We start from the raw sequence: 144,179 nt of genomic DNA, 5'->3' as shown, positions 1-144,179 counted from the left end.
GCGCAGTGCCGGCGATTGCCTGCGCTATAATGAGATGAGTGACGGCATTGCGCCTGCGCGGGATTTGGGATGCCGGCGAGAGGAGGATCGGGGTGTTTGCCGCAGAGCGCGGCGCTGAGGAGGGACGGGGGTGTTGAGCACTTAGCCGCGCCTCTGGGAGGGGATTTAGATGAACTTGGAGGCGTTATTAGATTTGAAATTTCGGCGGGCACGGCACTTCAGAGGGGCGTTCCTGGGCACCGTGGACAAAGAAGAACGCCCCTCTGGGCTCCTTACAGCGTCATTTACATATCACAAGAATCTATTTTTTGAAGAAATGACAAGACTCACAATCAAAAGAATCAGACAGATGGAAAAAAGGTACTCTGTTAAACATGGATTCATGAAAAAAAAAATTTGGTAAATTGCTAGTGACAGATTCCCTTTAAATAAATCTTATTAATAAATATAACATACACTCACCTAAAGAATTATTAGGAACACCATACTAATACGGTGTTGGACCCCCTTTTGCCTTCAGAACTGCCTTAATTCTACGTGGCATTGATTCAACAAGGTGCTGATAGCATTCTTTAGAAATGTGGGCCCATATTGATAGGATAGCATCTTGCAGTTGATGGAGATTTGAGGGATGCACATCCAGGGCATGAAGCTCCTGTTCCACCACATCCCAAAGATGCTCTATTGGGTTTAGATCTGGTGACTGTGGGGGCCATTTTAGTACAGTGAACTCATTGTCATGTTCAAGAAACCAATTTGAAATGATTCAAGTTTTGTGACATGGTGCATTATCCTGCTGGAAGTAGCCATCAGAGGATGGGTACATGGTGGTCATGAAGGGATGGATATGGTCAGAAACAATGCTCAGGTAGCCTGTGGCATTTAAACGATGCCCAATTGGCACTACGGGGCCTAAAGTGTGCCCAGAAAACATCCCCCACACCATTACACCATCACCACCAGCCTGCACTGTGGTAACAAGGCATTATGAATACATGTTCTCATTCTGTTTACGCCAAATTCGGACTCTACCATTTGAAAGTCTTAACAGAAATCGAGACTCATCAGACCAGGCAACATTTTTCCAGTCTTCAACAATCCAATTTTGGTGAGCTTGTGCAAATTGTAGCCTCTTTTTCCTATTTGTAGTGGAGATGGGTGGTACCCGGTGGGGTCTTCTGCTGTTGTAGCCCATCTGCCTCAAGGTTGTGCATGTTGTGGCTTCACAAATGCTTTGCTGCATACCTCGGTTGTAACGAGTGGTTATTTCAGTCAACGTTGCTCTTCTATCAGCTTGAATCAGTCGGCCCATTCTCCTCTGACCTCTAGCATCCACAAGGCATTTTCGCCCACAGGACTGCCGCATACTGGATGTTTTTCCCTTTTCACACCATTCTTTGTAAACCCTAGAAATGGTTGTGCGTGAAAATCCCAGTAACTGAGCAGATTGTGAAATACTCAGACCGACCCGTCTGGCACCAACAACCATGCCACACTCAAAATTGCTTAAATCACCTTTCTTTCCCATTCTGACATTCAGTTTGGAGTTCAGGAGATTGTCTTGACCAGGACCACCCCCCTAAATGCATTGAAGCAACTGCCATGTGATTGGTTGACTAGATAATTGCATTAATGAGAAATAGAACAGGTGTTCCTAATAATTCTTTAGGTGACTGTATAATATAGGCATGCACAGGTCATTTGGTTAAGGCCTCTTTCACACTACCGTTTTTTTTTTTCCGTTTTGCGGTCCGTTTTTTACGGTCCGTATACGGAACCATTCATTTCAATGGTTCCGCGAAAAAAACGGAATGTGTTCCGTATGCATTCCGTTTCCGTTTTTTCATTTTTCCGTTCCGTTGAAAGACAGAACATGTCCTATATTTGGCCGCAAATCACGTTCCGTGGCTCCATTAAAGTCAATGGGTCTGCAAAAAAAAAACGGAACACATACGGAAATGCATTCGTATGTCTTCCGTATCCGTTTTTTCTGAACCATCTATTGAAAATGTTATGCCCAGCCCATGTAATTACTGTATACTGTATATGCCAAACGGAACGGAAAAACGGAACCGAAACGGAAACACAACGGAAACAAAAAAAACGGAAAAACGGATCCGTGAAAAACGGAACGCAAAACACTGAAATCTACATACTGTAGTGTGAAAGAGGCCTAAAGAGGACCTTTCACCGATCCTGACATTGTGAACTAAGTATCATGACATATACAGCGGCACCCAGGGATCTCACTGCACTTACTATTATCCCTGTGCGCCGCTCTGTTCTCCCGTTATGTCCTCCGGTATGTTCGGGGACTTGGTTATAGTAGGCGGAGTCTGCCCTTGTTCTCCCAGGCTGTGAGCTCTGCGCTGTGATTGGCCAGCGCTACAGCCTAGGAGAACGAGACGCCCGCAGAACAAGGGCAGACTCCGCCTACTATAACCAAGTCCCCGAACATACCGGAGGACATAACGGGAGAACGGAGCGGCGCCCAGGAAAAATAGTAAGTGCAGTGAGATCCCTGGGCGCCGCTGTATATGTCATGATACTTAGTTCACAATGTCAGGATCGGTGAAAGGTCCTCTTTAAGTGTGCTTTAGGAAACCAATCATTCAGTTAGAAGGGTTTTCCGGCTTAAAAAGTTTATGGTCTAAAGTGCTGAGGGTGATGTGCAAACATAAAAAAGCAATCCTCTGCTCACAGATTCCGATGGCTCTCATACCGATGCTGCCTGTACTGCAATATACCGTATTTTCCGGCATATAAGACGACCCCCAACTTTTCCAGTTAAAATATAGGGTTTGGGGTATACTCGCCGTATAAGACTACCCCTCCAACGCTATTTACTTTGGCATTAAGATCTGCACGTAATTGTTGTGCAATTTTCGTCTTTTGCCTCAGTACCATATTATGCCTTTCCAAGAATCTAGTACACCAGGATACAGTGGCCTTAAATCTGTTGCTGTGATCTGGGTTAGATTTGGCCCACTGAAGTGCAAACAAACGTATTTTATTTCGTGTCACTACATAACCGTTTTGGCAATGGTCATTCACCATGTCTGCTACATGTTTTTCAAGTTCTGGCCAATGTGGGGTGCCTCTTCTTAATGCACACTTACCCCTTGGCATACTCTTTAATGCTTTTTCATTTGCTTTCCAGTCCCGAACCATCTTTTCTGTTACTCCATATTGTCTTGCAGCAGCGCAGTTATTCCATGGCAAAGTTTACAACTTTAAAGGGAACCTGTCAGATAATTCAGTGCAAGGCAGCTCTCACCTGCTCCACTGGCAGGGACGTCGCACCTGGATGTGGGAATGTGTGAACAGTTTAAATAGAAAGGAAGTCCAGCTCAGGTCAGGTGTGAATACGTGGCTTCTTTAGTACAGCAGTTATAAAATTCCACACAGCAAGGGTGCAACAACATGACAAACATGAAGAAGGACCCTGATGCTATAGAGGTCTGAAACGTGTCACTTGTTGCACCTTGCTGTGAGGAATTTTATAACCACTGTAATAAAGAAGCCACATATTCACACCTGACCTGAGCTGGACTTCCTTTCTATTTAATGGGAACCTGTCACCTGCATTTTGGGTATAGAGCTGAGGACATGGGTTGCTAGATGGCCGCTAGCACATCCGCAATACTCAGTCCCCATAGCTCTGTGTGCTTTTATTGTGTAAAAAAAAATGATTTGATACATATGAAAATTACCCTGAGATGAGTCCTGTATGTGAGATGAGTCAGGGACAGGACTCATCTCAGGGTAATTTGCATATGTATAAAATAGTTTTTTTTACACAATAAAGGTACACAGAGCTATGGGGACTGGGTATTGCGGATGTGCTAGCGGCCATCTAACAACCCATGTCCTCAGCTCTATACCCAAAATCCAGGTGACAGGTTCCCTTTAAGTTTGAAACTGGCTTCATATTTCTTTCTTCTTGCTGGTAGAGCCATGATGAGGTCTTGACTGTTAGCCATTTGTATACTGTACTGTATGTACTGGTGCTGTACTGTATGAACCGGTACAGATACTGGTGCTGTACTGTATGTACAGATACTGGTGCTGTACTGTATTCACCACCACATGTATCTGCTCCCCAGATAGACTCTGTTTTTTCACCACAGATAAGATGCACACCAAACTTCATTAGAGATCCGCCATTCCAACATTAGAATTGGCTGAAGTGCAGATGCTCCTGCTTCCCTCAGAATCGCCAATCCAACCCAGTATACTACAACAAGCCAATCACGGCAAGCGATGTACCGGTATTTTCTGTGCACACTGCATACAAAGCCTGCTTGGATTGGGTGGGTCAACTCTTCCTGCCTGCCCAGCACTCCCTGTCTTCAAGACGATCTGAGCGGTAGTACGCAATGTGATACTGCCGGCATGAGAAAACCACTGAGAGCAGGGTGAGGGGGCTGCTTCAGGAGTGGCTGGCCGGGATGCAGCGCACGGTGGCTCAGCTAGAGGGCGCCTGTCCCTGAAGCTGGAGAAGGACAGCTTCTCCAGTCCGGCTAGGAAGTAAGTTTCAGCACGCCGTATACCGGCATATAGGATGACACCCGGCGTATAAGACGACCCCCGACTTTTGAGAAGATTTTCATGTGTTAAAAAGTAGTCTTATACGCAGGAATACAGTACATTGATAAGCCAAAATATATATATATAAAAAAAATAATAATAATTTATTGCCCCCCTCCCTCAGTGCTGACAAAACAGCTCTGATTCATCCAGAAATAAAGTCCACAAGACCTCTGAATATGTCCTGTGGTATCTGACAGCAAAATAGTAGCAGCAAATCTTTTCAGACCTGTATGTTTGCAAGATGAGGCCTCCATGGGTTGGATATATTTCCAGCACATCCTATAGATAAACAATCGAAAGGGAAAGTTTAACCTTTTCTTATGTTACTCAATCTATTTCTGATTCATCAGACCATGCTACCTTCTTACACCTTTGGTGGTGGACAGGACAGCATTGGCACAACCTGTGATGTTCTGTGTATCACTTTTCTGTTATAACCAGAAACAAAGTTACAGCAATTTATGCTATAGTACTACTTCTATGAGATTGGTCCAGGCAGTCTAGCATTTGCACCCCACGCACATTTACAGTATAAGCTTTGGGAGCCCTTGACTAATTCACTGGTTGTCCTTCCTTGAGTCACTTTTGATAGGTACTAACCATTGCCTACTTTGAACACCCCACATCAACAGCCAATTTTCAGATGTTTTAACAAGTCATCCAGCCATCAGAATTTGACTCTTGTCAAAGTCACTCAGAATCATATGGTTGCTCATTTTTCCTGCTTCCAACACATCGACTTCAAGAACTGAATCTTCTTGGATAAAGATCACACTGCACAAATTATGACATTATAAATCCAGCTCTCCTTCATCACTACTAGACAAAACATATCTTCTACCTTGAGGACAAACTGCTATTTGTATGTGAGATTCTATATTGGAAATCTGATAAATACGTATTTCCCTGAAACTCATACGTACTCTTGAGTTCAAAGGTGGAGGGATTTGCTGTACTAGATCTTTATATATAGGTATAGCATAACAAAGGACAGATTGTGCTCCAAGTTGTGGCCGTTGAAGGAACACAGAGGAAGATGAACCTGCTCCATAAATCTTTAGAGCCTATACTCATTTTTACCTTATGTACCTTCCAATTGAGTGCAGGAGCAGCTATATCCTTAGGTGAGCAAATCTTGGATCTACGTGCTTATTTTCATCCTACATATGGAAACAACCCCTTAAAAACCAACTGTACTGAACTGTAGGAAATTGATGCCACTCATTCTGAGTATGTGGTCCAGTACTGCTAAGTGTTGTATAGCATGTGAGCTACCTATCAATTCTTTCTATCTTAAAGAATGAACCTGCAGTACTTCAAACAGGCATATACTTTTACTAGGTGTATGTATAAATGTATCAATTAATAATTATCAAAATGAAGTATTAAACGTTATTAAAATTTTTTGAACATCAATGCCTTGTGAGTAGAATTAAGAAAGCCAATATCTTCAATATTGTAAACCATGGTTACTTTGCCTTTTAAAAGCCTTCCAATATATGAGAATGTGTCACAATCCTAGAGCACATTTTGATGTTTTCTTTAAGTATGAAGTTAATCTGTTAAAGTATAATCTATGGGCAAAAATTGTAGCCTTTACCTGCTAATGGGCTTATCTCCCACCCCTCAGATATTGGAGATCCTGTAACAGGTCTGATGGCAGTTTATGGAGCCATAAGTAGCCCAATTGGTGCCATTAGCTTCTGGACCTTTATATTAAAAAAATACTTTATTCTTGCTAATCTCTTATTTTTATGAGACCTCTTCCTATCAATATGGCCTTTTTCTGAGCGACTTGTCATTCATGGTTGATCTGTGAAGGTTGTCGTCTTTAACAATGATGCCATACATTAAACTCTCAGTTTGGGCAAAATGGCTGATTAATCTCTGCCATGACATGTAACTTAAATGGGGCTTCCATTTATGGGATGCAGATATGATGTTCTCCAGATTTTTTTTTTCAGAAGATGGTGGTCTAAATCGGCTTTTTTAGACATTCAAAATCTTTAGCGTTTGGCCCGTTAAGGTTAAGTAATTTTTTCCAAAGAAAATGTTTTGTTTTTGCCCACTGAGCTGAATAAAGATTCATGTTTTATATAATGCTTTATATACAGGATAAACGCTAATCACCACATAATTGTATGCTAAGTACAGTATATTCACAAGTACGATCTTCAGAGCATTAACCTCCACAGAATAGAGATGAGATAACGCAGGGCCCACCTGCTGGTCATGACTTGAGAATATCCTACAGAATGAATACCTGTGGTAAGTCCTGATGCATCGACACAAATTATATCACCTGCTCAATACTAAGGAAATCCTGAAAACATGACCGGTAGGTGGGTCCTGACGACTGTAGTTGAGGAACATTGCTTTATTTGATGTAAAGGAAAACTGGCCTAGTTGCCCAGAGCAAACAATCAGATTCAGTCTTTCTTTTTTCCAAAGTAGGTGTGACAAATGAAAGGTAGCATCCGATTGGTTGCTATTGGCAACTACGCCAATTTTCCTTGATACCAGTTTTGAGATATTTCCCTCTTTACATCCGGCAGATAGGACTCACTTTGTGGTATTTCCAGATGTATCAAATGAACCATAACAGTGAAAACTAATAAGCTCTAACTCATTTTTTTACATAATAATGATAACTACCGTTTTACTTTTAACCAAAAGGTGCAAATAGTATTGATATGCCAGTAAACAGCCAGCTAGAGTAAGATGGAGAGGGCTCCTTTTAATTAATTTGTCACATCTTGCGCTGTTACCCATGGAAATCCGGCATAGATTTTGGCTATAATTTTTCCCAGTCTTTGCATATAAAGTATGTCAAATGTGTCAGGCCACAATGGTTCTGTCCCCTTCTGCTAAGATCTGACCACTTTTTCCAAAACTGGAGAGAATTGTTAAAAAGTCACATTTTAAAACAAATCTCCATTTTTGCAAACAAGTAGCGATTTTTGTATGCCAGTAAACTAGCACATAACGTTGGTCAATGTGTCTCACTGTGTTCCTTTGAATGTGCATTATCATTCTACTATATAATGAGGAGTATAAAGCACATTTCTACTTATTACTGATATACCGGGGGATTAGAAAGGCTAGACTGTGGACCAAAACAAGTGAAAAGGGGCATTAGCTGCTATTATTCATTCATATATCAGTCTGGAAATGTCCAACACAAGAGTTGCAAGAAAGCACCAAGACAATAATTGCCTGGTGTATTGAATCCTGGGCGGTTCTGCATCATGATGAGCAATGGCTTTGGAACCGATATAGTCTATGGTGAATTCACTCAGGGGCAATTTAAAGTGGTTATCCAATGATTTATGTAAAAAATGTAAATCAAACATCATACAGAACATGACAACCTCTTTCTAGCAAAGCTAGAACCAGCACTGGACCTCACATGGATCCAGAGATCTCCCCATTCATTGCTCCAATTGTTCTGCTAGATTTATTTGACGCTGGCAGCTCAGGGGTCGTGTGTCCTGTCTGCTGCAGCTGGTGGCAGTTGAGGGATGGATGTGAGCATGTGCTTTCATCTCCGTGAACAGGACAGAGAAATTAAAAAAGAGGAAACAGTTGGTGCTATACAGATAGATTTAATTGAATAACTCAATAACTATAATACATTTTTAATTAGATACAATTGCAAAAAAAATCTGATCCAGGTGCTGGTTTGAAAACTGTACAATATTTTCCGTGGGACAACCCCTTTCATTTAATTGCAAGGTACGTCTGAAATTATTAAAACAAGATTCAAAGTTTGTGTCACTGTGTATGAAGACTTCAGCCACAATATTTCTTTTTGGATGGCAGTAGGAGGGGATAGCATGGATCGGCTTGAGGTTTGTATAATATTTTAGATATTTAAAGGGGTTCTCCGGGAGTTTAATATTGATGGCCTATTCTCAGGATAGGCCATCAATATCTAATCAGTGGGTTAGGACTCCCAGCACCCCCGCCGATCAGATGTTTGAAGAGGCTGCAAAATCACCAGGCCTAGAACAGTGACATGGCATTCATTGGTCATATGGCTCAGTGCTATTCAAGGAGTGCAATACCAAGCACAGCCGCTATCCAATGTGACTGGTATGCTGTGAGCAGGCCACAGCGCTCACTGAAGCATCCGAGCCTCTTAAGGCTACTTTCACACTAGCGTTCGGAGCGGATCCGTCTGATGTTTCATCAGACGGATCCGCTCCGATAATGCAGACGTTCGCATCCGTTCAGAACGGATGCGTCTGCATTAAAACGTAGAAAATTTTCTAAGTGTGAAAGTTGTCTGAGCGGATCCGTTCAGACTTTCCATTGTAAGTCAATGGGGAACGGATCCGCTTGAAGATTGAGCCATATGGTGTCATCTTCAAGCGGATCCGCCCCCATTGACTTACATTATAAGTCTGGACGGATCCGCTCGCCTCCGCACGGCCAGGCGGACAGCTGAACGCTGCTTGCAGCGTTCGGGTGTCCGCCTGGCCGTGCGGAGGCGAGCGGAGCGGAGGCTGAACGCCGCCAGACTGATGCAGTCTGAGCGGATCCGCATCCATTCAGACTGCATCAGGGCTGGACGGAAGCGTTCTGCTCCGCTCGTGAGCCCCTTCAAACGGAGCTCACGAGCGGACAGCAGAACGCTAGTGTGAAAGTAGCCTAACATAGCTGATTGGTGGGGTTCTGGGAGGCAGACCCTAACGATCAGATATTGATGACCTGTCCTGAGGATAGCTCATCAATATTGAACTACTGGAAAACCCCTTTGCAGCCATTTCATGTTTGTGAGCCGTTATGTCCGAGATCTTCATAAATTACCTTTGTGGTATATTTGAAGAGATAATGAATGTACTCATTTCATTTCTACTTCTAGAAGCTGAGAAGACCCCTAAGTTCTGGAATGATAAGTCCAGGGAGACTTTGGCAGCTGCAATGAACCTGACTCCAAATGTCAACAAGGCCAAGAATCTCATTATGTTTCTAGGAGATGGTAAGCTATCACCAGGCTCAGGATGGCCAAACAGGTGTATTTAGTGGTGGGAAGATCTATAGGATATATAAGGTTCTCCTGTAAAATGCTGTTCATAAATGAATTTTAAGAAGTGCATTGGTTGCCCCTCATTATAACTAGATGGCCCTGCTGGCAGAATTGTACAATACAATTTGGATTTGAATTTGGAAATCTTGTTCATATAAACTTTCTTTAATGTAGTTGGCTGAAACTGTTAATTTCATTATCAAATGTCATTATAACCAACTTCTGTGCAGGATTACAGAAGATGACAGTTTTCACTGCTATTTAGTGCTTGGACGCTTCTGTCTCCCTTTTATTACTGCAAAAGAAACAAAGCTTACAATTGCAATGTGCGCCGGCCCTCTCGCGCATCCCAGGTGTAGTAGGAATGCTGAGTGGTGTACTGCAGCCTAAATGTCTCTTTATGTGTGTCACGGTGCTCCTACCTGGATACTGCTGGACCCCAGGCTTTGGCTCCGAAGCAATACAAAGGGGGAATACTTTATTGATTTGAAAGTAAGATTAAGTCCAGACCATGTATGTAGTTGAACAGCAGCTTTACTCGAATAAACTTTCATCCAAACGATTTGCAGGCTTTGTCTTGGTCCCAGCAGGCTTTAGCATAAACTGGCAGGCTTTCTCAAAAACTCTGCTTGCTTTCTCTCTCTCTGCTGTACTCACAGGCTTGCTTAAAACTCTTCTTTACTTCTTTAAGCTGCACTAAATTCTGCTTAAGTCTGGTTACTGTACTTTACAACTGTTCTGGTATCCTTGGATGGGGTGCCGTCGACTGTTTTTCCCCTCCTGACACTCAGCCGAAGAACTCTTCCTCTTGCTGATTTCACTTATGGTGGCCCAAGAACTATTCATCTGGCCCCTATGGCTTCCAGACATCTTTCTTCATGGCTAGCAGAGCTTAGGGTGCTCTGTCTGGCGTAGCGTGCCTCTCCTGTCTAGAATTCTACGCCAACTCTAACTAACTAGAAACTTCCGCCCCACCCTTCCGGCAGGAAGCAGGACTCGTCCACTTCTGCCCAAAGGGGGGAGAATGGAATGGTAAGTTCCATTCTATCTAATTATAGCTCTGCCATCTACGCTGCCATCTGCCCTGAGCATGTCTAGTCCTGTCAATCAAGGGGGGCGGCAGTATGCAGAGCACAGGGGATGTTACAAAGCAATGCTGAAAGGATTCAGCCCCGCCTCGTGGTGGTCCAACTTCTCATTTGCATATTAATACATATGCAGATATCTCTGAATCTGTTTAGTATACAGACAAAAGAAAGGTATAGTTTTAATCAGCAGGATGAGCCCTCCCAGGCAGTATGTCTGGTTTAATATGATTGATCCTGGTGACATTTTCTCATTTACAAATGCGCCACTAAAATGTCAAACCTACTATTATGTGATGCAATAATGTAAAATAAATACACACGCCATATAATACATACATTTCTTCAGTACTCTATACTGTAGGTATTCCCTCCTAGTATGTGAACAGACATGATTTTTTATCACCTAATTGTGATGTATAAGGGCTCATGCACATGGCTGTATGTATTTTGCAGTCCGCAAAACACGGATCCGCAAAAAAAAAAAGGATCACATCTGTGTGCATTCCGTATTTTGCGAAACGGAACAGCTGGCCCCTAATAGAACAGTACTATCCTTGTCCATGATGTGAATAGTAATAGGACATGTTCTATTTCTTTGCGGAACGGACATACGGAAACGGAATGCACACGGATTAACTTCCGTTTTTTTAGCAGACCAACTGAAATGAATGGCTCCGCATGCGATCTGCAAAATATGCGGAACGGACACGGAAAGAAAATACATTCATGTGCATGAGCCCTCAGGTTGTTTTCTCTTACATATTACAACAGTACGGTGGCTAAGTGGTCAGCGCTGGGGTCCTAGGTTCATATCTGACCAAGGACAACATCTGCATGGAGTTTGTATGTACTCGCCGTGTTTGCGTAGATTTCTTCCCACACTCCAAAGACATACTGATAGGGGACTTAGATTTTGAGACCCATTGAGGACAGTGTGATGCTAATGTCTGTAAGGCACTGAGGGCTATAGTAGTGCTATATAAGTGCATTAAATAAATAACATAGTGCATCTCTATATAATGTGTCTAATTCCAGGGATGGGTGTGACCACAATTACTGCAGCCCGTATATACCAAGGACAACTAGCAGGACAGCCTGGAGAAGAGAATGTACTAGAGATGGAAAAGTTTCCACATATAGCTCTCTCAAAGGTGAGGATGGTCATCATGAGAAATACACTACAATATTCATAATTTTACCAGCAGAACCACACAACAAAAAAATTATAATTCTGTGCATTATTGATTTACATAGCACCAGAATCTATTCTGCTGTTAAGCCCCCGCTTACATCTGCAGATTCCTGCCAGTAGAGTGGTCAACTCAGTACCAGAGAAGTAAAAGGGCAAAACAGAAGTCAGTCCAATAAACAGTCAAGAAGCCAGGTACCATCACTCAAACAAGGGTTAATCCAGAAGACAGGATCAGAATAATGGGTTATCCACAGTAACCTAACAAATACTGAACCAAAAAGGAAGCTCAGCAGCTGGTGAATAGTTCTGGAGAAAGCTGGAGGAAAATGAACTCTTAAGGCCCCTTTCACATGGGCGAGTATTCCGAGCAGGTGCGATGCGTGAGGTGAACGCATTGCACCCACACTGAATCCGGACCCATTCATTTCTATGGGGCTGTGCACATGAGCGGTGATTTTCACGCATCACTTGTGCGTTTTTCACGTAATTCAGGCCCCATAGAAATGAATGGGTTGCGTGGAAATCGCAAGCATCCGCAAGCAAGTGCAGATGCAGTGCGATTTTCACGCACAGTTGAAAGGAGACGATCGGGATGGGGACCCGATCATTATTATTTTCCCTTATAACATGGTTATAAGGGAAAATAATAGCATTCTGAATACAGAATGCATAGTAAAATAGGGCTGGAGGGGTTAATTTTTTTTTTTTTATATTTAACTCACCTTAATCCACTTGTTCGCGCAGCCGGCATCTCTTCTATCTTCATCTGTGAGCAATAGGACCTTTGATGATGTCACTACGCTCATCACATGATCCATCACAATGGTGATGGATCATGTGATGGACCATGTGATGAACACAGTGATGTCATCAAAGGTCCTATTGCTCACAGATGAAGACAGAAGAGATGCCGGCTGTGCGAACAAGTGGATTAAGGTGAGTTAAATATATATATATTTTTTTATTATTATTTTTTTTAACCCCTCCCACCCTAACGATGTTATAAGGGGAAATAATACAATCTACACTACAACTAACCCAAACCTGAACTTCTGTGAAGAAGTTCAGGTCTGGGTACCACAGTCGGTTTTTTATCATAAAAACTGAACATCGGAACCCAATCGCAGTCAAAACTGACTGCAATTGGGTACCTACTCGCGCGGGTTTGCCGCAATGCACCGGGACGCATCCGGACCTAATCCGGATCTGCTCGTCTGGAAGGGGCCTAAGGCAGCCCTACACGTTCAATACCTGTCAGCCAAACAGCCATCTCTCCCCCATACAAATACTGTACATGTTTAGTTTGGCCAAACGTGTATGTGTATTCAATGGGGAGAAAGCCGCTGCGAGAACAAAAGGATGGAATAAAAATATTCACTTTTCCCAATCCTGCTCTCCCTTGACATCATCTGTCGAGGGAATGACAGGAGCTCCCCACACATCAGACTGTCTTGTGAACCTGCCAAGGACTAATGTGTATGAGAGTCTTTAGCAACAAATACTGAGTGGGGCAATAAGGTAGAGTCCAGGAACAGACAATACGACTGTGCACTTGTCACACACAGTGGTGCACTACAATAGGTAAGTTCATGGCACTCACAGGAACTGTAAAATGAAACATACACATATTAGTTACACTACAGCTTCTCTAGGTCCTAACTCATTAACCCCTTAATGACCAGCCTGTTTTGGGACTTAATGACCAAGTGATTTTTTTCGTCACGTTTCAAGAGCTATAACTTTTTAATTTTTCCATCGATGTAGTTGTATAAGGGCTCGTTTTTATAATTTTTAATGGCGCCATTTTGGGATACACATAACTTACTGATTAACTTCTATTAACTCTTTCTGGAAGGGGGATGGGAAATAACAGCAATACTGTCAATGAGTTTTTACATTCAAAATTTTGCGACATAGATTTTTTTGGATAAATAACATGATAACTTTACTCTCTGGGTCAGCATGATTTACAGCAATATCAAATACATATATTTTTGCTAAATAAACCCCCCTTTTTTTTAAAGAAAAACTTTTTGATTGCTTTTTATTTCGTTTTTTTGTATGGTGAATAAGTAAAAAAAAAGCTGCCATTTAGGCATTTTTTTTCACGACGTTCACCATATGGGATAGCTGACCTAATAATTGAGTAGTGCAGGTCATTACGGATGCGACAATACCAAATATATGGAAGTGATTTTTTTTTGCTATTTTTTACATTGAAAAGCATTTTTCCAATGGGAAAAGTGGTGTATTTTTTTTTACTTGGAATTTTTTTATCAAAACTTTTTAACTTTTTTAAAACTATTTAATATTCCCACAAAGGTATTATAATAGACAATCTTTTGATTGCTTTTAAATACATTGTACTATTCAAGCAGAGGTAGATGGGAGACAGCAGGAGTCCACTTCCTTTGTATCTGCATACATGCCGCGGGTGCAATTGCCAGAAGCATGTAAGGAGTTAAATGGCCCAGACTGGTGCTTCTACCGGTCTGGGCCTGTTAAAGCAGAAATGTGGATCTCATGTCAGAGCCAAGCACCCACTCTCCTCTGCACAGGAGACCCTTGTAGCGATTAGCCTAAGCCCCTTAGTGATTGTCGTAATAAGGCATATTGATGGTCACTAAGGGGTTAAGTGATACAATGAATTTAGCAGCTATTTATCATTTCTTAGTCACCAAGAATCAGATACTTCTTTTAGCAGTTACCCAAATCTCAAATATATCTGCTTCTAACCCCTGTGAATTCCCTTTCATGTTTATTTTAATCACTTATATATGACTGCTGCAATATTATACTTTATGTTCCTTCTAGGTGTACAATGTAGATGCACAGGTCCCTGACAGTGCGGGTACAGGTACAGCCTATTTGTGTGGTGTAAAAGCCAATTCTGGGACCCTGGGTGTGAGCGCAGCTGCAACATATGAAGTTTGCACAAGTGCCAATGGCAATGAGGTGGAATCCATACTTCACAGAGCTAAATTAGCAGGTGAGATATTATTTCCTTTCATGACTAACCATACAATTCTTAGCCTTCACTTTTTCACTGTAGGTTTAGTACTAACACATCTCATCTGTTTACAATAAACCCCAATTCAAGAAAAGTTCAGATGCCATGTAAAATGTAAATAAAAACAGAATGACAGCGAAGACTTTGAATATCTCACCATCTACAGTACATAATACCATCAAAAGATTCAGAGGATCTGGAGAAATCCATTGTCACAGTCCCGCCAGTGACAGGGACTAGAAGATCGAGGAGACTGTCTGCATGTGATTGACAGCCTCTTGGGTTTCACTTTTCTGTGTTGTTGCTGGGGATGACCACACCTCTTGTCTCAGGTGTAGCTTAAGTGGTCATTCCTTCTCCTCTATTTAGTCTTGCCTCACCCATCATGCTATGCAGTTGATAGCTCCTTGTTTGTGGAAGTCCTGGTGTTGGTTCTCTCTGAGTTCCTGCTCGTCCGCATACTTTTGGAAGTTACGTTTATCTTCTGTGTTGTTTGTTGTTTTTCCCCACCTTCTGATATTAGGCCTGAGGGGGTCTCCTATTCCTTCATCTGGGAAGGAATAGGCCATCCGTGTCCTGACACTATCTGCAGGGCCCTGTTAAGGTGAGATAGGGTTTAGGTTCCTGCATATGAACATTCCTACCATCAGGGTCTGTTCATACTGATAGCAGTCAGGGCTCGGCGTAGGGACTCACTAGGTGTGACCATTTTCCTTTCCCTAGGTTCCAGGCCTAATATCTTTTCCCTTCTGTGTTCAGTGTGGAGTGTATTTACCACAATGCGCTGTGACATCCATGTGCAGAAGTGACAAGGCCAGCAGTTAATATTGGATACTGGTGATCTATGGGCCCTCTGGCAGCACTATATTAAAAACAGGCATGATTCTGTACTATAAATCACTGCATGGGTTCAGGAGCACTTCCAGAAATCATTCTCTGAACGCCATGCAATTCACAAATGCAAGCTAAAGAAGAAACGCTTCTGTCTTCCCTGGGTCAAAGCTCATTTAAAATGGACTGAGGCAAAATGGAAAACGGTTCTGTGGTCAGATGAATCAAAATGTGAACTTCTTTTTGGAAACCACGGACACCGTGTTCTGCGGATTTAAAAGGAGAATGACCATCCAGCTTGGTATCACCTCACAGTTCAAAAGGCTGCATCTTTGATGGCATGAGGTGGATTAGTGTCTATGAGATGGGAAACGTACTTATCTGGAAAAGGCACTATCAATGCTAAACCATATATAGAGGCTTTAGAGCAACATATGCCTCCATCCAGACAATGTCTCTTTCAGGGAAGCCTCACATATTTCAGCAAGACATTGCTAAACCACATACTGCATCCATTACAGCAGCATGGCTTTGCAAACGAAGAGTCCAAGTACTGGACTGGCCTACCTGCAGTCCAGACCTTTCATTAAGAAAAATCCGATAAAGAAGACACAGAACTGTTGAGTAGCTAGAATCCTACATCAGACAAGAATGGGACAACATTCATCAACCAAAGCTCCAGCATCTTGTCTCCACAGAAATTTACAGACTGTTAAAAGAAGACGGCATTCTACACAATGGTAGACATGGCCCTGTCCCAACTTTTTTGGGATGTGTTCCTGCTATCAAGTTATACACGAGTTATTTTTCCATGAAAGGAGAAGAATAGTGAAGTACCACAACCACCATTAAGCATCCAGCATTTATTATACTTACAAAATTGATAAAATCACAAGCATGTAGCAAAGATTAAAAGCCGTTTTACCGTCATATGCCCCTGATGAAGCTGAGGTGAAACCCGGGTCATGCACATGATGAGAAACCAGCATTTGTTACATTTGGGATTTTATCAATTTAATAAATGCTGGATGCTTAATGGTGGTTGATGTACTTCATATTCGCTGCTCCTTTCTCTGCTTAATACAGGGAAATTAGGAACGGAGATTTGATTGGAGGGTCTCAGCACTTGGACCCCCACAGATGAAAACTTTTGATATGTCTCTACTGCTGATGTAACTAATCCATTTTACATTATTTGACAGGTAAATCTGTAGGTATTGTGACAACAACTCGCGTCCAACATGCCTCTCCAGCGGCTGCTTATGCACATAGTGCCAGTCGGAATTGGTACTCTGACAGTGAGATGACCACAACCATGATTAACAATGGCTGCAAGGACATCGCATACCAGCTGGTGCACAACACAGACATTGATGTAATGACAACTACAAAATTTGTAATATTAGAATACTTAACTTGGCAACATCCTGATGTATTGTATATTTTAAAGGTAATTCTGGGAGGAGGCCGAGCCTACATGAGTCCAAAGGGGACACCTGACCCAGAATACCCAACCAGCACATCAAACCAGGCTGTTAGAAGAGATGGTCTTAACTTAATTGATCTGTGGTTAAACAAGAGACAGGTAACCTTGACTCCTGGTGCTGGCAGTCTATATAGATCACTTATAAATGTAGGAATCCTGTCGGTTATGGGAACCTTCATACATTACAGACTTGCTGCTCTTATGTAGCATAAAATGCAATGTGTCCATGTTACCACAGCATATGATCTCTAGCAGGTCACCTCATAGATTCACAGCAGTTTTGAAATCTGTGTAGGCAGGTTAACCTGTAAATTCAAATTTGGTTAGGCAGAAGTGTAGCTGGATGCCATCGAGAATGTTATAGCGGAACCCTTTAAAAACATATGACTTCACATGACCATATATATGGTAAAGCATCTCCCTAGATATACAGTACTGTAAGCATATTACACACTTAGCTCTCTAAGTTGTTATCATGTCATCGCAGGGCTATTCTGACAAATTAGGGGTACGTCTACATCGGACATAAATTGAGCAGAAAAACACCACAACTCAGTTTCAAAATATGCAGAGTTAATATGAAATTGTTGCATTTTTGCCACTGATTTCATCGTACACATTCCAAAGGGTGAAAACTGCTGTGAAAACCTGTAATGTAAACTGACATGCTGCGGACTTAAAGGGGTTTTACCATCACATACAATGGGGGCATATCGCTAGGGACCCGCACCTACAACGAGAACGGAGCGGGGAAATGAATGGAGGGCGCACTGCGCATGCGCCTAGCGTGTGCTCCCATTCACTTGTATGGGAGCAGCGTTTGATGGTGGATGGACCCCGGGAAACCCAGTGTCCTCCAACCACAGCTCTCCCCGCTCTATTCTCCTTGTAGGTGCGGGTCCCAGAGGTGGGACCCACACCTATCAGACAATGGGGGCATATCCTAGCGATATGCCCCGATTGTATGTGATGGGAATACCCCTTTAAAATCTACACCATATGTATTTCCATTCAGTTTCTTCATGGATTTGGTACAATCTCATCCATTTTGCTGCTACTGTAATACTCAGGGGATTTTCTGTCCGCAAAACCTACATAGAAAATCTATAGCATATTCAGCCCATGTGAACATAGCTGTTATGCTGGCGGTTTGTGCCCACCATGCTCCTGCTCTCTCCTCCATGCACATCTCTTACCCTGCCTGTCCCTGTCTGCTGCTGCACTCTCTCCTCTCCTTCTAGCCAGCGACACTCCCTGCCACTGGTGCAGACTGTGACTTCTGCAGACTGAGGCCTGCATGTGCTGCTAGGCCTTCTGGCTTGCCTCCTGCATGCTCACTTTCTCTTGGCTTCTAAGAGGGCCAGCGCATGCACTTGTGTTCCCAGCTAATGGCTGGCTTTCCCTGGGTACTTAAGGTGCCTGAAATTTAGGTCGTTCTATTGTCCAGTAACCAGCAAAGGTATGCTCTTGTGTCTGACTACCCATGTCCACGGTGAGCTCTTGTGTCTGACTACCCATGTACCGTACCCAGGACATGTCTGTCCTGTCCCGATCTTGGACGGCTCATTTTGCTCCTTGCTGTCTGTCCTGACCTCAGATCTGCTCTCTGGATTTTGCACATACTCACCCTGCCCTTACTTTGGATTGTATTCAATCTGGTTAGTTGGCACGGTGGGTCCACACCCACTGTCTGTTACAATACTTGAATGATGTCTTTGATTATATGTGCCACGATGGTCTAGATTCAGACTGCCATTATAATTGCTAACACTGTATTGACTATAGCTATTCCCTTGTACTCAGGATTCAGAAATCCATAACCACGAACACTGGACAAAAATATAGCCAATAAAAGTCTGAAACAGTTTTGGCAATAATTTGTGAGTGACTGATGGCTTATCTCCAGGGTGAACTAAAGGAGCTGGTGAATAGTCACTTCACTTGATCCTTCTCTCTGCCACATCATCTGTTGGGGATAAGTTAAGAGCTTCCCATACACATTAGACTGTCCACTGAAGACACCGTTCTCAGCTGGTTTGGCTGATAATACTCTGATGTGTATGGGACCTCAAGTTTTACTTAGTATTAGTGAATCTGCCACATCGTGTGTCTTCCTGGAACCACATTTTACTCTTAATGAAACCAGTTAACATACAAATGTGAGATATTAACTGGACTGAGACAGTTTATTCTTCATACTAGGCATCATTATTTTTCTTCTGACAGGGATCCAAGTATGTGTGGAATAAAAAAGACTTTGATGCAGTGAATGAAAATTCAACTGATTATCTTATGGGTATAGTATCCACTATATTTGTTCTCTACTGGGGAAATAGAAGATTAAAGAAGCAATATATTGTATGTCCTATAAAATGCCATAAACGCCTGATCCTTGGGGCGTTGACCGCTGTGAATCCCAGGAGGTGCATGTTTGTCCAGTTGAGAGTTGGCTGAGTATACATTGTCCATCTCTATTAAAGACTGTGAGAGCTATGGACACGCTGATTGTACACCTTTGCCTGATTCTGTTTATCTCACAGACCAGTGGTCTCCAACCTGTACTTCTCCAGTTATTGGGAAACTATAAGAGCCGCTGGGCAGCTAATGCTGAGTGCATCAACCATAGCAAATTTTATAGCTATAGTCAAAATTTTCAACCATTTTAAACAATTTTTTTTTGGGGTTGAAAAGTTGGTGCAACTTAACACATTTAGCTATAATTCACAGTGATACCAGCTAAAACTATTTGATTCTGTGGTGTTATGCATATATACTGGCCGACACCAATTACCAAGGCCCTGACATGTATATTGATAGGATTGCCTATATTTAATAATTTTATTCATTTAGATTACTGACACCAATCAGTTTATTTTGGGGTTTCTTTGTAAATTATTTATGGTTTTTTTCACAAATTTACTATTTATTCTCTGCTTATATTTATCTAGTGTATATTCATTATATTTTTTTTTATAGTATTTGTATATTTCCATGTCTTTATTGTGGTTTCTAGGATTTCTTCCATTATATGGCTTGAACCTATGTATAACCTCCTGTCTCAAGTCAAAAATTTCTGTGTAATATAAGTCAGTAAAAATAGGGTGAGACCCCAGATAAAGTGCAGTATGGCTGTTGCTCGATGGAACAAAGTCCAGTGGTATCCGTGAAAATAAAAAGCAGATATCACATCTACAATATGACAACTGCACCATGTAGGCCTTGCTGGTGATATTACTGTGCCATGCTTCTTGTTTTTCCCCTCTGTTGGGTCTCTACTCATAGATAAAGTAGATCGGGTTTGTAGAAAATAACAGATCTTAACACCTTTATATTTTTAGGTCTTTTTGAGCCGAAAGACATGAAGTATGAACTGAGTCGTGATCCTTCTGCGGACCCTTCCCTTGCCGAGATGACAGAGAAGGCCATCAAGATCCTGAGCAAAAATCCCAATGGTTTCTTTCTGTTTGTAGAAGATGAGTATACAGTGCATGTCACGAATAACTCAAACTCAGTATAACTAAGATATAAATGTAACTCTTATTAATATACAGTAAAACATTAAGCAAATAACCACTAACCAATCTTGTGCCATAACTACTGCTTAAAAATACACAAAAACTAATGAGCAAGTAAAATTGGAATTGTACTCCCAAAGTATTAATGGGATCTGTCCCATGAAACCCTTTAGGTCAGATTTTGACACCATAGAATAATAGTTAAAAAACGTAATAACTAATGATGTGATTTTCTCTGCATTGCCCAAATCACATGTGTGAATTACCCAGTTGACTGTAATGGGTTGGTGTTCAGTCCATGTGCTATTCGTTCTACACACAAACATCACCCAGAAGGGAAAACTGCTCATCTGAATGGTCCCCAAGGGAAAAAAATATCACTTTTCTGTTAAAGAAAACATGTCAGCTCTTCTAACATTAAAATTATAGATAGTATATGAGAATACTGGACATTATTATATAATACTTCGTAAGGTTAATAAGTCTGGGCATATTGAAGAACAATTAAAAAGGATCTGTCACCTCTCTTTTCATGTCTGTTTTAGCAACTACTTGTATTCCCATTCCACTTGCATACAGGCTGATACTGACCGCACTGAATGGATAGTATCAGACTGTGCCAGGGACCCCACCTTCACCCCAACAATAGCACCCAGGTAGACTGTACTGCAGACTGTTATTTATTATTATATTTCTATAATTGTAATTTATTAATCTACTTCTAGTATGAATAATGGAGGAATGACAAAACAGAGTTATAAGAAAAAATGTTGTTGTATATGGGATACAAATATTTACTGAAAGGTTATGTTTACAGCATTGTGGGATTAAGATGCAGGGAAGTGTCTCTGATTTCTATCTGTTGATACTAATTGCAGTTTTGAATTGAATTTACGAGGTAGAATTGACCACGGACATCATGATGGGAATGCTAAGAATTCACTGACAGAAGCTGTTGAGTTTGACAAAGCCATCCGTATGGGTGGACAATTGACATCCGATTCTGACACACTGACTGTTGTGACCGCTGACCACTCTCACGTCTTCACGTTTGGCGGCTACACAGACCGTGGCAACAGTATTTTGGGTAATGCATTTAATAAAAGATATTTATTACATTTATTTTTATTTAATTCCCTAATCTAATCTTAATAAAGAGTTATTTAAAGGGGTTGTCTCCACGGGCATAGCTAAAGGCTCATAGGCCCTGGTGCAAGAGTTCAGCTTGGGGCCCCCCTTCCCTCAGTATTTGTGGCAAGGGCAGGGTTGCACCTAGCCTTTCTGCTGCCTGAGGCAAAAATTTAAACGAAAAATTCTCAACTTAACTCCTTCCCTCCAGCCCTACTGTTAAAAACATACTTGGAAAACATTACATACAATGCTACAAAACATACAGGGGAGTGCAGGGCCACATACCTCTATACAATCAGTGATGTCTCCTCTCATGTAGACATTCTCTTTCCTCATCTTCTCCTTACAGACCAGACCACCATGAGCATCCCATCCTGCCACCCCCAATACTGTGTCTGCTGTATACTGCAAAAACAGTCCCCCTGAAAATACCAGCACCCTATTGGCAATAGCAATAACTATTGGCACACAGTGCTCTAAAAAAATAACTGTGCCCAGCAAATAGTGTAAACATAATGGGGGTCATTTACTATTTTGAAATTAGCCTGAATTAGGTGCATTTCAGGTTCAGATGGCAGCACAACGGTCTGTGACTTTGCCCCGCTCACGCCAGTTCTAAAATTGTGGGAGTGGCGTGGTCTTTCATCATTTTTTAAGCCTGGTTTAGGTGTAGAAAATGGTCTAAATGGACACTGTCTTACATTTATAACTAGCGCTGGATGCGTTGAAGTTATGCAGAAGCCTGCACCTCTTCATAACTTTGGCTGATCCAATGCCAGCACACGGCCTTTATTAAGACCGGCGTCTAAAATGTCAGTATTAATGAATGTACCCCAATGTTCCCCTAAAATAATTGTGCTAAACTGTCCCAGGATACCCACCACAGTAATAGTGCTCTCCAAAGTCCCACCAATAGAAATAATCTCCCAGAGTGCATAGTGTTAACAGTGCCCCCAATAGTAATAATGTCACATTATGCCGATACTAGTAATCATGTTCCCCATAGCCCCCTAGTACTAATACTTCTCCTAATGTGTGCCACTAGAAAAATACCTCCTAATGTGTGCCAGCACAAAAAAATACCCCTATAATGTGCACCAGTACAAAAAATACCCCCTTACCTTTCAGATCAGACACCCATAGCAGACCTCAGATTAGACCGACATATCACACCTCAGATCAGACCCCCATATCAGATCCTCAAATAAGACCCCAATATCAGAACCTCAGACCCTCCATATCAGATCCTTAGATCAGACCCCCATGTCAAACCTCAGATGAGACCCCCCATCAGACCTCAGATCAGACACCCTTTAGACCTCTATGTCAGACCCCATATCAGAACTTATATCAGACCTTAGTTTCAGACCTGAGATCAGACCCCCATTAGACCTACATGTTAGACTTCCCGATATCAGACCTCAGATCAGACCGCCTTTAGAGCTCCATGTGAGACCTCCCGAGTATCAGACCTCAGATCAGACCTTAAACTAAGTAAATAAGCTTACCTCTCCTGCTCTGCTGCTCCTCTCCAGGTGTGGAGGTCTCCCCTGCATTCTCAGCTCCTGGTCTTCTCTGGGTCTGCGCAGCACTATCCCCTGACTGCCTGCAGCATACGGTCATAGTGCGCGCCTACGTCCTGATGCTGTACGGCGTCAGGACAGTGCAGCGTGGCCTGGAGAAGACGAGAGGAGGGGTTAGTACAGCGCTCGTAGCGCTTCACTTCCCCCACCTCCTGACAATCACAATACATTAGTAATTGCCTTGTATTAACTTCATCTACATGATAAATGTGAGACAACCTTTATAATAGCGTCTCTGTATAGTTTGTTATACAAAATGGAGGCAGATCTGTTTTCTGTCCAAGTTCACCAACTGGATCTGTTGACAGTAGCCTTTTTTTTTTATTAGCAGTTTGCCCAAGGAAATGTTTCACGATGGTCAAAACCACAAGCTGAAGTTCTTTCGTGATAATTGCACAGACTGAAGCAGATTGCTTCGAGGTATCGCATTGCCAATGAGAATAATATGTTGTTTTTAATCTTTGTAGGTTTGGCACCAAATAAAGCCAGTGATATTAAACCTTTCACTAGCCTTTTGTATGGGAATGGACTTGGATTTAAGCTCTCTAGCGGTGTACGGGAGGACATCACCAATACTGATACAGGTATTAAACAGCATGTTAATTATCAGTCCATGGATAAAATAAAGCAAGCATAGACATTCAAGGAGAAATGTTGTGATATATTATATCCATTTGAACTTTTTTTGTATTCTATAGTATAATGAGTATGAGTATCCTTTCTCTTTTATCTCTTTCCCTATCCACAATTTTCGACATTTGATCTTTTGGGAGCTATGACATTCATTATAACTAAACTGTTTCTTATTTTTTTTCAACAGAAGCCAATAATTACAGACAGCAGGCTGCTGTGCCGCTAGTGTCAGAGACACATGGAGGAGAGGATGTAGCGATCATGGCTAAAGGCCCATTTGCCCATCTTTTTCATGGCATCCATGAACAGAGTTACATTGCCCATGTTATGGCCTTTGCAGCCTGCCTGGAACCCTATACAGATTGTGAAACATTAAGGGCAAAATTACCCCCTGAATAGTTTCTGCGGCTAGTGCCACTACTGTAATAAGTGTGAAAGGGGTATGGAATTAGTGATCCTGGAGCATTGCAGATACATATTACTTGTTTGTAATTTTGTGATCATCAATATAATAAAATGGCTTCATTAATTAAATTCAGTCATCTTGACATTCTATAGGTTGCCTGGTTTCTGCCTCTCTAAGCACAAACTTTAACGTTTAGTTATCTGAAAAATGAGGCATTTGTGACATAGTGAACAATCTTGAAACCTTTATTGTTCAAACATTAAAAATGGACTCCAATAATATGGATGGCAGTATACAGTCAACGCGTTTTGGTTATACCAACTTATTCATGACATATACGTGAGAAAATACACTGCTTAAATAGTATAGCAGTTACCTCTAAATGAGTTTATATGATGACAGGTGGAGCATTTTCTAGACATGTCTTAAAGAATAATACTATATATATATATATATAACCACCATATTGTGCAAACCAGTTAAAAACAAGCAAAGCCAAATAAGCCTAGGTACCGTACTTTAGAATTAATCAGATGCACATGGTTTTATACCATAAGAATTTATCATAGGACTAGTGAATCCTGCATTAATTGTATATACCAGGGATCAGCAACCTTTGGCACTCCAGCTGTTGTGAAACTACAACTCCCATAATGCCCCAATAACTTCTATGGGAGTTAGAAGAACAGCCGAGCATATTGCATGCTGGGAGTTGTAGTTTCACAACAGCTGGAGTGCTGAAGGTTGCTGATCCCTGGTATATACCTTATAATTTAAAGGTACCAGACCGATACAACAATGAAAATCATTTCATTGTATTATATGGAAATGTAAATATTGAAATCTCTGCAAAACTAATGTAACTTCTCAATATCACTAAATAACCTTAATGAATATAGACCAAACATAAGGTTTGTGACACCCTGCAAGCCATCCACAAATCTCTTTCTGCACAAAGTCACATTTTACTATGAAGCATACAGGGACAAAGGGTGGCTGTAGATGTGCCATGTATTAAGGAGAATAGTTGTACTTGTGAATGTTTTATATTATCTATGAATTTAAGACACTTTCCCAATGATAATGTTTGTTAGTAACAAACATTAAACAACCTTGTCAGATTTTTCAAAGTCTCTCCATTTACACATACAGTTGCAAGAAAAAAGTATGTGAACCCTTTGGAATGATATGGATTTCGGCACAAATTGGTCATAAAATGTGATCTGATCTTCATCTAAGTCACAACAATAGACAATCACAGTCTGCTTAAACTAATAACACACAAAGAATTAAATGTTACCATGTTTTTATTGAACACACCATGTAAACATTCACAGTGCAGGTGGAAAAAGTATGAGAACCCCTAGACTAATGACATCTCCAAGAGCTAATTGGAGTGAGGTGTCAGCCAACTGGAGTCCAATCAATGAGATGAGATTGGAGGTGTTTGTTACAGCTGCCATGCCCTATAAAAAGCACACACCAGTTCTGGGTTTGCTTTTCACAAGAAGCATTGCCTGATGTGAATGATGCCTCACACAAAAGAGCTCTCAGAAGACCTACGATTAAGAATTGTTGACTTGCATAAAGCTGGAAAGGGTTATAAAAGTATCTCCAAAAGCCTTGCTGTTCATCAGTCCACAGTAAAACAAACTGTCTATAAATGGAGAAAGTTCAGCACTGCTGCTACTCTCCCTAGGAGTGGCCGTCCTGTAAAGATGACTGTAAGAGCACAGCGCAGACTGCTCAATGAGGTGAACAAGAATCCTAGAGTGTCAGCTAAAGACCTACAAACATCTCTGGCATATGCTAACATCCCTGTTAGCGAATCTACAATACGTAAAACACTAAACAAGAATGGATTTCATGGGAGGATACCACAGAGGAAGCCACTGCTGTAAAAAAAAAACATTGCTGCATGTTTACAGTTTGCACAAGAACACCTGGATGTTCCACAGCAGTACTGGCTAAATATTCTGTGGACAGATGAAACCAAAGTTGAGTTGTTTGGAAGAAACACACAACACTATGTGTGGAGAAAGCACACCAACATCAAAACCTCATCCCAACTGTGAAGTATGGTGGTGGGGCCATCATGGTTTGGGGCTGCTTTGCTGCATCAGGGCCTGTGCAGATTGCTATCATCGAAGGAAAAATGAATTCCCAAGTTTATCAAGACATTTTGCAGGAGAACTTAAGGCCATCTGTCCACCAGCTGAAGCTCAACAGAAGATGGGTGTTGCAACAGGACAACGACCCAAAGCATAGAAGTAAATCAACAACAGAATGGCTTAAACAGAAGAAAATACATAGAAACATAGAATGTGTCGGCAGATAAGAACCATTTGGCCCATCTAGTCTGCCCAATATACTGAGTACTATGGATAGCCCCTGGCCCTATCTTATATGAAGGATGGCCTTATGCCTATCCCATGCATGCTTAAACTCCTTCACTGTATTTGCAGCTACCACTTCTGCAGGAAGGCTATTCCATGCATCCACTACTCTCTCAGTAAAGTAATACTTCCTGATACGCCTTTTGGAGTGGCCCAGTCAGAGTCCTTACCTCAACCCGATTGAGATGCTGTGGCATGACCTCAAGAAAGCGATTCATACCAGACATCCCAAGAATATTGCTGAACTGAAACAGTTCTGTAAAGAGGAATGGTCAAGAATTACTCTGGACCGTTGTGCACGTCTGATCTGCAACTACAGGAATTGTTTGGTTGAAGTTATTTTTGCCAAAGGAGGTTCAACCAGTTATTAAATCCAAGGCTTTTTCCACCTGCACTGTGAATGTTTACATGGTGTGTTCAATAAAAACATGGTAACATTTAATTCTTTGTGTGTTATTAGTTTAAGCAGACTGTGATTGTCTATTGTTGTGAAGATCAGATCACATTTTATGACCAATTTGTGAAGAAATCCATATCATTCCAATGGGTTCACATACTTTTTCTTGCAACTGTAGATTAATAAGAAATATACAAAAATAAAAAAAATGTATTGGTTAAACCAAATTTTAGTCCTGGATTACCTTTTCAAAGTATCTATATTATCAAATCAATATCCTTAAAAATCTGAATGTAGCAAGTTGTAACCTATTGTAAGACATGGAAACTGCAGTGTTACACAATAGCCACTAAGAGGCAGGAGAGTACATACGGTATGATATTACTTCCTACAGAAGTACAGTGGGCACTACTTTTGAACCATTACGTAGGTTAGTAATTTCCATCAGTGATTTTGAGCCAAAACCAGGTGCAGATCTTTCCCTTATACCTTATGTCTGTGGAGGCTCCAATCCTGATTTTGGCTCTCAATCACTGATGGAAATCACTGACCAAAACACTGACATGTGAATGAGGCTTTACAGAGCTGCTAATGCTACAATAAATTGCTACAATAAATAAGAACTATACAGATTTTACTTGTCATTACTGGTTTTCTTGTGGTCATTAGAGATGAGCGAACCAGTCGAGATTATTTTTGGATCCAGTTTGCCGAATTATTGAAAGTTTGGTTCAGACCTGAATCAGTTAGGACCAAAATGAAGTTGCTGCTCCAATCACCCTGAAAGTTGGTATATAACCCCTCTAGCCTCCTAGGACTCATTATTTATTAGGAAAACTTTTTTCCCCTCTTCCTCCCCCCAACCCAAGCTCTGGCATGCAATGACTGCAATAGTACTGTAAATGAGTGACACTGACATACATAGCTATAGGTAAACGCACATGTAACAATGTTAACATACAGCGTGTTTAAAAAGACACCGCCCTGGCACAAATCTCATGCTTTTACATATTCCAAAGCTTCTAAAAATTGTCCCCTATTGGGGGCTAATGATGTTTTAACACACGTTGTTATAAGATAAAAAATAAAAAAAAGTGGCTTGAGGGAACGTGATGGTTGGCAAATGGCATTAGTGGCATGATGCAGGCAGCATCCGTACACAATGTGATGTTAGGTAGGCAGACAGACAGCAAGAGAGGCAAGATGGGGCACTGACAGCAAGGAGAAGTCTATTGATCGCATTCAGCCTGCCTGGACTGTGAGAAAATTTCTGTATTGATGCAGTAAGCACGTACATTTATAAAAACTGTACCTTAAACGAATATAACACCCCCCCTCCCCAGGTAAATTTTAAAATTTCAACCAGGTGGAAAGTGAGTACAGGGAAGGTGGCGAATAAGGCCCCAGCTTTGCCTGGACATTGAAAAACTGCTGGTATTGATGCAGTGATCACGTACATTTATGCTGTGAATTTAAACCCAAGAAAATGTAAAAATTTCAATCACGTGTAAAGTGAGTACACAGAAACTGACCCTCAAGCAATAGTGGCAGTGGCATGATGCATTGCAGGCTCCAGCTTTGCCTGGACTATGAGAAAATGGTGGTATTGAGGCAGTAATCCACCAAAATTATCCTGCACCAGTGCGCCTTCAAAAAAATGTAAACGTGGGGGCAAATTTTTTTTTTTTATTCCAACCGTGCCTCCAAAGAATTTTAGCATTTCAACAGTGTGGAAAGTGAGTACACGAAACTGACCCTCAGGCATTAATGGCAGTTGCATGATGCATTGCTGCCTCCAGCTTTGCCTGGACTGTGAGAAAATGTTGCTGTTGGGACAGTGATCCCGATTTACCCGCCCAACATAAAATGTAAAAAATGTTAACCGTGTTAACCCCCCAAAAAATGTTTACATTTCAACCGTGTGGAAAGTGAACACACGTAAACTGACGATTTAGAGGAATTAGTAGCATGATTGCAGGCCGCAGCAGCTGTACAGATCATAATAGGCAGACAGACAGACAGCAACAGTGGCAAGATGGGGCACCGCCAGCAAGGTGAGATGGGCGAGGTCTATACATTGGAATCAGCCGAAGGAGTGTGAAAATCCTCCTGAATCCAGGCCTGGTTCATTTTGACAAAAGTGATGTTTTGGACACTGGCGGACAACAACTTGGTCCGTTTGGGTGTAACCACGCCCCCCTCCAGTAGGCGTCTGCTCGCCTTAAGCTGCAGCAAGCTGCATACACAGTGTTTCCTGGTAGTAACGTAATTTGTCCTCCATTTCTGCTAGAGGAGAACATTCCCCCATTTTGCCTTGGTAACCAGGGTCTAAAAGCATGGCTATCTAGTAATCATTAGAATTGCTTGATGTCAGCTATACGCTTGTCACTTCGTAAGCAAGCCAGTATACAGGTGGTTATTCTGGTCAGCATGCCCGGCTCCACTCCCCACTGAGATGATTGGGTGTCTTGGCCGGTGCCATCCTCATCATTGTCCTCTTGCTCCTCCACCTCCTCCTCCTCTTGCAATGGCAGCTACTCATCCTCATCTTCCTCAATCTGATCTTCGTCATCCTCCTCCTCCATGGAAGATTCACTTTGTGTGTCCACAACAGCTATAGGACGGACAGCAAGATGAGTCAACTGCTCTTCTTGCTCTGTGGTCCCCTGCTGCATAAGCATCAGTGTCTGTTCTAAGATAAGTATGAGAGGGAGGATGTTGTTCATGCCGCAGTTGTCCCTGCTGACAAACTTCGAAGGGCTTCAGCACCTGACATGCATCTTGGATGAGTTGTTACTGCCTGACCTTAAAGCAACACATACTTCCTGCTGCTGAGGCTGTCTGGGGCATGACAAAATTGTTGACGGCTTTCCGATGCTCGTACAGACGTTTGAGCATGTGCAATGTCGAATTCCAGTGAGTTGGCATGTCACAGATTACGTGGTGTAGCAGCAGGCCGCTCTGTCGCTGCAGGTCCAGGAGAATGTTCTTCGCCCCATAAGAGTGGCTGAAGTGCTTGGGCAGTCTCCTGTACTTTACTAGCACCTTGCTCAAGCCAGTGTACTTATTTAGAAAGCACTGTACTACTAGGTTGATGACGTGTGTAGTGTCCCACTAGGTAGGCGTGGGCACTACACAAGGGTCAATTGGTTCACATGTTACTTCTGCTCACAAGGGACAGTAATATTACATTTAACTGTGCACTTTAATGTATTTTCTATGTGTTTTTATATGCAATGTTCCCCCTGTGTCATGCATAGCAGGCCTATTAGGGTGTAGTTAGGCATCCTAGACACTAGAGGGAGATAGGGAGCCCCTAGTATAAATGTTCAGGCCCAGACAGGGAGGAGTGAGATCATAGTCAGGATTCTGTGGAGACAGAAGTGAGAAGGCACCAGCCAGAGATATGCTGAGGGCCTCCTCCTGACATGCAGCTTGATAGTCCTGGCTGCTAGCCACTACCAGGAGGCTAGTGAAGAACTCTAGCCTGCCTGTAGATAAAGTGAGCCTCAGTTAGCTCAGAAGACACCCCAGTAGTAGGATTGCACCTCCTGGGAGAAACCTGCAGTCATCTATTTAATCCAGCAGAGAATCCAGCTAATAAGCAAAGGTACTGTAATAGTTAAAGCAAGTGCCAATACTGGAGGAAGGAATTCATATACCAAGGATTTAAGCCAGCAATTAGGCATCCGGGCCTTGGGATCCAGCCAGCTAGAATAGCTGTGGGGATAGAGCAGCATTGTACTGCAAAGCATTAACTGTTTGCCCTCCAAGTATCTTGCAAGATTGAAACCTGCTGTGCTGTGAAGTAAACCTGCTGTGCATTTGTACTATGAAGGACTGCATCATTATCAAATACTGCAACTGTCTGTATAAAGTTGGACTGTTTCCTAAAGTAAAGCAACGTTTGGTTTACCACCTGTGTACTCCATTACTACTACTATAAACCGGTGTGCCACCGTTACAGGCACTGGCGTCACGATTCTTAAAGGGACCTTGCCTCAGGCACTCAAAACACCTGCAACATCCAGGGCACCTCACACAACAGCAGGCCAGGTCTCTCCATACAGAGTGTGCCCCAGAGGAACTTGTGTCTACCTCTGCTTCACTGCCGCATGCCTGCCCAGGGTCCTCCAAAAAGTGAGTAACCCTCGATTGCCCATAACCGTGACCTCACTGTCGCAATACCCTGCAGGTCTGGCGTGCTGCACGTGTGCCATGCAAGGAGAATGTGTTATTTCGCCCAGGTTCAGGGCAGCCACGATGTTGCACCCATTGTCACTAATCACCTTGCCCATTTGAAGTTGGTGGGATGACAGCCAGGGGGATGTTTGCAGCTTGATGTACTTGAGCAACTGCTCAAAAGTGTGGCTACTCTCTCCTAAATCGATCAGCTCCAACACCGCGTGGCAACGCGTGATCTGCCACATTATAGGAAGGAAGGGTAGTGCGAGTGACCCTGTGCCCAACTGCTGTGGGGGATGGGAACGTGTCCATAGAGGAGGAGGGGGGGTCAAAAGGACCTGGCCTCATTGCCAGGGTGCTGTCTCACCACTGCCAGAAATAACATTGACACAGTGTGCTGTGAAAGACATGTACTGTCCCTTCCCACAAGAGCTGCTCCAGGTGTCCACTGTGACATGAACATTGCCTTAAAGCGAGAATTACAGGGAGCAGTTCACATTGTCCATCACGTAAAAGTACAAGGCAGGAAAGGCTTTTTGGGAAAAAATAGTGCAAGGCTGAGCGCATGCCATGAGCTCCCAAAAGGCAGCAGACTCGACTGAATGGTATGGCACCAACTGCTCCGCCAGAAGTGGCCAGGTGGGAATTAAGCTTGCACACCGTTAGATTGCTGTGCACGTAGAGTTGATTCCTGGCCACACATTCCGTTATTGATGGCTGGCTATGGAGCGGAGGAGGAGTCTGGAAAAGGATGACAAAGTGGAAAGGGATGATAACGATATGAAAGACAATGTACTGCTCGTGGATGTGGCCTGGCTGCCGCAAGCCTGACTGGAAGGAGGGAACTCATGCCGCGGAGCCTGGTTTCCACCTTTGTTTGCCCACCGGATGGGGTGAAGCCACTTCATGCGGTTTAATAGAGCTGTAGTGCCTACGTTTGTGTTTGCCTGCCCATGTTTTATTTTGCTCTTGCCCAAGGCAATACTTTTGTCTTCTGGCAGAGTAGAGAAAAACTGCCAGATGGGAGAAACTCCTGCAGGTGTAGAGGCAGCCGAGCTGGGCTTAGATTTGGTATGTTTTGGGCCTAACCCAACCACTGCATCAGCAGCATCACCAGATCCCCAATCAGATGTGGTAATGGCTGTTCTTTGGGAGGTATGTCGCCTCTCCTTTTTTTTTTTTCTGGCGCCATCACCCTCCTCCTCTGATGTTGCTTCCTCCTCCACAATCTTCATCGGAGTCCTCACTCTCCCGTTCACATCAGAGTGTGGAATATCATGGTGGGTTATTTTGGCCCCCTACCCTGCTCTTCCCTGACTGCCACTGATGCTGCCCCCAAGGCCAATAGTGCAGCTACGGGGGCCACTACTACTACTACCACCAACAACACTGCTATGCCTGGGATCTGCAGACTCCTCCTCCACCTCCTCAGGGTGTAAGAAACGCTGACTGCTCTCACACAAGTCGTCAACATGGAGAATTTCTTGACTATCTGCCGTAGGGCGTGGTGTCCCCCCCCCCACCCCCCACTTCTTAGGAAAAAAGAAGGTGCCCTGCTAGGAAGAGGCAGTGAAGACTGGGAGGATTTCACTGAAATCCTTCTTTGGGGCTGCAAGGAAGAGAAGCAGGAGGAACGTTGTGACGCTTGGCTCCACAGCATGGTGTCCGACTCTGAAGTCACTTCCACACCATCCTGCTTCAACTGTGAGTAGTGAGCCATCCAATCCACAGTCTCATCCTCTTCATTCTCAACAATAATGTTGCACCTTTCCAAAGCCAGCAGAGACAACTGTATTGTACTACTACTACCACTACTTCTGGCTGCATAGATGGTGCTGCTACTACCGACATTCTGGCTCTGGGTCTTTCGTTTGGAACCCCTCCGTAGTTAGCACATTTTTGAGCCTCTCAGATAATGTTGTGTCTTGGTGTAGTAAACACGTATATATGCTGCTAGTTTGAATATAATCAACAACCCCTTCCCCCCCCCAAATTTTTTTTTGAAATAGGGAAAGGGATTTGGGCCTAAATTCATCATCACTGCCAGATACTTTTGCGTGCTACTTTGTCTATTGGTGTAGTAATCACATATATATGCTGCTAGTGTTAATATAATCAGTCCCCAATAAAAAAATATAAAAAAATAAAAACTATTGGAAACATATTTGTAAACAGAAATAAAATGAAACTTTTGTGTGCTGGCCTGTTTATTGGTGTTGATCACCTACAGTTGCAAGAAAAAGTATGTGAACCCTTTGGAATGATATGGATTTCTGCACAAATTGGTCATAAAATGTGATCTGATCTTCATCTAAGTCACAACAATAGACAATCACAGTCTGCTTAAACTAATAACACACAAAGAATTAAATGTTACCATGTTTTTATTAAACACACCATGTAAATATTCACAGTGCAGGTGGAAAAAGTATGTGAACCCCTAGACGAGGGTTTCTCAACTCCGGTCCTCGGGACCCACCTACCAGTCATGTTTTCAGGATTTCCTCAGTATTGAGCAGGTGATATAATTAGTGTCCATACATCAGGACTTACCACAGGTATTCATTCTGTGGGATATTCTCAAATCCTGATCAGTAGGTGGGTCCCGAGGACCGGAGTTGAGAAACCCTGCCCTAGACTAATGACATCTCCAAGAACTAATTGGAGTGAGGTGTCAGCCAACTGGAGTCCAATCAATGAGATGAGATTGGAGGTGTTGGTTACAGCTGCCCTGCCATATAAAAAACACACACCAGTTCTGGGTTTGCTTTTCACAAGAAGCATTGCCTGATGTGAATTATGCCTCACACAAAAGAGCTCTCAGAATACCTACGATTAAGAATTGTTGACTTGCATAAAGCTGGAAAGGGTTATAACAGTATCTCCAAAAGCCTTGCTGTTCATCAGTCCACGGTAAGACAAATTGTCTATAAATGGAGAACGTTCAGCACTGCTGCTACTCTCCCTAGGAATGGCCGTCCTGTAAAGATGACTGCAAGAGCACAGCGCAGACTGCTCAATGAGGTGAAGAAGAATCCTAGAGTGTCAGCTAAAGACTTACAAAAGTCCCTGGCATATGCTAAACAAGAATGGATTTCATGGGAGTATACCACAGAGCAAGCCACTGCTGTCCAAAAAAATATTGCTGCATGTTTACAGTTTGCACAAGAGCACCTGGATGTTCCACAGCGGTACTGGCAAAATATTCTGTGGACAAATGAAACCAAAGTTGAGTTGTTTGGAAGAAACACACAGCACTATGTGTGGAGAAAAAGAGGTACAGCACACCAACATCAAAACCTCATCCCAACTGTGAAGTATGGTGGTGGGGGCATCATGGTTTGGAGCTGCTTTACTGCATCAGAGCCTGGATGGATTGCTATCATCGAAGGAAAAATTAATTCCCAAGTTTATCAAGACATTTTGCAGGAGAACTTAAGGCCATCTGTCCACCAGCTGAAGCTCAACAGAAGATGGGTGTTGCAACAGACAACGACCCAAAGCATAGAAATAAATCAACTACAGAATGGCTTAAACAGAAGAAAATACGCCTTCTGGAGTGGCCCAGTCAGAGTCCAGACCTTAACCCGATCGAGATGCTGTGGCATGACCTCAAGAAAGCGATTCACACCAGACATCCCAAGAATATTGCTGAACTGAAACAGTTCTGTAAAGAGGAATGGTCAAGAATTACTCCTGACCGTTGTGCACATCTGATCTGCAACTATAGGAAACGTTTAGTTGAAGTTATTGCTGCCAAAGGAGGTTTAACCAGTTATTAAATCCAAGGGTTCACATACTTTTTCCACCTGCACTGTGAATGTTTACATGGTGTGTTCAATAAAAACATGGTAACATTTAATTCTTTGTGTGTTATTAGTTTAAGCAGACTGTGATTGTTTATTGTTGTGACTTAGATGAAGATCAGATCACATTTTATGACCAATTTGTGCAGAAATCCATATCATTCCAAAGGGTTCACATATTTTTTCTTGCAACTGTATATGCTGGTTTAATTAAATTGAAAAAAGTCCCAAAAAAACATTTAAATTCCAACCATGTGGAAATATAATTTATGGAAATGGACGACTGAGACTTGACGCTCAATTTCTGGTTAAAACAAACAGATAGATTGCTGCTATACCTTATGTCTTGTAGTAATTATATATATATATATATATATATATATATATACACAATATATTCACACATACTGGTTTAATTACATTTAACAATACACATTTTCTTTTTATTCCAACCATGTGGAAACGGAAAATACATAAATGGAGAATGGCAGATTGCTTCTACACCTTGGGTATTGCGGCATTAATCACGTATATATGCTGCTTAATTAAATTTAAAGCACCCCTCTAAAAAAATAAAAATATTAAATTGTGACTGTGTGAAAACTGAAAATACATAAATGGATGATGAGGACGTGATGCTGTAATGACCGGCGTCACGCAAAGGGAGGGAAATGGGAAGGCCCTGTCCAAGGGAGAGGGAAAGGTGGTGACGCCTGACTCACCTTGCGGCTGGCACCTGACTGCCCTGACGTCCCTAGATGGGTTCCTCACCCGTACGCCGATCACGTGCCTAAACCCTGGCTTTCCCTAAGATGAGCCCTGTGTAGTGAACAGGGCGGTGGGATCACTAGTCCGCACCACTGACACTAAGAGGAAAACACCAAGGAGAGGACAGACAATACAGACAAACATATAATCCCAGGTGGGCGACAACAGCAGACCACCAAGGCCCAACAGGGATCCGGAGGGTAACACTCTGGAACAACAACCAGGGATCACAGCTACTCAGCTCCAGTGGGTCAGTATAGAAGTCCAGGCAGGAAGCTCTATATCTGGCAACCAGAGAAGTGGGAGATGGGAATATAAGGAGGTTGGGATTGCTGGACAAGAAACAGCTGAGGAGGAGAAGCTACGGATCCCTGAGTGACCCAAAAAGGATTGCAAGGCAAACCCAGAAAGCTACCATTACGAAACAGCACTGTCTTTGTACATCGAACGCGCAGCCACCCGCTGCGACTTCCTGACCCCGGGAATAACGGAGTCAGACGTGGCTCTTGACACCCTCGTGACAGATGCTCAATTTCAATTTAACACACAGGATTATTGCTGCAGTAATATATATATTCGCACGGGTATATTTTAACTATTTCATTTAATGTTTGTGTGTAAGGTTAAAAGATATCCACAGTGTTCCCCATGGCAGTGACCTCTACAGCACTCTATCCCCGTAATAGTGACCTCCACAGAAACCCACCCCTTTAACAGTGACCACCAGAGTGCCCCACCCCGTTAACTGTGACCTTCACAGCCCCCATAACAGTTTTCTCCACAGCGGCTCGTCCCCTTAACACTGACCCCCCACAGCACCCTGCCGATTAAAATTGACCTTAAGAGCAGCCCCCCTTCCTTAACAGTGACCTCCACAGAGGCCCACCCCCTTAACAATGACATCCACAGCACCTCGCCCCTTAACAGTGACCTCCAAAGTATGCCGCCCCTTTAACAGTGACCTCCACAGAACTGTGCCCCCTTTACACCGACCTACACAGTGGCCTGCCCGTTAAAAGTGACCTTCATAGTAGCCCGCCCCATAAGTCAACTGAAAATGCCCTGTCCCTTTAAAAGTAACCTCTACAGTGCCCCACTCCTTAGCAGTGACCTGCACAGTGGCCCAGCCCCTTAAACAGTGACCTTTACAGAGCCTGTCCCCTTAACACTGACCCTCCACAGCCAGGGGTGCACCCAGACTTTCTTTTGCCTGAGGCGAAAACTGAAACGGCACCCCCCATGCCAATTTCTTAAACTAACCCCTTCACCACAATGAAAGTGGTCATTGCCCATGGTCCTTCCGCTACCCCCCTCTTACCCCTACCTGGTGCTGCCTGAGGCGATCGCCTCACCTGGCCTCATTGGTGGTGCACCCCTGTCTACAGCACCCTGCCTCTTAACATTGATCTGCACAACAGCCCACCCTCTTAACTTTGACCTTCATAGCAGCCTGCCCCCTTAACAGTGACCTCCACAAAGGCCCACCCCTTAACATTCACCTCCACAGTACTCTGCCCCCTTAACACTGACCTCCACAGTAGCTTGCACCCTTTACAGTGACCCTCCACAGCAGTGGCGTACATAGAGAAGTAAGGGCCCCATAGCAAGGATCAAACTAGGCCCCCACACAGGACAGAAGGGTTTCCGCCTAAACCCCTTTCAATGATCTTTGGGCCATTTTCTACTGCCTCATTTGCTAAAAGTTGTTCCATTAGAGTGTAGAGTCCTGACCAAGTTTTTACCCCCCGTAGAAGAGGGTATGATCCCAACTGGGCCCCATAGCAGTCACATGGTCTGCCACTATTGTAGTTATACCCCTGCTCCACAGTGATCTACCCCTTAACACTAACCTCCCCACAGTGGTCCACCCCCTTAACAGTGACCTTCACAGCAGCCTGACCCCTTAACAGTGACCCCCCACCACAGTGCCCTGTACACCGACCCGCCCTTTTAACATTGACCTGCACAGGGCCCTTCCCCTTTAAGAGTGATTCCCCTACTGTGCTACACCCCATTAATATAAGACCTCCATAGCACCCTGCTCCTTTAAAATATGACATCCGTAGCACCTCACCCCTTAACAGTGACTCCCACAGCATCACGTCCCCTTAGCATTGAAGAAAAATGGCTGAGTTGTTAATGGAAACCTTGTGTAACTGTGTATATCAAGACTGAAGGACCTGCAAGTTTCTATTGAATAATAGGGGTCATGTGACTGTATGAATAAATTAATGTGAGTGAAGCTGCAAGCTCCTATTGGCTAATAAATTTTTTGGGAATATCTCAGGAACAGTACATCCTAGACCAGTGGTCGGCAAAGTGCGGATCGCGAGCCACAAGGGCTCTTTTGATCCTTCAATGCGGCTCTTTGGTGCGGGCTGGCGGGTGGGCGGCCGCGCAGCCATATCGTGCCGCTCAAGCTGCTTGTAAAATGTCCGTCATGCGCCTGCTGCCCCGTCTGTCTGCTCCTTCCACTTTATGAATGAAGCAGGCAGGCGGGGCAGGAGGCGCATGACGGAGGGAGAGATGTCACGCTGCGCACAGCAGCAGAAGGGCAGGCAGCGGCGCTCTAGTTCGGCTGCCCACTGCCGGCCATGTGAACGAAATGTCCTGCAGCAGAAAGGTAGGAGCTGCCCCCGGTGTGTGCACTGCACCGGGCAGTGCACCGGCCCCGCCGCAAGTGTCCCTGCCTCCTTCCTTCCCCCCACTAATACATTACTTACTGGAAGGCACTTATGGGGGATATCTGTGGATGGCTCACTTATGGGGGATATCTGTGGAGGGCACTTATGGGGGATATCTGTGGAGGGCACTTATGGGGGATATCTGTGGAGGGCACTTATGGGGGATATCTGTGGAGGGCACTTATGGGGGATATCTGTGGAGGGCACTTATGGGGGATATTTGTGGAGGGCATTTATGGGGGATATCTGTGGATGACACATATATAGCATCTTATGCTATATATGTGTCATCCACAGATATCCCCCATAAGTGCGTCATCCACAGATATCCCCCATAAGTGCGTCATCCACAGATATCCCCCATAAGTGCGTCATCCACAGATATCCCCCATAAGTGTGTCATCCACAAATATCCCCCATAAGTGCGTCATCCACAGATATCCCCCATAAGTGCGTCATCCACAGATATCCCCCATAAGTGCGTCATCCACAGATATCCCCCATAAGTGCGTCATCCACAGATATTCCCCATAAGTGCGTCATCCACAGATATCCCCCATAAGTGCGTCATCCACAGATATCCCCCATAAGTGCGTCATCCACAGATATCCCCCATAAGTGCGTCATCCACAGATATCCCCCATAAGTGCGCCATCCACAGATATCCCCCATGAGTGCGTCATCCACAGATATCCCCCATAAGTGCGTAATCCACAGATATCCGCCATAACTGCGTCATCCACAGATATCCCCCATAACTGCGTCATCCACATTACATCCACATCTGCAGACAAGTTTAATAAAAGTAAAAAATGATAAAGATAAAATGAAATAATAATCAACATCCAAATAAAAGAAAGTACATATAAAAGTATGTAAAAACACATTCTGGGATCATGCCCACGAATGTAAGTGCGAATAGCGGTCCGCAATGCACGGACACAGACCATGGGGCAGCTGCATGAGGATCACGGACCCATTCACGGCCGTGTGCAGCCCGCATCATGGACCCATTCACTTCAATGGGTCCAGGATCCGGGATATGAGTGCTACAGTGTGCTTCCATGGTGCTTCTGGCTGTGCCTCCGCACCGCAAAAAAGTAGTGCATGCGCTACTTTTTTGCAGTGCGGAGGCACAGCCAGAAGCACCACGGAAGCACTCTGTAGCACTCATATGCCCGGATCCTGGACCCATTGAAGTGAATGGGTCCATGATGCGGGCTGCACACGGCCGTGTGCAGCCCGCATCATGGACCCATTCACTTCAGCATGCGCTACTTTTTTGCGGGCACACGGTCGTGTGCATGAGCCTAATAGTCCTCACTGGTACTGTTGACGCAATATTTTAGGTTTTAAAAATGTGGCTCTCGAAAGAAATTCCAATCGTGGTTTTGGCGATATTTGGCTCAGTTGACAAAAAGGTTTGCCCACCACTGTCCTAGACAGCTGACATCTAAGAAACTAGCAGGATGACCCATCTTTGCACGGGTATATTTCCACTATTTCATTTAATGTTTGTGTGTGTCTGTAAAAGATAGACGGTGTCCCCCATAACAGTGACCTCGACAGTAACATGCCCCCTTAACAGTGAGTTTCACAGCACCCCACCCCCTTGATAGTGACCTCCACATGGCCCCACCCCCTCAACATTGACCTCTACAGCACTTCGCCCCCTTAACAGTGACCTCCACAGTACCCCACCCGCCCTCTTAACAGTGACCTCCACAGCACTCCGCCCCTTAACAGTGACCCCCTCACAACACCCTGCCCCCTTAACAGTGACCTCTACAATGCCCTGCCCCTAAACAGGGACCTTCACAGTATTGCCCCTTTAACAGTCACCTTCATAGTATCTCGCACCCTTAACAGTAACATCCTCCGTGCCCTGCCCCCTTAAAACAGACCTCCATAGCGGACCATCCCCTTAACTGTGCCCACCACAGCAGTCTGCCCCCTTAACTGTGACATCCACAGCACTCCACTCCCTTAACAGTGTCATCCACAGTGCCCTGCCCCTTTAAAGGTGACCTACAGCAGTGAAGAAAAATGGCTGAGTTGGTATGGAAATCTGGTGTAAAACTGTATGTCGAGACTGAAGGACCCGCAAACTTTTATTGGCTGATAAGGGTCATGTGTATGGCATTTGGGATATGAGTGAAAGACCTGTGGGCTTCTAATGGCTAATGCAGGTCATTTGACGGTGACATATTTGCATTTTTGGGGTATCTCAGGAACGGTATTTCCCACAGAGCTGAAACATGGTCTAAAACTTTTCCTAACACCCGATGTACCTATGTGCCAAATTTGGTGCAGATGAATCCAGTCATTTGGCCGTGCATAAAAAACAGACAGACAGAAACTCATTTATATATATATACATTATATATATTCAAAAGATGAGGCAGCACTCCAGTAGATGAGGTGAAAAACGGTGGACTTACCAGCCCCGGTCTATGTGAAGTCCGCTGATAGAAGCACAGGGCCCTTTAAGGATGTTACTCACGCCCCAGGTTAGGAATGCCAGAGTGGTGTAATGTCTCTGTATGGTAGTAGTAATTGTGTCAACGGTGTCTCCTACCTGGGTACGGCTGGACTCCTGGATCCTAGCTCACTTGCAATAAAATGAGTGTAGTGCTAGTAGGAGTAATAGAGGAATTTGCAGCAGAAATTATGATCCAGACCTTTGGTAAAGTTCAAATTCGTCTTAACTGATGGTAACTTTCATCCAAGCAAGATACAGTATTATCTTGTCTCTGGTCTCCACTCACAGTTAACTTCACAGGGTATGCTTCTTCCTGGAACTCTGGAGTTGTCTGTTTGCTTCTTCCAGCTGAGGCTGCAATGCGCAGGCTGGGGATGATGATCAATGTCTCAGCCGAGACAAGATCCTGGCTTGGATCCCTATATCTGGGAGCTCCTACACGCACAGCCTTCCCCTAGCAGGGGGGCTGGCACACTCACTCTAACTTCCTTCTCCACCCATGAGGCAGGATATGGGCACAGCCACTCTGCTCACAGAGGGGGGTGCTAAACTGGAATGTACTATTCCAGCCTAGAAACACTAAACTGACTCAAGTCCTTGCCAGAACATTGCTGCCACCTGCTGGTGAACATGTAGAATGACAACAATATACATTTAACAAGGCTTTCAATGCACAGTTGTGAGGATATTATGTGAAATTACATGAGATGACAAGGTTAATGCTCCTAACAGATTGTAGCGAGGTAAAAGACTTTAGTAACACAACTCTGGGGTGTTACATATGCTGCTAGAAAAAATTTCCTTTGTAGGACTTGTAGGAGGGCGCAAGGGTCCGTCATTGACGGAAGGTATGTGTCGCCGAGATTCCTGGTCTCGGTGAGATAAGAACCGGTAATTTCGTGTGTCAGCAGCAGCTAGTGCTGGCTGACACTGTTGTTTTACTTAGTATGGCTGTAAAACCGATCCGGTTCTTATTGGGAGCAGCCAAAGAGCAGGGTGGGTGGCTGTTCCCCACATTTCCAGGCCGGGTTTTGGGCTGGGCTATAAAAACCCAGCCAACAGTCTCAGCTGGGTGGAATTGATCCTCCATCTGACAGTGGAGCTCTGTCAGGCTCTGCTTTGGGACCTAAACGTTTGGTACTGTGCTGGAGAACCACAGTCTGGGAATCAGGCGCCCTAAAGCCTGCTGTGGACGGCTGTGGACTGCCGTGGACAAATCAGCCTGCCAGGTGACACCTTTGTTCTGTGGACTTTGTGCTGTGTGAATTAACACCAGGACTCTGCAAAGTGTTTGTTTTATCTTTTTCCTCTTATGTGAGTAAGCACTGAACTTTTGCTTTACTACCGTGTTCTTGCCTCTGTACTGCGTCCGCTTACCCTGCCTACCAGAGTAAATCCCTACAGATCAAGAAAGTATGATGTATCAACATCTATAATTAACACAGTGTAATTTGTATTTATTTATTCCAGTTTTTAAGTTCGATTTTATGTTTTAGGGTGTGTGTATACAGCATTTTAACAAATAAATGTGTTTGATGTAAAATATGAGGTACTTGTAATTCCATAGATTGTGTGCCTGTCCCCCATTTATTACTTACAATAGCCTTTTCTGACTGGGTCAGTCAGTTTTGGACACAAGCACCAAATTCCACTGTTACCAGATAGTGAGCCACCCATTTCTATATACTTTTTTTTTGCCAAAGCACTATGAGTGCCAATATTTGTTATTGTACTTAGGCCGAGTTCACACGAACGTGTGTGACCCGTGCCTGTGCTGCGGCCCGCAAATAGCGGGCCGCAATGCACGATCGCCGGCCGTAGGTCAGCCGCATCGGATCACGGACCCATTCACTTTAATGGGTCCGCGATCCGGCCGTTCCGCTAAAAGATAGGACTTGTTCTATCTTTTAGCGGAACGGAAGTACGGGACGTAACCCCACGGAGGCACTCCGTAGTGCTTCCAAGGGGTCCCGTCCCGTGCGGCCGTTCCGCGATTCCGGATTAGCGGACCCATTGAAGTGAATGGGTCCGCATCCATGATGCGGAATTCACACGGAACTGTGGCCATGTATTGCGGGCCGAGATTTGCGGGCCGCAATACGGCCACAGATCACACACGTTAGTGTGAAGTTAGCCTTAAACTGAGACATTGCCATCTAAAATAATAACCCACTTATTATGGGGGGGGGGGGGAACCATATGATTTGAATATTTACTGCTGTTCTAAGGTGCTATTATTTTCTGAACTGTATTGCATTCGTTTTTTTTTTTTTATTATCAAAAACTATTCCAGAATTAAAGTGAAAGAATTTGAGGCCATTCAAGTTATATGATAACTCTGCTAAAAATTAGTAAAACATTTTTGTTAAAAAGATGACTCATTTTGAGGTTTGCAATGAACCATTTTTTTTGCCTCTTTTAGATCTCTCTAGATTACAGCAGAGGGCACTGTAGCATTGCATGTTTATGTCTTGGTAGGCATGGAAATTACATTCTAAGGAAGTCTCCCTTCTGAAATGTCGACCCTTACTTTGAAATTAGATACAAATTATTAAGGTGCAGGGGTGCATTGATTTCTACAAACATTATTTAAAAAAGACTGAACAGTCACTGATATTTTCACAAAATATCGACTGAGAAGAAATATGCCAAACATGCCATCTTTTGAGAAGGGACATCAGTTAAACATGCCCTACAAATAATACATACTGTATGACCGCCTTTATCACAGCCCAAAATTAATAACAACCAGAAGACTAATACAGATCTCAGAGCAAACCCCATAAACAAAGACAGAAAACATGCCAGTCTCCCTAAATAAATAAAGGCCACACGCCAGACCCCTAAATTAAAACACACAAGGCCTCCAAAATAAATACAGATCACACGCCAGACCTCCTAGATAAATACAGACGACACACCAAACCACCTAAATAAATACAGACTACACATAAGGCCTCCTAAACAAACACAGACCACACACCAGATTTCCTAAATACAGTCCAAATGCCAGACCCCCTAAATAAATACAGACCAAACGGGGTTGTGGTTGCCAAACGAGAAAAATGGCGGTATAGTTGCAGAGCTCCAGTACCTCAGCAGCAAAAAAGCAAGCAATCCTCAACATATCCCGCACTTATCTAACTCTGTCTGTCGTATTTTTTGTCTAGATGATGACAAGGGGAAAGCGGTCCATAAAAATACAGGGCAAACTGGACTTTTTCTTTGATCAGGACAAAGACGGCGCTGAGTCTATGTCGTCTTCCCACTGGCCTGCTTCAAGCTCAGAGGCTCCATCCCCTCAGTCTTCTCCTGGGCTGTCCTCTGGTGAGAGAAAACAATCCTTGTTGCCAGCATGGAGACCCTCTCAACAAACCAAATGGCTCTAGGATTTATTTCCGAAAGGAATTCGCCAATGAATTTCAGAGGTTTTATTCCTCACTTTATAACTTACCAGCAGAAGACGCAGGAACACTCCACATCCAGACCTCTATTGAATCATTTCTGGACTCTCCTGATATGCTTGCCTATCACAAGAGCTTTGTCTCGTCTTAAAGGGATTCTGTCACCAGTTTTCAACCCTGTCAGCTAAACATATGCTGATGTTCAGGGCCTCATCACGATTCCTAATTTGGTCTTATAAATCTGATCTGTGGGCTTATTTAGCTAAAAAACAGCTTTTACTAACCTGTCAGTCAATCAAATAAGGTGCCCAAGGGGATGTGAAGCGATGCCAGGTGCCGGCCGCACCCGCCGCCGTTCGTGCCCAGCGCCGCCTTTCCAGACTTCTGCGCCGCCTCCTAATCCTTGTGCCACCTCTCGCTCTCCCTCCCTCCCCCCTCCTCCTGCTGCTGTAAGATCTCGCGCGTGCGCACAGGCCTCTGCCTGATGCGCCCGTGCGGACTTCTCCATTTGGCTTCTTCCAGCGAAGTGCGCATGCGCCGGCACTTCGCTCAACCGAGATCTTACAGCAGGAGGAGGAGGGAGGGAGAGCGAGAGGTGGCACAAGGATTAGGAGGCGGTGCAGAAGTCTGGAAAGGCGGCGCTGGGCATGAACGGCGGCGGGTGCGGCCGGCACCTGGCATCGCTTCACATCCCCTTGGGCACCTTATTTGATTGACTGACAGGTTAGTAAAAGCAGTTTTTTAGCTAAATAAGCCCACAGATCACATTTATAAGACCACATTAGGAATCGTGATGAGGCCCTGAACATCAGCATATATTTAGCTGACAGGGTTGAAAACTGGTGACAGAATCCCTTTAATGAACCATTTACTCTGGAAGAAGTCTCCAAAACTATCAAATCACTCCCTATACAAACAACCCCTGGGCCTGATGACCTATCCAACATGTACTATAAATTATTTACAAACACACTATCTCAGCATTTACTAGCCTGGTTCAACAAGGCTGCTATTCAAGGAGCTTTCCCAAAATAAATATTGGAAGCAATAATAGTCACCATCCCCAAGCCAGATAAACCTATGAATAAACCTCAACACACAGAAGACCTCCTAAATAAATAGAGACCACATACTAGACCTAAATAAAAATACAGACTGCACACCAAACCTTCGAAATAAATACAGAACCCACAACCGACCTCCTAAATAAATACAGACCCCACAACCGACCTCCTAAATAAATACAGACTACACACCAGACTCCCTATATAAAATATAGACCACACACCAGACCCCCAAAATACATACAGACTACACACCAAACCTCCTAAATAAATACAGACCACAGACCAGACCTTCTAAATAAATACAGACTAAACACCAGACCTCCTAAATAGATACAGACCACACACCAAACCTCCTAAATAAATACAGACTGCACACCAGACCTCCTAAATAAATAGAAAACACACACCAGTCCTAAATAAATACAGACCACACACCAGACCTCTTAAATAAATACAGACCCCCACAGACCTCCAAAATAAATACAGACCCCCACAGACCTCCAAAATAAATACAAAACACACACCAGATCTCCTAAATAGATACAGACCACACACCAGTCCCTTTTAATAGAGATAACACCAAACCGAATTTTTTTTAGACCACACACCAGAGCTCCTAAATTAATACAGACCACACCAGACCATACAACAGACCCTCTAAATAAATACAGACCATACACCAGACCCTCTAAAATACAAACCAGACCTTCTAAATAAATATAGACCACACACACCAGACCCCCTAATCGAATACAGAACACATCAGACCTCCTAAATAAGGGCTCATGCACACGAACATATTTTCTTTCTGTGTTTGTTCCATTTTTTTTGCAGACCGTATGCGGAACCATTCATTTCTATGGGTCAGCAAAAAAACAAAAAAACAAAACGTAAGTTACTCCATGTGCATTCCATATTTGTCCGTATTTCCGCTCAGCAAAAAAGTAGAACATGTCCTATTATTGTACGCATTATGGACAAGTATAGTACTGTTCTATTAGGGGCCAGCTGTTCCGTTCCGCAAAAAACGGAATGCACAATGCACACGGACATCGTCGTATTTTTTGTGGATCTGTTTTTTGTGTGCTGCAAAATACACACGGTCGTGTGCATGAGCCCTAAATAGAAAACACATACCATACCTCCTAAATAAATACAGACTACACACCCGACGCTCTATAATAAATACAGAGCATAAACCAGACCCTCTAAGTAAATACACACCACACACCAGACCCAACTAAATACAGACCAGTAGACCACCCACCAGACCTAAATAAATAGAGACTACACACCGACCCTCTAAATAAATACAGACCATAAACCAAACCCTCTAAGTAAATACACACCACACACCAGACCCAGCTAAATACAGACCACCCACCAGACCTAAATAAATACAGACTACACACCTGAATCTCAAAAAAAAATACAGACCACACACCAGACCTCCTAAATAAATACAGACTGCACACTAGATCACATTGCCCCGACATAAGACATGCCCTGTGTTGGTGGGTGGGGGCTTGCCACCCTTCTATCCCCACTCCTGCAACTAGACCCTTGGCCTAGGTCTTCCAGAAGACCAGCACTAGAGAAGTAGCATTTTCACTGGTCAAACGCATATTCCAGTTGCTGTTCACTGAAGTATATTAGTCAACTATTAGGCTAGGGCTAAAAGGTGACTTGTAGCCATGCAATATTAAAGGGGTTGTCCCACAAAAAAATATTGTACAGTTTTCAAACCAGCACCTGGATCTGAACACTTTTGTAATTGTATGCAATTAAAAAATGTATTCAATAAAATGTATCTGTATAGTGCCACCTGCTGTTTGTTCTTTTCTTATTTCTTTGACCTGCTCACTAAGATAGCCGCACATCCTCAGTTTTATCCTTCAACTTCCTCCTGAGCTGTGATAGGGAGAGCATGGACACGCCCCCTTAGCTGCAGCAGAAAAGACACTCCTTGAGCTTTCAGCTTGTTATAAATCTAGCAGAGCAATGAATGGGGAGATCCGTGGTTCCATGTGAGGTACAGGGCTGGTTCTAGCTTTGTTAGAAAGAGGTTGTCATGTACTATATGATGTCTGATTATTATTTTTTACATTAGTCATGGGATAACCCCTTTAAGTTGGCAAATATCACATTGGCAGTTGCACCTAACGGTGATCGAACAAGCTTGGATTTCTGGCATCTGATGTGTCGTGGTCATAGCAAATTGCGAGTCGCATTGTGACCACATTCCCTATCATTAGGTGGCATGTATTAGTGCAGCCTAGCGTTAATGTTATATATTATGTAATAGTGTGCAAAAGTACTTTTTTTTGTAATGTGTAGGGGCAGTGATACTAACCATTTTTGCTTACTGAAATAGCACATTTCTATTAGAAAAATAGCTCTAAAGTGGCCCATATTGTGCCTTAGGGTATTTTCACACTAGTGTTGTTCGGATCTGGTGGATCCCTAAAACTTTATGCAAACGGAAACAGTTTTTTCCGGATCTGTTAGACGGAGTCGGTGAAATACCGGATCTGTTTCATCCGGTATAATCCGGAGTAACGAATCCGGTATTTCATTTTTTTCAAAGATCAAAAGGGAAAATAGCTCCTCCTATGTCCTGGCGCGTATGCGTAGACTGGAAAACCGGATTCGGCAATGCGGCAATTTCCGGAACACTTGGTACCTGATCCGGCATTAATACATCTCTATGGAAATTAATCCCGGAACCGGCAAGTGCGGTATTGTTCCGTGATTTTGGCCAGAAAAAATACCACACTGACTGCTGCTGCCCTCACTGCCTCTCTCTCTCTCTCTCTCTCTCTATATATATATATATATATATATATATATATATATATAGAATTTATATTTTTTTGCTCTCCAAGATCGCCGTCTTCTGATCTGGTTGGCAGACCTCAAGAAGCCACTCCAACACTGCAGATTTGGGTGCAAACTGGCCACAACCAGCTTTATTGTCACTTTTACAGCAGACCAAAACAAATCATAAACATAAATCCTCAGCCGTCTAGGCCACTGACTACTCAGTATTTCTCCCTCTTTATCGGGATCTGTGTCTACCACCCAGCTCCCCAAAACACAACACGGTCCTTACCCCCACACAGGGTTAGAGGGTCCCGGCTCCCACAGGCCTTGGCGCAGCCTGCACCTTCCCCAGACAGGGAGCTCTGATTGAGGAGCTCAGCCCACATTTACCTGAGCTCCTCAGCTGGCTGCTAATTATCTAAATTACCAGCCTAGCTGCTGCAGACAGTGGGAAAATCCTATTTTCACAGCCTTTCTTGTTCTCACCCAGGCTCCTCTGGGTGAGAATCACCATTTCAATGGCCCTCAGGCAGCTCCACTGTCACAATATATATATATATATATATATATATACAGTACAGACCAAAAGTTTGGACACACCTTCTCATTCAAAGAGTTTTCTTTATTTTCATGACTATGAAAATTGTAGATTCACACTGAAGGCATCAAAACTATGAATTAACACATGTGGAATTATATACATAACAAACAAGTGTGAAACAACTGAAAATATGTCATATTCTAGGTTCTTCAAAGTAGCCACCTTTTGCTTTGATTACTGCTTTGCACACTCTTGGCATTCTCTTGATGAGCTTCAAGAGGTAGTCCCCTGAAATGGTTTTCACTTCACAGGTGTGCCCTGTCAGGTTTAATAAGTGGGATTTCTTGCCTTATAAATGGGGTTGGGACCATCAGTTGCGTTGAGGAGAAGTCAGGTGGATACACAGCTGATAGTACTACTCAATAGACTTTTAGAATTTGTATTATGGCAAGAAAAAAGCAGCTAAGTAAAGAAAAACGAGTGGCCATCATTACTTTAAGAAATGAAGGTCAGTCAGTCAGCCGAAAAAATGGGAAAACGTTGAAAGTAAGGGCTATTTGACCATGAAGGAGAGTGATGGGATGCTGCGCCAGATTACCTGGCCTCCACAGTCACCGAACCTGAACCCAATCGAGATGGTTTGGGGTGAGCTGGACCGCAGAGTGAAGGCAAAAGGGCCAACAAGTGCTAAGCATCTCTGGGAACTCCTTCAAGACTGTTGGAAGACCATTTCAGGGGACTACCTCTTGAAGCTCATCAAGAGAATGCCAAGAGTGTGCAAAGCAGTAATCAAAGCAAAAGGTGGCTACTTTGAAGAACCTAGAATATGACATATTTTCAGTTGTTTCACACTTGTTTGTTATGTATATAATTCCACATGTGTTAATTCGTAGTTTTGATGCCTTCATAGTCATGAAAATAAAGAAAACTCTTTGAATGAGAAGGTGTGTCCAAACTTTTGGTCTGTACTGTATATGAGAGAGGCAGTGAGGGCAGCAGCAGTCATTGTGGAACGAATCTCTACAGTTAAGTAAACAGAAGACATGGAGCGTTTCCTCTTTAAAGCTATTCTTCTAATGGAAATCTATGTTTTCAGTAATTAAAGTATATAAAAAAATGGTCAGTATCACTGCCCCTACAGAATGACAGTTACACTTTAAGTACTTTGTAATATTTAAAAAAGTGAATCATTATTTCTGTAAATATGAATTATCTCCCATAGGAAGATGAAGACATGGGAGCCAGCGCAGAGCACCAAAGAGGCAGGGAGCAAGTAAGTATGATCTCTTTAGAATTTTTTGTAAATATAAAATATTTAAAGTAACACGCTGGCGACCTGCAATTAAGATAAGTTTACTGCATACTGTCGTGTCTCTGACTTCAATGTATAAACAGCATGTGGTATGCTCCTACACACCCTCTAATGTGGGTGCAGGTGGCCTGCATGTTTTCTTTTAACCCTTTCTTGACACTTACATGTATGACATATGTCGGATCTTTAAAAATGGCATCCACTCTGGAATGGAGTGAGTGCCATAGCCACCGGGCGCCTGCTGTTTCACACAGCAGACACCCGGTGTTAATGTCTGCGATCAGCAAAAAACGCCAATTGTGAACATTTTAACCCCTCAGATGCTGAGATCAAATGTAACCACAGTATCTGAGAGGCAAAAAACGGAAACGAGTGCTTCCCAGGCAGGAATGCCTTCCCCTGGCTGAGATCTGGGAAGGTGTTCCATAGTAGTAATAAGCCAGAGCCTGTACAAGGCGGCTTCTAGGCCTATTACTGGTAGATTCCTATGTAGGCCTGCAGGTGGCAGCACTGCATTGGAATATACTGATTCTTGTATTCTGTAATAGATAAAATTCCATTACTTAATACAAAAGGCAATCTATCGTATTTTTCGGTTTATAAGACGCACTTTTCCCCCAAAAAGTGGGGGGAAAGTGGCTGTGCGTCTTATAAAGCGAATAGAGCAGTATTACATGGCCAGCACATCACAGGCCGTGCTGTGCTGCATAGGCATAGCTGCCTGCGATGTGCAGGGCCGGTTCTAGGTGAAATGGGGCCCTGGGGCGAAAAACAATAAGGCCCCCCCCACATGACACTTGCTGACTTTAACGTCCCCCTATCACTACAGAAATACAGCGCCCCATACCTCTTACATCTAGTGATGTCTCTTTTGATGTAGATGTTCTCTGTCCTCGTCTTCTCCTTTCAGACCTTCAGACCGGTCAGACCATTTTGTCACCATTTTCCGTCTCTGCAGTTTGACAACAACAAAAAAATCATAGTTTACTACTATTCCATCATCCTCCCATCTTCTGGACAAATCATCCTACTACCCCCAATACTGTGCCACTGTCCTCCCCAATATTATACTGCAGAAACTGATAACACAGAGCCCCCCATATAAAATACCCCTTCTTTGTGGCCTCAGTAACAGCCCCCATAATGCCCCATAATAATGTGCCAGTATCAAGTGCCTCTCTTCCACCCCCCATGTGCCAGTAACAAGTGCCTCTCTTCCCCCCATGTGCCAGTAATAAGTGCCTCTCCATGCCCCCATGTGCCAGTAACAAGTGCCAAACCCCCCCATGTGCCAGTATCAAGTGCCAAACCCCCCATGTGCCAGTATCAAGTGCCAAACTCCCCCATGTGCCAGTATCAAGTGCCAAACCCCCCCATGTGCCAGTATCAAGTGCCAAACCCCTACCATGTGCCAGTATCAAGTGCCTCCCGCTCCCCCCATGTGGCAGTAACAGAAAGTCCGGTATTAAAAAACAAAACACTTATACTTACCTCCATCACACAGCGATGCGATGCAGGCCTCTTCCGGCCTGTGTCCCGCGCTGTACGGCTCAGGCGGCGTGATGACGTCATCACGCCACCTGCACCGGCCTCTGATAGGCTGCGGGCCTTGGGCCTGCAGCCTATCAGAGGAACAGGGAAGGGAGACGCCTCTCCCTCCCCTGCCCCACAGCACAGCCATGAGGACGGCGATACAGATGACTATGGAGATGAACGCTTCCACAATGGAAGCGTTCATCTCCCTGTGACCTACCGTTAGTTGCGGGCCGGCGCCGGTGTCGGTTTGTGGACTTGGGGGCCCCTAAGGACTCGGGGGCCCGGGGGCAATTGCCCCCCTTGCATATATGGAAGTGCCGGCCCTGGCGATGTGCCAGTGACATGTAAACAGGGGAGCTATCAGGGTAGTAGCGGGGCCCGGCGCAATCACTGAACTTCATTAAGCCGGGCCCCAGTCAGAGCAGCCATCACATATAAAGTGTATGCAGCAGCCCATAGCAGTGCAAGTAAACTAGCTGTAATCGCTTCTCTGCAGTACTCACTATGCACGCAGTGAGCAGGCCGGCAGTGCAAGTCACTCACATTAATGAAGTGGGCAGGGCCGGAGAGTGACTATTAAAATATAAAAATATTTATCCCATATGGTTAATGGCGTCATGAAAAAAAAATCATAATGGCTGATTTTCTGTTTTTTTCATCGCTTTCCTCCCCCCAAAAATGGAATAAAAAGTGATAAAAGTAATTCATACTTCAAAATACTGTAGTATAAATAATAATTGTGTTTATGCAGGGGAGTTGGAGCTCTTTATCAGAAAAACAGAACTCTGTCAACTACAAGAATATATTTAGAAATGAAACAGCACACAATTTTAGGATAAGAAAGCCATGTAGGGCAATCACCCATTCAAACCACCAAGCCACTGTACAACAGAAGGAATAGTATTGTTCATCTAGTTTTGTTAGATTCGTTTTGTAACTTGAAACCGTGGTTCATGTAACAGTTGATGTTGCAATGCAGAGCAATGAAGGAAGTCTGGGAGGGCAAACACACCTTTTGGGGGTCCAGGGAATTGGGAATTCCATCATATTGCTTGGAAACCTAATAACTTGTGTCCAATAGCCCTGTATAAAGGGCATTGCCAAAGCAAATGGTAGAAGGAGCCCTATTCCAACTTGCCTTTAGGTCACACATCTTAGTTTATTTTTATTTTTATTATATACATTAAAATATGCAAAATCATTATAGCATACAGCCAATCGATAAAGCCCGAACAGAGGAAGAAAAAAGGGAAACCAATATGGAACCTAAGTACGCCTTAAGGTAAACTTACTGATATTTTTTGATGTAGGCTATTGAGGCAGTTGTACATCTACTACTAGAGATGAGCAAAGATTTGAAAAATTTGACTCGGCAGCTTCGTTGAATTTTGACAAGAAATTTGATTTGTTACGATTTAATTAATCACAAATTGTTTTGTTAAAACCCTATTCAGCCTATCACTCAATGGGACAGTTTTTAATGGCCGCTTAAACAGAAGTGCACCCGTCTAATGGCTGTTAAAAATGGTAATACGCTAAGTTAATATGGCCTTTTGGGCTTAAAAAAAAAAATCGCTCACCTCTGCTCCTCTCTTGACTGAAAAAAAACCTGCCGAAGGACCTGAACTGAGCGTATTGATGTCACCGTGCGCTCCCAGCGTGATCACGTGGTGACATCATGATGGCGCCTCCACGTGATCATGCTGTGATCAGCACAGGTTTTTTCTACTCAAGAGAGGAGCGGACTGCCTCTGCGTGAGCAAGTGGATGAGGTGTGTATTTATTTATTTTTTCCATTCTTTCTAACACAAATCTAGCCCCCATTTTAGGAAAAATTATTTGTTATCAAGAAGTGTGAGGAAATTCGGTTTCGTGGCGAATCATATTCCACTTCAGATGCTTTGATTCTCTTAACACTAATAACTACATTCTATAACATTGGTACTATTTATTTAATTTATTCACTTATATAGCACTTCCGCAGTGCTTTACAGACATTAAGATCACACTGTCCCCAATGGGGCTTACAAAGTTCCCCATCAGTATGTTTTTGAAGTGTAGGATGAAACTGGAGTACCTTGGGAGAACATACAAACGTTGTCCTTGGGCAGATTCAAACCCAGGACACAGCTCTGCAACCAGTGCTAACCAATGAGCCAACATGCTGTTCTATAGTCTTTACTCCAGAATCATATAGTGTAAGACAAAATTTATCCAGCTCAGCTTTCAATGAAAAAATGTGCAGCCATATTTTACCCTAATGAGAAGGTGCATGAAGACATAGCAATAGCTGTCACTACTGTAAAAGAAATTCCAGGAAAGCTGCTGTTGAGAAGCACAAATTAAAGAAGTGTACTACACTGGTATATCTTTATGAACTATCACGCCATCATATCACATGTACTGAACTTTATGATGAAATTGTGTGGGTTGGAAGAAGCCTAGTACTTCAATAGCCCTTTTCAGCAGATAGCTGGCTTATCCAGATTACACCCAAGGAACAAAAATAGTTGCACTATTTGCTATATAATTGTTATAAATGTGGTAAAAAATAAAATAAAATCAACAACCTTCAACCAGGAAGTGCTCATAAAACATGTCTTAAAAATAGAAAGCTAAGCTATCTACTGCTTGGGTGTAACTACTGGGATAGCAGGCTTTGGGGCCTAGCAGCCAAAGGGCCCATCACTACTATGGTGCAGTTAGTGGATAGCTGGAAATATTGGGAGAGTGAAAGAGCACATCATAAAAGTGAACCCCCGAGACTGAGAGAGCAAAGAAAGGAGCAAAATACACAATCATGGCTTTATGACCTGTGCTCGCTGGCTGTGGTCTTGATGCAGTGAAACCCCATTACATATTTTCTATAGGGCTCCATGGTTCCTTATGACTCTGTTCATACAGTGAAAAAAAAAAGTTAACGTTACTCTCATTGGTTTCCTTTTATTATAGCGTCTAACCAAGCATCATACTACCATAAGGATTGTTAATTATGACTATTAATATAGGTTAAAACCATTTATTTTATAAGGTCTCAGGCACATCAGGACTTCAGAAGAGGAGCTGCTAATGAGGAAGTACTTATGAAATCTTCAAATCGGAAAGCTTTATTGTGCAAATTTTAATGTGTTTGGGAACCTAACCGGTTCCTTCGTCAGGTGTGTTATCTGGTGAAGAAATTGGTACGGTTCCGAAATGCGTTATAATTTGCACAATAAAGCTTTCCAATTTGAAGATTTCTGAGCGTACTTTCTCACAAGCAGCGCCGCTTCTGATGGCCGTATCTCTTTTTACATATATACGTTTTACCTGGCCGACCCTGAGCCACTGGAGGACAGGGTGCAGCTGCTTGGAGCCTCTCTTTGATATGCCTTACAAGGTGAGCAGGTATAGCCCCTAAACATAATCTAACTCACCATATGGTCCTGCCTATGATGTGCTCCCCCTTTCTCTATTTTAAGTGACTACACATTTTTTTTGTGGATAGCACAATGACCCATTCATTTCTGTGTGGCCATGCACACATTCATATTTTTTGCAGATCCAAATGGCTGATTCTCAGATTATAAAACATGTCCTATTCTATTTTAATAAAGCTTTATTAAAATTTCCTTAAACCAAAAGTGCCTAACCAATCTAAAGAATTAACCTGTTAGTGACCACCAATATGCAGTACTCCAGAGCAAGGGGGGTATTTGCAAATGGTTATGCAATGTTATGTTATGTAATATAATGTTATGCCATGTTATGTATTGCAACCCCGTATAGTTGTGACTGGCACCTTCCCTAGTTCTAGAGTGTTCTAGGAGATTCTGAGGAAGGATTATGGATAGGAAGGAAGCAAAGTCCATGTACTCCTTATTCTTAGACCTCAGGATTCAGTGACTAATAGATCTTTGTTTTATTGCTGCAAGATCTACAGCAATAGAGAAAAGAGAAGGTTAGGAAATCAGCATGCATGGCCAAGCAACAAGAGTTGATGAAGTAAGTTGAACAGTAAGCTATATGTACCCCAAAATAGTGCCATTAAAGACTACAACTTGTCAAGCAAAAAACAAGCCCTTATATGACTACATTGATGGAAAAGTAAAAAAGTTATAGCTCTTGTAATTCAATATTAGAAATAAATAAATAAATAAATAAAAATGGTCGGCCACTTAGGCCCGAAACAGGCTGGTCACTAAGGGATTAAAGAGGCCCTATTACTCCCTTGCCCCCCTCACTGTTCATTTTGGTGATGAAGACCCTTTTGCAGACATTAATGGCGAATAACAACAGAGTACCTGACCAAATTAATGTGTTCCTGGAAATACAGGGAGTGCAGAATTATTAGGCAAATTAGTATTTTGACCACATCATCCTCTTTATGCATGTTGTCTTACTCCAAGCTGTATAGGCTCGAAAGCCTACTACCAATTAAGCATATTAGGTGATGTGCATCTCTGTAATGAGAAGGGGTGTGGTCTAATGACATCAACACCTTATATCAGGTGTGCATAATTATTAGGCAACTTCCTTTCCTTTGGCAAAATGGGTCAAAAGAAGGACTTGACAGGCTCAGAAAAGTCAAAAATAGTGAGATATCTTGCAGAGGGATGCAGCACTCTTAAAATTGCAAAGCTTCTGAAGCGTGATCATCGAACAATCAAGCGTTTCATTCAAAATAGTCAACAGGGTCGCAAGAAGCGTGTGGAAAAACCAAGGCGCAAAATAACTGCCCATGAACTGAGAAAAGTCAAGCGTGCAGCTGCCAAGATGCCACTTGCCACCAGTTTGGCCATATTTCAGAGCTGCAACATCACTGGAGTGCCCAAAAGCACAAGGTGTGCAATACTCAGAGACATGGCCAAGGTAAGAAAGGCTGAAAGACGACCACCACTGAACAAGACACACAAGCTGAAACGTCAAGACTGGGCCAAGAAATATCTCAAGACTGATTTTTCTAAGGTTTTATGGACTGATGAAATGAGAGTAAGTCTTGATGGGCCAGATGGATGGGCCCGTGGCTGGATTGGTAAAGGGCAGAGAGCTCCAGTCCGACTCAGACGCCAGCAAGGTGGAGGTGGAGTACTGGTTTGGGCTGGTATCATCAAAGATGAGCTTGTGGGGCCTTTTCGGGTTGAGGATGGAGTCAAGCTCAACTCCCAGTCCTACTGCCAGTTTCTGGAAGACACCTTCTTCAAGCAGTGGTACAGGAAGAAGTCTGCATCCTTCAAGAAAAACATGATTTTCATGCAGGACAATGCTCCATCACACGCGTCCAAGTACTCCACAGCGTGGCTGGCAAGAAAGGGTATAAAAGAAGAAAATCTAATGACATGGCCTCCTTGTTCACCTGATCTGAACCCCATTGAGAACCTGTGGTCCATCATCAAATGTGAGATTTACAAGGAGGGAAAACAGTACACCTCTCTGAACAGTGTCTGGGATGCTGTGGTTGCTGCTGCACGCAATGTTGATGGTGAACAGATCAAAACACTGACAGAATCCATGGATGGCAGGCTTTTGAGTGTCCTTGCAAAGAAAGGTGGCTATATTGGTCACTGATTTGTTTTGTTTTTGAATGTCAGAAATGTATATTTGTGAATGTTGAGATGTTATAATGGTTTCACTGGTAAAAATAAATAATTAAAATGGGTATATATTTGTTTTTTGTTAAGTTGCCTAATAATTATGCACAGTAATAGTCACCTGCACACACAGATATCCCCCTAAAATAGCTAAAACTAAAAACAAACTAAAAACTACTTCCAAAAATATTCAGCTTTGATATTAATGAGTTTTTTGGGTTCATTGAGAACATGGTTGTTGTTCAATAATAAAATTAATCCTCAAAAATACAACTTGCCTAATAATCCTGCACTCCCTGTACATGTAGATGAAACAAATGATTTACTAGTATGGGAAACTCTGAAAGCTTATTTGAGAGGATGCCTGAAATCATCTATATCCTACATCAAAAAAGCTACTCAGCGTAAAGAAAATGAGTTGAATACTCAGTGTAAGGAAGCAGAGACTCGTTTCACTTCTGACCCCACAGATAACAACAGGAGGGAGTGGATGCAAAAAGGGAGACAATACATGATATACCTTAAAGAAAAAAGCGAACAGAAAATGTTCTTTCTCAAACAGAAATCATTTGAGCTAGGTAACAAAGCAGGGAAAGTATTGGCACATGTAGTACACAGGAACACAGCGGCGCCATCAGTGTTGCGTATACAAACCATGGATGGCGGGATAGTGGAGGATGCTAATTGTATACTAAACAGATTCAAAGCATTCTATCAAGACCTATATATGTCCACAATTCAGTATAACCAATGTGAGCTGGATAGCTACCTGAGGGAGATAAGATGTCCACAATTAGCAATCCAAGACAGGGATCTCTTAGATAAAGGGATTACGATAGAAGAGGTTAAAGAGGCCATTAAAGGGTTGAATCTGGGGAAATCCCCTGGCCCTGATGGCATCCCGCTGGAGGTGTACTCCAAGTATATACACATACTGGGACCACACCTATTTAAAATATATGACGCGTCACTAAGACAGGGACATCTACCCGAATCAATGTATGATGCCACAATAGTATTGCTACTAAAACCTGACAAGGATCCCCTAGAATGTGGATCCTATAGACCTATTTCCCTGTTAAACATAGATTACAAGATTCTTACCAAAATACTAGCCAACAGATTGAATAAAGTGATAACTTCTATAGTACACGAAGATCAGACAAGTTTTATCCCGGGCAGTCTACGTCAAGCAACATCAGGAGGGCACAAGTTATAGCACAAATAGGAAGGGAAGAGAATAAACAATAGGCCTTGGCCTCTTTAGACACGGCCAAGGCGTTGGGCTCTGTTGAGTGGCCTTACTTAATAGAAGTACTAAAAAGTTTTGGATTTGGTCCTATGTTCATCAAATGGATATACATACTTTATCAAAAACCCAAAGCTAATGTACTAGTGAACGGATCTCTGATTCCTATGTTTCAACTAAATAGGGGAACACGACAGGGATGCCCCCTATCCCCCTTTTATTTGCGGTAGCAAGTGAGTATCTAGCCATTAAAATACGTCAGGATCCCATAGTTAAAGGAATAGCCATGGGAGGAAGGGAGGATAAAATAGGGTTTTATGCGGACAACATTTTTCTGTACATGGATGACGTAGAGAATTCCCTCCCCAGAGCAATACATTTAATTGAGAAGTTTGGCCACCTCTCTGGCCTTCGAATAAACTGGACAAAATCTGCCCTTATGCCGTTGTGGTTGACGGAGTGGTGTCACGGATGAATTTGCAGATAGCTGGAACTTATAAATAAACGACAGAATGGCTTGATCCCAAACTAAGGAGCATATAGGTGAGCCCTTTAAAACCCTAAGAGCTCTCCCTGACTGCAATGCACATGCAAGGGTCTCAATGGTAGACGATTGCATGCCCTCGTACCTAAGACTGTGTGACACCTGAAAACCCTATAATAGGGAGGGGACACAACCACGGCTCCCTGCACTTAATATGGATGGAGTCAGGGTCACCTAGAATCAAGCCAGAAAGGAAACACAATAAAAGAAAATACTTATTTGAGCAAACAGCAGCAGCAGCCTCCAGCAGTGAACACTTCATCCAGGAAGTAGTATAAACCGCAAAGTGAGGCAGTATGGGAGGGAATATAAAGGAAGACGATTAGTCTAAATAAGTGACACCTGGCAGAAGGTAAGGAGATGACAAAGTGAAACCAAAACAAAGAACGTCATACAAGAGGTAGAGAAGAACGTCTGTCAGACCTTCTCACAGAACTGGTGGTGACAAGTAGCCCTCAATATACAATAACCTCACGGTGGTAGAAAACTTCAAATACCTGGGCATATTCATCACCAAGGACCCCCTTATGTCCTATACTAAAAACATAGCGTCCTTGTTTATTGCCAAATTTAAGGTGTGGAGAGATCTACCTATTTCGATAATGGGGAGATTAAACCTGATAAAAATGATTTTGCTTCCCAAATGCCTATATCTCTTAGAACATGCATGCACTTCTATCCCCCGGGGTTTCTTTGACCGATTGCATGCTTTGATGACTGCCTTTGTTTAGGGTAAGGAGAGATGGAAACTGGCACTAAGCACACTCCAGAGAACATGGCAACAGGGGTGTGCAGCTCTACCAGACTTCCATTTATATTTTTTGGCTGGACAATTAAGATTTTTAAAAGCATGGGTGACACAGTCCACGTTGCCAAACGCTGAATACTATTTACAACACTATCTACATCTCACTAGTATGTGGCTGATTTTGGAGGATATCAAGATATTCCACAAACAGGCTCTGCAGATACACAGATTGGCACATCAGGTCTGGAATGCGGCAAAGTTTAGAAAATACGGGGATTTAGCAAATGTTATTTCGCTGTGGGATAACCCGATGTTTCCCCATTTAATATCACTTGAGGGGGTCTTGTTCTGGAAAGAATATGGGATACTCACTCTAAAAGACATATATGACAATGGGACGTTATATTCCTTCACTCAGTTGCAGGATAAATATGGTATTACTCGCCCACAATTTTTTTTTATATCTACAGGTGAGACATGCCCTTCAGGCACAACTTCATAGCATTAAACAAACTATTTCTAAATACCCATTGATAGGTATACTCAACACTCAGGGTCTGAAGGGTATTATATCCACCCTCTATACTTATCTTCTGAGTAATCGTGTGGCTCTGAACCCATTGAACTCGGAAGCTAAATGGAAGGAGTGTATTCCACAACTTACTTAAGAAGAATGGGGAGAGGCACTGGAAGCGCCTATAAGAGTATCACCTTCACTCAATAACAGATTGATACAGCTGTTCATATTACATAGGAGCTATTTAACTCCCACTAGACTGCATAAAATGGGTAGATTATCTCATAGTATATGCCACAGATGAGCAAGAGTAAATGCTAATTTTTGGCATATGATATGGGACTGTAGCTATATTAAACAGTTTTGGACGGAGGTCATAAATGTTCTTTTTACCATGGTCAGAGGTCTATTGATGGTATGTCCTAAAATGTGCCTTTTGGGAATAATACAAGATGAAATATGGACACACCATACTTGTATTTTTCTTAGAGAAACCTTGTTTCTAGCTAGAAAAGTGATAGCGCTTAGGTGGATGGCAGATAAAACACCCACAGTCAGCCAATGAAAATCTCTGGTGAACCAAATTATTCCTTTAGAGAACATACTATTTCAAAATAGGAAATGTCCTGAAAAATTCCAGAAGGTGTGGGGTAATTGGTGCTCCTCGCCATTGACAGTTACTAACCATCATATGTACACTAGTGACTTACTCACGTGATAAATGTAAGGATGGAGTATAGGAAACACATCAATGAATAGTCACGTTCATTTTATTGGATGGAAACCATAAGATATAAATGTTTATGCGTGCATAAATAATACAATGTAACTGATATGTATAATGGACCTCATTCAATGTATGGAAAATACTTATAACCATGATGATGCTTGATTTGTATCTGTAACATGTCTTAGGCTACTTTCACACTAGCGTTCGGGGCTCCGCTTGTGAGTTCCGTTTGAAGGCTCTCACAAGCGGCCCCGAACTGATCCGTCCAGCCCTAATGCATTCTGAGTGGATGCGGATCCGCTCAGAATCCATCAGTCTGGCTCCGTTTGTCCTCTGCTCCGCTCAGCAGGCGGACACCTGAACGCAGCTTGCAGCGTTCGGGTGTCCGCCTGGCCGTGCGGAGGCAAACGGATCCGTCCAGACTTACAATGTAAGTCAATGGGGACGGATCCGTTTGAAGTTGACACAGTATGGCTCAATTTTCAAACGGATCCGTCCCCCATTGACTTTCAATGTAAAGTCAAAACGGATCCGTTTGCATTATCATGAACAAAAAAAATAACAATATATATATATTTTTTTTTTGTTCATGGTAATGCAAACGGATCCGTTCTGAACGGATCTAAGCGTTTGCATTATAGGTGCGGATCCGTCTGTGCAGATACCAGACGGATCCGACCTAAACGCAGGTGTGAAAGTAGCCTTACTTGTTATACTTCAATAAAACAAGTTTAAAAAAAGACCCTTTTGCAGGCCATAAGAGGACATCAAGGATTTGCAGGTTGGTGACCATATGCATCAGATTGCAGCTTTTGCTGATGATTTGTTGCTGTTGATCTCCAACCCATCACAGGCCTTCCCCCATATATCCTCACTTTGTTTGACAACTTTGGCAGAATATCCAACTTTAAGCTTAATTATAATAAATCAGAAGCTCTGAATATTGTGGCACCCTCTGGGGTTATTGCCTCTCTTCAAGCCACCAAACATTTAAATGGACCTCTGCCCAACTGACATATCTTGTCATACAATTTACTAAGAACCCAGATAGATTATATCAGGCCAATTATCTCCCCCTAGTACATAACATTAAAACCCAATTACAGACCTTAAAAATAACATATGTGAAAAACTTATTGAAGACATATATTTTGCCCAAGTTCTTGTATTTATTACAGATGGTTCCCATTTGCCTGCCTAAAATCTTTTTCACCCAAGTGAGATATTTGTTTTCTGCCTTTATATGGAATGGGAAAAAACCTTGTATTCCTTACGACAGGTAAAGCTGAGAAAAGACGGAGGATTGGAATGTTCTTACATATTATAGGGCTATTCATCTGCAGCGTTGGTTACAGTTGTGTAGTCCTTTGTATCACATATTGGGTACAGATATCGAGTTACTTTCTATGCACAAATCTCAGATGGCCAGCCAGTGGAGTTTAGGTAATATTACAAACCGCTTCACAAAAAGGACCATACTATGTTTTCAGACCCCTCTGAGTTATCTCTAATTTTCAAGCCCTCTCCTATGCTTCCAGCAAACCTGATACCTTTTTTTCAATATTGATCTGAGGTTTGGGACAAATTTAGTGACAAGTCTCTGATGTTCCTAATTTGAATGCTACAAAGGCAACACAGATGTCTTGGGGTTTTATTCCACACTTCTCTCCTCGGGTAGCTTCTTAGGATCTTTGGATCTGTCGTCTTCCCTTTCTCTCCTATTTTCTAAACATCCTACCAGACTGCACATGGTTTAAAAAGTTACTCCCTGTTCAGTTGCTTCCTCCTAAGTTAATATCCACATTATATGAAGCTTTATTGCAGCTAAGTGACAGTGGGCATCGGCCTACACCAGGACTTGGGAAACGGAACTGGGTAGATCTTTTTCAGAAAAGGACATCACTATTTTACATCTTAGGTCCCATGGGTTTTCCAGATGTGTTCGCATGCAAGGAAATTCTTATAAGATGCTTACTCAGTGGTACAAAATCCCTAGCCAGTTATACCACAAAGGCCTAAGTGATTCCAGCCTCTGTTGGAGATGTGTGTTGAATGAAGGAACACTGAGTCACATGTTCTGGTCTTGCTCCCTCATTCGAGACTATTGGACAGAAGTTGAGAACAAGATAAACCTTATTTGCCTCACTCAAATTAATCTCTGTTTGGAATCGGTTTTACTGTGCCTACAACATACCACCTGGAATTCATCTAAAAGTGATCTCCCCATGCACTTAGTTCAGGCAGCCAGGATGCTTATTCTCTTAAAGTGGCTAAGTAAAGACCCTCCCACAATTAAACAATGGTTGGAGAAAGTCGACCATCTATAAATATTAGAGGAGTTAGCTAGTAGGGAACAACAAACACACACTTAATATTCCAAATTATGGCACCCCTGGGGCTCAACCGATTGTTCCATCGTAGTCCTGATGTGGTCTAGACCCTGGCGTTTGACTTGGATGTGAAATGTGTTGATTCATAGCACTGATTGTGATTACTACAGCTGTTCTGTTATATTTATGCACTTTTTTTATCACTTATTGACTCTTATTTTTATCCGTGGACTTTCAATTAAAATGGACTCTTATGCCGTGACACTGGACTGGACATGTTCTCCTTCCATTGTGAATCCCCCCTTCCTATTTTATGCTTACCTTTGTTAAACTGCATTTGATGGCATAATTATCAGCAATGTACTGTTGTTTATCGTTCTATCTATGATATTATGATGCTTGTATATGCCTTCTCTCAATAAAACGATTTATATAGTAAGAGGACCTATCACCACTCCTGACATGTCTGTTTTAGTAAAGTCTTGTATTCCTCAAGAAATAGCAGTTCTAGATAATGTTTTCTCACAAGTCTGCATTGTGCCATTCCTCTGTTGTTCTTCCTAGAATTGTATGAATAAATTGACAATTGTCAATATAAGATGTCCCTGCACAGTATACTACTGTCAGCACTGTCTGGATAATGTGAGAAAACTGTACAAATTGCTGCTATTTGTGCTGCAACCCTCATCATCTACTCCGTAAAGAGAGACTTTATTCTAATTAAACTGGGCCTGGCTATTCCCTCTATCCTTTGCTCCTGTATTGCACCCTGCCAATCATTCGCCAGCTACCCGCAGGCAGGAGCCCCAGAAAGTCAGGGAGTGCCCTGATGGAAGATAAGGGTGCGCCCTCCATTCACTGTGCACTGTGAGTACCATTATCATTATAGCCACTACAACTCTCCCCGTCCATGCCTCCCTTCTGGGTCACTGCTCAAGCGATACCTTCATGTCTATTTAATCATAAATTTCTAGGCGAATACCAGAGGAACAGCACAGCACAGAGTTATAAGAAATGATGCTCCAAAACAGTTTTTTTCCCCTCAAAATATATTTCAGAATTCTTCCATAGATTTTATTCTCATGTAGCACCCAGCATTACAATAGTGGCGTTTCAGCTGCACTAAGGGACTATAACGTTTTCTGTGTTGTATTTTTTTTAATGGCATTGTCTTCACCACTATAAGGCATACTTCTGAGGTCATTAGAATATTCGACAGTACTCACAAGTCTATTATGTGTTTGTTGGACTTGAGCTTTACAATTTGAACCCTGCCATGGGTGGAGAGAGAAAAGAGATGACCAAGTTTATGTATATGTATATATTACTGTTCAAAGGTTAAACCGAGTGTCTTTGTAGATTAAGGTAACTGTTATATATATCTAAAGTGCTATGTATAGTGCTCCTCAGTCGACAGGAAAGAGCAAAAGGCGAAGAGATGGTGGGACCCTTCGCAGTCATCTCCACTCTTTTGGTCCTAGGTTCAGCCAGTGCCCCATCCTGCAATGGAGCAGCTGTCGCTTCCATTGGTAAGAAAATGTTTTTCCTACACTTTGCTAGTTTAGGGCACAATCAGTCTAAACGACTGATTTCACAAAACAGTGACTGACTTCACTGAATGCAGTTTTGGAAGTCGAAATCAGGAGTGGATCATAAAAGTAGGGGAAGTGTAAAAGACAGATACAACTTCTCTTATATGAACCCATTCCTGGTTTTGCAGCCTGTACAGTTAGATCCAACTTTCTGCACCCCAAATCAGCAGTTAGAAGGGTTCGTAGCGCTTGAGTAACCGTTGCAGCCTCTTCATTGTTTACACTGGTCCTGACATGGGTTGATACTTAAGAATGATATACTTGCAGGTTATTACAGCTTTGATGGTTTTACTTGGAGAGGCCATTCATTTTGAAAGCCTGGATAACCCCTTTAAACCTTCCTGTGTTTAGCCCCTACTCTCCACTCTATGTATGCAACATTATGGTATGTCATGATGCATTCACAGATGTTGTAGTTTAGTCTTGAAAAACTGATTAAGTTTTTAAAGCATAGTAAATGACTATTAAACATTCACAACTGCATGTGATATAACAGATATTGTCATCACTTTCTTAAATCATGTTTACATCATTTCAATGCTGTCCATGCACCTAGTGTTCAGAAACCACACATCATATCAAGCAGGAAAAAAATTCAATCAAGCAGAAGTTCTAAAGTACTTGCTGATGGTGTCTTATGTACTATGGTGTACATTAAAAACATGGTCATATAAAGCTGTAAAAACTTATCAGGCCTTATCAGGCAAAAGTTCTAAGAAACTGGTCACATGGTGCTTTCTTTACTGGTTTGTATATAAGGGTTCTTACACACATGAACTTTGCTTTGATGTTATTTTACCATTAAAAAAGCCAGAATAAGCGCAAACAGGTTTTTGCACATATGTGTGGCCTGTATTTAATATTTTTTTTACCTACAGCCAAGATCAGGATCTTGGATTTTCTTTTTCAGAAAAAAAAGCAGCATTATACATAATTATACATGATTATAAATGTTATGGTACTCTATCGGGTTATGAGCTACTGTATATACAAAATGTATTATTTGCTCACAAATATAAGATGGGTGATGATGGGTTAAGACTCAAACATTTATTAGAACTCATAGACATACTTAAAGGGGTCAGCCACTTTCTGGCTACTGTTAATCAATGTGTTTGTGAGATGACTATATGACACTTACTAGTATAGTCTTTGTAGATATTCTGGACCATTTTCTATATTTCATGAGGTATGCCCCCTTGTTTACAAAGTCTTTTGCGCTGTCCACACAGAGGTCTTATACATAAAATGGCTGCTGATGGAGGGTGATGTGACCAGGTAAATCATTTCCATGTGATGTCTCCACCATTCAAACACACTGCACCCGCACTAAACTCCCAACAGAACAAGTGGAGATGCATGTTCTGTGTATTTGAATGTAGGAAACATCACACAGAAGTGATTTGCTTGGTCACATGACCCTCCATCAGCAGCCATCTTATGGACAGGACCTCTGTGTGGACAGCACAAAAGACTTTGTAAACAATGGGTCATACCTTATGAGATATTGGAAATGGTGCACAATTTCAACAAAGGTTATATTAGTAAGTGTCATATAATCATCTCACAAACACATCAGTCAACAGTAACCAGAAAATTGCTGCTTTATAGTCAATTACAGCGTGCCTGCTTAGTTAAGAATTCATGTCTGTTAACAGTGTCATACTCCATGGGGCCATCAATTAATTAAGGATCTTTTTGAGAACTATGCCTTGAAGAACATTCATCCCCATTAAGTGTACAATCAGCTTGCCATGTTGTTGTTGCTGCCATCTCTACCATTCCAACTGGTGAACTCAGGGCAACAAAATGCGGAGGTCAGAGTTAGCTGTCTGTTACAAACTGCAGACCTTCACCTCTGTCCAGGAACATCAAAGATACGTTGTTTTTTTGTTTTTTGTGGAAGAGAGGGCAAGAAGCCTCAAATCTTGTCTGTAAAATCTCATTTAACCCAGATGAAGTGAAGAGCTCTTTAATTATATTAGGGACATTTGGATGAGTACTGGTTTACCACATTTTTGAAACTACGTATAATGCTGCTCATTTTTAGCGCATGACTTTTTTCTTTTGCCTCTAGAACAAGAAAAGACCCCCAAGTACTGGAATGATCAAGCCATGGCGACACTGAACCGGGCTAAAAACTTGAAACCCATCGATCACAGAGCCAAGAATCTAATTATGTTCCTGGGAGATGGTGAGCCCATATTTTATCTAAGATACTGTACAGTATGTGTAATGCAAAAATGTTATCAGTTTGTGAATTTCGTGATATTGTAAAAGTGTTAAATAAGTGTGTCTGTTTCATATAAATTATGCATGACACATTACACAGGCTATAGCACAGGCTCATGACCTACAGTGGACACTTATGACGATATTTATTGGTGGACCCTGCATATTCCAGATAAACATTACTTAAGTCAATGCAAAAATGGAATGAGTTATGTCATGTTTTTCTATACAGTTTTTATGTGTTTTCCATTCCAGCCTCCATTGCAGTCTTGCTGTGCACCATGATAGCCTTTTGAGAGTGGTGGCATGTGGTCAATGGAACACCTGTAGCTGGACATCTGGCTCATAGCCCAATTTCGTAGACAAATGCCTTCTAATGGTTTGTGTAGACACTGTTTACCACCCCAGGACTTGGGATGTGATGTCCAATTTCACTTGCAGTAAGGAATAAATCACTACCATTTTTCTAATCAGACAACCGTGCAAAGGTTCGCCTCTGTGCAACTCTTGCTGTCACTCCCGTTTTCTTATTGTTCTCCTAACCATCAGGGTATGCAACATTGAACAGTGCTGATATATCGTCTTAGGCCATAGTGATCTGCTGGAGTAATAAACCAAGGCCTCCCAGTTCAAGGACTCTGTCTCTCTCAGTTTGAGACAAGTAGCAATAACTGGCATGGTAATGAACAGGAGGCATCACACAATCATACGATATGACTTCATCTAATTTTTGAGGTGTTATGTGACTAAAAAACTTTGCTTTAAATCTAGCTTTTTAAGATCAGAGTTATGAAAATGTGATCATCTACAGATTTTCACAACAGCCGCCATTTCACAGATAGATTTCCATAACTTTATTGCTTGTCCTTCTTGGTGTTGCAATTTCAATGTTGAGGAGTGTATTTTTGGTCTCATCTGTCCACAAAACACAGTTTTAATAGCATTCTGGCTTGTCCAGGTGATCTTTAGCAAACTGCAGAAAAGCAGCAATGTTCTTTTTGAAGAGCAGTGGCTTTCTCCTTGCAATCTTGCCATGCACACCATTGTTGTTCAGTGTCCTCTTGGTGGCGCACTCTTGAACATTAACATTAGCTAATATGAGAAATGGCATTAGTTGCTTGGAGGTTACTCTGAGTTCCTTGCCCTTGGTGTGATCTTTTTTGATCAAGCACTCCTGGTGAATTATTCTGTTCTCAATCTGTGTGACTGTGGATTGTTGGAGTCCGAACTCTTAAGAGATGGTTTTGTAACCTTTTCCGCCCTGTGGGCATCAACAGCTCTTTTTCTTAGGTCCTCAAAAATCTTCTTTGTTTGTGCAATGATACATGTCCTCAAATGTGTTCGGAAGATTAGACGTTGAATAAAATAGGTCGCCCACTCACATCTAATTGTCATCCCATTGATTGAAAACACCTGACTCTGGCTTGGTCACATGAGCGGCCGGATGTGACATGCCACAGGATCTCGCTCCAAACCTCCCCCTTCCATCGTCCTCTCCCTAGAGTGTGGCGTCTCATGCATTCCACGTGCGGCGCTGATGTCTGGGCAGCCGGCTGAATACTGAGCGCTGACTCCTGCCGCCTGTGTGGAGACCAAGGGGGACCCCCCACGGCCCACCTTCTTCTGATAAAGATGATTGGTGGTGCCTGCACGAATGACAGGATCACCCGATAAATGAGCGTTTTTCTCGTTCATCTGGTGACGGTCATTCCTGATAATCTGCTAAATTATTGGTTTATCTAAATCCACCTTAAGACTTATTCTTGGTTTAATAATGCTCATCAGACTTTTTCCAGAATCTAGTTGGCCTTATGTAATGGCCCATTTTTTTTATAAAGTATGTAGAATGAAATATGAACATAGAGGAGTCTCGGATCACTCCTCTATTTCTGAGGTCGTAAAGTTGGGGTTTAATGAGGTTTCTAAGAAATCAAGGAGAATTAATCCCCACTGGTTGGAAATCCTAAGGGAAGAGGGTAGAATTCAGAAATACATTGGGGAATACTTTGAAATTAATGCCTTCACTGTCTTGCCACAGATAGTCTGGGATTGTTTTAAAGGGTAACTGTCATATATTTTTTTATGTAATTGGATTGGTCTAAGTTTACCTTAGTACCCTAGTTAATACTTTTGTATAGGTATTGAATTACCTAGTAATTGCAGCATGTTCTTTCCTCCCCCAGGCATTTTAGTGGTGCGGCTAAAACAGCATTGCTAGGTGTCCTCCGTCTCCTATCTTCTATATACAGAAGATGGAGGACGTAGTAGTGGGCAGTCCCGAACGTTGCGTGCGCGCTCCCGTCGGACCGGGATAGTGACGATATTCGCGATAAAAATTTGCGATTAGAATATTCGCGATCAACTACTCAGGAGGAAGAGGGCGTGTTTAAGTCTGGAGAAAGCCGATTGGTTGGGGTGAAGCTGCACGTTCCTGAGATAAGCCGAATGAATTCTGGGTAGTTAGGGAGGGAGGTCTTAACCTCAGGGTAAGGGCATCGGTGGCCATCTTAAGAAGATAGTCAGAAAGAAGTCTTGGGAGGAGCAGTTGCTATGGACGGAATCTTATTAAACAAGTGCTATGTGAACACAATAATTAGTAATTATGGATTATCACCACAGCAGCAACAACATATATGACAATTTAATTTTGAGTGAAAATATGACAGTTATCCTTTAAGGCCTACATGAGAAGCATATTGGTTGGAGAAATTATCTAGACACGTAAAAAAATATGGTATGAAGGAGCTAGAGTTAAAAAATTAGTCACTGATGAAGGAGACTTTATATATTAACAACCCCACCAAGGTATGGTATGAAGATTAGCTTCAGGCCCAAAATAAGAACAGGGACTTCATGATTAATAAGGCTCAACATAAGTTTTTTTTTTCCAGACAGAATTATTTTTTAGAATGGACTAAGCCAGGAAGATTATTAAGTATGAAACTTAAAGAGGATGTCCCATGAAAAATATTCCACATTTTTCAAACCAGCCCCTGGATCTGAATACTTTTGTAATTGCATGTAATTAAAAATTTAGCATAGCCACTGAGTTATTCAATAAAATGTATCTGTATAGCGCCACCTGATGTTTGTTTTTTTTCTTATTTCTTTGTCCTGCTCACTGGGAAGGCCGCACGTGCTCAGTTTCATCCTTCAACTGCCTCCTGAGTTGTGATAGGGAGAGCATGGACATGCCTCCTTAGCTGCATCAGAAAAGACACTCCCCTTGAGCTGACAGCTTGATATAAATCTAGCAGAGCAATGAATGGGGAAATCTCTGGATCCATGTGAGGCACAGGGATGGTACTAGCTTTCTTAGAAAGAGATTGTCATGTCCTATATGATGTCTGAGTTTCATTTTTTACATTAGTCATGGGATAACCCCTTTAAAGATGCCTATGGTCGTGGCAACAATTAATTTAAGGGACGGGAGGCTTTGTAACAGTTTAAGTAGTATTAACCACCTCCCGTCCGCCCATAAGATATAAACGTCCGGGAGGTGGATCTCTATTTCTGAATGGATGTTCCAGAACGTCCGTTCAGAAACTGCAGCTGCACGCACGCTAATCGTGCAGCTGCTGATCGGGTTGCCCGCTGTCAGTGACAGCAGGGCAACCCAGAGAGAAGGCAGGGACAGTGCCCAGGTGTCCCTGCCTTCTGGATCGCTGCATACACAGGGCATACACATGCGCTTCCTGTTCCGGCGGTCATGTGACCACCGTGACCGGAGAGTGCAGGAGCTGTGTGAGGTCTTTCACAGACCTCGATCAGCCCTGCACTGAGGCTGTACAGCGCAGTATAGTGCTGTACAGCCTCTCTGGGGGGTGCATGTCTCCTGTAACTGGGGCTACTATGTCAGCCCCAGTTACTGGAGAAATCAACAGTGAAAAAAAAAAAGAAAAAGTGAAGTAAATGTCCCCCAGAGGTCTTGTATGACCTTATGGGGGACGAAAAGTGTAAAATAAAAAATAAAAAAATAAAGGGTTGAAAAAATAAAATAAAAAAAGGTTTCACATGTAAAAAAAAAATTCCCCAAGTAAGGAATAAAAAAAAATGTTAAAAATAGAAAAAATAAAATAAAATAGACATATTAGGTATTTCCGCATCCGTAAAAACGGATGAACACCGTAAAAAAAAAAAAAAAAACTGTATCAAACAAGCAATTTTTGTCACCTTACATCACAAAAAGTGCAACACCAAGTGATCAAAAACGTGTATGTCCCACACAATGGTACCAATAAAACCGTCACCTCATCCCGCAAAAAATGAGCCCCTACATAAGAAAATCTCTCAAAAAATAAAAAAACTATAGCTCTCAGAACATAGACACATTAAAACATAATTTTTTTGTTTCAAAAATGCTATTATTGTGTAAAACTTTAATAAATAAGAAAAAGTATACATATTAGGTATCGCCACGTCCGTAACAATCTGCTCTATAAAAATGTCACTTGACTGAACCCCTCAGGTGAACGCTGTAAAAATAAATGAATAGAAACTGTGCTAAAACAACCAATTTTTTGGTCACCTTGCCCCATAAAGTGTTATAATGAATGATCAAAAAATCATATGTACCCAAAAATAGTAGCAATTAAACTGGCACCTTATCCCCTAGTTTCCAAAATGGGATCACTTCTTGGGAGTTTCTACTGTAAGGGTGCATCAGGGGGCTTCAAATGGGACATGGCATCTAAAAACCATGTGGAGTTCCTTTTCTTCTGCGCCCTGCCGTGTGCCCATACAGCAGTTTATGGGGGTATCCACTATGTAGGCCCCACAAAGTGACTTCCGACCTGAACTGGTCCTTAAAAAGTGGGTTTTGGCAATTTTCTTAAAAATTTGAAGAATTGCTTCTAAACTTCTAAGCCTTCTAACGTCCTAAAAAAATAAAATGACATTTCCAAAATGATGCCAACATAAAGTAGACATATGGGGAATGTTAAGTAATAAATATTTTATGAGGTATCACTTTCTGTTTTAAAAGCAGAGAAATTGAAATTTAGAAAATTACGAATTTTTAAATTTTTTTGATAAATTTGGGATTTTTTCATAAATAAAGGTGAAATATATTGACTCAAATTTATGACTATAATGAAGTACAATGTGTCACGAGAAAACAATCTCTGAATGACTTGGATAAGTAAAGGCGTTCCAAAGTTATTACCACATAAAGTGAGATATGTTAGTTTTGCAAAATTAGGCCTGGTCAGGAAGGGGGCAAATGGCCCAGATGGCAAGTGGTTAAGAAACAGTTTATGTCACAGTGTAGTTGCCGTACATACTCGCTTTTTAGTTTCGCAGTACTGGCTACGGTTCCGTGTAGATTGGTTGCTATGAGCTATGTGTAGTTGCGGCTTCCCATGTGTGAACTATGGCTTTTATTTGTCTCCCTGTGTCCTTCACTGTTCAGTTCCCTATTGTCACTGTTTTTGACTGTGTAGGCTGGCTGCTGTTACACTCGTACTGGCTATGGTGGATTCCTTGTATGCCGGTTATTTGTTTGGGCATGCTGGCTGCAGTATATGTGAACTGTTGCCAGTTTTTTGTGTTTGGTTCACGTGGGGTTACTTTTCATGTACTTGTCTGGGTGTGGTTAACTAGTGTCGGATGATTTTGTTGACCTGCTGAGCTGTGGGTTTGGGGGTGAGTTTATTTCCAGCTTTGCTAGGTGCAGGTTCTATGCACCTGACCTGGGGTTATTCCTTCTGCCCTGTCTATGTGGTGATCTAGTGAAACATCAAGGTCACCTTGTCATTGTCTCCTGCTGGGTCCCTGCTTGATGTTTCCCTTGCATTCATGTTTTAGTCTGTAGTAATTTGTCTTTGCTTGGCCTTCATTGAGAGGGCTCCTGGGTTCTCTGGAGGGAGGACATTTAGTCTATGTATCTTGCTCTGTCTGTGGCCACCAGCATCCGTTCTACATGGGGTCCAGGCATCTGCTTGTCTTATGCTAGCAGCTCTGTCTGTGATCACCATGCATCCGTTCTGCATGCTGTCCAGGGATCTGCTTGTCTCTGCTGCTCTGCCTGTAACTGCCATACATCCATTCCACATGGGGTCCATGCATCTGCCTGTCTTTCCAACTCTGTCTGGGACCGCCATGCATCCATTCTGCATGGGGTCCAGGCATCTGCCTGTTGTTCTGTGTGTGCAGCTCTGTCTGGGACCGCCATGCATCCGTTCTGCATGGGGTCCAGGCATCTGTTGTCCATTGCTTCCTTGTATGGTTTGCCTGCTTGCCTGGTTCCGTATCTTGTTTTCTGGTTCCCGTCATGTCCTGTCTGTGCAGTGTCATGTGTTTACTGGGTTCCAGTTCATGTGCCTGGGTTCCAGTCTGTCTCGTGTTTGTCTGGATCACTAGTGCTTGCACCAACATCAGTCTCTGCAGGTAAGTGGCCAAGTACACCGGGACCATCCTGGAGGTATGACCTGGTGAGCCCTCGACTAAGTTCATCCCCATCACTGAGGGATCTGTGAAGAACGGGGCTCACTTAGTCTCCGCCCTCTGGATTTGGCCCCAAGTCAAGTCCAGCTTCCTGTCTTTTCTAATTTCCTTAGATCATCGGACAGCAAAGAAGATATAATGAATCAGTTTTTATCTGCAATTACCCTTCCAGTGATTTCAAAAGGAGTATGCGTAAAGAACCTATATAAGTAACAGAGATTAATCAAGCTCTTAGGGGAATCTCTGGGAACTCTTCACCGGGTTCCGATAGCTTCCCTTATGAAACTTATAGTTATTTGCTACATTCTGTGTAGTTTGCTCTTGTGGTGCATGTGGACCGCGTCGACATCCTCCATTGTATGCATATTTTGCTGGGGTTAGTCGCTTATTGCGGTCCACATGCGGTGGGGCTGATCCTCCAATAAAAAGACACGCCACAGTGTCAGGGGCTGAGCAGCTCCTCCAGAATTGCCACTTCATTTCTGTGTTTTTGTCTTGTTAGATTTGGGTGTGTTTGGACACTCTGTTGCACCTGGTAACCTCCATCACATGGTCTGGTATAGGTGTGGCTCACGGCCTGGCCTCATTCACATTGTACTGCCACAGTATTCATGCTGGGCTTTTGTGTGGAAGCTTGGCTGTGAGCTGAATTATATCACCCCCAGACCGTGTTCACACCATAGTTAGAGCAGCGGCTACGACCCTCTGCCGTGCTGAGTGACCGTGACGTGGTGCAGTGATGGGCTCCGATATTTTCCTGACTGGAACATATTGGCGAAAGTCTCAGCTTTTAATACCTGCATTTATGACTTCCCAGTATAGTCAGTAGCATTTCTTGTTGGTGCATTTCCTCTCTGTGTTTCACTTATTCCAAAGTCTGTTCAATGATGCTCTAAGGGTTTCTTCTTGCAACAATGAAAGAATCTATTATTTTATTAGAATATTGATTCTTAAGAAGGGTAAACCAGAAGCAGACATGGAGTCCTACCTACCAATTTCATTAATAAACACTGATGCAAAAATATTTGCCAAGGTCTTGGCAATGAGGCTAGTTAATGTTATCTATTCTTTGGTTTGGAAAGATAATACAGGGTTTATTCCAGACCGTTCAGCATCTGAGAGTATCAGAAGAGTTTTTGCTAATATGCAATTTGGGGAGGGTTATCATTGGGCTATTGTCTCTTTGGACGCCACAAAGGCATTTGATAGAGTTGAATGGAAATATTTATGGGAAATATAGCATCGATTTGGGTTAGGGAAAACTTTATAAAATATGTACAATTACTATATAGAATGCCTAGGGCTAGGTTGCAGATTAACGATGAAATTACAGACTCTTTTTTGTTATCACAAGGCACTAGACAGGGCTGTCCCCTTTCCCCGTTATAATTTGCTATATTTATGCAACCGTTGGCAGTTAAGATCAGTTCAGATCCCTCTATTGAAGGATTTGGGTGCCAAGGTACTTATGACAAAATAGCACTACATTATAATAGATGGAGAAGATATGCCATCATCGTTAACATTTCGCAACTATTTCAAGATTGAGGCTAGGTCTACACGACTACATTTGCCGTGTGACACATCGGGCGCAACTACACTGCAACATGTGTCGCGCGACATTGATGTCGCACCAATGTCGCGAGACAATATTTATAATGATAGTCTATGGTGTCACACTACGACATGCTTCAATGCGACAGTCACAGAAAAATCTATTTCAAATGGATTTTTTGCGACTGTCGTGTCGCAGTGCGACACCATAGACTATCATTAGAAATATTGTTGCGCGACATTGGTGCGACAAATGTCGTCTTGTAGACCTAGCCTAAGAGAGTAATTAAGAGCTTTGATGCTTTCAAGCGAGAATATAATTTGCCTAATGATTTTCAGTTTTGTTGCAGGTTTACCATGTCTATATGACCACTGATGATAAAGAGTGGTTTCGGCCTGGTGATTTTGAGGTGGTAATTGAAAACCAAGAAAAATGCTATGAAATTATCTCTAGCACTCTGATAAACTGCAATTGTCCAAGATGTTCTTTCCCTACGGCATCCTTGTTTTACTTCATATGGTCTTGCCCTGTTATTTAAAATTATTGGGTTCAAGTTTTTGACCTTATCAACAGTTGATTTTCTACTTCTGAACACTCATTCTGACATATTTGGATGTACACCTGACAAAGGCCTTAATAGAAGAAATAGAACCTCTATTCTATTCAAGAGGCGCTTTTTCTTGCTTGACTCTTAATAGTCTTTATCTGATTCTCCAACAAGTGTCCTGATCACTAGTGTTGATCACGAATATTCGAATTGCGAATATCGCCACTTTGAGAATTCGCGAATATTTACAATATAGTGATATATATTTGTAATTTTGAATATTTAAGATTTTGTTTTTATCAGTACACATGATCCCTCCCTGATTCTAGCTTGTGGGCCAATGAGAAGGCTGCAATATCTTTGACTTTAGGAGTAGTCTTGATTGCGAATTTTCGTAATGCGAATTTTCATAATGCAAATTTTTCAATTGCCAATTTTCGCAATCAAGAAAATAATGACTGGAGATAACAAATTCTCGAATTTATGGCGAATATTCGCCCAAATATTCACGAAATATCACAAATTCGAATATTGCCCCTGCCGCTCATCACTACTGATCACCTTCTATCTCTTAAGAACTTGATTGGGAGTTATAATAAGGTATATGAAGCTAAATGTTGTTCTGGGACGAATATTGTATAAGCCAGAATTGCATTGGTTAGGTTTTTTTCCCCTTTTTTCTCTCTCTCCCTCTCCTCCCTCCCCTCTCCATACCCCAAAAGGGGTTCTCATTAAATTGTGGGTAGGATAATGAATTAGTAAATATATAGATTTTATATGTGATATATGGTACTAGAAATAAATAAAGAGTTAAAAAAAGGAAAAAAAAAAAAGACACCTGACTCTAAATTCCTAAAGGTTCACATACTTTTGCCACTCACAGACATGTGATAATTGCCTCAAGAAATACATTACAAATCTTATACTTTGACCTTGTATTTTGTTATCTCTATCTACTTTTAGGACGTGTGAATTTGTGAAAATCTGATGTAGTTGTAGGACAAATTCATGCAGAAATGTTGAAAATTCTGAAGGGTTCACAAACTTTTAAGCACCACTGTATATCTTGTTTAGCTTTGTAGTGACAAACAATTGTTGTTTTGCTCCAGGGATGGGAGTAACCACAATATCTGCAGCACGTATATACCAAGGACAACTGAGTGGTCAAACTGGAGAAGAAAATATATTAGAGATGGAAACATTTCCTTATGTTGCACTTTCTAAGGTAATATATACCAACCCTCCCACTTACATATGATTTCCATGCGTTAAAGGGGTTGTCCGGGTTCAGAGCTGAACCCGGACATGCCATAATTTCACCCAGGCAGCCCCCCTGATGTAAGCATCGGAGAATCTGATCCTCTGATGCGCTTCCTTGCCCTGTACTAGATTACGCAGGGCAAGGGCTTTTTGTTTACAATAACACACTGCTGGGTGGAAGCTTCCGCCCGGCAGTGTGTTCGGTGACGCCAACGGCTCTGATGGGACGTGCTTTAGCGCTGCCCTAGCCGTTTTACAGGCTAGGACAGCGCTAAAGCCCACTCATCAGTGCTGGTGACTTCACCGGGCTTCCTGGCAGCCCCATGGAGAGCCCGGTACGTCACCGGAACTTCGGAAAATGCCTTTGCCCTGCGCGATTTAGCACAGGGCAAAGGACAGCATCGGAGCATGAACTGCTCCAATGCTCAAGTCAGGGGGGTTGCCAGGGTGAAAATGGAGGTGTGCCCGGGTTCAACTCTGAACCCGGACAACCCATTTAAAGGGAATCTGTCACCTCCCCTGTATCCTATTAAATGCTGTACGACATGAATGCTACAAGTACTGCTACCCCTGACTCCAGATCAATAAGTTATATATCCATGATCAACCCTGTTACCTCACTGTGTGTCTACATATTGGTGCTGGAATACATTGAGAGGACTCATCCTGGAGTCCTCTGTATTATGTGCACATGGTGAGGTTGTTAAAATATCATGGTCACTGGTGAGATAATGGTGAGCAGGTGTAACTACAAGCTGTCCCATTAATTTCAATGGGACGGCTCGTTCATATCCAAGCATATAGGAATCATCCATCCCATTGAAATGAATGGGACGGTTTGTAGTTACACCTACTCACGCTGCGCTGTCGACTCTGAGCAGATAAGCAATGAAGATAAGGCTGCACTCTCACGGAGCGTGGCCTTGTCTTCAACCTGCTGATCGGCAGGGGTGCCGGGTGTCAGACCCCTACCGATCTGATATTGATGACCTATCCTAAGGACAGGTGATCAATATTACAATCCTGGAAATCTCTGTTAATCTTCATGTACACACATATCAAAGCTTATTCTGAATGACAGGTCCACTTCAAACTACTGTAGTTCTAACGCTAAAATTGAGAGTTAATACATGACCTGACCTTTGGAGAACAGGGCAGAGTTCTGCAATGATCTGATTGCCCTAAATTTTATAACTGACAGTATTTATAAGTTGTAAAATGTATCATGCACTATACTGTTTCGAATGAAGCTGTCGTAAGAGTCAATGCTTTAGCTTTAACAGCATTCATTCAGGCCGAGGCTAAAGTCCTGCATAATTGAAGTTGTAGCTGTTTCTATAGCTCTGGAGTGCAGTCTAATTTACTCCTTGGTTTACTTTGCAGATTTGGAGAGTTGTAGGTGGAGTGGGCCGTGGTGTAATGTCTTTTACTAGTTTTAATACAGCTGCCTACTGTATGTGAGGTGTGCGGCAGCCAGCAGGGGAGGCGTGCGGTAGAGATTATGAGAGTGATTCTGTAATGATGGAGGTGGTAGTACTCACAGTGCCAATCCTGCTCCAGCACTCCCTGCGCTTGCGCATGCAGTGAAGGGAAGGACACCCCCTTTCTTCTCTTCGGGGCACACCACATCTTCTGCCTGTTGGTAGGTGTGGTGCCTTTTGTGTCAGTAGGCTTTGGGGTGCAAGGCAGGGATCCTTTGAAATGGCACAATGCAGTGCTGTCGCAGAGGAGGTGGTGATGCAGTGCAATGATGAGGCCATTTTTGGGTTAAACAAGTCAATAGTACTTTACGGATGCATCTTGGCAGATGGTATACACAGGCAGTTGCAAAGGTAGGCACAGTATTTATAGAATGCATAGACAGTTTCCCAAGGCGCATTTATGGAAGAATAGTCAGTTTAGTGGTTCTCTCTGAGTGCTACCTAACCAATTTGGCCAAGAGGTGCAATTTATCTCTATTCTCATGTTGAGTCAGTATTTCTACAATTCCTACCTGTGGGATATAGTCCATTAACAGGTGGTTAGTCTGTCTCTTAAGTTTAGTACGAGAACCTGAAGTTTTTAACATCAACCAAATTACATATCACCTTTAGGTCTCATGCACACGGCCGTTTTTGCGGCTCTGATGCGGACCTATTCACTTTAATGGGGCCGCAAAAGATGCGGACAGCACTCCGTGTGCTGTCCTCATCCGTGGCTCCGTTCCTTGTCCCCGCAAAAAAACGGAACGGTCGTGTGCATGAGGCCTTACTGACTTTTTTGTCCATTCACTCTCCCTTGAAATGGCTGCTAAACCTTCTGTTACTTACCAGTGTTCTGTGTCTCAGAGGCTGGCACTTGTTCAGGTCTGAAAAGCCTGCTGTATCTTAGTCTGCTGGCACTCCTTGCAACTTCCACACAACACACTCTGTGTCTGCAAACAGTGGCTCTCACTACACATTCTCCAGCAGCTTCTTCCATCAGAGTGGTGGGACCAGCCCACAACCAGCAACCACCAGGTCACTGCATATGTTATAAAATGTATATGTCCCTTGATTATATAATCCGGAAATTAACATATGTTATTTCAAGTAAAATTGTAACTGGAGGAAGAGAATGCTCAATTCAGCAAGTAGTGAGAGGCAAGATGGTGACCCACTGGTTAGCATCGGTGCCTTACATTGTTGGGGTCCTAGGTTTCAATCTGACCAAGGACAACATCTGCATGGAGTTTGTATGTTCTCCCTGTGTTTGTGTGGATTTCTTCCGGGTACTCCGGTTTCCTCCCACACTCCAAAGACATACTGAAAGGGAACTTAGATTGTGAGCCCCATTGGGCACAGTGTGATGCTAATGTCTGTAAAGCGCTGCAGAATATAGTAGTGCTATATAAGGCCTCTTTCACACTTGCGTTGTTGGGATCCGGCATGCACTTCCGTTGCCGGAGGTGCCCGCCGGATCCGGAAAAACGCAAGTGTACTGAAAGCATTTGAAGACGGAACCGTCTTCCAAATGCTTTCAGTGTTACTATGGCACCCAGGACGCTATTAAAGTCCTGGTTGCCATAGTAGGAGCGGGGAGCGGGGGAGCAGTATACTTACCATCCGTGCGGCTCCCGGGGCGCTCCAGAATGACGTCAGAGCGCCCCATGCGCATGGATGACGTGATCCATGCGACACGTCATCCATGAGCGTGGGGCGCCCTGACGTCACTCTGGAGCGCCCGGGGAGCCGCACGGACGGTAAGTACACTGCTCCCCCGCTCCCCACTACACTTTACCATGGCTGTCAGGACTTTAGTGTCCCGGCAGCCATGGTAACCACTCTGAAAAAGCTAAATGTCGGCTCCGGCATTGCGCTGAAACGACGTTTAGCTTAAGTCCGGATCAATGCCTTCCAATGGGCATTAATTCCGGATCCGGCCTTGCGGCAAGTGTTCCGGATTTTTGGCCGGAGCAAAAAGCGCAGCATGCTGCGGTATTTTCTCCGGCCAACAAACGTTCCGTTCCGGAACTGAAGACATCCTGATGCATCCTGAACGGATTTCTCTCCATTCAGAATGCATTAGGATAATCCTGATCAGGATTCTTCCGGCATAGAGCCCCGACGACGGAACTCTATGCCGGAAGACAATAACGCAAGTGTGAAAGAGCCCTAAGTGTGTACAATAAATAAACAATAAATAGTGAGTGGAGATGAGAACAGTAATATTCACCCATCATTGATCTTCGGGACCAGTTTCAGCAGTACTTGAAAGTACTGAGAAAAACAGCACAAAGGGTATACACAGTGGCGTAACTAGAGTTCTATGGGCCCCAGGGCAAACATTGAATTGGGGCCCCCCTGGGCCCCCCACTATAGGTTTGAATGCATTGTAGTACAATATTAAATATATAAATAACTGAGTACCCTCCGCTGATGCTGCCAGAATTTTTCTTTCTTTTTTTTTTTTAAAGAACCCTTGTCTGCCCTGCTGTGTTCCCCTAAAGTTTTGGTGCCCAACATGTTACTGCTGAGCGATCCAATGGCAGCCGGGGAGAAGGAGACACCCACTGAGAAATGCTGGCGTCTCCTCCTCCCTATACCGATGCTCGGTATTAACATATTGGGAGCCAAAACTTTGGGGGATCACAGTGGGGCAGTGATTTAAAAAAAAGAAAAATTCTGGCAGCATCACTGGAAGGTACTCCACATCATGAAAGGGTTAAAAGTGAAAAACATTAAAAACATGAACAGTCCTCTTCAACACCACTTCCAAAGGGATGTCTGTTTTTTTACTTCCCTGTCTATCATAATATAATAAAATGTACATTTAGTGTAGGTCATGGACCTCATGATTATTGCCAAAGTTTTGTCAGTGACCCACTCTCTCTCACTGTATATATTTCATTTTGCCCCCTCTCACTGTATATATTTCATTTTGCCCCCTCTCTCACTGTATATATTTCATTTTCCCCCTCTCACTGTATATATTTCATTTTGCCCCTCTCACTGTATATATTTCATTTTGCCCCTCTCACTGTATATATTTCATTTTGCCCCTCTCACTGTATATATTTCATTTTGCCCCCTCTCTCACTGTATATATTTCATTTTGCCCCTCTCACTGTATATATTTCATTTTGCCCCCTCTCTCACTGTATATATTTCATTTTTCCCCTCACTGTATATATTTCATTTTGCCCCCTCTCGCACTGTATATATTTAATTTTTCCCCTCTCACTGTATATATTTCATTTTGCACCCTCTCACTGTATATATTTCATTTTGCCCCCCTCTCACTGTATATATTTCATTTTGCCCCCCTCTCACTGTATATATTTCATTTTGCACCCTCTCACTGTATATATTTCATTTTGCACCCTCTCACTGTATATATTTCATTTTCCCCCTCTCACTGTATATATTTCATTTTGCCCCCTCTCTCACTGTATATATTTCATTTTCCCCCTCTCACTGTATATATTTCATTTTGCCCCTCTCACTGTATATATTTCATTTTGCCCCCTCTCACTGTATATATTTCATTTTGCCCCTCTCACTGTATATATTTCATTTTGCCCCCTCTCTCACTGTATATATTTCATTTTGCCCCTCTCACTGTATATATTTCATTTTGCCCCCTCTCTCACTGTATATATTTCATTTTCCCCCTCACTGTATATATTTCATTTTGCCCCCTCTCTCACTATATATATTTAATTTTTCCCCTCTCACTGTATATATTTCATTTTGCACCCTCTCACTGTATATATTTCATTTTGCCCCCCTCTCACTGTATATATTTCATTTTGCCCCCCTCTCACTGTATATATTTCATTTTGCACCCTCTCACTGTATATATTTCATTTTGCACCCTCTCACTGTATATATTTCATTTTCCCCCTCTCACTGTATATATTTCATTTTGCCCCCTCTCTCACTGTATATATTTTATTTTCCCCCTCTCACTGTATATATTTCATTTTGCACCCTCTCACTGTATATATTTCATTTTGCCCCCCTCTCACTGTATATATTTCATTTTGCCCCCCTCTCACTGTATATATTTCATTTTGCCCCGTCTCACTGTATATATTTCATTTTGCCCCTTCTCACTGTATATATTTCATTTTGCCCCTCTCACTCTATATATTTCATTTTGTACCCTCTCACTGTATATATTTCATTTTGCCCCTCTCACTGTATATATTTCATTTTGCCCCCTCTCACTGTATATATTTCATTATGCCCCCTCTCACTGTATATATTTCATTTTGCCCCTCTCTCACTGTATATATTTCATTTTTTGCCCCTCTCTGTATATATTTCATTTTTTGCCCCTCTCTGTATATATTTCATTTTGTCCCCTCAGTATATAATGAATGATTTGCAGCCCCTGCCCTCTATGGCCGGCGTGGGCCCCCCTTTCTGAATTCAGACCATAGTGCCGCATGCCCCCCCCCTCCCAGTATGAAGCCCGTGTGTGCATGCATTAAATAAAAAAAACTTACCTACTCTGTTCCGCTCTGTCCGTCTGTCTGTCTTTTCGGGCTTCAGCCTTGAGTACAGTGAGGTGTGTAATCCTGTCATACCCTCTGCAACGCCACGTCATTCCGCCATCCTGTGATCCCGCGAGACCTGTGACCTCTCGCGCTGACAACATGAATTGAATTGAAAAATAGTGGCACAGTGCAAGAGAGGGTATGGGTGGGTATTGGGATGTACACAGGTAGCACAGCCGCACTGTAGGCCAATTAAAATATAAGGTTGCAGAGAGGCCCAGACTGGCTATTAAAAGCACTTGCGGGGCTGTGGGTTCACCCCCCCCCACCGGGTCTGGTCGTTACGCCCCTGGGTATACATGATTTCAAATCTCTGGCCAATTGTAAAACAGAGGGGAAACGATGTAGATCTACCTCCTCTCTGAAAGCTAAGGAGCAGCTACAGGTCTAGTGGATGAGTCTGTCTATTTCTAACCAGATGTTTGTAATGCTTAATATTCATGCTTAATAGCACTCGTGAATGTAAGGCCCAACTATCCTGCAATGGATTGATAAAGTAGCAGGGGTATAACTAGAATTCTGTGGTGTCCAGGACAAGGGATGTGTGACACCTAGTGGCATTGTTATGCTCTATAAAGATGGAAGCCCCCCCAAAAAATTTAAAAAAAAATCTAGATATGATAGCACACCTCTAAATAACAGTCATGCAGTTAACAAATAATACCATTTTACAAATAACAAATACTATCACCATACTATTACTGAATTAAACCTAGTAAACCAAGACCAATATTACCAATAATAACAATGGCCAAATAATACCACCAGAACATGAACACAAATTACCTTCACATAGTGGATAAATACCTCTGTACTGATACTAAATAGTAATCACTGTACTATGACTAAAGGTCCCCATAGATTGAAATTGTTCACTTTCCCTTTTCTTAACCACCCAACCCAGACTGCCATGAAGACTTTCACCAGGCTTAAGACTCTTCAGAGTTGGATACAAGAACATCTTTGGTTTCTTGCTTTTCCAGTATTATGTCCCTGTTTGGGCTGTCATACAATAATATTGCCCTCTTTTCTGCCCCAATTGTATTGTCCTTTTTGTGCCCCATAGAGTAGGAATGTTGCCCTTTGTTTCTTGATACAATAGCAACGTCCCTGTTTGTGCCATATACAGCAGTAATGTATGCCTTTCTGTCTTTCACAATATTAATGTTCCCCACTGTTCCCCATTTGGAAAGTAAGGTCCCACACTGTGTCCCAGAATAGTAATGTCACCCTGTAAAGTAATTCCCCCACTATTTAGTAATGTCCCCTCCTGCATAGTACTGTCACCCACTGTGCCCTATTAGAATAGAATCGTCCCTCTATATATAGGAATGTCCTGCACTGTGCCCTATTAGACTAGTAATGCCGCCCACTATACCCTATTAGAATAGTAATGTCCCCTACTATGCCCTGTTGCAATAGTAATATACCCCCCTGTGCCCTATTATATGTCCTCCAAGTTCTCCTGCTCACTGAAAACTTCTGCCTGATGTCTTCAGGAAGATCCTGACCTCCTGGGAGCTCCACGTCTTGACATCTGGTAGGCCACAAACCTAAAGCAGGCTGCGTCTTACCAGAGTAAGTGATGGGGCAGAACACTAAAGGCTGCATTTCTGCACCATGTTTTACTTGTGCTTTGTTGTGGATTTGATGCAGATTTGCAATAGATCTCATCCTTGCATTTAAAGGGGTGAAATACACACATATAAATCGTAGAAACAATTGACATGCTGCTGATTTCTAAATCTGCACAGTAAGTCAATTTTGGCATGGAAAAAAGGTGTACAGGAGATTTGTCTAATCTCCTACACTTTGCTTGTACTGTATTACGCTGCGGTTTTCTGCACGAAAATCTGCATGGAAAAAACACGTGTGCTACGCAATGTGTGCACTTAACCTAATGCCGTAATATCAGTCATTTATGTAGGTTTCCAACCAAACTGGCCACCAGTGAGTAATAAAGTGAATTTCATACACACCCAAGAAGCTTGAAAAATACATTAAAGGGGTGTTCTGAGATTCTATTGTTGATGGATAGATCACAATATCAGATCAGTGGGGATCTGACACACATGCCTATTAGCTGTCTGAGGAGGCCGCAAACTTCTTGCAACTTACCATGAATGGGCCTGAGCTCATCTTAGGCCGTGTGGCTGATGAACTGGACCAAAGGAAGAATTGTAGCTAGTGTTAATCGAGCACCAAAGTGCTTGGGTGTTCGGGTGCCCGGGTCGAACACCTCGGGATGCTCGGGTGCTCTACCGAGCACCTGAGCACAATGGAAGTCAATGGGAGAACCCGAGCATTAAACCAGGCACCCCCTGCTCTGAAAAGGGGAGGGTGTCTGGTTCATAAGAAAAGGTCAGAAATTGATGGAAACACCACTGAAATGGTTCGGGAACAGCATGGGGAGGATGCTTGGATGCATCTTGGACTCCCAGGTCGCTGCAAGGAACGATGTTGTCCGAGTAGTACGCCACTTTTACAGACTGACAATAATGCGCACAAAACCGAAGATAATATCGATTTTAGAGGAAAAATTATTAGGAAACATTCTTTCCTATATACAGGGAGTGCAGAATTATTAGGCAAGTTGTATTTTTGAGGATTAATTTTATTATTGAACAACAACCATGTTCTCAATGAACCCAAAAAACTCATTAATATCAAAGCTGAATATTTTTGGAAGTAGTTTTTAGTTTGATTTTAGTTTTAGCTATTTTAGGGGGATATCTGTGTGTGCAGGTGACTATTACTGTGCATAATTATTAGGCAACTTAACAAAAAACAAATATATACCCATTTCAATTATTTATTTTTACCAGTGAAACCAATATAACATTTCTGACATTCAAAAACAAAACAAAAACAAATCAGTGACCAATATAGCCACCTTTCTTTGCAAGGACACTCAAAAGCCTGCCATCCATGGATTCTGTCAGTGTTTTGATCTGTTCACCATCAACATTGCGTGCAGCAGCAACCACAGCCTCCCAGACACTGTTCAGAGAGGTGTACTGTTTTCCCTCCTTGTAAATCTCACATTTGATGATGGACCACAGGTTCTCAATGGGGTTCAGATCAGGTGAACAAGGAGGCCATGTCATTAGATTTTCTTCTTTTATACCCTTTCTTGCCAGCCACGCTGTGGAGTACTTGGACGCGTGTGATGGAGCATTGTCCTGCATGAAAATCATGTTTTTCTTGAAGGATGCAGACTTCTTCCTGTACCACTGCTTGAAGAAGGTGTCTTCCAGAAACTGGCAGTAGGACTGGGAGTTGAGCTTGACTCCATCCTCAACCCGAAAAGGCCCCACAAGCTCATCTTTGATGATACCAGCCCAAACCAGTACTCCACCTCCACCTTGCTGGCGTCTGAGTCGGACTGGAGCTCTCTGCCCTTTACCAATCCAGCCACGGGCCCATCCATCTGGCCCATCAAGACTCACTCTCATTTCATCAGTCCATAAAACCTTAGAAAAATCAGTCTTGAGATATTTCTTGGCCCAGTCTTGACGTTTCAGCTTGTGTGTCTTGTTCAGTGGTGGTCGTCTTTCAGCCTTTCTTACCTTGGCCATGTCTCTGAGTATTGCACACCTTGTGCTTTTGGGCACTCCAGTGATGTTGCAGCTCTGAAATATGGCCAAACTGGTGGCAAGTGGCATCTTGGCAGCTGCACGCTTGACTTTTCTCAGTTCATGGGCAGTTATTTTGCGCCTTGGTTTTTCCACACGCTTCTTGCGACCCTGTTGACTATTTTGAATGAAACGCTTGATTGTTCGATGATCACGCTTCAGAAGCTTTGTAATTTTAAGAGTGCTGCATCCCTCTGCAAGATATCTCACTATTTTTGACTTTTCTGAGCCTGTCAAGTCCTTCTTTTGACCCATTTTGCCAAAGGAAAGGAAGTTGCCTAATAATTATGCACACCTAATATAGGGTGTTGATGTCATTAGACCACACCCCTTATCATTACAGAGATGCACATCACCTTATATGCTTAATTGGTAGTAGGCTTTCGAGCCTATACAGCTTGGAGTAAGACAACATGCATAAAGAGGATGATGTGGTCAAAATACTCATTTGCCTAATAATTCTGCATGCAGTGTATTTACAAGGAAGACACACTCCGATACAACCTGTATAATACATAAGGAGGGGCTAATTCACATTGTGGTACAATTGTTCAGGTAGTGGGACTCCTACACTCATAAAGACTATGCAATAAGTGAAAGGGCTTCCAAAAATTTCAAGGAATCGGCACTACAATACACCCTTTATTATACATAAAGGAGGGCTTCATACCCCCTGGAAAATTATGATTGATGGCCTGCTGGTGACCCTCAAAAACATTAGGAGCAAGGACCTGCTGGTGACCCTCTAAAACATTACGGACGAGGGCCTGCTGCTGAGCTGACCATCTAAAACATTAGAGGTGAGGGTCTTCTGCAGAGCTGACTCTCTAAAACATTAGGGGCGAGTGCCTGCTGCTGATCTGAGCATCGAAGAAATTATGGGCGATGTGAATTAGCCCCTCCTTATGTATTATACAGGTTGTATCGGAGTGCGTCTTTCTTGTAAATACACTGCGTGCAGAATTATTAGGCAGATGAGTATTTTGACCACATCATCCTCTTTCTGCTTAGCTAACCATTGAAAACATTATGGACGAGGGCCTGCTGGTGAGCTGACCCTGTAAAACATTATCGGCGAGGGCCTGCTGGTGAGCTGACCCTCAAAAACATTATATGCCAGGGCCTGCAGGTGAACTGACCCTCTAAAAGATTGTAGGTGAGGGCCTGCTGGTGAGCTGACCCTCCAAAACATTACATGCGAGGTCTGCAGGTGAGCTGACCCTATAAAAGATTGTAGGTGAGGGCCTGCTGGTGAGCTGACCCTCTAAAACATTATATGCAAGGGCCTGCAGGTGAGCTGACCCTCTAAAAGATTGTAGGTGAGGGCCTGCTGGTGAGCTGGCCCTCTAAAACATTATATGCGAGGGCCTGCAGGTGAGCTGACCCTCTAAAAGATTGTAGGTGCGGGCCTGCTGGTGAGCTGACCCTCTAAAACATTATATGTGAGGACCTGCAGGTGAGCTGACCCTCAAAAAGATTGTAGGTGAGGGCCTGCTGGTGAGCTGACCCTGTAAAACATTATATGCGAGGGCCTGCTGGTGAGCTGACCCTTAAAAACATTATATGCAAGGGCCTGCATGTGAGCTGACCCTCTAAAAGATTGAAGGTAAGGGCCTGCTGGTGAGCTGACCCTCTAAAAGATTGTAGGTGAGGGCCTGCATGTGAGCTGACCCTCTAAAAGATGGAAGGTGAGGGCCTGCTGGTGAGCTGACCCTCTAAAAGATTGTAGGTGAGGGCCTGCTGGTGAGCTGACCCTGTAAAACATTATGGTTGTGGGCCTGCAGGTGAGCTGACCCTCTAAAAGATTGTAGGTGAGGCCCTGCTGGTGAGCTGACCCTCTAAAACATTATATGCAAGGGCCTGCAGGTGAGCTGACCCTCTAAAAGATTGTAGGTGAGGGCCTGCTGGTGAGCTGACCCTCTAAAACATTATATGCAAGGGCCTGCAGGTGAGCTGACCCTCTAAAAGATTGTAGGTGAGGGCCTGCTGGAGTGCTGGCCCTCTAAAACATTCTGGTTGAGGGCCTGCTGGTGAGCTGACCCTCAAAAACTTTATATGCGAGGGCATGCAGGTGAGCTGACCCTCTAAAAGATTGTAGGTGAGGGTCTGCTGGTGAGCTGACCCTGTAAAACATTATGGTTGAGGGCCTGCTGGTGAGCTGACCCTCAAAAACATTATATGCGAGGGCCTGCTGGCCCTCTAAAAGATTGTAGGTGAGGGCCTGCTGGTGAGCTGACCCTGTAAAACATTATATGCGAGGGCCTGCTGGTGAGATAACCCTCTAAAAGTTTGTAGGTGAGGGCCTGCTGGTGAGCTGACCCTTAAAAACATTATATGCAAGGGCCTGCATGTGAGCTGACCCTCTAAAAGATTGAAGATGAGGGCCTGCTGGTGAGCTGACCCTCTAAAAGATTGTAGGTGAGGGCCTGCTGGGGAGCTGACCCTCTAAAAGATTGTAGGTAAGGGCCTGCAGGTGAGCTGACCCTGTAAAACATTATGGTTGAGGGCCTGCAGGTGAGCTGACCCTCTAAAAGATTGTAGGTGAGGCCCTGCTGGTGAGCTGACCCTCTAAAACATTATATGCAAGGGCCTGCAGGTGAGCTGACCCTCTAAAAGATTGTAGGTGAGGGCCTGCTGGGGAGCTGACCCTCTAAAACATTATATGCAAGGGCCTGCAGGTGAGCTGACCCTCTAAAAGATTGTAGGTGAGGGCCTGCTGGAGTGCTGGCCCTCTAAAACATTCTGGTTGAGGGCCTGCTGGTGAGCTGACCCTCAAAAACATATGCGAGGGCATGCAGGTGAGCTGACCCTCTAAAAGATTGTAGGTGAGGGTCTGCTGGTGAGCTGACCCTGTAAAACATTATGGTTGAGGGCCTGCTGGTGAGCTGACCCTCAAAAAAAACTGACACTCTAAAACATTATATGCAAGGGCCTGCAGGTGGGCTGACCCTCTAAAAGATTGTAGGTGAGGGCCTGCTGGTGGGCTGACCCTCTAAAACATTACATGCGGGGGCCTGCAGGTGAGCTGACCCTCTAAAAGATTGTAGGTGAGGGCCTGCTGGTGAGCTAACCCTCTAAAACATTAAATGCGAGGGCCTGCAGGTGAGCTGACCTTCTAAAAGATTGTAGGTGAGGGCCTGCAGGCGAGCTGACCCTCTAAAAGATTGTTGATGAGGGCCTGCAGGTGAGCTGATCCTCTACAACATTAGGAGCAAGGGCAGACTAATAAGCATGTTGATATGATGGAAGAGGAGGAGGAGGACGTCGAGAAAAGGAGGTTTAAACCATATACCCTTTTTTGTGGTGAAAGAGGTGCATGGGAATACAGTGTATTCAGTACATTATAAAAAATTAAAAACCGTATTTGGGATGTGGAAGACGTCACACAGGAGATGTAGCGCAGAGAATGTTGCTGTCTGCAGCGGCCTAACTATTGCTGATGTCAGCAGCAGCTAATGTCACTGTACAAGTACACTAGATGTCACTGATATTTTTTGGATGTGCACACGTTACACAGGAGATGTAGCGCAGCAAATGTCACTGTCCGCAGCAGACACCGTCTATGGAAAAAGTACACTGGATGTCACACATATTTTTGGGATGCACTCACGTTACACAAGAGATGTAGCGCAGATAATGTCGCTGTCTGAAGAGGCCTGACTATTGCTGATGTCAGCAGCGGCTAATATAAATTTACAGGGAATGTCACAGGTATTTTTGATGTGGAAACGTTACACAGGAGATGTACCCCAGGTAATGTCACTGTCCGCAGCGGACACCGTCTACGGAAAAAGTACACTGGATGTCACAGATATTTTTGGGATGTGCACACGTTGCACAGGAGAAATACCACAGATAATGTCACTGATGTCAGCAGCGGCTAATATAAAATTACAGGTAATGTCACAGGTATTTTGGATGTAGAAACATTACACAGGCGATGTACCCCAGGTAATGTCACTGTCCGCAGCGGACACTGTCTACGGAAAAAGTACACTGGATGTCACTGATGTTTTTTGGGATGCGCACATGTTACACAGGAGATGTAGCGCAGCTAATGTCACTGTCCGCAGCGGACACCGTCTACAGAAAAAGTACACTGGATGTCACAGATATTTTTGGGATGCGCACACGTTACACAGGAGATGTAGCGCAGATAATGTCACTGTCTGCAGCGGCCTAACTATTGTATACTATTTAGCGTAGGATGCGCTAAAAATAGATATTGCTGTCACACACAACTGTCCTTAAAAGGACTTTTGGGCCTGTTAAGTTTTAGCAATTTAGTGCAGGTTGCGCTAAAAAGCTATATTGCTGCTGCCACACACAACAATAGTCCTTAAAAGGACTTTTGGGTCTTTGACAAGTTTTTCTACTGAAAAAAAGAAAATTTCATTTCCTACACTATCTTTACCTTCTTCAGCACAGCTCTCCCTGACTAACACTGAGCCAAACACGTGTATATAGCACCCGATGACGCGTTCCGGCCAGCCAATCACTGTAATGCCAACATGGCTACGGCATTACAGTGAAGGGCAGTACTTACCTGCACGTTTATTGGCTGCGTGTTCAGCTGAGCATGCTCGATCAACACTAATTGTAGCACTTCAGCATCTTCAAATGGCCAGTTGATGGACCCTCGCCGATCTGATATTGGAGGATAGGTCATCAATATGAAAATCTCAGAGAACCCCTTTAAAAAGTAAAGCATGCTACCCATGATATTTTGCAATAAATCCAGACAATGAATGTTCAGCTAATGTGTTTATGATTATATGTCATATCATTAGAAAACGTGATCTCGACACACATTACAAACTAATCCTCCCCCAGGGAGACTTACCGCAGGCCTGAGAAAGACTTGGGAGAGCCTCTTCAGTTCTCTTCTACTGTTTTCAGGATGCACAGGCTTCAGGCTTCAGTTCTAGGCTAGCCAGGGTCTAGGGGCACAAGGTGATGGAGTTGTTCATAGGTGGGCAGGCTTCCAGTCGGACAGGAGGGCGGGCAGGCCAGCAGTCACAGCGCTCCTGTCTCCTCCTTGGCAATCTCTGAGTGTGTTTGACTGAGTGGATTGGTGGAGCAGCAGTCCCGCTCACTCCACCAATCAGCTTAACACTAAGCACCGCAGTTAGTCTGACCACTTTCCTAACCCCCCAAAGGGAGGACATCATACCTGGGACAGAGGACGACGATAAAACACACATGCTGGAAACCATAATCTATATAACAGCGTCAAAGGACATTACAGGAGAGGAGTACAATATCAGCATGTCCATGCTGATATTATGTGATATTGCAACACGCCAGACCTGCAGGGTATAGCGAAGCGAGGTCACGGTTATAGGCAATCGAGGGTTGCTCGCTGTATTGGAGAACCCTGGGCAGGCATGCAGCAGTGAAAGAGAGGTAGACACAGTTCCTCTGGGGCACACTCTGTATATAGGGACCAGGCCTGATGGTGGATGAGGTGCCCTGGATGTTACAGGTATTTTTAGTGCCTGGGGCAAGGTCCCTGTGGAATTTGTGACGCCAGTGCCTGTAACGGTGGCACACCGATTTATAGGAGGAATAACTGAGTACTCAGTGGATAAACCAAACGTAGCTTTACTTGGTGAACACAGTCCAACTTTGTACATACAGTTAGTGATGATAATGCAGTCCCTTGAACAATACTTTACAAGCAGGTAGACTTTAAATAGTGGCAGGCATTAAATCATGCAAGATACTTGGAGGGCACAACGGTTAATACTTTGCAGTGCAATGCTGCTTTATCCCCTTCAGCTATTCTAGCTGGCTGGATCCCAAGGCCCGGATGCCTAAATGCTGGCTTTAATCCTTGGTATATAAATACTTCCTCCAGTATTGGCGCTTGCTGTACTTTATAGAACCTCTGCCAATCAGGGTACTTATCTGACCTGGTATTGTCCTTACTCGGCTTGAGGGTAACTGCAGGTTTCTCCCAGGAGGTGCTGTCCTGCAACTGGGGTGTCTTCAGAGCTAACTAAGGCTCTCTTGATCCGCAGGTAGGCTAGGATCCCTCTACTAGCCTCCTGGTAACAACTAGAAGTCTGGGCTGTCTAGCTGCATGTCAGGAGGAGGCCCTCAGCTTGTCCCTGGCTGGTGCCTTCTAACTTCTGTCTCTGCAGACTCCTGACTCTGAACTAACTCTCCCTGTCTGGGCCTGGATATTTATATTAGGGGCTCCCTATCTCCCTCTAGTGTCTGGGATGTCTCACTACACCCAACTAGGCCTGCTTACACATTACACAGGGGAATATTGCATATAAAAACACATTATAAAATACATAAAATGCACAATTAAATATAACATTTCTGTCCCTTGTGAATAGGAGTAACGCGCACTCCAATTGACCCTTGTGTAGTGCCCACGCCTATCTAGTGGGACACTACATACCACCACGCTATAACGTTGCCCGTCCTCGGCGCAACATGGAGGGGCCCTGCCCAGCTGGATACTGCATCTGAAAAAGAGAGAATAACGCAAAGCAGGAAAATTTCATCTACATTTGCGAAAATACATTATATGCATAAATCAGGCAGTTCCACTGGCTTAGGAACAAGTGACGGTGAAAAGGGGCGTCGTTCTCTTCTCTCAGGATAGTGTGAGGGAACAGGGGCGCTGACCTGGCGCAGCGTATCATTATAACCAGGATAGTCCATATGTGCAAATTGTCCATAATATGACAGTAGAACAATATAAAACAATTTAAAGTTCTTGGAGGCTCAAGGAACAAATATGAGTCCGTACCCAGGTTTCTTTCTTATTTTGTGTAAGTGTCCTTCCCCATCCAAGCAAGGAGGAAGATCATAGAGGCTCAGGTACTTTTGAGTCCGTCTCTAGGCACATTTCTTTAAAAGAGCAAAATCTCAGAGGCTCAGGTACTTTTGAGTCTATCACTGGGCACGTTTCCTTGGAATTAAGTTGCGCAATAAAATAACAGCACATAAAAATAGCCCACATTATTCAATTGGCATATATATAAAAACAAGTGCCGTAATACCCTTAATCAACCTGAAAAGGGGGTTAAAGGGTTAAAGGTGCAACACAAATAGGCACAACTTGGTGCAGCAACTTGTTGTCCTGTAAACAAGTTGGCTTTGCTGACATTGGTGTTTTCAGTGGGTGACCACCACCACTGAGCCGTGGGTAACTGGCAGCAGCAACAAAGGACCAAAACAAAGGACTCCTGTCCTGAAAGGGTTAAATCTTCTGGAAATAAATCAAGGGCCTAGCAGGCCAATTCACAGGGGCATGTCATAATCGCTTTGCATTTCAGCGGTGCTCCCTGGCTCTGCTTGCGAATGAGGCCTGTAGTAAGCCTCAACAGGCGGATGTGCCCACATTATGGTATTAGGGGGCAGCTGCAGCATAAAGGGACCTCTAATAGGTATTGGCCCCATAGGCCTAGGGGTAATGACAGTTGCTGACCGCACCGGTGCAGGGATAACAATTGCAGGTTGTGCTGGCCTAGGTACCGCCGCCGCAAGCGGTCCGGTGGGCGCTGGAACAATTGGCTCTGCGCAGCAAGTCACAGGGTGAGAGGGCCTTCTTGGGGGCCTCAACGTAGCCGCAGTAGCTGTAGGTGGCCGGCGGGTAGGGACAGGTACCCTTACCTCTTCCTTTCTCGGTGGCGTCTGGATCCTGGCGGTGGCAATTCTGCGTAACTCCAGCAACTTCTCCTCCAGACGGACTATCTGGTCGTCCAGGCTCTCGGTCTCAGGATCGCTGTCCTCCGCTGTCGCCGCCGGCACTGGTACAGTAAATGGCGCATCCTGCGCAGCCGCTGCAGACTCCGGTGGCGCATCAGGTCTCTTACCCTTCCGGATATTATCCAGGGTAACGTGGAGTCCCTTCAGATTCTCCATTTCTTGGATCGTTTTCTCCCGGCGAGGCAGCTCGGGGGATGGATAGGGACTCACCCATTTCTCCAATACGGTTGGCTGCCAGAAGACGTTCGGGCCAATGAAAGAGTCCCGCTCTTGGAATGCGTGATGGGCCGGTTCTGGAGAGCGCGCTGGTTTGCGCTCGCAGCCAGAGTAGTCCTCATCTGCCTCCCAGTCCTCCGATTCTTTCTTGGGACGGGTCACGGCAGTAGCATATGGGCCTCGCAGGCCCTCGGCAGGGGTGAATTCCACTTCCTCTCCCTCGCGGAGGTTATGCATATACTCGGAGAGGTAACTCCGCTTGACGGATCTCCGGTTCACGTATAAGTCTCTGCCGGTGGTATAGTCTTGTATGAATCCGTAGCCACGGTTCTTGTCAAAAGCCACAACCAACCCCTTTCTCCTTTCCAGGCGGGGTTGGGTGTCAGTGTGGCGCTCGTGAACGGTCTTTGCCAGTTCCTCGTAGAATATTTTCGTCTTGGTATTTTTCTTTATGGCGGCCTCCCGGATGTCTGCCATCAACGCTGACCACTTGAACGAGGGCTGGAAGAAGTCTCTCCAGGAGCCATAGTAGGTCTCCGGTTGTGTCCTCGGTGGCGGGCAGGCGGGTCTCTCCGGTCCCGGAGAGTAGGCCGGTGGAGCGTCCTCTGGCTCTACACCAACACAATCCATCTTTACCAATTCAGGCGCGGACATCCCAACAGAGCAGTCTTCACTCTGCAACATGCTCGATCCTTCTCTGGAGAGCGACAGGGTGGCGCCAATAATGTCAGACAGATCCTCCCATTGCGCTGGGAGGCCGCCCCCCAGGCACTCCAGTATGGGGGAGGCGGAGTCCATTTCTGCAGACATGCAAATGTCCAGACAGGGCGGTGGCGCCGACAGAGAGCCTTTTCCTGCTCTTTTCAGCAAAAAGGCGCCAACTTTTACCGCCAATTCAGGATGAAGATGACGCAGCAGTAAATTCAAGCAAGCTCAGCGGCCATCTTTAGTAAAAACGCTGTCTATTCACTGACAGCAAGCGGTGGCTCAAACAAGCAGCAAACAGTCCAGAAAACACTATCTTCACACCGCTAATGATGACAGTTCTCTGGCCCAGCAATTTTGAATAAAACAATAGGGCTTGGTCACTTTAAGACGATTTTCAGCACACAGTTTTATATCCGCAATGGCGCAGGAATGTTCCGTAAATCCTGTTCGTGATGCCAATTTATGCAACACGCCAGACCTGCAGGGTATAGCGAAGCGAGGTCACGGTTATAGGCAATCGAGGGTTGCTCGCTGTATTGGAGAACCCTGGGCAGGCATGCAGCAGTGAAAGAGAGGTAGACACAGTTCCTCTGGGGCACACTCTGTATATAGGTACCAGGCCTGATGGTGGATGAGGTGCCCTGGATGTTACAGGTATTTTTAGTGCCTGGGGCAAGGTCCCTGTGGAATTCGTGACGCCAGTGCCTGTAATGGTGGCACACCGATTTATAGGAGGAATAACTGAGTACTCAGTGGATAAACCAAACGTAGCTTTACTTGGTGAACACAGTCCAACTTTGTACATACAGTTAGTGATGATAATGCAGTCCCTTGAACAATACTTTACAAGCAGGTAGACTTTAAATAGTGGCAGGCATTAAATCATGCAAGATACTTGGAGGGCACAACGGTTAATACTTTGCAGTGCAATGCTGCTTTATCCCCTTCAGCTATTCTAGCTGGCTGGATCCCAAGGCCCGGATGCCTAAATGCTGGCTTTAATCCTTGGTATATAAATACTTCCTCCAGTATTGGCGCTTGCTGTACTTTATAGAACCTCTGCCCATCAGGGTACTTATCTGACCTGGTATTGTCCTTACTCGGCTTGAGGGTAACTGCAGGTTTCTCCCAGGAGGTGCTGTCCTGCAACTGGGGTGTCTTCAGAGCTAACTAAGGCTCTCTTGATCCGCAGGTAGGCTAGGATCCCTCTACTAGCCTCCTGGTAACAACTAGAAGTCTGGGCTGTCTAGCTGCATGTCAGGAGGAGGCCCTCAGCTTGTCCCTGGCTGGTGCCTTCTAACTTCTGTCTCTGCAGACTCCTGACTCTGAACTAACTCTCCCTGTCTGGGCCTGGATATTTATATTAGGGGCTCCCTATCTCCCTCTAGTGTCTGGGATGTCTCACTACACCCAACTAGGCCTGCTTACACATTACACAGGGGAATATTGCATATAAAAACACATTATAAAATACATAAAATGCACAATTAAATATAACATTTCTGTCCCTTGTGAGTAGGAGTAACGCGCACTCCAATTGACACTTGTGTAGTGCCCACGCCTATCTAGTGGGACACTACAATATTAGAGCACATTACTATGAGAGGAGAGAATTACAACTCCCAGAATGTCTAGGCTGTTATTATATTCTATCAGAGGTCATTACAGGGATGAGGTATAAAAGGACAGGACTACATCTTCCAGCCTATCCAGGCTGTTATTTTGGGATAACAGGGGATATTTCAGAGAGGAGGTATAAGAGGAGACGAGTACAACTCCCATTTTTTTCCGGCTTACCAATTCTGTGCTCCACCCCATCATTTCACATGATATCACAGATCCTTCACCACAACTTCTCCGCTCCCCTGCTGAGCTCTGTACTGATCACATGACAGTAATGTCAACACAGGTCCTACTGCTCTTGCAGTGTAGCAGATACAGAGCAGGTCCTAAGTCAGTAGTCACTGCTGTAGTGTCACTGCTGTGTGTCCCCCTTGATAACCAGGTTACCCAGTTGGCATAAGAAGGGGGGAGGGGCAAGTAGAAAAAAATAGAAACCAGCAGATTAGCGGCACCCTAGGAACATGCCTATGGGTTCCTAATTGTATATATAGCCCTGGCAGTGGTCCAACAAATTTGCATAAATGATATGTCCGCAGTGGTACAAGCTAAAAACAAAAGAAATATATTGTTTTAAGCATGATCAACCCTTCCAAACAGTTTAATAGGGTTGATCATGTTGACAGGTGCACTTTAAAGCAAGTTTACTTTAAAATAAAATGTCACACTGCTTATGGCTACATACCAGTATATCTATCTATCTATATGTATTTATTTCTATCCATATAATTGTAGTTAATTGTAGTAACAGTTGTACTCTATAAGTGTTGCTCCATTACCCTGAGGTTGCTAAAGGGGTTATCTTCAGGATAGGTCATCATTATAACATCAGTGGGTGTCCAAGTCCAGGCACCCCCACCGATCAGCTGTTTCAGGAAGTCGCTGCCCTCACCGAAGCTCTGGGGAGCAATGCAGGCTCCTGGCAGCTTTCCACGGACAGCGCTGTACATCATATAGTGGCAGTGCTTGGTACTGCACCTCAGCCCCATTGACTTCAATAGGACTGAGGTGCAACTAGACCCAGGGGCGGACACAGACAGCAGAGGGCCCCTGTGCAAAGAATGTGCCTGGGCCCCCTCCCCAAACCACACATACAGACGTAAATATATACAGTAGATACAGTGACCCCTTTAAGGCTACACAGTGCTTTTGGCCAACAATGTGTCGTGCAACCAAGGATCACAGCAGACACAATGCTGCAATGCATTGAGTTAAAATGAATGTGGTCGCATTGTGAACTTGAAGTTTCTTAAAATCACAATTGAAAAGTTGCAAGAAATTCAGCAGGTTTTTTTGTGACCGTCAGGTCAAGGCCTCATTTACATTTACTAGTTGTGATGTATCGTAGTATCACTGCAATCTTTGGCTGCATAATGTGTGTTGCAGCCACAGCCACCTTGTGGTGCCAGCCTAAGGGCCCATTTCGATGGCTGTGCTTTACAGTCCACAAATTGCGGATCCACAAAACACGGAGACTGGCCATATGCGTCCTATGATAGAGAATGCTTATTCTTGTCTGCAATTGCAGACAAAAATAGGACATGTTGTATTGTTTTTGCGGGGCTGCGGAAAGGACATGGATGTGGACCCGTTAAAATGATTGGATCCACACCCATTCTGCAAAATTGGAGAACAGATGCGGACTCCTTCATACGGCCATCTGAATGAGCCCTAACACACATACTGGACTTTCATACATGCAACCGCTCTTTTTCACACATTCTCACACATGCAGGCACTGTCACACACTCACTGTCACATACACACTTGTACACATGCAGGCACTGTCACATACACATGGTCATACATCCTCACACATGCAGGCACTCTCACATACACACTTGTACACATGCAGGCACTCTCACATACACACTTGTACACATGAAGGAACTCTCACATACACACTTGTACACATGCAGGCACTCTCACATACACACTTGTACACATGCAGGCACTCTCACATACACACTTGTACACATGCAGGCACTCTCACATACACACTTGTACACATGCAGGCACTCTCACAGACACACTTGTACACATGCAGGCACTCTCACAGACACACTTGTACACATGCAGGCACTCTCACATACACACTTGTACACATGTAGGCACTCTCACATACACACTTGTACACATGCAGGCACTCTCACATACACACTTGTACACATGCAGGCACTCTCACAGACACACTTGTACACATGCAGGCACTCTCACATACACACTTGTACACATGCAGGCACTCTCACAGACACACTTGTACACATGCAGGCACTCTCACAGACACACTTGTACACATGCAGGCACTCACATACACACTTGTACACATGCAGGCACTCTCACATACACACTTGTACACATGCAGGAACTCTCACAGACACACTTGTACACATGCAGGAACTCTCACAGACACACTTGTACACATGCAGGCACTCTCACATACACACTTGTACACATGCAGGCACTCTCACAGACACACTTGTACACATGCAGGCACTCTCACATACACACTTGTACACATGCAGGAACTCTCACAGACACACTTGTACACATGCAGGAACTCTCACAGACACACTTGTACACATGCAGGCACTCTCACATACACACTTGTACACATGCAGGCACTCTCACATACACACTTGTACACATGCAGGCACTCTCACATACACACTTGTACACATGCAGGCACTCTCACATACACACTTGTACACATGCAGGCACTCTCACATACACACTTGTACACATGCAGGCACTCTCACATACACACTTGTACACATGCAGGCACTCTCACATACACACTTGTACACATGCAGGCACTCTCACAGACACACTTGTACACATGGAGGCACTCTCACATACACACTTGTACACATGCAGGCACTCTCACAGACACACTTGTACACATGCAGGCACTCTCACAGACACACTTGTACACATGCAGGCACTCTCACAGACACACTTGTACACATGCAGGCACTCTCACATACACACTTGTACACATGCAGGCACTCTCACATACACACTTGTACACATGCAGGCACTCTCACATACACACTTGTACACATGAAGGAACTCTCACAGACACACTTGTACACATGCAGGCACTCTCACATACACACTTGTACACATGCAGGCACTCTCACATACACACTTGTACACATGCAGGCACTCTCACATACACACTTGTACACATGCAGGCACTCTCACAGACACACTTGTACACATGCAGGCACTCTCACATACACACTTGTACACATGCAGGCACTCTCACATACACACTTGTACACATGCAGGCACTCTCACATACACACTTGTACACATGCAGGCACTCTCACATACACACTTGTACACATGAAGGAACTCTCACATACACACTTGTACACATGCAGGAACTCTCACAGACACACTTGTACACATGCAGGAACTATTTTACACTACATTACATATAGATCCCTTCCTCACCTCCTGGCTGTATTGCTGGTTCTTGTGTCCTCAGCCAGGCTCCTCCCCCTCTGAGTAGCAGGGCTCGGTCTCCACACAGCAGCAGTGGGTCCTTCCTTCCTCACTGATTAGCAGTGCTGGCCCATTGGAGGAGAGGCTGTCAGTTCTTTTGAGTGACAGTTTTCAGACCAATCAGCTCTCCTGGTCAGTAAGGTTGGGTCTACAAGGTCCTATTTTCAAGAAAATCGCGTAAAAATGCAGTGTTTTTTTGCCGCGATTTTGTAAAAATCCAACCCTGTGGACACAGCCTTACTGACCAGGAGTGCTGATTACACTAAAACCTGTCAGCCCTCCTATGGATCAGCCCCTGAGCAGCACATTATCTTTCAGTCTAAAGTTCAGGAAGGGGCCCCAGTCACCAGTGGACCAGTCCAAGCTGGGCCCGTGTGCAGCTTAACCAGCTGCACAGGCGGTATGTCCGCCCCTGACTAGACCATGTGACCGATGTACAGTGATGTCACTGGCCTAGGAAGAGGCTGCAGCACTCAAGGCCTCTTCTAACAGCTGATCGGAGGTGGTCCCGGGTGTCACCCCCCCGCAGGTACCATACTGATGACCTATCCGGAGGATGTCATAAATATATTTTCCTGGATAACCTCTTTAATATTATGGCAAAGCTCTATTATTGAGCTACGTATGGGATACTTGCGTTCCCTCAGGAACTCAGATATCCTGCTTTATGATATTACCTGGTGATAGTATGCCACAAAACCAATAAAAAATAGATTTAAAACAAAAGTATGGCTTTTAAATTTCATCCAGATGAAAAATAGGAGTTGCTGTTTTTTACCTTGATTACATTATATTTATGCTGCAGGTGTACAATGTAGATGCACAGGTCCCTGACAGTGCGGGTACAGGTACAGCCTATTTGTGTGGCGTAAAAGGCAATTCTGCGACCTTGGGTGTGAGCGCGGCTGCAACATATGGAGTTTGTACAAGTGCCAATGGCAATGAGGTGACATCTATACTTCATCGAGCAAAGGAAGCAGGTAGAAAGCCATCATGGTTGTTTTTTATATTTTCTACCTAGGAAAACAAGCAGATGTTAGAGCCACACATACTGTAATTGAGTTGAACAGTCCACAAGTCACATACTGGTTACTAATTTTACACTTTTTTCTTTATGCCAGACTTAAAGGCTATGAACACCCTCAAGTAAATTTTTTTATCATTGCATTTTACTCATTTTGGGCTAAAATATATATTTTTTTATTAATTGGTCTTTATAAGAAACTAGTAGAAGGACCCGGCTTCACACGGGTATATTTCATCTATTTCATTTAATGTTGTGTGTAACATTTAAAGATATCAACAGTATGCACTATAAGGGCTCATGCACACGACCGTATGGCTTTTTCAGTGTTTTGCGGGACGTTTTAACGGATCTGTTGTTCAGCTTTTTGTTTCCGTTGTGTTTCCATTTCCGTTCCATTTTTCCGTTCCGTTTTTCCGTATGGCATATACAGTATACAGTAATTACATAGAAAAAATTGGGCTGGGCATAACATTTTCAATAGATGGTTCCGCAAAAACGGAACGGATACGGAAGACATACGGATGCATTTCCGTATGTGTTCAGTTTTTTTTGTGGACCCATTGACTTTAATAGAGCCACGGAACGTGATTTGCGGGCAATAATAGGACATGTTCTATCTTTTCACGGTACGGAAATGGAATGCACACGGAGACACTTCAGATTTTTTTGCTGAACCATTGAAATGAATGGTTCAGTATATGTACCGCATACTGAACTAAAAAAACGACCAGTATACTGAACGCAAAATACTGTCGGGTGCATGAGCCCTAAGGGTCCATTCACACGTCCGCTAAATGGGTCCGCATCCGTTCTGCAATTTTGCAGAACAGTTGTGGACCTATTCATTTTCAATGGGGCCGGAGTTGTCCGCATCTGCATTTGCGGATCCGCACTTCAGGATCCACACTTCTGTTTCGCAGAAAAATAGAACAGGTCCTATTCTTGTCCGCAATTGCAGACAAGAAAAGGCATTTTCTATGAGAGTGCCGGCAATGTGCGGTCCGCAAAATTTTAGCGGACATACACACATACATACACTCAACTTTTTATATTAGATGTTGAACAGGATTTTGTTCTACAGCCTTCACTTTCAGCGTTTCTGCAGGCCATTTCTTTTTACTTTACAGTGAATCTGTCAGGGGATTGTTCTGACAGCTGGATCTGTAAAGATGCCTTCACACGAGGAAGATTTTGTGACAGAAAATTCCGCAACTGAAAATCAGTCCCATTCACCTTAATGGAGCTTGCAGAAATCCATACGCTTGCTGCCTAATTCAAATGAATGGAACTGATTTTCAGTCACAGAACTTTCTGCCACAAAATCTACCTCGTGTGAAGGCACCCTATCCCTATCTAGGGGCGTTTGCTGACTGGGCCCCACAAATTTTTTTTGTGCAGGGCCCCTCCCCAACTCATACAGGCACTCACCACATACATGGATGCACTCATACAGGCACTCACCACATACATGGACGCACTCATACAGGCACTCACCACATACATGGACGCACTCATACAGGCACTCACCACATACATGGATGCACTCATACAGGCACTCACCACATACATGGACGCACTCATACAGGCACTCACCACATACATGGACGCACTCATACAGGCACTCACCACATACATGGACGCACTCATACAGGCACTCACCACATACATGGACGCACTCATACAGGCACTCACCACATACATGGACGCACTCATACAGGCACTCACCACATACATGGACGCACTCATACAGGCACTCACCACATACATGGACGCACTCATACAGGCACTCACCACATACGTGGACGCATACATACAGGCACTCACCACATACATGGACACACTTATACAGGCACTCACCACATACATGGACGCACACATACACACACTCACCACATACATAAGGCACTCACCACATACATGGACGCACTCGCAACATACATGGACAGACTCACATAAGCACTCACCACATATATGGACATATATATATATATATATATATACATACACACACATTACACACACATGAACATACAAGTAGTTATACACCTATTTCTACAAACAGACACTTACCTTTCCTGTAGACAGCTGATGTCTGGTCCTCACAGGCAGCCTGGAGAAGTAGGTGCCATCACCCCTCTGTGCCATCCAGGGACAGCAGTGGAGGGGTTAATCAGTAACGTACTATGGGGGGTCAGAGCACAAGACATATGGGGGGGGGGGGGGGGGGGGCAGCCCCGGGCAGGCATTCTAGAGCTCTGAGTGCTGGAGCAGCCAGCCTGCACTACAGTAGCTTTACACTGGTGGGTGGGGCTTGATCCCATAAAGTTCTGCTATTGGCTGATGTCATAGTAAGCTGCCAGCCAATAGAAAACAGAAAGCAGTACTGGCAAGTGGTGTGCCAGTACTGCGGATCCCAGCCTGAGAACAGCCATAGGAGAAGACGGCAATTATACTGTATCTGCTGTGTCATGGTCTGTTATTGTGGACCATGACACTTTTGCCGTGCATGCTTGTTGACGGTGGCAACATGTTGTTTTGCATGTTTTGACACTTCCCCTTTAAGTTGTGTGTCCCTTTCCATTCTGGTGTGCACGGGGTTAAGGTGTGTTTGTTAGGCTTGGTGGGTGTGACCTCAGGCCTCTTTATATGTTGGTGTGGTGGAGCGTGAGGTCAGTTTGATTTTGTTGTCAGTCCGTGTTGGAGCTCTGCTCCCTGGCTGAATGTCTTGGTCTGTGTGAGACACCTTTATTTATTATATGGTTTCCCTTTCTCTGTCTGTGTGTCCCCTCCGGAGTGTTTCTGTTTTCCCTCCCACACCTGGTGTATGTTGTCTTGGTGTGGACCTTGGATGGAGGTTATGGTGTTGAGGTGTTTCTTCCTCCGAAAGGGGGCTGCTTTCCCGGAGAGGTTTAAGCAAACATCTAGACAGTGCATTTCCGGTCCATCTCGTCGGCGGCAGGTAAGTTCTGGTAACCTAGGTCGTCTGTTGCCTTTTGTTACTTACCTGTCGTTTGGCTGTGAACCCTGTCTAGTTGGTGGCCAGCTGCTGGGCTTCTGGAGACACCATGCATCCGTTGTGCTGGATGAATGGGTGGTCTCTGCCCTGTCTTCAGGCTTAGGGCATAGCAGGGATACCTAGGGTTCTAGGTTGGAGAGCATGAGCCCCCTTACCTTCTGAGGCGGCTCATGCATTAGGAGTTTAGGGAGATCTTCAGGGTCGCGTTAGGAGGTGTCCTGCTCCCTGTTCCCTGCTTTCCTGCGTTGCAGCGAACGCCGATGCACGGTGGGTGGTTTCCCCCACTCCCCGTCGTGACACCAGCGCTGCTGCTGTAAGTGGCATCTGCCTCTTTAAAGTGCAGCAGTTGTGAGTAGGGGCAGCCCTAGATCTAATGAAAACATTCAGTACTGCTCTGTGGCCCCTTCTGAGCTCGGGCCTCAAAGCAGTCGCTTCCCCTGCTTCCCTGATAGCTACGCCACTGCCCTTATCTCTGAAATCCTGACAGCTCAAAACACCCATTATAGCTATATTCTTATCAAACTGATAAGGGCTACAGATCCAACCATCAGAGCTGCTCCCTCATGAATTCACTGTAAGGCACCATTTACTCAACCGTATTTGTGGTCCGATCCCCAATTTTTGTGGATCAGATGAGAACCCATTCATTATAATGTGCATCCATATGTCCGTTCCGTGGCATCTGCAAAAAAGATAGAACATGTACTATTCTTGTCCGTTTTGCAGACAAGAATAGACATTGTTACAATGGGTCTGCAAGAAAAAGCATATACAACACGGACATCATCCATATTTTTTTTCTGATCCGTGTTTTGCGGTCATGTGAATGCACCCTTATGCAGAAAGAAATGGCCAACATAAACACTGAAAGTGAAGGCAGCAGAGCTGTCGAAAATTCTTAGTAAAGACCAATTGAAAGATTTTTTTTTAGGCCAAAAATGAGCAAAATGCAATGATTTAATTTTTTTTTTTCCAAAGTTGTCCATAGTCTTTAAGAATTTACATTCCAGCAAGTTGTCTAGTCTGCCTAATTTTGTTAGTGTTTGCACAGACTTTAGTTCAACATACACCATTAAATGGGCCTAGGGAACAAATGAGCAAGCTAGGTTTTATACATTGTGTAGCTATATGTACAGTACCTTGTTATTTTAGCCTCTTTGCACATTTTAAGAAATTCTGCCATTGGATTGACCTTATTTTGACCTTATTTTTCTTTATTGCAGGCAAATCTGTAGGTATTGTAACGACAACCCGCGTCCAACATGCCTCTCCAGCGGCTGCTTATGCACATAGTGCCAATCGGGATTGGTACTCTGACAATGAGATGACCACAACCATGATTAACAATGGCTGCAAGGACATCGCATATCAGCTGGTGCACAATACCGATATTAATGTAATTATATAGACAATGGGGGGATTTTATCAAGCTCTGCACTGCAAAATTCTTTCACCTGAAGGAAATTTTCTGAACTTTTTGTATTTTCCCACTACTTACGGACGCTTTCAGATGAGCGTATTGAAATCCGTCAGTATTCTGGCTCAGGATCCTGGTGATATACCATCAGTATTGTCATCAGGACTGCTTCAGGATATTATCAGGATTTACCTGCGTATTTCTTCCTTCCATCACATCATTATTTATGTACTGCACAACAAATCCGCACAAAACTCGGACACGCTGCAGATTTCAAATACTGCTGGGAATTATACGACCATGTGAATAGCTCTATTCATTAACATTAGCAGCGGATTCTGGTACATTCAATCCGGAGTTTTGGCTTCATTTGCACCAGAAAAATGGCATAAATGTAGAAGAATTTGTTGCTGCTGCTGGCTACGCCCCCTTCCTTCTCTTGCCATGCCCCCTTTAGGAAAAGTGGCGAAGGCGGTGTAAAAACTGGGAGATGCAACTAGTTAAAAAAAATAAAAATTCTAAGTTAAAAAGTTGCAAACAGATAGTTTACGACTTCTTAACCCCACTTTTCAGTGGCAAGGGGGATGATAAATCTCCTCCAACGTGTGCTGCTGGATAATGTGGCACAAAGTACGCCAAGGCAGACTCAAGGAAAACTGACTTGAATTATTACTCCTCTGATACATTCTCTCCAATGGGTGTGAACAATTAAAGCTCACTGTAGTACACAGGTACCTGTACTTTTCTGAATGGGACCTGCCACAGTTTTCCTCAATTCTTAACCCTGTACACATGTATAAACACAGGATATCGCTTCTCTTTTGGGATCACATAATGCCCTATAAAATACAGTATATCTTCTATATTTCCACAACAATGAAAATAACATTTTAGTCCTAATCATGTGCTTGAATGCTATTTCTTGGTCTCTCACATGTTCCCTGCAGGTAATTCTTGGTGGAGGAAGAGCCTATATGAGTCCCAAAGGCACCCCAGACCCAGAATACCCAACCAGTTCATCAAGTGCAGGCAGTCGAAATGATAATCTTACCCTAACAAAAATATGGCAAGATCAGCGAAAGGTAATGTGCAACTCTGAACAGTAAGATTAAATCGGATAATCAAAAATAATGGGAAGCTCACCGAAGTAGAGCACGGCCCGCTACCATCCAATACCTATTAAAACTCAATATATATATATATAAACTAGTGGTCGGCTCATAAGGAGCAACAATATCAAAAATAACAATCAAACAGTAATATTAAAAAGGCGCCTTAAGACAATTAAAACATCCATCCATGACATTTAGTCACGGTCCCTCATATAGTCTGAGTTGCGGAGCTCACGCAACTCATCAATTTTATAGTATAGCTGCGATTGTACAAAGCTGATATAGATATGTCCAAAGTAGTTTATATTTAGGATTTATCCAAGTAGTAGCCTGCAACGTTATATCGGAATCTAAAACCATATATTCCGTTTACTATTTATCAATGTCCGATATGGCCATAAGTAGACAGCGTAAGGTTGTTAGCAATGATGCCTGCACAGTTCATAAAGTACTTATGATAGTTCCGTTCATGCAGTATTTTCACTCATTCAATATAGTTGATTTCTTTGTTGCACGACTTAATGTACTGTCTACTGGCTTTATTGTATCAAAGCTGTGCGCTATTGTGCTTCTTACCAGTTCCCCAAGTTGCAGCTGATCAGATGGTATTCATGCCGGTAGGGGATCTGTGGTGTTCTCCGTCCCCGATCTGTTCGGCACTTAACCTGAGATGAGTCCTGTACGTGAGATCAGTCAGGGACAGGACTCAGCTCAGGTTAATTTGCATACGTATCAAATCGTTTTTTTACACAATAAAAGCACACAGAGCTATGGAGACTGGATATTGTGGATGTGCTAGCGGCCATCTAGCAACCCATGTCCTCAGCTCTACACACAAAATCCAGATGACCGGTTCCTTTAATAAAGGTATTTTTTTTACTAAATTGATCTTACAATGTACTGTACAATACTTTTTAATTATTCCTCCCATTAGGCAGATCTTAATTAAAGGGCTTCTCTGGGCATTTAGTCTAATTACTAGTTGTAACTAACCTCTGGAGGGAAGCTCTTTCACATAATACCAGTGTCGGACTCGGGTGCCTAGGGCTGGCCAGCAAAATTTATTTTTGATGCTCACCGTATGGATACATTCAAATATTACCTGCTCACACAGTGGCAGGCAGCAGCAAGAATTTATAAGGGTACTTTTACACTAGCGTTTTTCTTTTCCGGCCCTGAGTTCCGTCCTAGGGGCTCAATACCGGAAAAGAACTGATCAGTTTTATCCCCTTGCATTCTGAATGGAGCGCACTCCGTTTAGGATGCATCAGAATGTCTTCAGTTCAGTCTTTTTGACTGTTCAGGACGGAGATAATTCCGCAGCATGCTATGGTTTTATCTCCGGCCAAAAAAACTGAACACTTGCCTGAATGCCGGATCCAGCATTTTTTCCATAGGAATGTATTAGTGCCATATCCGGCATTCAAAATACAGCAATGCCGGATCCGTCCTTCCGGTCTGCACATGACCGGTAAAAATGTGAAAAAAATATATAATGGTGGGTCTCTGAGAAAAGAAGATACTGGCTATCCTCCCTCTGTACCTATAAGTCATCTCAGCCACCTGATTGTGTCAATATTAATAAACTGGGTAGTTTCTTAAATATTTTACCCAGTTTGAGGTGGCTGGTTGAGGTGCTGTACATTGCTTATCTATATGTAGTGCAGTAAGTGAACTGTGTTATGTGCCACTTGTGCAGGGGGTGGGAGACTAGGGGCCCACCGAGGGAGTCACCTGTACCCCTGTGGGCCAGTCTGAGCCTGATTCTTACTCACACGCGCTGTGAGGTCTTCTACCCAGGTCCCAACCAGAAGTGTCTGCTATTTCTGACTTAAGGATGTAAGATCATTTCAGACCACTGCCAAACCCACATCAACTCACCTCCCCTAAAAAAAACACTCTGAGTCCAACTTCTTGGTGAAAGGCCAAAGCAGCCAGTTTATTAATCCAAAACATTATCCAACATCTTTAATAAAGACAATAATATAAACACATATAATAAAGTGCAATAACATTCACATTGTGGAAGGATCCTAGAAGGCAACCTAAGCAAGCTGCGTTCTTCACTCCCCACATCTTTTACCTTACCCTTGGCCGCACTCACCGACCCAAGGGCACCAAATCCTCCAAAATATATATCCATCTACCCCTGTAGGCCTTTTTAGCCCAAACAGGAGTCCCCAGCTTTCAGCTTACCGAACCTCATGAGATGCACTCTCCAATGTGTTATGCACCTATTAAACATTGTATTGCCTTCCAGGACCCCCCCCCAATAACCTGCACCTGCTATGACTTGAAAATTAAATATCTAACCAGGGCGGGTGGGTGGGCAACTCACGCAGGTACAAACGGCCACTGGTGATGCCCCACCCCTACACAAGAATATATACAGCCCGCAAAACCTACTGCACCTCCCCCTTACCCACCAATCAGACTCCTCGCCCAAACTTCTAATCTTAACCCCTTCCTGTCTTCACACTTCCCCCTAAGTTAATTTACTCTTTGCTACATCTGCGCCTCGCTCCGTTGCTCTACTTCTGTGTTTAGCTGCATTATAGTCAATTCACCTGAACTGGAAAAGAAGCAGCCACATATTGTTGGAAGAGCCCACAGCTTGAGTGAGTGCAACGGAGCTTCCCTCCCCAGGTTAGGCTACTTTCATACCTCTGGTGTGAATTCCGGAAGGCTGTTCCAGGATTCGGCACTGCCGGATGCGGACAGAATGTCCGACGGCCCCATTAAATATAATGGGGTATGGCGGAGATCCTTATGCATTCCGGCAGACAAACGGAGAACCGGCTGGACACAAACCGCTGCATGCTGCTGTCCGGCAGATTCTCCGCTTGTCTGCCAGAACAGCCATGCCAGGGTCTCACACCAGAGGTGTAAATGTAGCCTTAGTTACAACTACTAATTAGACAAAATGCCGGAGAACCCTTTCAAAATAGTTTATTTGCCATATACTTTATTAGCATTCCATGTCCAGCTGTTCAAATGGTTCATTCAGATTTCCTGCTGCATGCTGTGTAAATCTTCACAAAGCACCCTCCCTGCTTCTTGGTTATTGTAGAGAAGTGCTCTCATAACATGCTCTCTCCCCTCGCTGCAGAGGATGAAATTGGCATGGACTCGTAGACTTCTATTGAGTCTATCTCCTGCAGTGAGGTGAGAGGTGTGAGTGCTTCTCTCTCCTCATTCTAGTGCTGGGTGGGGGTCGCAGCACTCAGACCCCCACCAATCAAAACTTATGACATTTCTCTGACATATCAAAAGTTTTTTGAAAACGGAGGCACTCTTTAAAGGATTCAGTCACCAGGTTTTGGCCTATAGCGATACGGACATGCACGACTAGATCGCCGCTAGCATGTCCGCAATATATCTGTCCTATAGGGCTATGTGGTTTTAATTTCTTAAAAAAAGGATTTTATAGATATGTAAATGAGTGTTGAATGTGTCCAAGGGTCTGTACTAACCTTCCTTGTGCCCAGCCACGCCCGCCTGTGAAGGAGCCCAGCACCGCCTATGTCCTCCGAATCTCCTCCTTTAATCAACGATAGATAGCCGTGATCTCGCGATGCGCGAGATCGCGCATGCGCAGTTCTTTCCCTGAGGCTGATGCCAGCACAGGGAAGGAACACTATACCGGCACTGCGTATGCGCGATCTCGCTCATCGTGAGATTACGGCTATCTATCGTTGATGAAAGGAGGAGATTCGGAGGACATAGGAGGTGCTGGGCTCCTTCACAGGCAGGCGTGGCTGGGCACGGCTGGGCACAAGGAAGGTTAGTGCAGCCCCTTGGACACATTCAAGACTCATTTGCATATCTATAAAATCCTTTTTTAAAGAAATTAAAACCACACAGCCCTATAGGACACATATATTGCGGACATGCTAGCGGCGATCTAGCCGTGCATGTCCGTATCTCTATAGCCCAAAACCTGGTGACAGAATCCCTTTAACAAGTAAAGGGGATATATCACCAAGATTTTGTTTTATTAATTAAAACCAAATACTGATGTATATTATTTTTTCTAATATATTTTTTATTTACTGGTGTTAATTGTAGCTGTAATCTACACCACAAACACAGATAGAGCAGCAGCACAGTTAGATAGTGTGAATAGGGTGCTGCCTCGTTTTTTGGACGTGTAATCTACACCAGCTACTAGCTAGTGGGGAGTTCAGTTTTTGGTGCATGGAAAGCTAGAACTTGCGCCAAATTTATTAGGAGGCCTGTTAGTGCATCATACTTCAGCTCACTTTTTCCAAAACTGGCATAGGGAATGCCAGTCTTAAATCTCTACTATTGACACGTATGGGAAAGTATTCTAGGCATGCTCTGACCTGTGCAAAGGTCATTTTGCAGGGAGTAGATGAGCTGTAATCATCACTTATTAAAGATATATATATATATATATATATATATATACACACTCACCTAAAGAATTATTAGGAACACCTGTTCTATTTCTCATTAATGCAATTATCTAGTCAACCAATCACATGGCAGTTGCTTCAATGCATTTAGGGGGGTGGTCCTGGTCAAGACAATCTCCTGAACTCCAAACTGAATGTTAGAATGGGAAAGAAAGGTGATTTAAGCAATTTTGAGCGTGGCATGGTTGTTGGTGCCAGACGGGACGGTCTGAGTATTTCACAATCTGCTCAGTTACTGGGATTTTCACGCACAACCATTTCTAGGGTTTACAAAGAATGGTGTGAAAAGGGAAAAACATCCAGTATGCGGCAGTCCTGTGGGCAAAAATGCCTTGTGGATGCTAGAGGTCAGAGGAGAATGGGCCGACTGATTCAAGCTGATAGAAGAGCAACGTTGACTGAAATAACCACTCGTTACAACCGAGGTATGCAGCAAAGCATTTGTGAAGCCACAACATGCACAACCTTGAGGTGGATGGGCTACAACAGCAGAAGACCCCACCGGGTACCACTCATCTCCACTACAAATAGGAAAAAGAGGCTACAATTTGCACGAGCTCACCAAAATTGGACTGTTGAAGACTGGAAAAATGTTGCCTGGTCTGAGTCTCGATTTCTGTTGAGACATTCAAATGGTAGAGTCCGAATTTGGCGTAAACAGAATGAGAACATGTACCCATCCTCTGATGGCTACTTCCAGCAGGATAATGCACCATGTCACAAAGCTCGAATCATTTCAAATTGGTTTCTTGAACATGACAATGAGTTCACTGTACTAAAATGGCCCCCACAGTCACCAGATCTCAACCCAATAGAGCATCTTTGGGATGTGGTGGAACGGGAGCTTCGTGCCCTGGATGTGCATCCCTCAAATCTCCATCAACTGCAAGATGCTATCCTTTCAATATGGGCCAACATTTCTAAAGAATGCTATCAGCACCTTGTTGAATCAATGCCACGTAGAATTAAGGCAGTTCTGAAGGCAAAAGGGGGTCCAACACCGTATTAGTATGGTGTTCCTAATAATTCTTTAGGTGAGTGTGTGTATGTATATATATATATATATATATATATATATATCTCTGCCTCTGATGATAAGATGACTTCTGAGAAGCAATCTCTGCAGCACAGGAATTGTCAGGCTACTATGAGGGTTAGTGGGCAAAGTGAATAATCCTAGGATTTTAGGATTATTTTGAAATATATAAAAAAGGAGGAAAACCATCACTGAAATATTAAATACATATGCTTTACATTTAAAAAAAATCTATTTAAAATAGATTATTTTCATTTCCTTTAACACTAATACACTTCACGGTAAAAACATAATAGAACAAAAACAGAGATACATGAAGATTTTTACAGCTGGCGAATAAGGAGCAGGTGGATATCGTCTGTATCTGCAATGGAATATGGAAACTCAATGAAATATATGGCAGCCTGGCAGGCTTACTATTGTATTTGTAACTGAAACCGGAGCTCTCTTTTAAGGGGTCATTCAGATGGCAGTCCGCATCCATTCCGCAATTTTTCTTAACAGGTGTGGAGTGGACCCATTCATTTCAATGGGGCTGCAAAAGATACAGACCGCACCCTGCAAAAAAAAAGGATAGAGCATATCCTATTCTTGTCCGCAATCGCTGACAAGAATAGGCATTTTCTATTATAATTGCGGCCATGTGCGGTCCGCAAATTGCGGAATGCACAGGGCTGATTTCCGTGTTTTACAGATCCGCAAAACGGTCGTGTGAATGCTCCCTAAAGAAGTGTTCCAGTTACTTATTACATTTTTTGATCATATTGAAATTCATTCATTTTTTACAGGGTTCTATATATGTTTGGAACAAAGAACAATTTGATGCTGTAAATGAAGAGACCACTGATTATCTTATGGGTAGGGTTCTTTTTTAATATGCATATTAATGAGGACCTGAGAGCAGCACAGGATAAACAGGAGTTGAGCATGTGGTATCTGCCATAGTTCTGTAGTATTCACTATTGCATTGTCTGGACTGGGTCTGTCTTCTAGGGCAGCTTTCCTTGTTTGCCAGCTAATACAATCCAAAGTATACACCACATATGTCCTATGTCATCGTGGAATGGTGGGGGGAGCGGAATTAATATATAAAATACAACTATGTTATGACTGAGTTTAGGTAATAGCAGCATAGATCTGTGATGGCTAACCTCCGGCACTCCAGCTGTGGTAAAACTACAACTCCCAAGATGAATGGAGCATGCTGGGAGTCGTAGTTTCACCACAGCTGGAGTGCTGGATATTAGCCATCACTGGGATAGATTTACAACTTTGACGTGAGATTACACCAATGATACGATCCACTGATTACTGTGGGCTTTTCATGATGCAATTAATTGATTTGTATATTTTAACTGTTTAGGTCTTTTTGAACCAAAAGACATGAAATATGAGTTAGATCGTGACCATTCCATGGATCCATCCCTTGCAGAAATGACAGAGAAAGCCATTAAGATTCTGAGCAAGAATCCAAAAGGGTTCTTTCTGTTTGTAGAAGATAAGTATATTGCATTGGGCATTACAAATCTCAGCTGACATAGGAAAAGGATTTCAGGTGTTTTCTTTTTTTTTTGTTCTCCTGCTATTATAGTATAAATGTTGTCTTTTAACCCTTTTGGTGCTAGGAGTTTCACAGCATTTGATATACAAAAACAAACCCTGAATTATACAATATATAATACCCAACTGTATTATACTCCCAATCACATTGTCAACAAATGGTCGGTGCAGGAAGTGATTAGATGTGCAACTGTTCCTCAGAGCTCTTGTGCCCCTTAGTTTAAAGGGAACCTGTCACCGGGATTTGATGTATAGAGCTGAGGACATGGGTAGCTAGATGGCCGCTAGCACATCTGCAATACCCAGTCCCCATAGCTCTGTGTGCTTTTATTGTGTAAAAAAAAAGATTTGATACATATGCAAATTAACCTGAGGTGAGTCCTGTCCCTGACTCTTCTCACATACAGGACTCATCTTAGGTTAATTTGCATATGTATCAAATGGTTTTTTTTGACACAATAAAAGCACACAGAGCTATGGGGACTGGGTATTGTGGATGTGCTAGTGGCCATCTAGCAACCCATGTCCCCAGCTCTATACCCAAAATCCTGGTGACAGGTTCCCTTTAAGAGATCGGTGAAGGTCACATCATTGAGACCCCACTGATTAAAACTTCTCATATGTTACTATGACATATCAAAAGTTTTGTAAGATTACCATTACTCTTTAACCCTTTAGTGACCACGAATATGCCTTTTTACAGCAGTAACTAAGGGGCCTTAGGTTGGGTCGTCTCCTTTTCATGGTGGCCCAGTGTAAACACTGCACGGTGGAGAGTGGGGGTTTGGCTCTGACATGAGAGCTGCACTCCAGCCTGGACGGGCAGGAGTGCTGTTCTTGGCTATTTAACCCCTTACATACTGCAAACAATGGTGCCCTCCTTATGTAAGCGGTTACAGAGGGAGTGGACTGCCTCTGTCTCCAACCACTGATGTGTGAATAAGCAGGCTGGGACCTAGTATAGGCCTTCAGTCTGTCTTGAGTTTTCCCCATCAGGCTGCGCCTTTCTAGTGCAGCCTGATGGTCAATGTCAGTATAGCACTGACATTAAAACACCATGCACTATAGGAATAGTGTATTCTATTTTATAAGCAATCAAAAGATCACCTGTTATAGTAACCTTGTGGAACTATTAAATGTTTAAAAAAAAGTAAATAAATAAAATAAAAATGTATTAAATAAAAAAATTCCAATAAAAAATGAGCTTTTTTTTTTTCATTTAAAAAACGCTTTTCAATGGAAAAAAATGCAAAAATAAAATTTTCCGCTCATGTTTAGTATCGCCGTATCCGTAACAACCCAAATTGCGTAAATTATCCTATAAGATGAATGTCATAAAAAAATTCCAGAATTGCTGCTTTTTGCTGAGTCGCCACAAAAAAATGTAATAAAAAGTGTAATGTACCCCAAAATGATACCAATGAAAACTACACGTCATCCTGCAAAAATTAAGCCTCCACACAAAAAAATAAAAAATAAAAAAGTTATGGGTCTTGGGATTTGGTGATGCGGTAATACAAAAAGCTTTTCTTCTTTTTAAAAAAAAAGGGTTTTCATTGCACAAAAGTAGTAAAACGAAAAAAAAAAAATGTATTTGGTATCGCTGTAATCATACTGACCCAGAGAATAAAGTTATCATGTTATTTATGCCCAAAAATGAGCACCGCAAAATTTATAGCCTAAATACTCTGTGGCAGTATTGCTGTTTTTCCCCCCAGAAAAAGTTTCAAAAAATTAATCGGTAGATTATGTGTACCCCAAAAGGGCAATATTAAAAACGACAACTTTTCCTGCAAAAAATAAGCCTTCATAAAGCTTACATAGATGGAAAAATAAAAAAGTTATAGCTCTTGGAAGGCGACAATGAAAAAAACTAAAACCCTTGGTCCTTAAGGCCCAAAACAGGTTGGTCACTAAGCGGTTAGTAAACCAGATACTTTTGTAGTAACTTTTTATCTATTACTTTAAGCGGTAGAATTGACCATGGCCACCATGATTCTAATGCACGAAATTCGTTGACTGAGGCTGTTGAGTTTGACAAGGCTATCCATATTGCTGGGAAGCTAACAAAAGAATCTGAAACCTTGACTGTGGTGACTGCTGATCACTCTCATGTCTTTACTTTTGGAGGATACACAGATCGTGGCAATAGTATTTTAGGTGAGATATTTGTTAAACTGGAATTACTGTTCTGAATATTCTGAAGAGATTGTTAATAAGGAATTTTGTCATTCTGTGATGTACAGGTGAAACTCCAAAAATTAGAATATCGTGCAAAAGTCCATTTATTTCAGTAATGCAAATTAAAAAGAATTGCATTAATGCAGCTTAAAATTAGAATTTTGTGAAAAGGTTCAACATTCTATGCTCAAAGTGTCACACTGTAGTCAGCTAATTAATCCATACCCCCTGAGCAAAGGTACCTCAAAATTGTGACTTTGGGGTTTCATAAGTGGTAAGGCTTGAAATATCTCGCTTTGCATGTAATGAGTCTATCTCATATATTAGTTTCACCTTTTAAGTTGCATTACTGAAATAAATTAACTTTGCACGATATTAAAAATTTTCGGGTTTCACCTGTATGTGAAGCAATATAGTGATAATATATTTAATTTTCAATCCTTAACAGTCAAATGCATGTAAGGCTTCATAAAGTGTACTTTCACTCAGTGGTGGACAACAGAGAGGTCCTTTTCTAAAGAGCATACTGCCCAACAGAACAGAAAGAACTTGCGTTTTTTCTTTAGCCTGTCCATCACCATTGTGCCAATTCTTTAACCACATACAGTATACAGTATGTATGTTAACAATGCAGTTCCTTTATAGAAGGGAGTCCTGCATTGCTACTTGCTATTCAGTAGCCCTTTCTAATGGCCCAAAATTGCATGGAATGCTTTACAAGGATTATTCAAGACTTTAATGTTGTTGAGTTGACCTATTCTTAGGATAGGTAACCAATATCAGACTATTGGAGGTCTGACTCCCAGCATTCTAACCAGTTCAGCTGATTAAAGGGGCCACGGCACAGCTCTGTACAGCCAATGGTAATTTTCCCTGGTATTTCTGTTCATTCCCATTCAAATTATTTGGACTGAGCTACAATACCAGGCATAGCCACTATAAAATGAACTGAGCTGTGCCTGGTAAATAGTGAAGAGGTGCTCCAGTGAGTTCAGGTAGAAAGCACTACAGTACATGTAGTAAAGGTAGAGAGTATTATAAAAAATGTAGTATGGGTGGATACTAGTACAGTGCATGTAGTACAGCTAGAGAGTAATACAGTACATGTAATACATGTACATTGTATTAAAGTTCATATTCAATTTACCCATAAAATTACCATGCTGATTGTCTAAACATGTGTCACAGATTGACAGTGCCAATTACATAGTAAGGCCTCTTGCACACGACTGTATGGCTTTTTCAGTGTTTTGCGGTCCGTTTTAAACTGATCAGTTTTTCCATTTTTGTTTCAGTAGTGTTTCTGTTTCCGTTCCGTTTTGCTGTTCCATTTTTCCGTTTTGTTTCCATTTTTTGCGGATCGGAAACGGAAGTATAGCATATACAGTATACAATAATTACCTAGAAAAATTGGTCTGGGAATAAAATTTTTAATAGATGGTTCTGCAAAAACGGAACGGATATGGAATAAATATGGATGCATTCCGTATCTGTTCCGTTTTTTTTACAGCCCCATTGACTTGAATGGAAACACGGAACGTGATTTGCGGGCAATAATAGGACATGTTTTCAAAAAACAGATGGATGGCACTCTAAACATTTGTGAAGAATGAATATAATGTTAATTTATTGATAATTAAAACAAACTAATTAAAAAGATTCTAGAACAGGAGAAGGAAAAGAGAAAAAGGAAAAAAGGGGTATCCTCTAAAATGGTATGAGTATATATATCATTAATTAGAAATATATCAATTGGGTATATGAATTAATAATTCATATATGAAAAGGGAAGTGGGAGGAGTTTACCCTCAGTCCATATAAAAATAAATAAATATGCAGACACAATCTCATCGATTAGACAGACAGTAGCTATAAAATGTTAAAGATATAAAAACAGCAATAAGTCAATGTTAGCAATCAGTAGCAATAAGTCAATGTTGCAATAAGTCAATGTTAGCAATACGTTGCAATAAATGGGTGACGTCAGGAATGGCTGGAATCCCAAGCAGCTCTTCAAAATATATGTTTCTAGTAGCAGCAAAAATGACAATAGCAGCAATATTTAGTCTGTATAAGAAGAGACTGGCACCTGCAAGTACCAAAAATCCAGGTCTTGAAGAGAAAAAATGTTTCCACAACAGGGTGTTTTGTATACAAAAGAAGGTAGTTCTATATATAAAAAGAAAGTAGTTCTATATATAAAAGTATTATTTTCTCTTGGAATATAGATATATGGTATAGAACCTTTAATAATATTGAGGGTACATTACCGCTCCTGGATGAGTTATATATCAGGTATCTGCGATGTAAATCTGCGCATTGGTAATGTCTATTTACCTCAACATCCCGGCCTGGCGTCCCACGTGCTTGGTATAATAATGTTTGTAAACCAAAGTACTTAAAGGGAATCTGTCACTAGCAATTTATCAAATATTTTTTTTTCATGAATCCATGTTTAACAGAGTACCTTTTTTCCATCTGTCTTGTTCTTTTGATTGTGAGTCTTGTCATTTCTTAAAAAAATCGATTCTTATGATATGTAAATGACGCTGTAAGGAGCCCAGAGGGGCGTTCTTCTTTCTCCACGGTGCCCAGGAACACCCCTCTGAAGTGCCGTGCCCGGCTAAATTTGAAAACTAATAACGCCTCCAAGTTCATCTAAATCGCCTCCCAGAGGCGCGGCTAAGTGCTCAACAACCCCCTCCTCAGCGCCGCGCCTCTGGGAGGCGATTTAGATGAACTTGGAGGCGTTATTAGTTTTCAAATTTAGCCGGGCACGGCACTTCAGAGGGGTGTTCCTGGGCACCGTGGAGAAAGAAGAACGCCCCTCTGGGCTCCTTACAGCGTCATTTACATATCATAAGAATCAATTTTTTTGAAGAAATGACAAGACTCACAATCAAAAGAACAAGACAGATGGAAAAAAGGTACTCTGTTAAACATGGATTCATGAAAAAAAAAATTTGGTAAATTGCTAGTGACAGATTCCCTTTAATAGAGACAATATTGTTTCTTTCTTATCAAAATAATGTTAATGTTCAGAGTACATTACCGCTCCTGCAGGGATCTGCGATGTGGGTCCGTGCGGCGATGCTGGTGGTGTCTTCTCTCCTCTGTGTCCCGACTCGGCGTCCCACGTGGTTAGTGTAGTAACCTTGTGTAACACCCCAGAGTTGTGTTACTACACTCTTCTACTCTGCACTGTCTTCTAAGAGCTTTTATATTGTCATCTGATATGATTTTGCTCATGTCTTCACAACTGTGCATTTAAAACTATGTTAACCCCTTAAGGACTCAGCCCTATTACACCTTAAGGACTTGGCCATTTTTTGCTAATCTGACTTTAAGTGCTGATAACTTTAAAACGCTTTGACTTATCCAGGCCATTCTGAGAATGTTTTTTCGTCACATATTGTACTTCATGACACTGGTAAAATGAAGTAAAAAAAAATTAATTTTTATTTATAAAAAAATACCAAATTTACCAAAAATTTATAAAAAATCGCAAATTTCCAAGTTTCAATTTCTCTACTTCTATAATACATAGTAATACCTCCAAAAATAATTACTTTACATTCCCCATATGTCTACTTCATGTTTGGATCATTTTGGGAATGATATTTTATTTTTTGGGGATGTTACAAGGCTTAGAAGTTTAGAAGCAAAACCCAATTTTTAGGGACCAGTTCAGGTCTGAAGTCACTTTGCGAGGCTTACATAATAGAAACCACCCAAAAATGACCCCATTCTATAAACTACACCCCTCAAGGTATTAAAAACTGATTTTAAAAACTTTGTTAACCCTTTAGGTTTTCCACAAGAATTAATGGAAAATAGAGATACAATTTAAAAATTTCACTTTTTTGGCAGATTTTCCATTTTAATAATTTTTTTCCAGTTACAAAGCAAGGGTTAACAGCCAAACCAAACTCAATATTTATGGCCCTGATTCTGTAGTTTACAGAAACACCCCATATGTGGTCGTAAACAGCTGTACAGGCACACGGCAGGGCGCAGAAGGAAAGGAATGCCATACGGTTTTTGGAAGGCAGATTTTGCTGGACTAGTTTTTTTTTACACCATGTCCCATTTGAAGCCCCCCTGATGCACCCCTAGTGTAGAAACTCCAAAAAAGTGGCCCCATTTTAGAAACTACGGGATAGGGTGGCAGTATTGTTGGTACTAGTTTAGGGTACATATGATTTTTGGTTGCTCTATATTACACTTTTTGTGAGGCAAGATAACAAGAAATAGCTGTTTTGGCACCGTTTTTATTTTGTTATTTACAACATTCATCTGACAGGTTAGATCATGTGATATTTTTATAGACCAGGTTGTCACGGATGTGGCGATACCTAATATGTATACTTTTTTTTTTTTTTATTTATGTAAGTTTTACATAATGATTTCATTTTTGAAGCAAAAAAAATAATGTTTTAGTGTTTCCATAGTCTGAGAGCCATAATTTTTTCAGTTTTTGGGCGATTAACTTGGGTAGGGTATGATTTTTGCGGGATGAGATGACTGTTTTATTGGCACTATTTTGGGGTGCGTGTGACTTTTTGATCGCTTGCTATTACACTTTTTGTGATGTAAGGTGACAAAAAATGGTTTTATTTAGCACAGTTTTTATTATTTATTTTTTACGGTGTTCATCTGAGGGGTTAGGTCATGTGATATTGTTATAGAGCCGGTCGATACGAATGCGGCGATACCAAATATGTATACTTTTTTTTTTAGGTAAGTTTTACACAATAACAGCTTTTTTAAAACAAAAGAAATAATGTTTGTGTCTCCATATTCTGAGCCATATTTATTTTTTATTTTTTGGGTGATTGTCTCAGGTAGGGGCTCATTTTTTGCGGGATGAGGTGACGGTTAGATTGGTACTATTTTGGTGGGCAAACGCCTTTTTGATCGCTTGCTGTTGTACTTTTTGTGATGTAAGGTGACAAAAAAAATTGTTTATTTAGCACAGTTTTTATTTTTTATTTTTTACGGTGTTCATCTGAGTGGTTAGGTCATGTGATATTTTTTATAGAGCCGGTCTATACGGACGTGGCGATACCTAATATGTATACTTTTTTTTTCCCCCTAATTTTTACCAATTTTTTTTTAACTTTATTTGGGGAAAATGACGTTTTTGTTTATTTTTACTTGAAATTTTATTTTTTGGGGGGAAAACTTTATTTTTTCAACTTTTTTTTTCACTTTATTTTTTGTCCCACTTTGGGACTTGAACTTTTGGGGGTCTAATCCTTTACAATGCATTCCAATACTTCTGTACAATACTTCTGTATTGGAATGCATTGGCTGTATGAGTAATACAGTGTGTATTACTCATACAGCTTCAGGCCTGTGAGATCCAGGGGGCTGGATCTTACAGGCTCTTCACCAGAAGGCAGCGCGATGCCTTCCTTAGACATCGCGCTGCCTTCCATGCCATCGGGTCCCCCCTACAGCCGCATGGGGACTCGATGGCATCGCCGCACAGCCGCCGCAACTGCAGGTAAAACCCGCAAACCGCAGGTCTGAATTGACCTGCGGTTTGCGGCGATCACCGATATGGGGGGGGGGGCGTTGTGACAGGATGCCCAATGAATGATTTCAGCAGGCATCCTGTTTCTATTAACCCCCACTGCGCCGCAATGTTTGTTTAAAGTTAGAACGTACCGGTACGCCCTGAGTCCTTAAGGACTCGGGAAACAGGGCGTACCGGTACGTCCCTAAGGGGTTAAATGTAAATCTCCTTGTAATTTTCCATGTTCACCAGCAGGTGGCAGTATCATTGGTAGAGATAGTCTTAATGTTATGGCCGTTCAGAGTGGAACAATCCTGTTCTATTCTGCCCCCCTGCTGAAGAGAAGTGGAGGTTTCCATCTTCCTGCAGCAAGGGAGGAAAAAAACTGTTAGAACCAGTTTTTAGTTTCCCCTGCATAGGGAAGACAGCAAGGACCAAGTCTCGTGCTGAGGCTTGATCAAATTCCTAGTCTGAGCTCTGCAGCTCAGCTGGATGACAAAAAGCAAAAAGTTGCAAACAACCTCCAGAAATCCAGGAAGAAAGCATCCCCTGAGTCATGTCTGAGACCTAGGAGAAGCCATATTCCTCCTCAGCTAGTCAGTCCCCACAAAGCAGAGGGTACAGTTCAAAGCAGAAGCATCTATTCCTGCCAATGATTGCCAAAACCTGCTGGGACCAAGGACCAAAGCTGCATACAGTTTGGATACAAGTTATCTTCAGTAAAAAAAAGTTTGAACTGCATCTACAGATCTGGACATCATTTCTGCTGCAAAATTCCTCTATTACTCCTACTATCACTACACTCAATTTATTGCAAGTGAGCCAGGAGTCCGGCCGTACCCAGGTAGGAGACACCGCTGACACAATCATCACCACAATACAGAGACATTATAGGCAATCAATGGATTGCGGAACCTATCCAGGAGCTTGTGAAAGGTCACCCTAAAGGCTGTAAAAATGCCAAAATACCGGTGGAGTGGAATGAAAAGAGAGAAGCTGCTTTCCGACTGTTGAAAGAAAAACGTACAGAACCACCAGTCCTGGGTTACCCTGACTACAGCCTACCATTTTGCCTTTATACTGACGCAAGAAAGAAAGGTTTGGGAGCTGTACTATCTCAGACACAAGCTGGAACTGAAAGAGTCATCGCCTATGCCAGCAGATCTTTACGAGAGCCAGAGCGGAATGACTAACTACAGCTCGTTCAAACAGGAGTTTCTAGCCTTGGTCTGGTCTGTAACTGAGAAATTCAAGGACTACCTAGCTGCTACACCTTCCACGGTCTACACCGACAATAATCCACTAGCTCACTTGAACACTGCGCGTCTAGGAGCTCTAGAACAAAGATGGACCTCTAGACTGGCGAACTTCAACTTCACCATTAAGTACCGGACTGGAAAATCTAATGACCATGCCAACGCTTTGTCTAGGCTACCTGCCCAGAAAGAACCAATTTCTACCGATGATCAGTGGGAAGATGTGGAAATGCCAATATTCTACTCCATATTTGCCTGGCAGGAGGCCCTACACACTAGGCATCCGACCTCTAAAGTTGCTTGTTTTCCAGAGATCTGTGACTCATCACCTCCCAGTTGAGAAAGAGCTCTGGATTAAACTACAATCAGAGAGCAGAGCCATTGGAGAACTGTTGGATTATTTTCACAGCGGACGCATACCGGAGAGAATCCGACCGCGGAAAGCTGACTCAGAGCTTGTTCGTCTCTGCCGTATGGGTGTCCTGACAAGATACTCACCGATCAGGGATCTGCATTCGAGTCTCAGTTATTCTATGAACTTTGTGCCTTGTACAACTGCAAAAAACTGAGGACCACCGCATATCACCCTCAGGGGAACGGACTGTGCGAAAAAATGAACCAGACACTGATCAACATGCTCAAGGCTGTGCCGCCTCACAAGCGGGCCGAATGGCCATTAATCCTCCCTGAACTAGTGTACCTGTACAACAATACAACTCATTGCTCCACTGGGTACACTCCATACTACCTCATGTTCGGAAGACATGGCCGTCTACCTGCAGATCTTGCCCTCGACGTCCCTGTGCCGGACTCTGAACCACTCCTTCCCCAATCTGAGTGGGTCAAAGAGCATCAGAAGCGCCTGGAGGACGCCAAAGAAATAGTGGACTCTAAAATAGAGAAGGCCCAACAAAAACAAAAACAGGACTTTGATACGCATGCACATGCTGAGCCCTTACAGACTGGAGACCAGGTCTGGCTAACAAACAATCACCCAGTAAGCAAGCTGGATAGTTGCTGGTAGCGTGAGCCATATACAATAGTGGCCATTCCCTCATCAGAGGTCTACGAAATCCAGAGGGAGGATAAAGGTACTCAGCGAGTCCATCGCAACAGGCTCAAGAAATGCCTACAGGAACCTGTTCAAGAGAAGCCAAGAACAGAGGATACATCACCTGAGCTGCCATTGTCTTCAGAAAGCGAGACTCCAATAGGGTTGCCTTCCATGCTTGACCCCCTTCAGTGGTTACTCCAACCTCAAATTCGAGTCCTGATGCCAGTGTCCGAGATTTCTGTCTACAGAACCAAGTCAGACAGCTGATCCTCCCGTACCAGTCCTGGACTCTACCTCCACTCCCAGAGATTCTGAACTGTCCTTGCGGCGATCCCAACGGACCAATAAAGGTAAACCACCTGCCCGTTATCGGGAATTCTTTGAGATGAACCTTTAGCTACAGAGACAATAGGAGTCAAGCCAATGACACATTTTTACTAGTAAGGAACATTGCCACCTGTTTATTGTTTACATTATTGGCTTCTTCATCTACCCTTTTTGTGCCTGGACTTCATGGACTCCATCTATCATACCTCATGTTGGATTACAAATTATTTTTGATTTTTGTGTTTTTTTTTTCTACTTGTTACAAGTTATGCAACGTTACAAGCTTGCACCCAAAGAAAAGACTCAAACGTGTACTTGAGCTCTTTGTGATTTATACTGTGCTAATCTTGCACTAATTTTGCCTAATTGTTTACAGGTTGAGCAACATTCCAGTACTTATGCCCATTGTATGGACTCTTTTACAGATGCCGCAATGTGAATTTATGCACTTTTTGTGAAACTGCACTAACTTTTGCCTTTAGCCAGAGCAGTAGCACTTTACTTTTGTGTGCCTTGCCTTACAGCTCTGTTCTCATTACATGGACTGCCTCTGCGGACGTTAATACCAATGGCCTACCAATAGTACACGAGTAAGACAAGTGGTAAGTCCCAGGCAGGTCCAGCAAGGGTCACCCCGCTGCTTCGGGAATGGCTAGGGGAGTCATATACCCCTCCTTCCTGTTTGTTATATGTGCCAGGATTGGTAATGGGACTATTATACCCCCTATCCTGGTGTGTATTCCTGGAGTTCCATGGGATTACTATACCCTCCTCCTGTGACTGCCAGAATTGCATGGAGAAGCTGATACCTCCCCTTCTGTGCCTTTGCCTAAGGTATGCCGCCTCAAACCTTAGAGCCACTTTTAGCTACCCATAGTGATCGTGCTATAAGCCTTATATTTTGACTTTGGTGCAGGGAAGGGAATACAGGATAAAGCCACCCTTCCATTTGCCAGTATTTCATTACACCATGGTGGGACTACAGAGTAAAGTCACCCCCATGCTTTCTTTGGTATTGGTGGAAAATACTTCATAGTCAGTCAGTAGTGAGTGCTTAGTGCAGACCTCTGGTTCACTGGTTATACTGAGAGGGAAACTGTTACTTAGGACACCCTACTCATGTGGGCAGGAACCTCAGGGTAGCCGTTATATATTTGTCTTTGTATGTCTTATGTGTACTTCATGCAGCACTTTGTATTAAACTGGCTACCCCAGAGCTTGTTCTCTCCTCCTAAGCATAAGCCGAGGCTTACCTAAAAGGCTTACCTCAAAGTAAGGGGGAATGTAACACCCCAGAGTTGTGTTACTACACTCTCCTACTCTTTGCTCATGTCTTTACAACTGTGCATTTAAAACTGTTAAATGTAAATGTCCTTGTAATTTTCCATGTTCACCAGCAGGTGGCAGCATCATTGGTAGATATAGTCTTAATGTTATGGCCGTTCAGAGTGGAACAATCCTATTTTATTCTGCCCCCCTGCTGAAGAGAAGTGGAGGTTTCCATCTTCCTACATCAAGGGAGATAAAAAACTGTTAGAACCAGTTTTTAGTTTCCCCTGCATAAGGAAGACAGCAAGGACCAAGTCTCGTGCTGAGACTTGATCAAATTCCCAGTCTGAGCTCTGCAGCTCAGCTGGATGACAAAAAGCAAAAAGTTGCAAACAACCTCCAGAATTCCAGGAAGAAAGCATCCCCTGTGAATATATAATGTGAGTCAAGTCCAGAGACCTAGGAGAAGCCATATTCCTCCTCAGCTAGTCAGTCCCTACAAAGCAGAAGGTACAGTTCAAAACAGAAGCCTCTATTCCTGCCAATGATTGTCAAAACCTGCTGGGACCAAGGACCAAAGCTGCAAACTGTTTGGATACAAGTTATCTTCAGTAAAGAAAAGTTTGAACTTCATCTAAAGGTCTGGACATCATTTCTGCTGCAAAATTCCTCTATTACTCCTACTATCACTACACTCAATTTATTGCAAGTGAGCGAGGAGTCCGGCCGTACCCAGGTAGGAGACACCGTTGACACAATTATCATCACCATACAGAGATATTATAGGCAATCACACCACTTTGGCATTCCTAAGCTGGGACGTGTGTTCTAACACCTTAGAAGGGCCCTGGGGTAGTACCATGCGCACGCTACAATTGTCATCACGACAAATACAGAACATTAAACAACCCGTACCTTGCCACTGCACTTGCTAGCGCTGTGCGCTCTCCCGGGCGTCCCGGCTCGGCGTTCCACATGGCGTCCCATATGGTCAGGAGCGGGCTTTTCAATTTAGATGTGGGCAAAGGTGATCCTGCTGATATAGAGGGATACTTACTCCACTCGTATGCTGCCCGGATTTAGAGTTATTCGGTACCTTAGATAATACTGCTTTTTGTTAGCCTATTGTGGCTGTGTGGCTATATTTCCCAATTTCCCAATAACTATATTATTGGGAAATATAGCCATATAGCCACAATAGACTAACAAAAAGCAGTATTATGTAAGGTACCGAATAACTCTAAATCCGGGCAGCATACTAGTGGAGCAAGTATCCCTCACCTTTGCCCACATCTAAATTGAAAAGCCCGCTCCCGACCACGTGGGACGCCATGTGGAACACCGAGCCGGTACGCCCGGGAGAGCGCACAGCGCTAGCAAGGTTACTACACTAACCACGTGGGACGCAGGAGCGGTAATGTACTCTGAACATTAACATTATCTTGATAAGAAAGAAACAATATTGTCTCTATTAAGTACTTTGGTTTACAAACATTATTATACCAAGCACGTGGGACGCCAGGCCGGGAGGTTGAGGTAAATAGACATTACCAATGCGCAGATTTACATCGCAGATACCTGATATATAACTCATCCAGGAGCGGTAATGTACCCTCAATATTATTAAAGGTTCTATACTACTGCGCATTATTCCAAGAGGAAATAATACTTTTATATATATAACTACCTTCTTTTTATATATAGAACTACCTTCTTTTGTATACAAAACACCCTGTTGTGGAAACATTTTTTCCCTTCAAGACCTGGATTTTGGGTACTTGTAGGTACCAGTCTCTTCTTATACAGACTAAATATTGCTGCTATTGTCATTTTTGCTGCTACTAAAAACTTATTTTTTGAAGAGCTGCTTGGGATTCCAGCCATTCCTGACGTCACCCATTTATTGCTACTAATTGCTAATATTGACTTATTGCAACATTGACTTATTGCGGTCCTTTTCAGCTGTTTTTATATCTTTTAGATTTTATAGCTACTGTCTGTCTAATTGATGCGATTGTATCTGCATATTTATTTATTCATTTATTTTTATATGGACTGAGGGTAAACTCCTCCCCCTCCCCTTTTCATATATGAATTATTAAGTCATATACCCAATTGATATATTTCTAATTAATGATATACAGTCAGGTCCATAAATATTGGGACAGCGACACAATTCTAACATTTTTGGCTCTATACACCACCACAATAGATTTAAAATGAAACGAACAAGATGTGCTTTAACTGCAGACTGTCAGCTTTAATTTGAGAGTATTTACATCCAAATCAGGTGAACAGTTTAGGAATTACAACAGTCTGTATATGTGCCTCCCACTTGTTAAGGAACCAAAAGTAATGGGACAATTGGCTTCTCAGCTGTTCCATGGCCAGGTGTGTGTTATTCCCTCATTATCCCAATTACAATGAGCAGATAAAAGGTCCAGAGTTCATTTCAAGTGTGCTATTTGCATTTGGAATCTGTTGCTGTCAACTCTCAATATGAGATCCAAAGAGCTGTCACTATCAGTGAAGCAAGCCATCATTAGGCTGAAAAAACAAAACAAACCCATCAGAGAGATAGCAAAAACATTAGGCGTAGCCAAAACAACTGTTTGGAACATTCTTAGAAAGAAGGAACGCACCGGTGAGCTCAGCAACACCAAAAGACCCGGAGGACCACGGAAAACAACTGTGATGGATGACCAAAGAATTCTTTTCCTGGTGAAGAAAACACCCTTCACAACAGTTGGCCAGATCAAGAACACTCTCCAGGAGGCAGGTGTATGTGTGTCAAAGTCAACAATCAAGAGAAGACTTCACCAGAGTAAATACAGAGGGTTCACCACAAGATGTAAACCATTGGTGAGCCTCAAAAACAGGAAGGCCAGATTAGAGTTTGCCAAACGACATCTAAAAAAGCCTTCACAGTTCTGGAACAACATCCTATGGACAGATTAGACCAAGATCAACTTGTACCAGAGTGATGGGAAGAGAAGAGTATGGAGAAGGAAAGGAACTGCTCATGATCCTAAGCATACCACCTCATCAGTAAAGCATGGTGGTGGTAGTGTCATGGCGTGGGCATGTATGGCTGCCAATGGAACTGGTTCTCTTGTATTTATTGATGATATGACTGCTGACAAAAGCAGCAGGATGAATTCTGAAGTTTTTTGGGCAATATTATCTGCTCATATTCAGTCAAATGCTTCAGAACTCATTGGACAGCGCTTCACAGTGCAGATGGACAATGACCCAAAGCATACTGCAAAAGCAACCAAAGAGTTTTTTAAGGGAAGGAAGTGGAATGTTATGCAATGGCCAAGTCAATCACCTGACCTGAATCCGATTGAGCATGCATTTCACTTGCTGAAGACAAAACTGAAGGGAGAATGCCCCAAGAACAAGCAGGAACTGAAGACAATTGCAGTAGAGGCCTGGCAGAGCATCACCAGGGATGAAACCCAGCGTCTGGTTATGTCTATGCGTTCCAGACTTCAGGCTGTAATTGACTGCAAAGGATTTGCCACCAAGTAGTAAAAAGTGAAAGCTTGATTTATGATTATTATTCTGTCCCATTACTTTTGGTTCCTTAACAAGTGGGAGGCACATATGCAAACTGTTGTAATTCCTACACTGTTCACCTGATTTGAATGTAAATACCCTCAAATTAAAGCGGACGGTCTGTAGTTAAAGCACATCTTGTTCATTTAATTTCAAATCCATTGTGGTGGTGTGTAGTCCCAAAAATGTTAGAATTGTGTCGATGTCCCAATATTTATGGACCTGACTGTATATACTCATACCATTTTAGAGGATACCCCCTTTTTTCCTTTTTCTTTTTTCTTTCTCCTGTTCTAGAATCTTTTTAATTATAGTTTGTTTTAATTATCAATAAATTAACATTATATTCATTCTTCCCAAATGTTTAGAGTGCCATCCATCTGTTTTTTTTAATACATTCTTTGTTTGAATAAGGTGGAGGGTAGACCTTTGGATAGAGCACATTATCCAAATAGGTGAGCCGCTGATTGTATTTAATAACAGGACATGTTCTATCTTTGAACGGAACGGAAAAATGGAAATACAGAAACAGAATGCATACAGAGTGCATTCCGTTTTTTTGAGGACCCATTGAAATGAATGGTTCCGTATACGGAACGCAAAAAACAGAACATAAATGGAAAAAAATAAAGTTTGTGTGCAAGAGGTCTAAGTTGAATGTGGTTTGCAAGTTAAAAATATTTTAACCTGGGGCCATTGCAACTTTTGGGACAACAGTATATTTTCTGATGCTCACATTTTTTCAAAGATGAGTCACATTATTATGACCACTAACTACTTTTGATGTTGGCAGTGCATAGCTCACGAAGGAAATATCATGTTGTGAGGGGTGATTTATCAGAGTTGCAAACAGGTATGATCAATGGCTTTTGGGCCAAGGGTGGCAGTATTTCTGAAACTGCACAATTAGTGAACTGTTCACATGCCACTGTGGTGAAAATGTATCGTGAGAGGAAAAATGGAACCATTGCAAATAAGGAACGTGGAAACTGGGAAGCACCATGTGCCACTGAGGCACTCTCAATCGATTTGTGTATGAATCCATCCTTGCAGATCACATACACCCACACATGCTGATTGTCTTCCCTGGGTCCGATGGTACCCTCCAGCAAGATAATGCCACATATCACATGGCAAGAAATGTCCAACATTGGTTGAAAGAGCATGGCTAGGACTTCCAAATACTAATCTGGCCCTCTAATTCCCCAGACTTGTTCGCTCTATGGATCCTCCCCCACGCATCCTCCAGTAGCTGTGGGATGCACTGCAGTCAGCATGGCTCCAGACAGCTGTGACAACCTACCAGGACCTTACTGAGTCACTCCCAGTCCATCTAGTTGGTGGTCATAATAATGTGACTCGACGGTGTATAACACATAGTATAGTTTCACTTACTGTAACAATAACTCTCTAATAAGTGGAAACAATAAATGATTGATGCATGATTCCCTTTTAATGTGCTATTTCTTCCAAACCTTATTCCAAACCTCATTTTAATTTTCTAGGAAAAGCACCAGGCATGGCTTCAGATCGCTTGCCCTATACCAGCCTTCTCTATGGCAATGGTCCTGGTTACAAATATGTTAATGGCTCTAGAGAGAATATTACGACTGTTAACATTGGTATGGACAAAATTCAGAAACATATATTTATAAAACATTTGCTGTTTTGGTTTTACAGTGTTTTAATTAGTTATAGATAATAGTTTCATAGTCTCAACATTTTTTTCTGTATTGATTCTCACAGAAGGAGAATACAGACAGCAGTCTGCAGTTCAACTTTCCTCAGAGACACATGGAGGAGAGGATGTGGCCATCTTGGCTAAAGGACCCCTTGCTCATCTCTTCCACGGGATTCATGAGCAGAACTACATTGCCCATGTTATGGCTTATGCAGCCTGCTTAGAACCTTATAAAGACTGCCCACCAAATTCAGGTTTACTCATCTCGTCATCCATCATGTTGCTATTGACCTCTGTATGGACTGCCCTAATGTGGTGAAGACAGACTTAAAGGCCCATCATTATACATCATTGCACAAATCTCTTAAATATTCTCTATACAATAATTTTTAAAGGCTATTGGAATTTCACAGTGCACTTGAAACAATGTTAAAGAAAAATTGTTACCGCGTTTTGGTACTCCAAGCTAATACCACTAGCGTATAGCTGGGAGATCTGGGAGATATAATTTCTTTTCTGAAACTCACCTAAAAATCCCTGCTGTTATCCTACAAATATCCCTCCCCACGAGTCACCCTGATGATGTGTACAAGCTCAGCATTCCTGCTATGCTTAGGTTTCGTTTTCCTTGTGTGTGCTGATTTCTCAGAATTGACGTATGCATATATTTAACCATTCCCTGCATTATGAGTGGTCCACACTGCTTAGGCTATGTACACCCTAAACTGCCTATAAAAGGACATGATATGCTTGCAATAAATTAGAGTATTTCTTGGCTGCTTTTAGTGTGCATGTGTCTTTCTTGCCACCGAGAAATACTTCTCCTGGATCCAGTAGGCTTCAAACCAAGGTGGTCTTAGAAGAAGAGAAGCAATCCTTTAAGTCTGGGGGCTCCGTCCGGGATCAAGAGGGTCATCCTCGTGTCCGGTAAGAATATACACCAATTTGTCTTTCTTGTGAACCGAGAGCTCTGGCCACGTCTCGATCCGTAAGTTGTTTTGTGTCAGGGACACACCATAGGATCTCAGGGAGATCTATTTCCTTTATCTAACTGTCGACAGAGATTTTTTTAGTACCAGGGGTACACGTAAGAGAACAGTCTTGGGGAGACCTGACTTACCTTGGTTTGACGCATACCTATATTTAGAGTATAAGATACATAGAGTGTTAAGATTCATCTGTTTGCGTGAGAGCCATTGTTCTGGTGGTAAGTGTAAAAACATATCTCACTGTAATATTAGCACTCAATTTTCTTACTATGGGTGGAGGAAAATCTAAGTGTGAGTTTCCCCCTCCCAACATAGGGGAGACGTGTAAAGAATATGTAGCCCGAGTTAGTCCCACTAACTACTACCTGGTAAACCCCTGGGTGGATAATTTAGCAGGATGGACTGAGTTTATGGAAAGTTGTAGTCCCTTCCCTAGGGATGGAGACAATAACCCATTCCATATGGACATGGTCAAAGGGTTATGCCTAGGCGACAAAGATGCCTGGCCACACTTCGAACCTGACCCCCAGTAGGATATTCCCTACATGCAAAAGGGTGGAGAACAGTGGCTAGAGATAGCCCCCCCACTGGTATGACAGAAATTAAAGCGGCCCAAAGCCCTATCGACTGAGGCAAAGAAACATGAATTAGAAAGAGATCTGCGGGAAGGAAAGAAGGGTTTTGTTTTCAACAAAGTACCCCCACCACCTGCAGTTCCTACCCCTCCCCTGCCACCATATATCCCACCGTCAGCTCCTGCAATTAATAAAATATATCCTAGTCTCCCTCAGGAGGATGCCGAACTAGCAGCCGCCCATCATGTGATTAGTATCAGACCCCAACTCGTGGTGGCCAGGGGAGGGGGCAGGGCCCCACCCCATCATCTGGCTCGGTCTGTGTCCCCACCCATGGAGGCGGATCAGAGCGGCTACTCAGAAGCCGAGGGGAGGGGAGCAGGGGAGGAAGAGGAGGCAGATGAGATTACCAGTCCACAAATACAAACGAGGCAGCAGAAGAAAGACGGCAGGCAACCGCCACCCCCTAAGTCCAAGGTAGCTACTACCCAGGGACAATATCCCTTCATGACTATAGGGGACCAGTTAATGAAAAAACCCATAGAAATTGAGGACATCAATAGGATTATTAAAGAGGACCTTTCACTAGAATAAAAAATCTAAACTAACTATATAGACATGGAGAGCGGCGCCCAGGGATCCCCCTGCACTTACTATTATCCCTGGGCGCCGCTCCGTTCGCCCGGTATAGGCTCTGGTATCTTCATATGTTAGGCTCCACCCAGTGGAACCTGCCGGCGTCTCCTTCTCCCATACTGTAGCGCTGGCCAATCGCAGCGCTCAGCTCATAGCCTGAGAGAAAAAAATAACTCTCAGGCTATGAGCTGAGTGCTGCGATTGGCCAGCGCTACAGCCTGGGAGAAGGAGACCCCGGCAGGTTCCACTGGGTGGAGCCTAACATATGAAGATACCGGAGCCTATACTGGGCGAACGGAGCGGCGCCCAGGGATAATAATAAGTGCAGGGAGATCCCTGGGCGCCGCTCTCCATGTCTGTATACTTAGTTTAGATTTTTTTATTCTAGTGAAAGGTCCTCTTTAAACATTGTCCTAGGCCAACTCAGGCCCCACAAGGCACGCTACGATATCTGAAGAAGGCGTGTAATGGGAGAAACTACACTCAGGAGGACATGAGGTTAGTCATTGATGGGCTGGTAAGAACACACTCCGGGTGGGACTGGACAAAGGTCCCCACTATTAGCGACATACAACAGGGGGTAAATGACAATGATTACCACCTAAATACAGCTCTGGCAGAACCGCCATGTGAGGAGAGATAGAAAATCACCTCTTGGATGTCTTTAAACCAAGGTCATCCCTCCCCATGGCCGTAGCCTGCAAACAAAAGATGGGTGAAACCGTAACCGACTTTTGGAAACGGTTCCTCGAGTGCTGGATCCATGAGGCGGGGCTGCAGACTGCAAATAGCGACAGTCTGGTTATCTCCACTTTTGTGAACAATTTCCTTCCCAGTCTCATGTTGACTGTAAAGCAGAGTGTTTCCTCATGGACCTCAGACAAAATACAAGACTTTGAGAAACACTTATATGAGAAGGAGGCAGCTTTGAGATCAGGAAGATACAGACCCCCACACATAGTTCAGATGCTGTGCGTTTCAGTATGATAGACTTGAAAAATGCTTTCTTCTCTTGACAAGCAGACCAGACTCCTTTTTGCTTTTTTCCTTTTGACGGGCGTCAGCTAACCTGGTGCAGGATTCCCCAGGGATATGCTGATTCACCAGTTGCGTACAGCATTGTCCTCCAAGACACTTTGAAACCATGGCACCCCCCCCCCCCCCAGGGTTCAGTCCTCTTGCAATACATGGATGATCTCTTACTGTGTAGTTTGTCAGCGGAGGCCAATGAACATGATGGTATATCTTTGTTAAAATGGTTGTCAGATTGTGGTCATAAAGTGTCACTAAAGAAGATACAGTGGTGTCAAGAGACAGTTGAGTATCTGGGCTTTGTTCTCACACAGGGGAAAGGAGAATCAGCCCATAAAGAGCCCAGTCTGTTGCGGGCCTGGTCACCCCGCAAACAAAGAAGGAACTGCTGTCCTTCCTTGGTATGATAAACTACTGCAGACAATGGATCCCTGATTGCTCCTACTATGACAATGTACTGAGACAAGCCAGAAAGTCAGAAATGCAAGATCTTATTAGATGGTCAAGTGAAATGTTAAGTGCCTTTAATTCATTGAAATGTGCTCTCATGTCAAGTCCCGATTTGGGCCTCCCTGACTATAAGTTATCATTCCATGTCTTCGCTCGGGACAACTGTAAAACCATGGCGGGGGTGCTGACCCAGTTCCACGGAGGTAAGCTACGCCCCTGTGCGGTTTTTCTCGAAGGTAATGCCAGTCACTGTTCAGGGGATGCCGGCATGTCTCAGGTCTCTTGCAGCATGTGCTATGGTCGTGAAAATGATGTCCACTCTTACACTTGGACACCAAACCATCCTACACACAACCCATGATGTAATAGGGCTCCTAAGAGGCATCTACACACAACACGTCAGCCCAAAGGCTCTCAGGGTATGAGATTTTACTCTTGAGCAATCCCTCACTTGAAGTACAATACGCTACACACACTGCAGGACCCGCACCCATACTCAACGCTTTATTAGGTCTCAAGAATGATGAAGATCAACTTCCAGAACCACATGATTGCATTCACTCCATCCACTATGAGACTTCACCTAGATCAGACCTCTCATCCACGCCAATACCCGGTGCTCCAGAAGTGTTTGTAGACGGGTCCTGTAGCAGACCCAATGACAATACATTCCATGCAGGTTATGCAATAGTCATGTTACCCGACGTAGTCCTCGAAGCACAACCCATCCCCTATCAGTCAGCACAAGCTGCGGAGCTGATTGCACTCACTCGCGCCTGCCAGTTACATACTGACAAACCAGTCACCATTTACACTGACAGCAGGTACGCACATGGAGTAGTGTGGGACCATGGGGTTTTATGGCAAAGAGGTTTAGTGGCGGCAGATGGCAAGCGCATTTTACACTCCCAATTAGTCACTGAACTTCTGCGAACTGTTCTACTCCCCTCTGATCTAGCTATTATACACTGCAGAGCCCACACAGGAGGTAAGGATTACATTTCAAAAGGGAATGCATTTGCAGATATGGAGGCCAAGCAGGCAGCATTACAGACACCCGCCACATTACAACTATCCCTCCTCACCCCACCCTCACTGGAAGAGGGACAGATGATAGTGGATCTCCAAATCTCTGCTACACAGTCGGAAATGGAAGACTGTTTTTTTCCAGTATTGCAGAAAAATCCAAGAAATGGATTAATCTGCAAATAGGGGAGACCATGCATCCCTAGGTGCAGTGCACCTTTGTTCATTGCTCATTTTCATGGGGTAGGACACAACAGCATACAAACCACATGCACTCTACTAAAGCAAAACTTTTATATCATGAACATAGAAGAAATGGGCAAGGACTACATCAGAAGGTGCGTTACATGCCTAAGGAACAACCCCAATAACAACATAAAGGTACCGCACCAACATCTGGATTACCCCACCTCGCCTTTTACATACTTACAAATAGACTTTACACATATCCCCAGGACAAAAGGAAAACAGGAGTATGCACTAGTCATAGTGGACATGTTTAGCAGATGGCCAGAAGTTTACCCCACCAGAGCAGAAGATGCAAAGACAGTTGCAAAAATACTTACACATGAGATCATACCAAGGTGAGGATGTCCACTAAGAATAGAGTCTGACCAGGGGCCAGCTTTTACATCTAAGGTAAACAGGGAACTAGTAAACATGCTCAAGATAGAGTGGAAAGAATGAACAGAACAATAAAGGACAAATTAAGGAAGGCTACTTCAGGTGCCTTTGAGAAATTGAAACAGGTACTACCAATTGTCCTGGCAGAGATCAGAATGACACCCAATAAGAAACTAGGGATGTCACCTTTCCAGATTCTCATTGGAAGACCTTTTCCCACACCATGGGCAAAAGGACCCTTGGTGACGCATGCAGGGGATATGGACCTCATAAGGGAGGAATATGTGAGGCAGCTGATCACCAGATTGAAAATAATAGAGGAAACAGTTGCTTGTAAGTCTCCTTCTCTCCCACAGGATGCTACACATCCTTTTAAGCCAGGGGACAAAGTATTGGTCAAGACCCTCCGAAAAGGGAAGGCTCCGGGACATTTCACCTTCGGACCTCCCACCACCGTGATAGCCGCCATCAGAATTGTAATCCTTACTGAAGAAAGCCCAACCTGGATCTATGCCACAAGAGTGAAACTCTACAAGAGTGCCCCGCCTGAGCAGTCAGAGGTAATAACGGGGACAGACAGCCCTGACCTCACGAGAAGAAGACAAGAAAGGGAGGTACTAACGGGGGCAGACAGCCCTGACCTCGAAAATGCCCTCCCTGATTTCTGGAACATGGTACACACTCCCAAGCGTGTTACTGATGACCCCACTGACTTTTCTCCCCACTAACAAGGCTGAAGTAGCTGTCACCCGTAATGATCAGGGAGAAGTGACATTTTGGTATAACTCCACTAACACCCATGTAGCCACCTATATGTTTGATCTCTGTGACATTATTCCCTGTCCAGGACCTAGCTGGCAGTGTCATCAGCGCCGGGACCGGGATCCCCAGGTATACATCTGTGTATCCGACAACTATTGGGGCAATGGCTGCAAACACCGGGGATCGGTGGGATGGAACACCGATAGGGAATGGGCATATAAACCCCAGAGTGCCTTAGAGAGAAAAGATAAACACGGGAAGTCCCTAATTATCAGAATGACCCTTTCTTGGAAAAATAGAGCCTCAAGTGCTTGTGGAAACATTCCTCAAAATAATTATGATGACAAAATGATACGTTTATGGCAACAGGGTAAATACTATCAGCTCACCTTAAACCTTGAGAACCCCCAGCCCATAGATAATGACAACTATTGGATGGGAAGATGGGTTTGGGGAGGAGATGATTTACCTTTGGGGAAGTTCTACCTTAGGGATATGTCAACCAACAAAGGGGAATGGGACAGAGTAAGGCCCAGGGAGCCAGTCAACCCCTTGAAACCCCATATACAAACCCTCAAGGACATAATAGCAATCTCTGACCCTACCTTTGATGACACCCTAGCGGCAGAAACTGGTTTTCAGACGCCAATCTATGGTTAGAGTGGATGAAATACAGTGCAACCTCCGTGAATAAGTCTAACTGCTACATTTGTGGAGCGGCTAAGCCCCACTTAGGCACAGTTCCACTTGTTCTCACCCCCACTGTAGAGGAATGCTTTTTGAGTCTGTTCACTGACAAAACTTACAACGACTCCAAGTGTGAGACTTGGAAATCCAAATACCCGATCCTCACAGATAGAATGTTGAAAGAATACAAATATATCCAGGGAACTACACATGCTATGGGGAGATAACAAGGGTACATTCTTGAGCAATTTTAGTTCAGGGTACTGCAACTCTTATAGCAAAGTGGCCATCGTCAAGACCCAGAATCAGACTCACTCCCTCGGGGATGTATATTGGATATGTGGGGATGGGAAGATAAGGTCCAGACTCATGGGCAATTGGCAGGGTCAGTGTGCACTTGCCAAAGCAATAATGAATATGCATATTTTTGCTGAATCTGAGAAGCCCACCTATGTGCACACTCTACACCGCTGGTCACTACCAAAAGCTAGCTTTGACCCACACGTGTACATTGATGCAATTGGGGTTCCAAGAGGAGTCCCAGATGAGTTCAAAGCCAGAGATCAGGTGGCTGCAGGTTTTGAATCCATATTTCCTATCATTACTGTGAATAAAAATGTAGATTGGATCAATTACATATATTACAACCAACAAAGGTTTGTGAACTATACTCGAGATGCCCTACAAGGTATTGCTGAACAACTATCAGCAGACTCCATCATGACTTTCCAAAACAGGATGGTGTTAGACATGATTCTTGCAGAAAGGGGTGGAGTCTGCAGGGTTCTGACGGACCCCACATCATGTTGTACGTTGATTCCGAACAATACAGGTCCTAATGGTAAGGTCACCATCACCATACAGAAGCTCGAAGATCTATCAATAGAGTTAAAAATAAACTCTGGTATCTCCAACCTGTGGGATCAGTATTTTGGATGGATCACTGGTTGGAAAAAGGCCCTGGTACAACTAGGTGTGGTAATACTGATCATACTAATTGTTATAGGTATAATTGTAATATGTGTCATCCCATGTTCTCGGAAACTACTGTCAAAGGGGGTAGAGAATATGACACTTTATGAAAGTCAACCCCTTAACAATGAAACTCCTGGGTCAGGATCCCCTGACCACTCCTCTGAAGGGTATAAGAAGTACCTTCTAAGATACAAAGAGGGGAAGAAAAAATGGGGTAAGAACCATATTATATAATTCTATGGTTCTAAGAGGGGGTTGTAGGGAATTATTTCAGCCATCTTTTGTTTTGTCCTAATCTTGTACTACTGATTGTTGGTTTCTATTCCTAGCTGTAGAGTTGAGATTCGTTTTTTTACTTGAACTGCTTAGGTTTCGTTTTCCTTATGTGTGCTGATTTCTCAGATTTGATTATGCATATATTTATCCATTCCCTGCATTATAAGTGGTCCGCACTGCTTAGGCTATGTACACCCTAAACTGCCTATAAAAGGACATGATATGCTTGCAATAAATTAGAGTATTTCTTGGCTGCTTTTAGTGTGCATGTGTCTTTCTTGCCACCGAGAAATACTTCTCCTGGATCCAGTAGGCTTTAAACCAAGGTGGTCTTAGAAGAAGGGAACCAATCCTTTCAGTCAGCAGTGTACAAGTACTGACACTGTCTGCTCTGATATACAACATCCTAGCCAGAGGGGAGGCAGAGTGCAAGGAAGGCAAAGATGGTGTTTACTTGTGATTGACATGTACAACTGTGAACCTTTTTCAAGTATCTTGTGCAAGTGAGTTTGACTAAGGGCTCATTCAGACGGCCGTATGCTGTCCGCAAAAATACTGAATGCTATCCGTTTTTTTGCGGATCCGCAAAAAAAATGAAACATGTCCTATACTTGTCCGTGAAAATCAGGACATGGCCCCATTGAAGTCTATGGGTCCGCAAAAATACTGAATGCTATCCGTTTTTTTGCAGATCCGTTTTTTTGCGGATCCGCAAAAAAACGGATAGCATTCAGTATTTTTGCGGACAGCATACGGCCGTCTGAATGAGCCCTAAAAGAAATAAATTTAGATTTAATTCATATTTAGAATCTGTGTCTGTCACACTATGCATTACTTTTGGCAGTTTGATGGGGGTCACAGGTGGTGACAGATTTCATTTAAATCCCTTTAAAGATTGCATTGTTAGGGCTCATGCACACAACCGCATGTATTTTGCAGTCCGCAAAAACGGATCTGCAAAAAATACGGATGACATTCGTGTGCATTCCATATTTTGCAGAATGGAACAGCTGGCCCCTAATAGAACAGTACTATCCTTGTCCATAATGCGGACAATAATAGGACATGTTCTATTTATTTATTTTTGTGGAAAGGAAATATGGACATACAGTCAGGTCCATAAATATTGGGACAGCGACACAATTCTAACATTTTTGGCTCTATACACCACCACAATAGATTTAAAATGAAACTAACAAGATGTGCTTTAACTGCAGACTGTCAGCTTTAATTTGAGAGTATTTACATCCAAATCAGGGGAACAGTTTAGGAATTACAACAGTCTGTATATGTGCCTCCCACTTGTTAAGGAACCAAAAGTAATGGGACAATTGGCTTCTCAGCTGTTCCATGGCCAGGTGTGTGTTATTCCCTCATTATCCCAATTACAATGAGCAGATAAAAGGTCCAGAGTTAATTTCAAGTGTGCTATTTGCATTTGGAATCTGTTGCTGTCAACTCTCAAGATGAGATCCAAAGAGCTGTCACTATCAGTGAAGCAAGCCATCATTAGGCTGAAAAAACAAAACAAACCCATCAGAGAGATAGCAAAAACATTAGGCGTAGCCAAAACAACTGTTTGGAACATTCTTAGAAAGAAGGAACGCACCGGTGAGCTCAGCAACACCAAAAGACCCGGAGGACCACGGAAAACAACTGTGATGGATTACCGAAGAATTATTTTCCTGGTGAAGAAAACACCCTTCACAACAGTTGGCCAGATCAAGAACACTCTCCAGGAGGCAGGTGTATGTGTGTCAAAGTCAACAATCAAGAGAAGACTTCACCAGAGTAAATACAGAGGGTTCACCACAAGATGTAAACCATTGGTGAGCCTCAAAAACAGGAAGGCCAGATTAGAGTTTGCCAAACGACATCTAAAAAAGCCTTCACAGTTCTGGAACAACATCCTATGGACAGATGAGACCAAGATCAACTTGTACCAGAGTGATGGGAAGAGAAGAGTATGGAGAAGGAAAGGAACTGCTCATGATCCTAAGCATACCACCTCATCAGTAAAGCATGGTGGTGGTAGTGTCATGGCGTGGGCATGTATGGCTGCCAATGGAACTGGTTCTCTTGTATTTATTGATGATATGACTGCTGACAAAAGCAGCAGGATGAATTCTGAAGTTTTTCGGGCAATATTATCTGCTCATATTCAGCCAAATGCTTCAGAACTCATTGGACAGCGCTTCACAGTGCAGATGGACAATGACCCAAAGCATACTGCAAAAGCAACCAAAGAGTTTTTTAAGGGAAGGAAGTGGAATGTTATGCAATGGCCAAGTCAATCACCTGACCTGAATCCGATTGAGCATGCATTTCACTTGCTGAAGACAAAACTGAAGGGAAAATGCCCCAAGAACAAGCAGGAACTGAAGACAATTGCAGTAGAGGCCTGGCAGAGCATCACCAGGGATGAAACCCAGAGTCTGGTTATGTCTATGCGTTCCAGACTTCAGGCTGTAATTGACTGCAAAGGATTTGCCACCAAGTAGTAAAAAGTGAAAGCTTGATTTATGATTATTATTCTGTCCCATTACTTTTGGTTCCTTAACAAGTGGGAGGCACATATGCAAACTGTTGTAATTCCTACACTGTTCACCTGATTTGAATGTAAATACCCTCAAATTAAAGCTGACGGTCTGCAGTTAAAGCACATCTTGTTCATTTAATTTCAAATCCATTGTGGTGGTGTGTAGTCCCAAAAATGTTAGAATTGTGTCGATGTCCCAATATTTATGGACCTAACTGTATGAAAAAGGGAATGCACACGGAATAACTTTCGTTTGTTTTGCGGACCCATTGAAATGAATGGTTCTGCATACGGTCTGCAAAACGGAACGGACACGGAAAGGAAATAAGTTCGTGTGCATGAGCCCTTAATGAGGAATTAGAATTTCAGCTTGCTCTTCCAATCATTGCCCCTACAACCTCTTAATTTAATATTTATTAGATTTTTTTTAAATTGGGGGAAGATTTATGAAGACCGATGTGTGTTATGACTTGGTGTCTTATATCTCCTGCACTGCTAGGGGATGCACTTTATTTATGGCAAGGCGGAGGCTTTGTCATACATAAGGCACATTCTCCCTCAGTCCTTGCCTAAAGTGAAATCTATGCCGGCTCGTACATTTTGTAGATTTAATTTGTCTTCATTTACAACAAAAAAATGCTGGTAAGAAAAATAATAATCTGCCATAACCGATGTCCCCGCTTCCTTCTTGTGCTCACCACACCTCTTTTTGAAAAGTGGCAAAGGTGGTGTACAGATGCCAGTTGCGATTCAATTTTGTTGCAATGGCATTTAAAAAGTAACAAAAAAGGGTTTTGCTACTTTTTTTTTTTTACCAGAAAACTGATGTAGGGAGATGATAAATCTCCCCCCTTTACTTTAAAATTCAGTCTTATGCAATATTTCTTATAAATAAATAAACAAATTTTTCATTTCATATAGGTTTTTTGTTCATATGGCATACAGCACTGTGCAAAAGTTTTAGGATTTAGGCACTCTCATATCTTTCTGTCTGTTCACGTAATTCTAGACAGACTCGATGATGTTGAGATCAGGGCTCTGAGGGGGCCGTATCATCCCTTCCAGGACTCCTTGTTTCTATTTACGCTGCAGATAGTTCTTGATTACACTGGCTGTATGTATGGGTCATTGTCCTGCCGCAGAATAAATTTGGAGCCAATCAGACGCCTCCCTGATTAATAAGTATCTGTCTGTATTTCTCATCATTCAAGACACCATTAATCCTGACCAAATCCACAACTCCATTTGTCCCCCAAATTTCATTGGCATTATGCTTTAGACTAGAGCTACATTGCTGCATCAGGCAGTGAGCAGCTAATTATCATACAATCTATGTGTATTTATGTACCCTTTTAATACAATGATTACATATTTAAAATTAATCTACCAGAAGAAATTTATACAAGGTCTTTAGCATGAAAGATTTGAAGTAATAGCAAACCAGAAGGACTATACAAACAGACCGCACATCCAAAATAAATAAAAATAAATCAATCTTTATTTAGCACCACAACATTAAATTATTGGATAAAATAGAAACCTTATATACAGGGGCGCACCTAGACTTTCTGCTGACTGAGGCGAAAACTGAAATGGTGCCCCCCCTCCCCCAATGCCAATTTCTTAACCTAACCCTTTCCCTCTAGCCCTGCTGTTAAAGACATACTTGGAAAACATTACATACAGAGATACAAAACATACATGTTATGTTACACAGCACCACATACCGCTTACATCCAGTGACGTGTCCTCTGATGTAGATTTTTCTCTTTCCTCATCTCCTCCTGTCAAACCAGACGGCCATGATGATTTCTTTCTGCCACCTTTTGTCTCTGTAGAGTTTGACAAACAGACATCTTAGTTTCCTACTTTCCATCCTCCTCCCCAACTTCTGAACACCCCATCCTGCCACCTCTAGTACTGTTCCCACTGTACTTCCCAGTACTGTACTGCAGAGACAGATAATTCCCCTGAAAATACTATTACTACACAGATAGTTCGCCTTCAATAATTATTGGCACACAGTGCCCTAAAAAATAACTGTGTCCAGCAAAGAGTGCCCCTGAAACTTATAGTGCTGTAAATAAAGTGTCCAAAAATAATTGTGCTAAGCTGATACTGTGCCAAGGTGCCTCCCAATATAACAGTTCTCCCAAAAGTCCCACCAATGGTAAAAATTCTCTGCCAGAGTGCAGAGCGCCAGAGTGGTAACAATAAACCCAATTGTAATAATGTCCCTGATTTGGCCCCCAGAAGTATTAATGCCTCCAAAGTGCCCCCAATAGTAATAATTCCCAATATAATGTGTGCCTGTACAAAAAATACCCCCTTATAATATGGCAGTATAAAAAATGGCCCCTTATAATGTTTAAAGCAATAAATGAGGGGCACTCCACGTTTGGGAAAAGAAAGCAGCAGTGCTCTATGAATATGTCAATAGTCATACATATTTATTGTAGGGAGCCAGTACATAAAACAGTAAAAACA

The 144,179-nt window shown here is 43.1% G+C and overlaps 2 protein-coding genes across 2 annotated transcripts; both read left to right on the top strand.

The window, feature by feature from the left end:
• The first annotated feature begins 9,504 nt into the window (after positions 1 to 9,504).
• Positions 9,505 to 24,493, top strand: LOC120999142 (intestinal-type alkaline phosphatase-like). The gene is made up of 10 exons (XM_040430016.1): positions 9,505 to 9,577; positions 11,749 to 11,864; positions 14,720 to 14,894; positions 16,949 to 17,121; positions 17,197 to 17,331; positions 19,459 to 19,528; positions 20,571 to 20,705; positions 21,643 to 21,834; positions 23,929 to 24,045; positions 24,282 to 24,493. The coding sequence occupies exons 1-10, from the start codon at positions 9,520 to 9,522 to the stop codon at positions 24,491 to 24,493; spliced, it is 1,383 nt and encodes a 460-aa protein (XP_040285950.1). The 5' UTR covers positions 9,505 to 9,519.
• A 42,776-nt stretch (positions 24,494 to 67,269) lies between these two features.
• LOC120996905 (intestinal-type alkaline phosphatase 1-like) lies at positions 67,270 to 131,727 on the top strand. Its single transcript, XM_040426797.1, has 10 exons — positions 67,270 to 67,375; positions 77,069 to 77,184; positions 101,470 to 101,644; positions 105,931 to 106,103; positions 107,072 to 107,206; positions 113,500 to 113,569; positions 114,075 to 114,213; positions 116,241 to 116,431; positions 130,946 to 131,062; positions 131,187 to 131,727. The coding sequence occupies exons 1-10, from the start codon at positions 67,297 to 67,299 to the stop codon at positions 131,438 to 131,440; spliced, it is 1,449 nt and encodes a 482-aa protein (XP_040282731.1). The 5' UTR covers positions 67,270 to 67,296; the 3' UTR covers positions 131,441 to 131,727.
• Positions 131,728 to 144,179: the final 12,452 nt, after the last annotated feature.

The sequence above is a fragment of the Bufo bufo genome, chromosome 4, assembly GCF_905171765.1.
Source record: "Bufo bufo chromosome 4, aBufBuf1.1, whole genome shotgun sequence".
In the NCBI taxonomy this organism is placed as follows: Eukaryota; Metazoa; Chordata; class Amphibia; order Anura; family Bufonidae; genus Bufo; species Bufo bufo.
Note: the sequence above shows the minus strand (reverse complement) of the source record. Positions and strands in the feature narration are given on the sequence as shown.

Excerpts from the sequence above, each read along its gene's own strand:
- LOC120999142 (XM_040430016.1), top strand. The coding sequence starts at position 9,520 with ATGAACCTGACTCCAAATGTCAACAAGGCCAAGAATCTCATTATGTTT. Across the intron at positions 19,529-20,570 it reads TTCAACTGATTATCTTATGG|GTCTTTTTGAGCCGAAAGAC; the intron begins GTATAGTATCCA and ends TTATATTTTTAG. Across the intron at positions 24,046-24,281 it reads CATCACCAATACTGATACAG|AAGCCAATAATTACAGACAG; the intron begins GTATTAAACAGC and ends TTTTTTCAACAG.
- LOC120996905 (XM_040426797.1), top strand. The coding sequence starts at position 67,297 with ATGGCGACACTGAACCGGGCTAAAAACTTGAAACCCATCGATCACAGA. Across the intron at positions 106,104-107,071 it reads TGCACAATACCGATATTAAT|GTAATTCTTGGTGGAGGAAG; the intron begins GTAATTATATAG and ends TGTTCCCTGCAG. Across the intron at positions 107,207-113,499 it reads TATGGCAAGATCAGCGAAAG|GGTTCTATATATGTTTGGAA; the intron begins GTAATGTGCAAC and ends CATTTTTTACAG.